This window comes from Podarcis cretensis (genome assembly GCF_951804945.1).
Source record: "Podarcis cretensis genome assembly, chromosome: 11".
Taxonomy (NCBI): domain Eukaryota; kingdom Metazoa; phylum Chordata; class Lepidosauria; order Squamata; family Lacertidae; genus Podarcis; species Podarcis cretensis.
The window spans coordinates 42618279-42719275 of NC_137180.1; the positions used below are offsets into that span (position 1 = coordinate 42618279).

The window sequence follows — 100997 nt, forward strand, 5'->3', positions numbered from 1 at the left end:
GGGACTTACACCAAACCTTCACTGGATATAAGACCATATGTTTAGAAAAGCATAATTTCTGCTTGAGTACTTTTTTTCTGTAAATGGGTTTTCTATTCTGGGTTGCAGTCCCATTCTCGGAGTAGACCTGTTGAAATTTAGGAACAAGACTAAAGTAAGACCATTAATTTCAATGGGGCTACTCTGTATAGGACATAGTTGAATACAACCCTCGGTTGTGGCCTAATTTAATCTATTGATTGTTAGGGACCATCGGCTGGGTGAGGACTGCAGGGCCTGCTCCCTTCCAGGGCCTTTTCCAACTGGCCCAGGGGGCGTGGCCCAGGCCCTCTCTCCCGGCTATAAAGGGACTCCTGCTGCAGTGAGGCCTCGGACCATCGGCTGGGTGAGGACTGCAGGGCCTGCTCCCTTCCAGGGCCTTTTCCAACTGGCCCAGGGGGCGTGGCCCAGGACCTCTCTCCCAGCTATAAAGGGACTCCTGCTGCAGTGAGGCCTCGGACCATCGGCTGGGTGAGGACTGCAGGGCCTGCTCCCTTCCAGGGCCTTTTCCAACTGGCCCAGGGGGCGTGGCCCAGGACCTCTCTCCCGGCTATAAAGGGACTCCTGCTGCAGTGAGGCCTCGGACCATCGGCTGGGTGAGGACTGCAGGGCCTGCTCCCTTCCAGGGCCTTTTCCAACTGGCCCAGGGGGCGTGGCCCAGGACCTCTCTCCCGGCTACAAAGGGACTCCTGCTGCAGTGAGGCCTCGGACCATCGGCTGGGTGAGGACTGCAGGGCCTGCTCCCTTCCAGGGCCTTTTCCAACTGGCCCAGGGGGCGTGGCCCAGGACCTCTCTCCCGGCTATAAAGGGACTCCTGCTGCAGTGAGGCCTCGGACCATCGGCTGGGTGAGGACTGCAGGGCCTGCTCCCTTCCAGGGCCTTTTCCAACTGGCCCAGGGGGCGTGGCCCAGGCCCTCTCTCCCGGCTACAAAGGGACTCCTGCTGCAGTGAGGCCTCGGACCATCGGCTGGGTGAGGACTGCAGGGCCTGCTCCCTTCCAGGGCCTTTTCCAACTGGCCCAGGGGGCGTGGCCCAGGACCTCTCTCCCGGCTATAAAGGGACTCCTGCTGCAGTGAGGCCTCGGACCATCGGCTGGGTGAGGACTACAGGGCCTGCTCCCTTCCAGGGCCTTTTCCAACTGGCCCAGGGGTCGTGGCCCAGGCCCTCTCTCCCGGCTATAAAGGGACTCCTGCTGCAGTGAGGCCTCAGACCATCGGCTGGGTGAGGACTGCAGGGCCTGCTCCCTTCCAGGGCCTTTTCCAACTGGCCCAGGGGGCGTGGCCCAGGCCCTCTCTCCCGGCTACAAAGGGACTCCTGCTGCAGTGAGGCCTCGGACCATCGGCTGGGTGAGGACTGCAGGGCCTGCTCCCTTCCAGGGCCTTTTCCAACTGGCCCAGGGGGCGTGGCCCAGGACCTCTCTCCCGGCTATAAAGGGACTCCTGCTGCAGTGAGGCCTCGGACCATCGGCTGGGTGAGGACTGCAGGGCCTGCTCCCTTCCAGGGCCTTTTCCAACTGGCCCAGGGGGCGTGGCCCAGGCCCTCTCTCCCGGCTACAAAGGGACTCCTGCTGCAGTGAGGCCTCGGACCATCGGCTGGGTGAGGACTGCAGGGCCTGCTCCCTTCCAGGGCCTTTTCCAACTGGCCCAGGGGGCGTGGCCCAGGACCTCTCTCCCGGCTATAAAGGGACTCCTGCTGCAGTGAGGCCTCGGACCATCGGCTGGGTGAGGACTGCAGGGCCTGCTCCCTTCCAGGGCCTTTTCCAACTGGCCCAGGGGGCGTGGCCCAGGACCTCTCTCCCGGCTATAAAGGGACTCCTGCTGCAGTGAGGCCTCGGACCATCGGCTGGGTGAGGACTGCAGGGCCTGCTCCCTTCCAGGGCCTTTTCCAACTGGCCCAGGGGGCGTGGCCCAGGCCCTCTCTCCCGGCTATAAAGGGACTCCTGCTGCAGTGAGGCCTCGGACCATCGGCTGGGTGAGGACTGCAGGGCCTGCTCCCTTCCAGGGCCTTTTCCAACTGGCCCAGGGGGCGTGGCCCAGGACCTCTCTCCCGGCTACAACGGGACTGCTGCTGCAGTGAGGCCTCGGAACATCGGCTGGGTGAGGACTGCAGGGCCTGCTCCCTTCCAGGGCCTTTTCCAGAGGGCGTGGCCCAGGCACTTATTTGGAACAAACTTTTTGGGAAGGGTGGGAAGTGTTCTGCCATTCTTCCCTGTTCCAGGTGGTTAATGTGCTTTAAAATGTCCTCAAGCAGTCGGTGGCAATTTAAATTTAAATTTAAATTTTTATTTTTTCCCCTTTTTTCCATTGTTGGGGGTGGGTGGGATGGATATTTAGTTGGGGATTAATTTTAGTATAATTGTTTTGTTTCTTTTTGTTGTTGTTTTATTGGTTCTGTATAGTTTGTGTTTTGTTTTTAAGGGGCGGGATCAGGGCTGCCTGGGAGTGGGGCCCCAGCCAACACGATGGCTGGGACAAGTTCCACAGGGGGGGAAGCACTGGGACATCCGATCTCGGTGATCATGGGCAGGAGGCGGAGTTACGCTAAGACCAGACCATGTCATTACCGAGGAGGCAGGTTTAGTCGTTGTTTGAAGACTATCCCTGCCTCCAGGTCTGGCCTTGACCAGATGGATACTGGAATCAACAGGGGAAACCTACATGACCTGAAGGTGTTGCTGTGTAATGCCAGGTCAATGATGAATAAAACCACTGCCATCCACGACCTGATTGTGGATGGAGGATTTGACCTGGCATGTGTGACGGAGACCTGGTTGGAGGAAGCAGATGGGCCTGTCCTTGCCGCTGCTTGCCCACCAGGTTTCTCTTACGCACAGCAACCCAGGTCATGTGGGCGGGGAGGGGGGGTTGCAGTGATTTTTAGGAAGTCACTAGCTTGCACCAGGCGTCCTACTGGGAAGATCCAGCTTTCTGAGTGCATGTTCTGGAAGTTGGGCAATAGGGGCAGTACAGGATTCCTTTTGGTGTACCGACCTCCCCGCTGCACCAAGGACTCCCTGTCTGAGCTGCTTCAGGTCGTGGCGGATTTTATCCTGGAGACACCTAGTTTGGTTGTCCTAGGAGATTTTAACATCCATGCCGACACGACCTTACAAGGGGCTGCTCGGGACTTCGTGGAAAGCATGGCCTCCATGGGGCTGTCCCTGAATAAGTTTGGCCCAACTCATAGTCATGGACATGCCTTAGACCTGGTGTTCACCTCTAGTGACGTGGGTGATCTGACACTAAGTAAAAGTGAAACAAAAGAAGTGCCATGGTCAGATCACTTCCTGGTGCAACTGGACTTCTCCGCGACCCTTCCCCTCTGCAGGGAGGTGGGACCAATTCGGATGGTCCGCCCCCGCCACTGAATGGATCCAAATGGTTTCCAGAGAGTGGTAGGGGATGCTTTATCCCATGTTGATGGCCTTTCAGCTGATTCCCTGGTGGCCCGCTGGAATACGGAGTTAACCAGGGCTATCGACTGTCTGGCTCCGAAGCGCCCTCTCCGATTGCATGGAGCCCGGACAGCTCCGTGGTTTTCTTCGGAGCTGAGGGCGATGAAACAATCGCTGAGACGGCTAGAGCGTCGGTGGCAAAAAACTCACTCCGAATCTGACCGGACACAGGTTAGAGCTCAACGTCGAGCCTACCAAGTGGCGATAGCGACGGCGAAGAAGACTTTCTTCACCGCCTCTATTGCATCTGCAGAAAATAGTAGCAGGAGACTCTTTCAGGTGGTTCGTAATTTAACGGAACCACCTTTACCACCGGGGCCTTGTAAAGACCCCAAGATCTCCTGCAACGATTTTGCAAAGTTTTTTGCAGATAAAATCACTCATATTCGGAAGGAGCTAGACACCACCGTGGGAGCAGTGCCGGGGCGGGAGAGTGCTAGACCTCTGTCTGGTCAAGTTGCATGGAATCAATTTCAATCCGTTACCCCCGAGGATGTGGACAGGCTGCTTGGACGCGTGAAACCAACCACCTGTCTCCTGGATCCTTGCCCATCCTGGCTAATAAAAGCAAGCCGGGAAGGGCTGGGCGATGGGCTCTGCGGGGTGGTGAATGCTTCCCTCTGTGAGGGAACATTCCCAGATCCGCTGAAAGAGGCGGTCATTAAACCGCTTCTTAAAAAACCATCTTTAGACCCGGCCAGTATGGCCAACTATCGCCCAGTCTCAAATCTTCCTTTCTTGGGCAAGGTGATTGAGCGCGTGGTTGCTGAACAACTCCAGGCACGCCTGGAGGATGCGGACCATTTGGATCCCTTCCAATCGGGATTCAGGCCTCATCATGGGACTGAAACTGCCTTGGTCGCGCTGGTTGATGATCTCCGGCGAGCTAGGGACAAAGGTGAGAGTTGTTTCCTAGTTCTGCTGGATCTCTCAGCGGCCTTTGATACAATCGACCATAACATCCTTCTGGACCGTCTAGAGGGGCTGGGAGCTGGGGGCACTGTTATACAGTGGTTTCGCTCCTTCCTCCTGGGCCGTGTTCAGAAAGTGGTGGTGGGGGATGAGTGTTCAGACCCCTGGGCCCTCACTTGTGGGGTGCCTCAAGGTTCCGTCCTCTCCCCCATGCTTTTTAACATCTATATGAAGCCGCTGGGAGAGATCATCAGGGGGTTTGGACTGGGTGTTCATCAATATGCAGATGATACCCAGCTCTACCTCTCTTTCAAATCAGAACCAGTGAAGGCGGTGAAGGTCCTGTGTGAGTGCCTGGAGGCGGTTGGAGGATGGATGCCGGCTAATGGATTGAGGTTGAATCCTGACAAGACAGAAGTACTGTTTTTGGGGGACAGGGGGCGGGCTGGTGTGGAGGACTCCCTGGTCCTGAATAGGGTAACTGTGCCCCTGAAGGACCAGGTGCGCAGCCTGGGAGTCATTTTGGACTCACAGCTGTCCATGGAGGCGCAGGTCAATTCTGTATCCAGGGCAGCTGTCTACCAACTCCACCTGGTACGCAGGCTGAGACCCTACCTGCCTGTGGACTGTCTCACCAGAGTGGTGCATGCTCTAGTTATCTCCCGCTTGGACTACTGCAATGCGCTCTACGTGGGGCTACCTTTGAAGGTGACTCGGAAACTACAACTAATCCAGAATGCGGCAGCTAGACTGGTGACTGGGGGCGGCCGCCGAGACCACATAACACCGGTCTTGAAAGACCTACATTGGCTCCCAGTACGTTTCCGAGCACAATTCAAAGTGCTGGTGTTGACCTTTAAAGCCCTAAACAGCCTCGGCCCAGTATACCTGAAGGAGCGTCTCCACCTCCATCGTTCTGCCCGGATGCTGAGGTCCAGTGCCGAGGGCCTTCTGGCGGTTCCCTCATTGCGAGAAGCAAAGCTACAGGGAACCAGGCAGAGGGCCTTCTCGGTCGTGGCGCCTGCCCTGTGGAACGCCCTCCCATCAGATGTCAAAGCAATAAATAACTACCTGACATTCAGAAGACATCTTAAGGCAGCCCTGTTCAGGGAAGTTTTTAATCTGTGATATTTTAGTGTATTTTTGGTTTTTATGGAAGCCGCCCAGAGTGGCTGGGGAGACCCAGCCAGATGGGCGGGGTACAAATAATAAATTATTATTATTATTATTATTATTATTATTAGTTCTGTCTCCATGTGTCCTCATTCTTTGACGCTGCTTTTAGTCGGGTGGCTTTGTTTTTAATGATGGTTTATTGTCAATTTTATACTTATAAGCAGCTTTGAGCAATCCCCTTTGAAGAGGAAAACGAGGTACAGTATCCTTTTTCATATATTATGATAAAAATAATTTAACATAAAATAGGTTTTAAAACACAGATTCAAATATATTTCTAATTGCATATTTTTGTGGGGACTTTTTAAATGTGAAAATTGGACAGGACTAGTAGATGAATGAAACATGTGAAAGTGCCATGGAGATGAGAAATGTTAATTTTCCCACATCCTTAGTTGTGTAGTTTAATGCCACGTTATGCCATACATTAAAGAGGTGTGCTTTAAATGTATGGCTTCTCTCAAATATTAATGGGAGCTGTAGATTGTTTAAGGGTACTGAGCATTGTTAGGAGACCCCGTTTCCCTCCCAGAGCTACAATTCCCAGAATTCCCTGTGAAGAGGGATTGATGGTTAAGTCACTCTGAGAATGGTAGTATAACAACAACAACAACAACAACAACAACAACAACAACAACAACAACAACAACAACAACAACTCCTACTCTGTTATAACAGCATTAAAAGGCCATGGACATACCCATCTAGCTCAAGGATTCCTATCTAGCTCAAGTGGACTTTGGACCTGACTGGCAGAATCCGGGACCAAGGAGAAGAGTCGGTGGAAGAAGATTGGAAAAAAATCAAAGTTTATCTTCAAAAATATTGCAAAATTAAGGATTGCTAGAAAGATGTTGGGAAAAGAAAATTATGTGGTTTTAGTAGAAATGACATAAAGGATTAAGTAAAAATGAGTTGGTGAAAGAGAAAATGTAAAATTATAGCATATTAAGACAAATTATTAAGATAAAAATAAGGTTGGAAGGATTTGCTGAAATAACAAATTGAATTAGAATACAAAAATGGGAGGTGTGAGGAGGTCAAGGAAATAAGTGAATGTAAGCAAGTGATGTACAGGTTTGACTTGTTTTTTATCTTTTTTCTTCTGTTTTATGGTTTTTGATGATTTTTTTTATATGTATTGTTTTTTTTTTCCCTTGATTGTTATTATTTCTTTTTTTTTCTGTAATCTTTAAAATCTTAATAAAAATTTATTTTTAAAAAAAAAACAGGTGGACTTTGGACCATGTGCAGGAAAGGGAAGATCTCTGGGAAACTGGAAGACAAAAGGGAAGCTCCCAGGTGAGAGCTTGGAGGATCCACCTCTTTCTGTGTGAGACAAGGGTTAAGATCCACCTGTATGTTGCATTGCATTGCATTGCATTGCATTGGACTGTATTGTATTGTGAAAAGCCTTAATAAAATATTTTTTAAAAGAAGTACCTGTAAGTGGGCTTCCACAGATAGTACAGGGTTGTGGTCTGATGCTGTAACCCATTTGTTTTAAAATGTTGCTAACTCTAACAGTTGTAGACAAACAGCTTAAAATGTGCCTGCAACCAAGTCTTCAGGTTCTAAACCTGAAGAGAAATTGAAAAAAGAGCCCAAAATGTCCTTCTCGCTGGAGTTGATAGACCTTTGCAGGGAAAGCCCAGGAAATGAGGGTCACCACTTAGGGTCAAAACATCTCGCAAAGCCATAACAGTACCCAAACCACAAAGTTCAACCTTTGCCTGATGTGAAAGGCTGTTGCTAATTAAAAGTCCTGTGAACCCTCCAGCATAAAACAACATTAACATTTCAGAAGAACCCCATTATAGGGTGACCCAGCAAGAAAGCCTTGATGACAACTGGCACAAAGGATGAATCAAAGATGTTGAAATCCTCTCGCTCTCTTCTCAGCCTAATGGCATTTCTCTCAGCTAATAAAGATGGTGGGATTTCAAAGTAATAACTTTTCCTGCTAAACAAAACAATATGTCAAATGGCTGTGACTGCTGCTTCCTGCTTTGCTTCTTTTTTACCACTTCAAACGTCATGCTAGATCAGAGTTATTTTGTGGTCTGGAGATATTTATTCACTGCTTTCCTCCCTTAAAATGTTTTAAACTCTTCAGTTAAGTGATAGGAATAATATCCTAGACATAATTCTATAGACCAGGGGAAGCCAACGTGGTGTTCTCTGTATGTTCTTAGGCTACAGTTCCCATTGGCCTCTGCCACCATAGCCAATGGTCATAAGAACATTAAAAAAGAGTCTGCTGGATCAGGCCATCTCGTCCAGGATCCAGCATCACCATGTCCATGATGGGAGTTGTAGTTCAGTGACATCAGGAGAGAACCATATTGGCTACTCTTGGTATAAACCATTGGTGGCCAACTGCTTAGGGTCCAGACGCTCCCAGCTAACATCCAAAAGTCATGGAAGTTCTGAGGTTTCACCAAGAAGACTCTGGGACCTCAAGCTGAAGAACCTGGCAAGTCTCCTGCCCATCAGAAGAACCAAGGTCATCCCTAAAGTCCACAGCAGAGGCTTCTAGAGCAAACTCACCAATGAATACTTCCAACCTGGAATAGAGATGAACTAGATACCATCAGGTCAACAGTCAAATGTTGCCCCTAGGCTGCCAGGAGTTACTGCAGACTAATGTTATGCCTCCTTTGTTTGAGGCAGTATTCCTCTGAATAAAAAGGTAAAGGTAAAGGACCCCTGGACGGTTAAGTCCAGTCAAAGGCGACTATGGGATTGCAGCACTCATCTCACTTTCAGGCCGAGGGAGCTGGTGTTTGTCCACAGACAGCTTTCCGGGTCATGTGGCCAGCATGACTAAACCACTTCTGGCAGAACAGGACATCGTGAGAGAAACCAGAGCGCACAGAAACGTTGTTTACCTTCTCGCCGCAGTGGTACCTAGTTATCTATTTGCACTGGCATGCTTTCAAACTGCTAGGTTGATAGGAGGTAGGACCAGTGGCATAGCGTGGGGGTGCAGGGGGGGCCGGCCGCACCGGGCTCAACATCTGGGGGTTAGGGTTAGGGGGCACAAATCCACGGGTTAGGGGGCGCAAATCCATGGGTTAGGGGGCGCAAATTACTTGCCTTGCCCCGGGTGCTGACAACCCACGCTACGCCACTGGGTAGGACAGAGCAACAGGATCTCACCCCATCACAGGGATTCAAACCACCAAGCTTCTGATCGGCAAGCCCAAGAGGCTCAGTGGTTTAGACCACAGCGCCACCAATAGTCATTGCATCTGACCGACTAGCTCCTGGTTGGACTGTACCTATGGCAAGGCCTTTAATGACAGCAAGGGCTTAACAAGTGCAACCACATATTGACTCAAGGCTGGAGATCACAAAGACCACTGATCGGGGGAGTTATGCCATTTTCCACTTCCAGTCAAGACAGATGCATACATCAGAAAGCCATACATTAAGTGCTTTGATTATTATTATTTTATTGTACACCATTGTTTGCAGGTTTATAAATGTGACAAATAAAATAAGCCGAATCCTTATTCCCCACCCCGCAAAAAAACCACCTGTTCCTGGCACAACTCTTTTCCGGAAGTTCAGGGAGCAAATGCTTCATCCTTCAGGAAGAAAGTCAATTTCAAAATAAATCTAAAAGATCACATTAAAAGGAGAGGCATAATAGGGTACAGAAATCAATAATGTCATTAATATGTGAAGCACCATCATTGTCTTATTCGCTGCAGAAGTTCACGCTTCATTATCGTTCTGCAGAGGCCTTGGCACACAGTGATAGCACAATTCCAGATCGCAAGGGTACTTAGCGAGATTAAATTAGAAAGTGCATTATGTAGTGCCCTTTGGGAAGTCTGGCTGAGATATTTCGAACATGATTTAAGGCTGAAACGGTTTCTTCCAGTAACTCACGTGACTCCTTCCCTCATCTGCTTTGCTCTGTGATTCCAAAGGGGAGGGAGGTTCATGTGAACATATGAACTGCCTGATAGGGAATCAGACTAGAGAAGAACATAAGAAGGTAAGAAGAACCGAGCTGGACTGGACCAGTGGACCATCTAGTCAAGCACCCTGATCTCACAGTGGCCAATGGGAAGCCCAAACGTAGGACACGAGCACAACAGCATTCTGCCCACTTGTGATTCCCAGCAACTGGCCTTCATAGGCATACTGCCTCCAACAGTGGAGATACAACCTAGCCATTGTAGCTAGCAGCCACTGACTGCCTTATCACCATGTTATGTGGTGCCATCAGAAAAAGCCTTCTCTCCCTTTTAAAGCTGTGCTTGGTTCCAACTTGGTGTTTCCCTGCTTCCCTTCATCCACATCAATTTTTACTACTGCAGAGCTGTTAGGGGACAAGTATAATCTTTGTTACTGTTTGGTAACCCTATCCACTGCACAGTATCGGTTGCCAGACCAAACTGGACAGTTGTCAGAATTCTCCATCTGCCTTTATTGTGTGATTCAGTAGTGTTCTTGAATACTATGGTGTTAAAGATGTGGGAGATTGCAGTCAAACATAACTATGCACAGCTGCTGCTTAGTACATGAAGGGGTAAAGGACCACAGAGTTGTATTAACAGAGGGACTCAGTTAGGTCACTCCGCCTTCTCCTCCAGAGAGGAAATAAAGCATTTCTACTTCCTCTTTCTCTCTCTGTATCATGTAATCTACCAAGGAGGACATGTGCAGGCTTGCTCCCAAATTTATAGCATGAGTCTGGGACTTCTTTCTGTATTTTCTACTCAAGAGTATTTTGCCTGCATTATTTTTGGTGCTGAATGGAACGGTGCATGCCTGAGATCTTGAATCTGTAAGTAAAACATTTTAAACTTACTTAACAATGTTTTCTGCTCATTACAAGAGGGTTAGTAAGAGGTCAGCTACTATGTTCATCTGAACAGGATAAAAAGGTTTCACAAACTATATTCCTAATGCTGTACTGCTGCACTAGTTGTGAGTTAAACTCTGCTGGGGTTCTCTGTCTGCTAGTCCTGGGTTTTGAATCCAGTCACCCAGCCTATGCTTTTGTTGTTAACCCACACACATGAGTCCACAGAGATTCATATATTTAATTCCCCTCACATAGAAGACTGTTTGACTGTCATGCAATAACAAAATGAATGAATGCCTGATCAGCCCAAGTATTTAATATCAGCTGGAAAGGCCCTGTTTTGGGGGTCCTAGTTAAGTGTGTCCCATGGGGAAACCACACAAGGCAAATCATTCGCTCTAGTTATCTGGCTATCCCCAGCACTGGGGTCTCTTATATTTCAATTAAAAGCTTACTTACTTTTGCAGGTCTTTGGCACGTTAATGTGAACAACGTTACCTGCGAAATGTATTGCTAGTGTTTCTGTATATATGATGTTTTATGATAACTGTGATTGTTTTACTTTATTTTAAACTTCCTTGGGCTCTTATGAGAGGAAGGCTGGGATATAAGGAAAATGAATAAAGAAATAGTCCAGGGAGTTGGGTCAAAATTTATTTGATCTACAGCAGCACAAAATCAAACAAGGCAGTCAGACAACAGTTGAATGGAAAGTTCATTACTTCCTAGCCCATCCAGAAGTTCATAGTCCTGTTAGTAACATGGAGCTCTCTTGCCATATTGCCTTAACTACTGGTACATTTACAAGCCATAAACATTCCAGATCCTTAATTTAGGATCTAATTAAGAGTCCATATAATAACAATCCAGCTACCTTGCAATATATCGCTGATAGTTCCCATTATCAAGACTGCCATTAAACAATGGTCACATAAAGAAGACTCAGCAAGGACTTCATTAGCAGGACATCTAAATCAGCATGAGAAACTGTAAGCACTCTTGGCAAGCAAGAAGAATCCATTCCAGACATCGATATTTGGTTATGCTTAATTATCAACCTCTCTTGAAGCCGGACATTGCTTTGGAAGACCTTCCTGATATCTCGGATGTGTGGGGACTGCGCTGAAGAAAATGAACTCAGTATATGTTCATGAGTGTTTGTAATCATGGATCTGAAAGCCAACAAAGGCTCTGATCCTCACATTCCCCCATTATTGGGTAACTGGGAGTGAAAGAGAGATACCAGTCATCTGTCTGGCCAAAGACTTCTAAGGCTCCTTGTAACATCAGAGCAGCTAAAGTTTCCCAATAGCAGCCAGAGAAGCTGTGCATTCTCTGCTTGCACAGATCTACTCTGACATCAGAGCAGGTTAGCCATTCACTGCCAAATGGCATCCACACCCCTTGGGTTGTGAATACGTATGTTATTCCATTCTATGTATCAGATGGAGCTCTGAGTAACGTGTCCCATCCATTCAACGATATCTGCCTGCACAATGGGACTTTTCCCATTAAATCTCCTTAAATCTGTGCTAGGGGTTCCTCTACCCTCTAGAGAAGATTTGGGAAGGCCCCACAAAACATGGTAGCAGGGAGAGGAAGGAAGCCCATTGCACAAGCAGAAATCCTTGCACTGACAGAACACATTAGTTGGATACCGATTTACTGTTATCATCATCATCATCATCATCATTATTACTGTTCTTATTTGAGCTTTTCAAAATGTTCAGACTCAAACATGTGTAAGTTATAAGACCAGTGAGTGTCCAAAATCACTGTTGCTGTTGTTGTTGTTGTCAATAAGATACTTCTATTACATTTGTCGCTTGGCTTCTGTTGCTCCCAAGAGTCTACCCGCAGCATGTGAAGTGGCCTTATTAACCAAGCATTGGCAAGTTGTCCCAGAGGTATTGTGGCTTATTAAGCAATGACTGCAAATCGAAGGAAGGACAAAGGACAAGAAATACTTACATACACAGCCGCTCCAGGGAAGGAAAAGCTTGCTGAGTCTTTCCAAGAGCATCTGTTCCTTAAGAGAGCCATAGGCCAAGATACATACAGTAGGTGCTTTCTATTGTTGTTGTTGCAGACCCTCTGAGTGTCCCTATTTTCCAGGGACAGCCCCGGATTTACAGAAGCCATCCCGGTTTCTGATCTGATTCCTACTCTCCCTTAGGATGTCCCTATCTTCATCAGAGAAGCATTGGAGGGTATGGAGGGTATGCAACCCCCAAACCAAGGCGGTAAGATACAACCTTTAGAAGACATCTGAAGGCAGCCCTGTATAGGAATGTTTCTTAATGTTTAATGTTTTGTTATGTTTTTATATACATTGGAAGCCATCCAGAGTGGCTGGGGCAATCCAGTCAGATGGGTGGGGTATAAATAACAAAACTTCTTATCATTATTATTATTATTATTAATTGAATAGGGTGCCCCTATTTTCATCAGAGAAATGTTGTAGGGTATGTTTGTTGTTGCTGCTGCTGCTGCTGTTGCTGTTATTTCCCGGATCTTTACCCTAAGGTTACAATAATTTAAAATACAACATTAAAAGCAGTTTAAAACAACTTGCAATCACAAAAATAGGGTAAATATGCATCTTGGCATACTGAGTGATGAACCAAAAATGCATGTTAGCATAGGAACATAAGAAGCTGCTTTGTAGCAAGTCAGACCCCCTAGCCCACCTAACTCAGGTACTGCCTATGTGGACTGACAGCAGCTCTGAAGGGTTTCAGATAGGGGACAATTCCCAGGTCTATCTTCTTATAACCTGCTAGCTAGCCAGATAGCTGGATGCAGAATGAACAGGAATATGTACACCTCCTGAAATAAAGACACATCCCTTCTCCATTTGCCTATGACTCGTACCATTACTCAAGGTAAGGCTGAAGCCCACCTTAGGAAGCTGAGTTGGTGGGGGAGTGTTGTGAAAGGGCAGCAGATTGCCAGTTTTCTCATTCACTACTATATTTTTTCCGCCATGGGGAGGGGATCCCATTTGGATTTGCCTCAGGCTCCGACATTAAACTGCCGTTGTGGGGCGGGGAGTCGTCATGTTGATGAGGCCTGTGATTATCTCTGAAGGGAAGCCAGCCCAACCTGACGAGAAAAGGCGGGTGAGTCCGTCGTAGCTGGGAGAAGTTTGCACCTGCAGATCCCAACCACGTCAAGGCAGCGACCCTAAGCCTTAATAAGTGTCAACAGAGTGAAGGGAGGAGATTATGGGGTTTGTGTCTTCCCAAAGAAAGTGCAGTGCTGTTGAATGGATGGGAAGCAGTAGGCAGTTGTTAAACAAGATTGCCCAACTCTGACGGTAATTTAGAACAAAACTAGGCTGGGCCATTGAAACACGATCCTTTATTTTTTGAAAAGAGCAATGCATGGATACTATTCATTCACCTTGCCCAAGGTCTTGTTTTCCTTTATTCATAGGTTTGAAAGCATGTGTGGTATAGTATCTAAAAGGTTGAGCAGTGAGCCAGAAAAATGGTAGTAGATTCAGAAGTCCCTGGTTCATTCCTCCATATCTCCAACCAAAAGGACTAGGGAGATGCCTGAAACCCTAGAGGAAGAATTTAGGCAACATTTTCTTCTATTCAAGACCACATTCCCCGGTAGTAATCTGTCAGAAGCCACATAATGGTGGCAGGTGGAGCCAAAGTCAAAATTATGACTTGAATATTAACAGAAATTCACACAAAAATGCAAGCAAATTTTCGTGCAATCCTTTTTGAAAAGCAGGGAACCGATGGGGGAAATGTGAACTAAGGTTCATATACAGCATACATTTAAAGCACATGACATATTTCAAGGTATCCTGGGAACTGTGGTTTATTAAAGGTGCTGGGAATTGTAGCTCTGTGGGGGGCAAAGGTCTGACACCCATCATGCTTTTGTGGTGGGGTAGCTGTGCTTTAAAGGCTGGGCTGGGCTGGGCTGGGCTGAATCCCAAGCCGGAATTAAGATTGCCGGAAGAAATATCAACAACCTCAGATATGCAGATGACACAACCTTGATGGCAGAAAGTGAGGAGGAATTAAAGAACCTTTTAATGAGGGTGAAAGAGGAGAGGGCAAAATATGGTCTGAAGCTCAACATCAAAAAAACTAAGATCATGGCCACTGGTCCCATCACCTCCTGGCAAATAGAAGGGGAAGAAATGGAGGCAGTGACAGATTTTACTTTCTTGGGCTCCATGATCACTTGCAGATGGTGACAGCAGCTACGAAATTAAAAGACGCCTGCTTCTTGGGAGAAAAGCAATGACAAACCTAGACAGCATCTTAAAAAGCAGAAACATCACCTTGCCAACAAAGTTCTGTATAGTTAAAGCTATTATTTTCCCAGTAGTGATGTATGGAAGTGAGAGCTGGACCATAAAGAAGGCTGATCGCCGAAGAATTGATGCTTTTGAATTGTGGTGCTGGAGGAGACTCTTGAGAGTCCCATGGACTGCAAGAAGATCAAACCTATCCATTCTAAAGGAAATCAGCCCAGAGTGCTCCCTGGAAGGACAGATCCTGAAGCTGAGGCTCCAGTAATTTGGCCACCTCATGAGAAGAGAAGACTCCCTGGAAAAGACCCTGATGTTGGGAAAGATGGAGGGCGCAAGGAGAAGGGGACGACAGAGGACAAGATGGTTGGACAGTGTTCTCAAAGCTACCAGCATGAGTTTGACCAAACTGCAGGAGGCAGTGGAAGACAGGAGTGCCTGGCGTGTTCTGGTCCATGGGGTCACAAAGAGTTGGACACGACTAAATGACTAAACAACAACAGCCGCTTCATATGTGTGAGTAGGGCTAGATCATTCGCTGGTCCCCCCAAAAAATTATTGGCAGTCTAGTCTGGTAGTTATAAACAAATGAATTATACTAATCACTGCTTTGAAGTCAAAAGAGAGAGGGTTGTTTGTGTCCTATAGTATTGAATGTTGGCTGTTTCTTACAACACAAATCAGGGCTGGATTTAGGTTTGATGGACACGACTAAACAACAGATGTACTTTAAATGTATAGTGCATATGCAGCCTAAGAACTGACAAATGAGAGAAACTAAAATTGACAAATGAATTCTAATACTGGAAAGGCAAATGAAAGGCGGCTTGGATTTGTTTTCACACTGCAAAAATGAACATAGAAACAACAATTTAAAAAAAACAGAAGGAAAAGATGTGTTCTTGAGCCAACTGAGCTCAAGCATTAACATGAATTGTGAACAGTTAGGTCGCTAGTTCCGCCTATTAAAGCACTCAGCCCCAAAGTCATTCTTCTGAGATCGTCTTCAAACAAGGACTTTTAATGCATCTTGAAGCAGATGGTCTGTGGTTAATGCTTCCTGTATCGAAAATGATTTAAGCATGATTGCAGAAGAGCAGCATCTGAAAGCTGCCGGAAAGCAAATATTAATTATAACCATAAGAACTGTGCCATTCACTAGGGCCCCAAATCGTTAACAAACGAATGTAGATGTTTAGAAGAAGCTAAGCGTGGATGGGCTCTGTGGCATTTTGAGTATCTTTAAAGTGGGGCTTGCTTAGCCATCTGTGGTTAATTCTTCTGGGATCACAGCCATCCTTATTTTCCCATTCTGTTATCTGGTCTTAACAAATTAATGAAGTGTTAACAAAATATTCAGCTGAATGGGGAGAATATGAACTACTGTTTATAAAGATAAACGTCTTTCCATCTTGAGTCTGTTTTGTTGTTTTTCTAGTCCACCATCAGGGTGGGAAAAGTCTGATGAAGGTAAGCAAAGAGCAAGGATAAGATGCAGTAAGGAAAACTGCAGCAGCTGGATAACTTGTGCTAACAATCTATTTAAATCCCTGGGCTTTTTTGCCTGGTTCAGATATAACAGAGAACTATAGATGGAGAACATATTGAGCATTACTAAGTTAGGTTTATTAATTTCAATGGGTGTACAGTGGTACCTCAGGTTAAGTACTTAATTCGTTCCAGAGGTCTGTTCTTAACCTGAAACTGTTCTTAACCTGAAGCACCACTTTAGCTAATGGGGCCTCCTGCTACCGCCGCACTGCCGGAGCACAATTTCTGTTCTCATCCTGAAGCAAAGTTCTTAACCCGAGGTAGTATTTCTGGGTTAGGGGAGTCTGTAACCTGAAGCGTATGTAACCTGAAGCATATGTAACACAAGGTACCACTGTACTGTAAGTGAAATTTAGTTGAGTCCTACATCCATGAATGAGTCTTGGAGCCATTGCACTAGGGACTCTTCCCTGCCCCCATCTTTGCTTTCCTATATTTTGTCCCCCTATGGATGAAAAAAATACTTTGGGAAGGGATATTTTTAGTTAAAAAATGACACAAAGGGTCCGTATTAAGCACCTAGCCTCCAGCTGTTCTTCCACTGAGATTTATGGGGGTTTTTTAACAACAGAGAAATGAATCACAGAACTCTTTTTAATGCCTAACCTGAGCTACAGAACAATTTACATATCTGAGGTGCATGAACTAAAAGATACAATCATCCAAAAGCTGTATAATTAATTCCAGTCCATGACAGGCCTGCTTCACTGAGATTACCATTTCTAATGAGAATTCCCCCCCCCTAATGGCACATTAGAGATTATGTTCCACCATTTAAAATTAATTGATGCATTCATTTATTTAAAAATGCAGTGCTGATTATCGACAACAGGAAAACAGTTTTGCAGTCAATGCCAGCCAGAATTAAAACATGTGTTTGGTCTTTAAACTACAGATGCAACCATTCTAATTTAAATTCTCTGGTATAAAATTAAGAATGCATTTAATTACTTTTAGTGGCAAGCAGATGGTCATCACTGACAGGTTACAAGGTAGGGGGAGAAAAAGAGGATGCATAGATATTGCTTTTCGTTCTTTACTGTGCAACAACTAGGGATGAACCAGTCTAGCAATTTCTGTTTCTCTCAGCTTCTCTTTTTCCAATCTTAAAATCGGTTCTCCAAATTTCTACTGCAATTTGCAATTTTTTAAAAAAAACCTCATGAAAATCCATCAGCATTTTAGTGTGAATTTATCATAATAAAGACATACTTGTATGCCGTTCTAATATACACATTTTGGAAGCAACATCTCATAACATAATGCATTTTGATTTTCACTGATCTATGCCATCTTATGCACATCTTGAATACATGCATTTTTTAATACCGTATTTTTTTGCTGTATAAGACTCACTTTTTCCGTCCTAAAAAGTAAGGGGGGGATGTGTGTGTGTCTTATGGAGCGAATGCAGGCTGCGCAGCTATCCCAGAAGCCAGAACAGCAAAAGGGATTGCTGCTTTCACTGCGCAGCGATCCCTCTTGCTGTTCTGGCTTCTGAGATTCAGATTTTTTTTTTCTTGTTTTCCTCCTCCAAAAACTGGGTGCGTCTTGTGGTCTGGTGTGTCTTATAGAGCGAAAAATATGGTACATGCATTTTTGTATGTACACAGTATTTGGTTGGAGAACTGCATTGCAAATTCACAAGAGTGCAAATTTTGAAAGATTGCTGTGTTTCTGTTTGCGTATTAGTTCAAGAAGTGTGAATTAGGTAATTTCTCATTAAAATGCACATGACATTGAATTCATCCCCCTGCCTAGCAACAACTCATGGGAGGAGAGTAATCCTCAACAAGAAGCCCATTTCTGTGGATCACTCTTGCTCACACATTGAAACTGCCTTGGTCACCCTGGTTGATGTCATTTGTTAGGTGAGCGATAGGGGGAGTGTGACCTTGCCTATTCTCCTTGATCTCTTGGGAACTTTGGATACTGTTGACCATGGTATCTTCCTGGAGAATCTCTGGGAATTTGGTGGTGGGTTAACTGTGCTTCACTGTGCTTTGGTGTTGGTTCCTTTCCTACCTCCAGGGCCATTTCCATAAAGTAATTATGGGATGCTACAGTTCAAGGCCATTGGGAGTTGTCCTGTGGTGTCCCACAGAGTTCAGTCTTGTCCCCCATGATATTTAACATCTATATGAAGCTGCAGGGAGTTCTCAACAGGAGTTTTGGAGTGAAGTCTCATCAGGGGGAAAATCAATATGCAGATGAAATCCTGCTCTATCTCTCTGTTCCATCTGAATCAGAAGAGGCAGTTGAGGCGTTAGGCCAGCAGCCTCCTCACCTCTCAATTTTCTCTGACTGTGGGAGTTACTTCTTTTTTAAAAAAAAAATACATGCATTGTATTTTTTCAAGTTACCTTTGCATATGGCATAAGGTTGGGAAGAAAAGAGGGGGCGGGGGAAAAGGTGAGTGGGGTGAGGTGATAATACTTCTGTTCTTCTGCTTAATGTATGTGTGGGGTTTTGTGTCAGCGTCACTTGTGTGGGTTGTCTTTCTGTTCGCTTGTTTATTTCTTTGGTGGTGAGGGAGGTTGGGAGTGGCCTAGGATTTGGTTGGTTGTCTTTGGTTGGCTGTAGTGGGATTTGTTTATGTGTGTGAGGCGGTGGGTTAGCCATATTGATTTTCATACTGTTGGGGGATTATTGTTGTTGTCTTGTTGTGCTGTGTATGAGATGAATGGGAACCATACCAGAGTGATGGCGCCTTCTTTTATTTGTTGTGGGAGTTACTTCAGACTCAAGGGGCACAGAACACACTAAATCATAAGTTCCATTGTTTTCAATGAGCCATTGTTGTGCAATTTTAGCTGGAGCATTTGCTTTTTAATGATCCTGCCATTTACGCTAGTGTAAATAACCTTTTCTCAGCCTGAGGGCCACATTCCCTTCTAGGAAATCTTCCAAGGGCCACATACCAGTGGTGGACATGGCCAGAGGCAAAAGTAGGCAGAATTTTTTACGGGTAAGCAGTAAGCTGATCTCTACACCCTTCTACCATTTTGTGACAAACTTTCACCTACTTTCTATCTACAGTGGTACCTCGGGTTAAGAACTTAATTCGTTCTGGAGGTCTGTTCTTAACCTGAAACTGTTCTTAACCTGAGGTACCACTTTAGCTAATGGGGCCTCACGCTGCCATCATGCTGCCGCCACGTGATTTCTGTTCTAATCCTGAAGCAAAGTTCTTAACCCGAGGTACTATTTCTGGGTTAGCGGAGTTTGTAACCTGAAGTGTCTGTAACCTGAAGCGTCTGTAACCCTAGGTACCACTGTATTCATTCTCTGCCTGCAGATATCTTTAAATTTCTTTTCCTAATCTAGAAACAGTGAAGCCTTGGCCTTTTTTTATTTCATTTTTAGCCCAGACTTACATATAACTCTAACGGGTCTTGCAGAGAGTCAATGTGGGGCCAGTTCAGGGACGGTTTCATGTCACGTGTAAACACTTCAAACACATGTAAAGAAGGTTAATCCAAAGCAAAGCCAGCCACGTCCAGCATCTATCTGCTGCCTCAACATATGGTTGTCACATACTGAACAAATGCACATGGCAAGAAACAGGCCGGCCGGCTGGACCAAAAGAGCATCCTGAAAGGGAGAAAGCAAACATGAGCAGATTTGAAAAGGGGGTTATGACAGCTAACTCTGCACTTCCAGATGTGCAGATTAAAAGATGGTGCAATTTGCATACATAAAACTGTTTTCAACTTGAGTGTCATTAAAGAGGTTCTGTTAAATTATAATATTTTAGGAGGACCTGCAATGAATAATCAAGCATATTTACAGAGCAATGGTCACTGTTTTGTAAAAAAAATATAACATAGAATCATAGAAGGGATCCTGAGTGTCATCCAGTCCAAAGCTCTGCAATGCAGGAACCATATTTTTGTATAAACTATCAGGAATAATTTTTTGTATCATGCAAATATTTAAATCAACATTTTTTAGTACAGGTTTTGCTGTACTAGTTCAGAGCAGCCTGTTAATTTTGACAGCTCATGGCCCAGTCAACTGCTTATATCCATCCTGGCTTTTGGTACAACTGTATTGTTTAGACGTGAGGCTGAAAAGCTGTAAATAAATAAATAAAAATTAGGAGAGGGGGTTAGCATTGCCGCTGCATAATATCCATTACTTTCTCATATATAATCAGATATCTCTCAGCCAACACCAGCCATCAATATTGTGCAGTGATTTCCAGAGAGTTAGCTGTGTTAGACTGCAATGCATGTCAGCATTTGCTCAGATTCCAGTGCATTCCCATCACTGGTGTTTGAAGCTGACTACACATGATATTAGCCACAATCCTTTTGTACGCTATCGTTCCTTGAGAAATACTCCTGTGCGGTATCTTTTCCCTCCAACCAGCTTCCATGCAATCTGAAAGTGCAAGCAATGTTCAATGGTTCAGCTGGCATGTAGACAGTTCATATAGCTTTTGTGCATGTGCAAATGGTGGTGTCCTTGAATAGGAATTCAGGGGGGTTGCAGGTGCAGGGAAGCAAACCAGACAATATGCATCAGGTGAAGATACTCCATCTCCTCTCTGGTGTGAGCAGCAAGCCTCTAATGTATACAGTGGTACCTCGGGTTAAGAACTTAATTCGTTCTGGAAGTCCGCTTTTAACCTGAAACTGTTTTTAACCTGAAGCACCACTTTAGCTAATGGGGCCTCCCGCTGCTGCCGCGCCGCTGCTGCGCAATTTCTGTTCTCATCCTGAAGCAAAGTTCTTAACCCGAGGTACTATTTCTGGGTCTGTAACCTGAAGCATCTGTAACCTGAGGTACCACTGTACATAGCCTCAGTCTGTGGCACATCAGGCATTAAAGCACATTTTTACCCAACCCAAGCCCAAATAATCCTGGGAACCGTGGCTTGTTGAGGGTGCTGGGAATTGTAGCTCCGACCTGCCACAAAGCTAGCGTAGATACCCTGCCCCAAATACACGAGCCAATTCTGCTGGCCTACACATGAAGTAGACTCAGCTGTACCACTTCAGGCTACAAGTGAGGAATGCCATTTTTTAATGCAAACTTTGGGGTACTCGGAGCCTGAACTTTGGAAATATTAGCCAGGGTGTTCATCTTATTTCCCAGCAACAGTAAAAAAAAGGCTTTGATGGGGCGCAGGGAGGGGGGGTGCACAAAGTGGTGATTCATGGATATAGATGTTTAAAGCATCCTTCACTAACCTGGTGAGTTCCAGATGTTTTGGTCACCAGGTTGGCAAAGACTGAACTAGGGTGGCCTTGAAGTTTGTAGCCTCGGAGGCTGCCTGAGAGAGCAAGAGATGAAAAAGGAAAGGAAAAGGAAGAAAAAATCATTCTTTCAAGGAGCTAAAATCTCATTCTTTCAAGGAGCTAAAATCCTTGTGAGCATGTGTACAGTTTGAACCTAACAATCTCACACATGTCTACACACTCAAAACTCCCACTGAGCTCAACAGGGCTGACTTCCAAGTAAGCGATACAGCGCTGTTGCCTTAGTCAGCAGATGGGTTTCTTTTTCTTTTTAAGCTAAGCCTGTCATCAAATGCTAGTATTTGGTCCAGTTAGTCCTTTAATGCAATCACCCCCAACAGGGTGCTTTGTATCCGCATCCTGTTTGCACAGATCGTAAAGGAAGCAGGCTGCTCAGTAATGAGGAGGAAGAACGTCACCAGAGTATTAGTGTTTTGTTTTGTTTTCATGGCCTCTGTTGCTTATGTTGCTTTTTAAAGAGCTTCTGGCTGCAACCTGGTCGTTTGTCTTCAGACGAGATAGTAAATGCCATTTAGAGCAAAAGAAATATTCCCTTGCCACAGCAGGGTTCACAGGTGGGAGATTTTATTTCCACCAGCCATGTGTTTTTCACACATGGGTTGTTCAGGTCTTGTGCTGCACTGCATTTTGCTCTCAGACTAGAACAGAGTGGTTCTGGGTGCCTCCAATTCAAGTAAAGTCAGTTGCACTGTAGCCCCTCTGAAATTAATAGAAGTAATTTAGCTGCTGCAACTAAATTCCCATAGATTGTGGATGCATGCACACCATACATTTAAAGCACTCAAAGTATCCTGGGAGTGATAGTTAAGGGTGCAGGAAATTGTAGTTCTGTGATGGGTAAACTACAGTTTGCAGAATTCTTGGGGAGAAAGCCCTAAGCCCGGCTTCGGCTGGGGAGGCGGGATATAAATTAAAAAATTATTATTATTATTATTATTATTATTATTATTATTATTATTATTATTATGCAGCCGATTTAAGCCGAACATATTTGGTCCAAAAGGCATAAAGTTGAATTTTTAGACAATGGGTATGTAAAAGCAACCCCAGATTGTTGTAGAGTTTTGACTATTGTGCACATTTTTTTGCAAGCAATTTGCCCTAATGTAATGCATTTCTGCAGGTCATTTTCACTAATATATGCATTTTAGTAAACATCTTTTTGCTGGAGAACTGCATCATAAAATCCAAAATGTGGCTCTTGAAGGATGGCTGTGTTTTGGTCTTGAGAATAAGCCTTGTTGACCTCAACAGAACTTTCTTCTGAGTAAACAACTTACTGCAGAATCAGATATCAGAATCTGCTTCTTTATTGCATAAGACCTTATTATTAGTATTATTTTACATTGAAGGGACTTTCAACTGCGTCAAAGCACTGATTTCTAGTAAAGTTTACAACTGCCCAGAGATATTGTATCAACAACGGACAGCTTAAACTAAACACAAATGAGCCAAACTCAAGAGCTGGGGGGGGGTGGGGGGAGGTGAAATGGCTTTTAATGTTGTGTGATTACAGACTCTGCCATAGGACCATCTATGAATCACCTTGCTTTGAAGTATAAACAGGATATAGCTCTTTCAACCACTGCACTGTTTACTAAAACGCCTACAAGTAAACTGTGCAGTGGTTTAAGGTTAACTTAGGCAAAGCAATCATTCTAATTATACCAGTTTTGCATCTGCTTGCACCAGCATTCAGAGTTCAGAGCTGATGCCTACAGCTGTTCCAGCTTCACCCAAGTATTTCTGTGCAAGAGGAAACTGTTCAGTGTTGCTTCTTGAAATAAGACCGTTTGGAGGTTTCTCGCCGTGCACAAGCCATACACAAACAGCTCATCATATGGGTCTGGTGGTTTGTGATTCCACGCCAAGAATTAGCAGAACTGTACGCGGATGCCTTACTCCATGGTGTTGGTGGCAGAATGCCTTTGACTACCAGTCGCTGGAGATCAAGGTGGAGATTGCACTATTGTGTTTAGAATCTGCATGAGCATCTTGGTGGCCACTGTGAGAACAGACTGCTGGACTAGATGGACCCTTGGCTTAATCCATCACGCCATTTCTTATGTTCTTATGCACCTGCTGCAGAAGTTTCTCCCAAAGAACTCACAAAACATTTAGATCCTGACATGGATTTCAGACACTTGAAAATGCTGACTTGAAACATTTCCCCACCCCCACATCTCCCCGAACTTCTTTTTATTCTTTCATCATCTTCTGCCAAAGCATAAGCAATGAAAAGTGATTACAACTGAGGGTATAAATCCCAGCATAAAGAGGCGGAGAGAGAAAGTAGAGCAGAAGAAATATTATGAGACAAGAAGAAAATTGGCTAAAGAGATTGACAGGAACGTCAGCACTTCAAAATCTAAACTGCAAGTGTGTGTGTTAGAAATAACCAAGTTCTCAAACAGGCACAAAGGCAACCCAAATACTTCCTGGATATTATTTCTGTGAAGAGGCTACTACAGCGCTGACATCTTCTGGCCATTTTGGACTCAGCAGGAAAATCCATAACTGTCTGAACTATTTTAAAAGAGAGTGGTGTTGTGGCATTATTATTATTATTATTATTATTATTATTATTATTATTATGAAGCCTACAAGCCATGATTGACCACAGGGATTGGGAACCTCAGGCCCAGGGCTCAAATGGGCCTCTTTATTTATCCCTCAAGACTCTTGCCAGACACACACCTCACCAGCCCTGCTTCACACCCTCCCTGAGTGCTTTTGCCTGGCTAGAATGTTTCCCTGAACTCAGATCTTTCCCCTTGTTTGCCTGGATGGAGGACAGAGGGCTGTGTGGCAGTGCATATAGAGACTCGCTTAAAATTATATTTGTTGCTCAGCCCACCACTGTGGCATGTGGCCCCTAGAAGGAAGAAATGTGGCCCTCCAGCTGAACAGGGCTCCCTACCCAGTTCACCATATTGTATCCTCTGCAGTGGTGGAGTTACATCACAAGAACCTTCTTCCTCTGGCTTACGGTGTATTCTCTCAGTCACCAATACCAACCCTGCAACCGGCTGATGAAACAGTGGGACGAAGAACGATTTGAACAGCAGCTGAACCAGCAGAGGCTGGTCTGTTGGGACATGTGCAGCACTGCCCCACCATGCTCATCCTGCCCTCAGCCTGCTTCTCTCCTGATATACTTCCTACTGGTCTAGGGGGAGGTATTGGCTGTCGGCTTCCTCCTCCTTTGTCTCAGCATCATCCTTGTAGAATTCAGCAGGAAGGAGGACAAAACCAAAATTAGCTGACTCCACGTATTATTGGCCTTTCCGTCTTCTGCCCTCCCGGTCCCAATGGGCAGCAGCCTCCATTGGCAGCTGTCATTGTACAGTAATACAGAATCAGAGCCAGGTCTGCCGAGAGCCGGAATAAAAACACATTTTACAGAAGAACAACTTCAGCACCACCTGGTGGTTAGCGAGACTCATTCACCATCAACCAGCGCATCTTGCAAAGGTACACATTGGCTGCAAAAGGGAACCAGTATTATTTAGAAATGGAATGTTGAGATAAAAGCTGGATTGTTGCTTCTGGAGTCCTTACAGCGTACAAAGGTGGGGCGGCAGGTCGGTCTCTCTCTCTTCTCCTTCACCTGGCACCAGACAATATTCAATGTGCAGTTAGTGTTATGCCATGGGAGCACCTCTCCTGGTTCATGATATAAACACACATACACTGATGCCATTCCTACAACTGGTTGTCCTGCCAATCTAGCAGTTCGAAAGCATGCCAGTGCAAGTAGATAAATAGGAACTGCTGTGTCAGGAAGGTAAATGGCGTTTCCGTTTGCTCTGGGTTCCTTCACGGTGTTCTATTGCGCCAGAAGCGGTTTAGTCATGCTGGCCACATGACCCAGAAAGCTGGCCACATGCGGACAAACACTGGCTCCATCAGCCTGAAAGCGAGATGAGCGCCGCAACCCCATAGTTGCCTTTCACTGGACTTCACCATCCAGGGGTCCTTTACCTTTACCTTTTACAACTGGTTGGCAAAACAGAGCTAGACAAAAAAACCGAGCCAAAGTTTCGCCACCCCAGTAACAGAAGAAACCCCGCAAGAAATCATGAAAGCGCAAGATTCCTGCAAACCTGGCATTTTAAGAGGGTACTTGATTGAGAGAGAAAATGTAGCCACCCATGTTTAGTGCAATTCAATGAGCCTAATGCTCCCTATGCCCAACACCGCCCAATTCTTCCTCTGCCTGCCTACACCTATAAGGCTGCATTACATGAACCTGTCTGTCTTGTGCAGTGGGTGGAGATAACCCACATCTTGATCTGAAAACACATCCAGTTTTTAGTTTAGCACAATGAAGTAATACACTTCACAGCATCCACACACAGAGTAAAGGTGTTCGAGAGGGGCCACTAGGGGCGCATCAGAAGATGGCTGACAATAATATCTCTCTGACCCACACGAGGTAATTTGGAGGCTGTGATGGGAGTAATAGCCTCCCTACCACCCCCCAGGATTGGGGGGGGCTGCCCTTGCCTGCTGTGCCCTATACCACCCCCGAATTTGAGCGCTCCTGGACGCTGCCTCTAGCTGCAAGAACTTCAAAAGAAACGATTAGGATGAAGCGAATGCACATATTTCAAGGAAGGAGGGGGAGTAAAGACTGCTAACAGAATAGATCTCTGATAAACGAGACGAGTTGGAAGAACAAGAATTAACCAGATGAAGACACACCAAGACTCGGTATGGCAAAAGGACTGGATGGGGGAGGGGGAAATAACTTTCCTTTCTTTCCTCTATGTGATTAAACAAGAATCCCCCCCCCCTCACAAGTCAGAAATGTTTGAAGGACTTAAGCTGTGGATTTATGTCTGTGTGGAGATAAACTTTCTAACCAAAGCATGTTTAAAGAAGAGCGTGGAATGTATAAGGGCTTTGGAATGACGCAGTTAAAAATACCGTCGCCATATTGGGAAGTTCTGTCGGAGGACTTAAGTCTGGGAGGAGAAATAGAGAAATAGAGCTGTTTTTATATTGTGGGTGAAACTTCTCAGAGGGACTTAAGAACGACAGTTCTGTGATTAATGATGGAAAGAGCGATGTTATCTATGAATGCGAGGATATATGGAAACCATCTCGATTTGAGGATTGAATGAACGGAAAATTCACACAGGATTATTATTGGTGTTTATCGGTTTAAGGAGATTATCAGAAGAGATCATAAAGAAAAAAGAGAAAATATACGAACAAGATGAGATGCGGAAACAGCAAGATAAGACTAGATAGAATTATGAACTTTGTTTGGACTGATTCGGACATTAACGCAGTAGCAAGATGATCAGAATCCCCCTTCGGATCTTGAAATATGGGTCCCCTCAACAAAATTTAAAATCCGGCTTTGTACTTCGGAATTTATGTGATGTGATTTGATTTGATTGGTCGGTTAATAAAAATTATTTATTAAAAAAAAAAAAAGAGTAAAGGTGTTCAGTGTGTTCTACTTAAGTTTCACTTTGCTCCTTCCCCTTCTGGAAACTCTTCATTAGGAGAGACTAGAATATTAGGCAGCATTCAACTTAGACTAGTGCAATAACTCTTGGCTGCACAAGGTAACTTTGCCACCCTCTCCTCTCCCCACTGGAGACACGGGTGCCGCTGCAGGTTAAACCACAGAGCCTAGGGCTTGCCGATCAGAAGGTCGGCAGTTCAAATCCCTGCAACAGAGTGAGCTCCCGTTGCTCGGTCCCTGCTCCTGCCAACCTAGCAGTTCGAAAGCACATTGAAGTGCAAGTAGATAAATAGGTACCGCTCCAGTGGGAAGGTAAACGGCGTTTCCATGCACTGCTCTGGTTTGCCAGAAGCTGTTTAGTCATGCTGGCCACATGACCCGGAAGCTGTACGCCAGCTCCCTTGGCCAATAAAGCGAGATGAGCAACCCCAGAGTCGGTCACGACTGGACCTAATGGTCAGGGGTCCCTTTACCTTTACCTCTCCCCACTGAGTCATAGTCTGCTCTGGAGGGTTGGGGACACCCATGGGCTAGCTATGCTTTAGCTGAGTACTACCAGTGATTACTTACACCAGGTAAGTATCATCTCTAGTTCAAGATAAAATCCTATCAAAACAAATGTAGTGGTAAGTGCATCATACTGAATTAGAGGCGCATGGTGACGTTCACTTGTAATATTTACAATATTTACAGCCTGGCTCTTCCAAAGTGAATACAAACCAAATCCATTTCCAAAGATTACCCAAAGCAACACCTTTAAAGCACAACTGGTAAGATGGCATGGGGTGTAAGCATGTCCATCTGAGAAGTCCAAAGGAACACTCTAAGAAGCATCAGGTCTGGGTGTTTTGCCAACAATCCTGCTTTAAAACTAGTTAGTCAACAATGAACTTGAAAACCTGCATAGTTAAAAGCTAACTTTAATGAAATGATTGTCTTCATTTTTGTGAAAATGTTAACTTCCTGCCATCAGGCTTCAATAAAGGTGTTCAGGTCCCAAACAGCCCTTGATTTTTTGTAAACCATCACCAAGCCATGTCTGTTTTAATAGTTAACTAAAACTCTGGATATTGTCCATTTTCTTAACGACACTACTTTTGAGGATTACTGTCATATTGAGAAGTGTATTTTAATATTCCAGTAACTCTTTCTGGTCATTCTAAAAGCAATTCTTATATTTGCCCAGGTACCATCCATAACATAAGCACATCATTTTCATTTGCAATGCTTGTAGCTCCAAATATAAGTCAGCTATAAGGTGCCAGACTAATCCTAAATTAAAATCTGAAATTGGGAAGGAAAAAATAACTAGATATTCTATCATAGTAAGGTTGTGGAGGACTATGCACCTATCTTTGTTGGTAGCTTCCCAGAGTGGCTGGGGAAACCCAGCCAGATGGGCGTGGTATAAATTATTATCATCATCATCATCATCATCATCATCATCGGCATAGAATAAGATTAGTGTGAATATGGCCACTGCCAAATTCCATACAATTATTTAACCCTGTGTACATTAAATAAGGTTTCATATTCAAAACCTTAAGGGGGAAAAAACCCTTCTTGTTGTGCAGAAGCACAAACCAGAAGTTAGAATTCTCAGAAGTGTGGAGGCAGCAACCCTGGATAATTAAAAGAACCACAAGGTATACACAAGTATCTTCAATGGTATCTTCCAATATATTAAGTGAAGACATTTTATTTTTGCATGTGTTAAGATGGATCCAGTCAGAGAAATAAGCTTTCTGCATCTGAATAATTTATCAAAATAATGTTTATTTTCCCCACAAAGAATCAGCACTCATTGTGGAGGATCCAGATTCCTGGGTCTTGCAGCATCCAAATAAAGCTTTTGATTTACACCAGTTCTGTGAAGTTTAGAATTGAAGCAAGTCTTTTCATAATTACTGTAGTACAAACTGCTAGAGAATTACTGGTATGTGGAACAATTACAACAGTTCAGGAAATGGATGTCTTAGTGCACTTATGTCATTTTTTTTTTTTTTGTTTAGCAAACATGCTATATTGTCTATTGTCTGTGCACAAAGTGAAAACTGTAGATTCCCACTGTAGAAGAAATCCGTCTCAGTAAGCAACACACTGTGTCAAGCTGCCCTTTTCTCCCTTAGACCTGCAGTCTTAAGACAAAAACTTTGCCAAACATTACATAATCTTTTTATTATTATTAAATGAGAAAATCTCATTCTCTTACATTGTCACATTGCTCGTCAGAGAAATGCTGCAGTGATGAAGAAAGTCAATGTTGGGGCAAAGTCCTCATTTCTACAACATTCATTTACAGAAATTATAGTCATGTTCAACACAGCTCATCAACACAACATTCTTAGGTTCCTTCACGAGGAGTCCAAAAGATCCTTCCTCTAAGGGGGCATGTCACTATGTAAAATTATAGTTCTCCCCTCTTTTGAACGATTCGTTCTCAAACTGCACAAGATGCAAGGCAGACATCCTCTAGCAATCTTCACACATCGTCATCATCTGAGGTGTCACTGCTGCTTGTCTCCGTGTCTTCATTCTCAATTGTTGGTTTGAAAGTGCTGTTTTTCCAGGGACTGAATTTGAAGTCACAGATGAGGCCGTTTTTTAGAATACCATTTTTCCTAAGGCCATTTTTTTGTAACTGAAATTTAAAGCACAAATCAATTTAGCTGTCTGAAAATGGCAGATTGAAAAGCATTTATTTTTGTACAAGGTGTCAAGCATGTGTATTTCATGTTTGGCAAGAAAAAATAAACTTTGCAAGATTCAACAATGGCATTAGTACTACGTTTTGTAGATGCTTGCATTTCCAGGGTTTTTTTTGGGGGGGGGTTTAGTAACAAACATGAAAATAAGCATGTAATTAGATTCCTGTCATTAGATCTCAAGTCAAAGTATGAGGTTAAAGAGAGCCATGAACATAGATGTAAATCTCTAGTTACAATTCCATTTCCCATAAACTGAGTATGGTTTACATATTGTTTGCATATATACAGTCTCTACTGCCACATCCCTGATTCTATAAAGCTGAACTGGATAAAGAGGGGAGGCTACTTTAATATGAATACAAAAAACTTTATGCAGCCATTAGTAAGCTGACCCTTATTTCAAACCCAATTCAAATAGTTCAAACATCCCTTCAAATAAGGGTCTATGGTCTTATAGGAAATACCTAGTTTCTAGATACCCATCTTCCCCTCCTGTATCTCTGAACCAGTAGATTTACAAAATATCTCCTCAGACTAAATATTGGAAATTCCCCCTGCAATATTCAAGGCTCAAATCCAAGGGATGGAACAGGATGCGAAAAGTTTAAATAAGAGGTCAACCAACAGTAAGAAACTTCTTGCCCTTGTAATTTAAAACACTCACCAATGTGTATCTAACAAACAGGCTCTTACAGGAAAACAAGATTCCCATTGCCACCATAAATAGTTGTGCGGGCAGCACAAAAATATGGAGGCTTATATGAGCTATCGGTTCTCTCAGGCATTAAGAAGGTACTAGAGTTTATCATTTTAACACTGAAATGCTTCAATATGGAATGTAGGAAAGATGTCCATCTTCTATCCCACTCAATAGAATATTTCACTTGAAACATAACAAACTCAAGTTATGCAGGGCTAGCTTTTGCTCTCACCTGTTCACTAATGACCTGAAATTCCCTCATTTCATCCTCAGTTAGCGGAGCACAGGTCTCATCGTTTTCACTGTCTTCCTGCCAACCCATCTCCTTTAACAATCTTTACAAAAGAAATAAAAATGTGGACATTTATAAAAAGATCAGCAACTTTCATTCTCCAGACCCAATCTAATTGCTCTGAAGGGTGCAATTTAATTCATCTTCTGGTTAGCTCTCAGAACCTTGCATTCTTAAGACTTTTTGGAGAAAGTGATTGAAAAAGCAAAAGGTTTGCTTCACTTCCCTGCCCATTTTTTCTTCATGCCTCTCTTCTTCCCATTCGAGAAAGAACAGTACAGAAAGAACATCAATACATCAGAAAACCCAGTGCATGACAGGGGTCTATACATGGATGCTTATCTAATGTATTTCTAACCCATTCTTTAGGATACAACAGAGGCAAATGTTCAACTTAAAACAATATAAATAAAACAACACTTCCAAGGACCATACAGCTGAATGACAATAACTATTTATGTGCAGCATGTGAAATACTGAATCAAAACGATCAAGTTAATTCCTATTGTAAGCAAACTTAACCTTGTATACAAGGGGTGGGGAACCTTCAGTCCTCAAGTCAAATTTGGCCAGGCAAGGGGCTAAATTTTGCCCATGATACTATTTTCCCCAAACCAGAGACACCTGCCCTACACCTGTCATTATGTGACATCAGGTGTGGGGCAGGTGGAAGTATGGCTTAATCAGCTGTGCTGTTGTTCCCCTGAGAAACTTGATAGCATAGCTGATCCTTGCAGAAAACCAAGATGAAGTCACTGCCCATCAGCTGATGTGCGCTGAGTTCAAGCCTACTGGATAAACTGCATGACTGAGTTCCACTGGGAATTGATGTCAGTCGACTGACAGGTTGTCCCGCCTACCTGTCAAAAGTTGGCCCATGGACAGACAAGGTTCTGCTCCACCAGGTCAAAACATTTCCCTGCCGCTGCTGTATACCTATCCTTCCAGCAAGCAGTATTTTTCAACAGGTTAAAACCATGTCAGTAATTGGAAAAATACATACCGATGCTCTGCTTCAAGTGAGCTTGAAAGGACATCGGTCTGCGGAAATGTTGAAGACCGAATGATCTGCTGAGACATCATTATAGCATTTCTATTTTCTTGAGGAATTTCATTTTCAAAGTTTCGGTTTATGTCCCTCTCTTCGTGACCATTGTTGCTGTTATGTAAATTAAATTCATCATCATCCTGTTAAAGAAGTCACATATTTGAGTAAATTCCAAAAAGATTTGTCCACGATTTGCATGAATATAAAAAGATGCAACAAGCCGACATATTGCATCCCACTGGAAGTTAAGCCCATAGAAGAGCACTGCTAGAGCTTGTCCAGCATTCCATTTTCCACAGAAGCCAATAGATGTCTCTGAGAAACCCACAAGCAAGACATGAGTGCAATGGAACTCTGCTGCTGTTGCTCCCACCCAATCAAGTGTCTTTCAGGGGAGAGCATATAGACATCGTGACTAATGAGACTGTTATCTCTGAATTGTGAAGCACAAAGTACCTCTGTTTTCTTTTGGTGTGTGGTACAGGACTGACTAAAACAGCTGAATTTTAAGCTACTTAGGATAGAGCCAGTAAGTTCTGATGACCAACATATGCTAAGCTCACTATGGAAGATATTCCTTTAAGTAGATTCCCAATAGAAGACAATCCTTATCTACATTTTACGTCACTCTTTATGATCAACATGGCATCACAAATCTTAAAGAAGACGCTGGCAATCCCACCTGTCACTAAACCCATTGACTATACACAATTTTGGCTTTATGCACTATCCTCAGAACGCAGCCCCCATGTAGGCTGAAAGTCATCTGTAGTAAAAAATGAAACACACATGACCCTCTGTACAAAATTTGTAGTACCTTCTCTTGTCCATCATGCTCCTCTTCCACTCGATCCCGTTTCAGTGTCTTCAAGAATTCACTCTTCTTATCAGTGCGCATTCGAGTCAATTTGGTTAAGCGAGGCTGGCCAAGTTTATCAACTGGAGATGAGGAATTTGATCGATTACACTATGGTGGAGAAACACACAATACTGAGATTAAGAAAAACTTCATGGCAATGCTTCATTTTGTTCAGCTGCCAGTATTTCTGTTTTATTTATATATAGTTTCAAGTTTCCATTTAATTCTCAAAAACCACAAGTTCATGAAACATAGCTCCTCAAAACTAGAAATACCCCAAATAAAAAAGTAACCAATTTTTCTGTACCTCTTTCACTGAATTCTGTGATCCAACAGCCTTAGCAATAGATTTGAAAGCACTAAAGTTGCCAATACCATATGGAGAATCATGAGGAAATGGAGGGCCAAGTTTGTTGTCTTTTGTTTGGCTTTTCCACTGTGTTGTCTAAATAAATCAAAATGATGAATAATTTTTGACCAGGTTAATAAACTAAATTCTTTACATTATTTAATGTTTATGACAAGAACCTAAACATGTTTATATAGCACCATCAGTCTACATGCCAATATATGCTAAATAAATAAATAAATAAATAAATAAATAAATAAATAAATAAATAAATAATTGAAGAGAGGGGTTGGCCCCTTCCTTGAGAAGCTTAGAATCTAAATTTTGACAAAGAGAAAGAGAAGGCAATGAGAAAGAGAGAGAGGTAACAAGAGATATATTACAAAACAAGAAAAGAATCTGCAATCCCCTTCTCCAAGACACATCACTTATACGCATCTTACCTTTGCAGGTGGAATGACAGGTTTAGGAACTAAACCTTTATAGACACTTGTACCAGTTCCATTCTTGACTGACTGTGAATGAATATTTCCAGCTACAGGGAATCCAGATATCTGTAAATCTTTCGTACTGCCTTTTTTTATAACCAGCATTCGTGGAGATCTAGATTTTGGGTTCAGAGGATATTCTGCAAAGAAACAAAAGTTTCATCTTATATATTGCTTTGATATTTTTTAATTCAGCAGGAAAACACTGAATAGGCTCAGTTGATACAGTTCTCCTTATACTCTGTAGATCATCACAGCAAAATAAGTGTTCATGTTTATAACCAGGTACCATGGAACTGAAAGAAACCGTCTGACCTAAGAAGAGACAGTATTTAAAACAGTCCAACAGCTTTAGGCACAGAACATCATCTTGACCCCACCATAAAAGACTGCCAGCAGAACATGAAACAAAATAAAATGACTTTAAAAAGAGGGAGGCATCAGCATACTTGAAGGAACCCCAAAGTCTTTGTGAAGTACAAAAAAAATTAAATACAAAACCTAAGGTGGGAAAAAACCCCAAAACATGGCCCAAGAATAACCAAGCATGCTTAGTAGCCATGTGATGCTGCATGATACTTAGAAAATAAAAACAGAATGGAGCATGGAATGGACTATCCTGGGAGGAGGGCACAGCTGGCTGACACCTAATTCTTGTTAGGTGGCATGCATATACTGTAACATCCTGCTCCAGGCCCCACTTACATCAGAAGTTTTCTCTATCAATGCACAGCCATCATGGTTTCAGGAACACTAACACGTGGTGGCTATCTTTAGTGCAAGAATGTGAATATGCACACATTATAACTCCTTATGATAAGCACAGCCACATTATTTTGATAGTTTTCAATGCTCAATAAATGCATCACAAAAATCAAACAGCATCACAAAGTATAGCTGAATTAAAGTACAACAATAAATATCACTTCAAAGGCACTTTCTAACAAAATGACACTCAAAAGGTTTTACTGTAATTTAAAGCCCAATGCTCTTACCCCAAACACCAGCAGCTAATGATTTATTCTGGTTTGGTTCTCTCTCATATTCAGGATTCAGGGATGGCTGAAAAGAAGGGGGAAACAAAATAGTTTGATTTAAGATCTGCTGGAAAATATCCAATATTTAAAATTTAGCGTGCCAGATCATAAATATTACAATTTAGAGAGATGATTCAGTTCTGGCAAATGATGTTTACCAATGAGGGTGCTGAATCTTATTTCAGCATCATTCAATGAAACCTACATCTAACAAAATGAATCTACATAAAACCACCAATAGAGGTTAGCCAAGAATTTGGGGGTCAAAGTCATCACTATGCAATATCCAATGCTATCTTTACTTTCCATCTCACTCCAGAGAGGCTGTAAAGCAGGGTTTGGGAACAGAATCCCACTGGCAGACCAGATCTTGATGTCACCTACACCACACAGGCCATTTTCACAGGCTGGCAAGGCCACTCACCTGTTAATCATCTGGAACCACCCTAAAATCATAACTCAAGCCAGGCTGAAAATTAAGATCCCTGCTGAAAGTAGGGGTCAGCACTGACTGCAAGCCCCTGCTTTCATCAGATTGGCTGTACTAAGAAGTTCCCAAATAGGAACTCCGTACTGTAGCTGATCCCAGTGAGGACTTGCTCTCAGCACCTATCAGCACTGACACCAAATTCCCATTGTCAAGTAAAGGTCAGGAGTGCACTTCTACCAATGGAGGTCTTGATTAAAGCTCAATGAAAGCACATAAATGATTCACTTCTGCGAGTGAATGAATTCATTATGATTAACTTACAAAATCTTCAGCTTCAAATTGTTTGGGTTCTTCCTTGTCTTCCTTTTTCAGAGTCTCACTTTCCAGAGCATTTTTTTCATGCAACCCTTGGCTTTTTCCAGACTGAAAGCTACTGGCACGAGCACGTGAACCTCCGCTATGATATCCCACTCTGTGGTGTGTGTTTTCAGTGCCATTTCTACCTTGTGAACGCCAGCCATTTCTCTCCTTTCTTCCCAAATGCCCTTGGATTTTAAAATGGCAAAGTTACAAGCAGTTTCCAAAAAATTTACTTTGCAGGAAAAAATTAAAATGTAGCGTGCTAAAAATAACTGAAGTTTGGTGGAATTGTAAATTAGGAACTGAAATAATTGAAATGATTGATGATATTAAAAATTAGAATAAGATCCCATCGTTAGTCACTCAGAAAATCTAAGAGTAGTGTCGAAAAAAGACAAAAGTATGTTGTGTAATAAGTGAGCTGCAGCAGAAGTATTAATTTCAAAAGAATAAACAGAAGCTATCATCCATAAAAGAAAAGAAATAAGCAATCCAGCATAGGATTTTAATGTATAAATTTTCTTTAAACTTTTAGAGAAGGGACAGTTAACATGCAAAAAAACTCATTGAAACTTTGAAAAAGTTTGTTTTTTCTTGGTGTAGTAATATGAAATATACAAATACTGGAAAGTAAATTTGGGGTGGTAATTTTATAAAACACATCCAAGTGTCGCTCACCCTCCTATAGCTATACTACAGAGGATAAAGCACAATCTATGGCTCTTCATCCAAAGAGCAGTTCTGTAGTTGTGCTGCATGGAGTTTTCAGTTTAGCCAATACAGTCACCGATATCAATTTCAACTTACACAGTGAACTGTTTAAAGGGTTTATGAGCGGCTCAACACTTAAAAAACAGTAAAAATAAAATAGGGTTACACTGTATCTGGAGGATTAAACACATACAAACCTCCATTTGAGCGACCACTACTAGGATCAAATCCATCAGAAGAATTGTGTCGCCTACGGTTAACTTCATAACGATTCTCTGTCCATGAAAAGCTGTCGGAATGCTTCTCAAAATTTAGTGATGACTAAAAGTAAACACAAATATTAAGTGAGGTCTACAACAGCAATACTAAATAAATCATCTTCAGCTACTGTGTTGGCATACAAGAGTGCAAAGGTTTGGTGTTTAAACACTTTTCAGTTTTTCTAAATCTGAAGCCACTAAAACCATCCCCAAGAATATTATTATTATTTATTGAATTTATATAACACCCTATACCCGGGGGTCTCAGGGCGGTTTTAAGAATAAAATCAAAATATAAAACCACAAAATACATAATCAAAATAAAAACAACAACCCAATAACCCCCCCCAAAAAAACACCACATTTTAAAAGGGCAAGAGTAAAGGGGGGATAAAGTCATTATAAACTTCCAGAGCAACTGACAAGCAGCGCACTGCCATTTTACCTGCGTTCTGTAGCTGCCAGGTATAACTGTCATGAAATATATTTGTCTGTACTTGCACGTCTGTGTTTACATATATTTATTTATCAGTGCATTTCTTCAAAAAGCCTCTAAGGCAGTATACAGATAAAGAAACTTCATTAAAATGCATTGTAAGTATATACATGTATTTAAATAAAAATAAGCAGCAAAATAACCTAATAAGCACAACAACAAACCAGAAGAATGAAACTGCTCTACAGTAAAAACACCTCACAAAGCACAAATTTTAAACCAACTATTAGAATACAGTATCTGTAAGATGAGCAGCAGACTGGTTTCCTAGGTGAGCAAGTTTGAAAGCCTAGGCTCCACTATCAAAAAGGTCCTACCATATAGCCTCACCTACACAATGGTGATAAGACATAGTACAGAGTCACTAACTTATTACCTCACCTGGCAAGCTAGAGAATCTTTTGAAACAACTGGGTCTGAAACTGTAAAGGCTTTTAAAGATAATGACAAAATTTTATTTACCTCTAAAAGAAACTGAGCCAGGGCAAATTAAACAGTAGCAGAGTCATACTGCTATAGCACCATTCTTTGCTATCACTGTACAAAGCTATACAGTAGTACCTTGGTTTACGAATTAATCCGTTCCAGAAGTCCATTCTTAAACCAAAGCGTTCTTAAACCACGACGTGCTTTCCCATAGCAGTGGGGGACTCAATTTACAAATGGAACACACTCAACAGGAAGCGAAACATGTTCTTATTCCAAGGCAAAGCTCACAAACAAAAAACCTACTTCCAGGTTTGCAGCATTCTTAATTCAAATTGTTCATAAACTAAGCTGTTCTTAAACCAAGGTACCACTGTAAGGTAAAGGTAAAGGTACCCCTGCCCATACGGGCCAGTCTTGACAGACTCTAGGGTTGTGCGCTCGTCTCACTCTAGAGTCCGGGAGCCAGCGCTGTCCGCAGACACTTCCGGGTCACGTGGCCAGCATGACGAAGCTGCTCCGGCGAACCGGCACCAGAGCAGCACATGGAAACGCCGTTTACCTTCCCGCTAGTAAGAGGTCCCTATTTATCTACTTGCACCCGGGGGTGCTTTCGAACTGCTAGGTTGGCAGGCGCTGGGACCGAGCAACGGGAGCGCACCCCGCCGCGGGGATTCGAACCACCGACCATGCGATCAGCAAGTCCTAGGCGCTGAGGTTTTACCCACAGCGCCACCCGCGTCCCAAGGTACCACTGTACTGGCCAGCTAAAACTGCCAACTATTTGTAACCTCCTCCTCCTCATGACCACCTATTCTTTGAGGTATGTCCTATACAGGCGTACCTTGGAAGCTGAATGGAAGCCGTTCCGGAAGTCCGTTAAACTTCCAAAATGTTTGACTTCCAAGGCACGTTTTCCAATTGGCTGCAGGAGCTTCCTGCAGCCAATCAGAAGCTGCAGAAGCCCTGTCGGACATTCAGCTGCCAAAAGAATGTTGGCAAACCAGAACACCCACTTCCGGGTTTGCGGCGTTCAGGAGCCAAAATGTTCAACTGCTAAGGCGTTCGTCAACCAAGGTACAACTGTTCGTCACTGAAAGATCTGCTACCTTGTGTTACTATTTCGATACAAGTTTCAAGAAATCTTGCACCTAAGTGCAAGCATGCAGTCTGCAATTTCAGCACATGGTGGAGCTAGTGTTCCATCAAGCATGCTGATACTGCAAAGTGAGTTGTTAAAAGTTTGGTTGATTTATGACCTTTCAAGCTATTATTGATCTTTACCCTATTGCTAGGTAGAAAACAAGTTGATACCAAAGAACAGGGGAAGAGAAGTATTACATCTTGCAAACAGAATCTGGTGGCATTTTCACTTAAAGGTTTACAAAGCAAGATCTTTTCTGGGTTTTGTTGGGGGGTTGTTTTTTTACACACCGCACGTATTTCAAAGTGGTAAGTCATTTTTAGCTTTAACTACTCTACACATTATTGGCATCACAATGTATTTCCAGTTTGCTTCTCCCATTCCCTCATGAGGTTTTAAATGAATGTTAAGATAAGGTCAATGAGAAACAAACGAGCACTACAAAACATATATTTACATTGACCGGTCACTTTAGTGACACAGCCCCCACCCCCGATTTGCGTGGCGGTTGCATTCCAGGTCATTCGGTGCAATGGCCACTTCCAAGTTGCCACAATGTGTGTATGTATGGTTGTGCATCAACTGGACACACAAAAATCGTCCGTTGCCTGTACTATAATAATGCAGTTGATGTTGTTTTGCAGTCAGACCAAATACCAAGAACTCATGTCCAGAACAAGTCAGAGTGATTAAAAACAATACATTACATTCAAAGCCACTCACACATCAGACTTCACTTCCTCTCCTTCCTCTTACAGGCCCCTCAAATTTGCTCCAGAGGGTCCTGAACCCTTAAGCCAACTTGAGGGTGCAGATAGAGGAGAGGAAGGTAGAAATCCCATTGCATGAGTGGAGCTCCACTTGTACAAAGTTGGATTCTGCCCAATGTGATGAACACCAGATTTAAAATGTACATTTACTTTTCAAATAAGTCCCACATTTCAGTAAATGTGAATAGGTTCAGGCTCCAAAAAATGTCAAGAAATGAAAGCTAGGCAAAATTATTTCTCTACAAGTCATCCATGCTGCTTGATTTGTAGAGTTTGATTATTCATAGTTAGAGAATCATTTTCAATCGCATGTAAATGGCAAGCATAAAGCAGGACAAGAACTTATTGAGCTTTGTCTCTAAATGGATGTCAGGTCCACTGCAAAGTCCACATTAACAAAACATATGACTTGTTCTTTTAAACCATGGTGATCTTTTGGGGGCATTTGACCAGTCAAATACCATATTTTTCCATGTATAACACGTCCCCGTGTATAACACGAGTCCTATTTTTTGGGACTCCAAATAAAGAAATCTCCCATATGCACCGTCTGTGTATAAGATGACCCCCCCCCATTTTAAACTTGAAAAAATAGGGGGGGGAATAGAGTCTTATACATGGAAAAATATGGTAATTATCAAGTATTTTTCCAGCAAAACACTATGGGTAAGATCCAGAGACAATTGAGTGGAACTCTGCTCACACACCAGTTTTTCTGGCTCCTCCCTAGACCCAAATGCTGTGACTAAAGATTGATAGACCCCCTGGAACAGAGTGGAATGGGACAAAGGAGTCAGAAAAGGGAAACTGGACAAATCAGGCAGATCTACTTTGTTCAAGGGGAAGCACTTTTCCACTTGTGCAAAAAAAAAAAAAAAAAATCTCTGGATCCAAGCCGATGAGATAAACAGGGTTGACACTTATGCCAACCACCCACCCACACACACACACACACAGACCACAAAACCCCAAATTACATAGCTGTTACTGCGAAACAATGATATAAAAAAGAGCAATAAATTATTGGGCAGATCTGAGCATTACATGAATGGACTTCTGCTAACAGAATGGGGCTTTGCCTTCCCAAAATCTGCTCCAGAGTTGCCCAACCCTCTAGAGCAGGTTTTGAGGATGTGTGGAGAGCTGCAGGGGTGAAAGCGAGGAAGGTAAAGTTCATTGAACGTGCACATGGACATGGTTGGATATGACCCTTTAAAAAACTTTTTAAACCAGCCCTTCCTCCAGAGAACTTACGGTGGCAAACATACATAAGCTGAAAACTATTCAAAACAATAAGCACCACAATGCAATTTGGGAATGCAAGAAGGTAAGCTCTACAGAGTGGTATTCCTACTCCTGTAAAATAATGGCCAATTTACAATGTTTTACCTGTTTAAAATATAATTCTATTAACATGCTTGTATCATAATAATGTTTCATTTAAACTAGGCTATTTTTACAGAGAGAGGCATACACCAATAAGATTTTAAACAAGAAAACCCAGAAAAATCTGGAACATACGGTCAGTACCAGCTGACCACTTTTCTTGCCTGTTTGCTTGCTTGCTTATTTTAAATGAATTTTACAGTCAAAAGAAGGTGAGCCAGGCATGCACTTTTGGTGATTATTCCCAAGTTAATTCTGGTGTTTACTATTAGGGCAGCAGAGGCAAATTACATTTGATTGCTGCAGCCAACCGCCCTGAGACCTACGGGCAGAGGGCAGTATACAAATTTAGTAAAGATGTTGGGAAAGATGGAGGGCACAAGGAGAAGGGGGCGACAGAGGACGAGATGGTTGGATAGTGTTTTCGAGGTTACCAGCATGAGTCTGACCAAGCTGCGGGGGGCAGTGGAGGACAGGAGTGCCTGGCGTTCTCTGGTCCATGGGGTCACGAAGAGTCGGACACGACTAAACAACTAAACAACAACAACAATAACTATCATGGTGGCATGATCTGTTTAAATTGCAAAATTTAGTCTCCCTTTTGGAAAACAGTTTTTCTTTGAGATTTTTGTTCTAATATCTCTTGAATATAAAAACCACTGAAATGCATGGGGTTGGCCGGGGGGAGATGAGAGAAGGGTTGGAGTCATTACATCATTAAGTCCAGGATCTAACAGTAGCTGCACTACTGAGTCTAGTATACTAATGAATGGTTTACACAACCTCTGCTAATTTCAAAGGTGAAAGGTAAGTTGGTGCTGATACTCATAATGAACTGTAAGAACAGACCTTTGATGATGATGGTGGAGTAGGAAAATTAAGCCAGGCTGGAGCAAAGTCATGCTGCGCCATTTAGGTCCAGTCTCTCCAAATCAGTGAAAACAAGGCTTCAACACCTCATGGCAAATACCTATCAGAGAAGGGAAATATAGGATTTATATTTTTAATCACGTATCTTGCAGTAAGACTTTAATATCCCCAAAGAAACTTAACAAGTGAAAAGAACCACAATAACATTCAAGAATCACAGCTAACACAAAAACAAATTTAAAAAGCTATTCACCAAGTGTACTTGGAAAAGAACTGAAATAAACTGGGAGTCAGTGAAGATTTTAACACCAGCAATGTTAATGTCTTAGACTGCAATTCTAACCACACTTACCTGGGAAAGTCCCACTGAATTCAGCAGGACTTGCCTGTAAGAAGACAAGGATTGCCCTGTAAGTTCCGTAAGAAGCCACTGCTTCTGTGTGCCTTCCTCCTTGCTTTTCACCTCCTGGTGCTGCTGTTGCTACCGCAAATTCAGAAGCAGGTGGAAACAGTTCCTCCTGCCACTCTTTATAGCAATCCATGGCAGAAGCACCAGATTTCAACATCAGCCAGACAAGGAAAGTGGCGAGTAGCAGCACCAGCTGGCCTGTGGATCTGGATCCTGGGCCCTGAGACTGACAGGTGAAGGAGCTAGCAGAGCTGGAAGACCACTGCAGCCTCTTCTGGGAATCCCTCTAAGAGCTACCTATCCATCACCTCCCAATACACTGTATTTTGGATTGCCACTTATCTATAGTCAAGCAAACTGCAGGGTGAGATTATTACTTTTTCATTATATGGGCAGATATATTTTGAGCTTAGCCTGTCTGCTAGGTTAAAGGCAGAAAGACTGAAGAGAGGCATGCTCTCTACCACAAAAGGCATGTCACAAGTCAGTTTTGCAGCAACTCAGTGAAGGATATTTCCTTCTATCATAGGAAAATGAGAATTTTCAAATGACAGTACCAATTCCTGTCTACCACAGAATAGGTGTTTGGTATTACCCTAATCTATATATACATCATATCTAGCATTTAACAGTTTTCTGAATCTTCAGATATTGTATGTATTCTGACTTCCATTTTTATGTGACCCTCAATACTGAACAAAGTTGCTCAGCCCTTTTACAGGCTACAATGATCTTAACTGCTGAGCAACAGTATGTGACAGTTCCTTTTCAGTTCAGTTCATATTCAGTGGCTGAATATCTCATAGCCATCTTCATCTTCAGCACTTCATTAATTATGGATTTCATGTATAATATGGAAGTTTTACAAGGAGTTTCTCTGGCCAACTGACAAAAAGTAAAATCTACAATCATTTTCACTATGCCACTATCTCACATCTCACTCTGCCAAGGCCAAGCTCATGTAGTAGTTTTAATTCAAACATAGGCTAAAATGCACCCCAGTATACAGTCATTTGACAACCAGGTTGCTTCCCACCCTTCTTATTCTTAAGGGCAGTCACTGCATCCAGTCTCTTCTGCAAGCTTTCCATTCACAGAAAATCAAGTCTGGGTCTAACCTAGTATAAACAAAAACAGCTTTAATTTTTTTTTTGTTGCTTTTATTTCTAGTTTGAAATAAAACAGTCCTCATCATTAGAAACTGTAAACTCTAGGGAGAGTGAGCATATCAGGTTACAATCAAAGTTGACAACCCAATAAAATGTCGCCTAAGTTTAATTTTATTCCACATCAATCCATACAATAATGGGTGCAGTCATTTAAACTGCATCTCACAGCTCTAGAGTTGAAGGTCACCACTTTCTGGAAAATGCTACAGCTCAGTCATGTCATCATACCAGCTACACTACACAATTCAAAACCAAGAGTGGATGGGGTTTTCTATTAAGTATCTATCTAATGGCATGGAGATGTTGTTAGTGGAGCACGGGAGCCCTAACATCTTGTAAGCAGCAAGCTATATTTGATGTGTTTCCAAGTCTATATTGAAAAGCACCTAAAAGCTGTTAATGACTGCATGAGTTACCGTATTTTTCGCCCTATAGGACGCACTTTTTCCCCTCCAAAAATGAAGGGGAAATGTGGGTGCGTCCTATGGGGTGAATACAGGCTTCAGGAAGCTCTGTGCAACCCTCCGGAGCCCGGCGCCAAGCCGCGCCGGGCTCCGGAGGGTCGCGCAGACCTGCCTGCACTCCCGCCAGCCCCGTGCCTGGGGGAGAAATAAATTTTTTTTCTTTATTCCCCCCCCCAAAAAAAAACCCTATGTGCGTCCTATAGGGCAGTGCGTCCTATGGGGCGAAAAATACGGTAATTTCTATAACTATTAACTGAATTTGCAGGGCAGTTTACAAAAATATAAAAAACTATTTATAATCAAAAGAATAGGTTGAGCCCATATTACATCTGTGTGTGTGTGTGTGTGTGTGTGTGTGTGTGTGAGAGAGAGAGAGAGAGAGAGAGAGAGAGAGAGAGAGAGAGAATTCAGGATATGGAGTACCCAGGTACTTATCACCCTGAATTGATAACTTTCAACAGTTATGTTACTAAGAATTAAGAAGAAATGCATCACCATCAAGTCTTAGGGATTGCATAAGAAAGGAAATGCAGTTCAAAGAAATAGCAGAGAACACTAGAGCAATGGAGAGCCTGGCTTATGACCATGCCATGTACACTTAATTTGCTCCAGGACTAGAACAAGGTGAAACAGCCCTGAAAAGATATCCAAAGTAGAAAAAGAATCATGATTATTCAACTCTTCAGCCTTGTGCACCTCATTGGCACCGCATAGCGTGATAGGATCATGCAAATGTGCAGGACAACGGAGCTAAGCCAAGGCTGGCACCAGTATTTTGTTTGTGGACACCTCACAGGCTACAGACTTGCACTCTATAGCACTTGTCGTGCATCAGTTGTCATTTGAAGTGTCTTCATCATGATTAGCAGCAGGACTCACTTATAAGCATACCATGCATATATACAAGACTTGGCCAAATTGTGCAGTTTCAAAACTGTATTTTTTTTGTCAGTAAGAAACAAGAATGCACTTATAATAAAAATCATAGCTCCTTGGGTGTGCTAAATTTAGTTATAGTAGGAGTTTCACATTTCCCAAGAATAAGGCAATTAATCGTAACATTTTTAATTATCGATCCACAGCTACACCATCCTAGAATGAACAACAGTCATCTCATCTCTGTACTGCATACAAAGATCCTTACAATGCCTAACATTTCTAAAATACCATTTGCAATGTTAGGAGCCGCATATACTGTGAAGTGCTGGATGACCAATTTATCATGTATGCACTCAATTTGGGCCAAAGAGAGAACCTGCAGGAATTAACTACAAACCCCAATGGAGAACATGCTATGATTTTGGAACACCAAAAACCCGAAAGTAAATGCCTCAGTTTTCGAACGCGCCTCAGAATTCAAACAGGAAATGCAGCTTCCATTTTGAGTTTTCCATTTTGAGGCTTCCGCTTTCAGTTTTTGTTTTTTGAACATTTCGGAACTTGAACAGACTTCCGGAACTGATTACATTTGAAAACCGAGGTACCACTGTATAGGGCCAATCTCACCTTTCTTAAGTGGAAATTCCACAACTGGAATGCTTTGTGCCATGCTTCCACCAACTTTTATTCTTTAGGTGGTGGTACATAAAACAAAGTCTCAGAAGACTATATTCTAAAAGTGGGTTCACAAAGGAGGAGGTGGCCTTTCAAACCCTGGCCTCAAGTCATTTACTGTTTTATAGGTCAACATTAGCTCATTAAATTGGGCCCAGAAACAAATTGGAAACTATATAACTAAAGCAACACGACCTACAAAATACACACCAGAAAACAATTGTTTTCTAATACTGTAAAAGCAAGCACATGAGCGCAATGGGGCTTACTTCCAGGGAAGTGGGCACAATAACTCAGGCTAAGACAGATAACTTGCATGGAATTGTTTCTACACAATACAAAAGTTTCAGTTGCATAATCAGAAACTATCATTCTATGACTTCTATCAGGATTTGTCATCATTGTAAGATGCAGCACACATTCTGAGGCACACTTTTTAATGCTTCTGTGGAAGGAAAATTACAGAATATCCTGTTCGGGACCAAGATACAATCTATGTAGCTGGTTCTACTTCAAGCTGCAATTAAAATTAAAGACCTACATAGTAAGAAACTGCATACATTATATACATACTGTACTATATAATTCAAATTCTTACTTTTGATGCCTGAATTAAGTCTGAAATTCTTGCTAATCATTTTAGCATGCACAGATATGAAGATTTCCTTCACTTCTGTACAGATATTGTACAAAAACTCTATTGATGTCAACATTTTAGACCTCTAGCCAAAGATCCACAGAATCGTCAGGGGATTTCTGCAAGCACTTTTAGGAAAGATGGGAAATGTCTGCACTGAGCTCTCAACCGAGCATGCTGTACAAGGAAAGGGGAGATTCACTGTCATATTGGCAGACACAAAGAAAAAGCTAACTAAATAGAATTTTCAAAGACAAGTAGTTCAAATCAAAATACCAACAGAGATCAAAAGAATTGTTTATTCACTGAAGAATCTTCACTCCCAGGCTTCACTTCAATCTCTGATTTAAGGTTTTAAATTGTCAAATTTGGGGGGGAGGTTAACATATGTAAATATGCTGGAGTTTAAGGTGATTTGAATAGTGCCAAACATCAGTCACTTACTTTGTAACTAGGTTGTTTTGTCCATCTTACATATTTTTTGAGGCAGCACTGGATTCTGTTGAAAATAAACCTGCAGGAAATTTAAAATGTTATAATTAAACACAACTGTATTCTCATTGCCCTAATGAAGCTATCCAAGTTTTACTTCTAATAAAGTACAGAGCAAGATAAATTTAGAAGTAGTTAATCTACTCTGTTGACTCAAGTATTCTGCTGGAGAAGAAATTAAAACGGAGGATCTAAACAGCCAACTAAAACAGAACATTCTGTAGCCAAGTTAAAGCTTAAGAGACCAATCCTATTTGGTATAGAGAAACCTTATGCCCACCCTATCATGTATAGAGTGACACCAAGCCCTTGGTCCAGTGCAGACCAGCCACCACCACTGCATAAGCACTAAGGCACCGAACATCATCAAAAGGGGTTTCACATCTTTAGCACAGACATACTGCATAAATGCACTAGCAAAAACGGGATTGCCAGTGGGATTGCTGTGGACCCTAGCAGGTGTTTGAAGTATTTTGAAATATATATTTTAGCATGCCTGAACCATTTCATAAATTGCAGTACGCTCTTGAATGCCTTTGCTTTCTGCACCCCTCAACAATTATTGGGGAAGTTGTCTTATACCATTTCAGTATTCCAGCATCTTCATTAAAAAAGAAAAACCTAACAGTGCAAGCCTGTGTCTACTCAGAAGCAAATTCTACTGAATTCCATGGTACTTAGTTCCAGTAAGAGGGGCTAGGATTACAGCCTAACATAGCAGGGGTCCAATTTATCCCAATTGAAATGAGCAGGAAAATGAAACTATCAAATGTGTGTTTAGTAACAAGCCACTGCAAAGTACAGTACAGTCACACCTCAAGCACATTTAACTTGTGTTGATTTCAACCATACACCACCTAAGTGCAAGTGAAATCCAAGCAAGGAAAAGAGATTAAAAGTTATTTTCACGCAGGGTCCACTTGGGTTACCCAGCAAAAAGAGTTTTCAAGCACTCCACCTTGCTTGGTAAGCAAGGCCTGCTGAGTGTGCCAGCTCCGGGAGTACTAGGAATTCTTTCTCTCTCTCCTCCACCCTCCCCATCTGCTATCCATTTGGGTTTGGGTATATGTGGAACCACTGGAACCAAACCTCTGCATAAGAAGCAACCCTACTGTACTGCAAAGGCTCATTTGACCCTAGGGTAAATATTCTTCAACACGGTGGCTCTCAGACACTGGAGTATAACTACTACCAGTCTAAGACCACATCGCTAATTATCTGGAATAATAGGAGGGCACTATTTAGGCTAACCCTAAGGGGGTGAATTCTTCTTCAAGCTGGGCTTTATCTTAGTATAAAGAACTATTTAACTATACAACTAGATAAAGAACTATGCAACTTTACTATAAGCCCAGTATTTCAGCTAGGTATTTTTTTGTTTCTATTTTATTTTCTCTTCTGAGTCAAGTATTTCTCCTGAGCATATTAAGTTTCTGTTTTACTTTCTCTACTGTTTTCTCCACTCTAACTTCCAAAGAGGATTGCTTCTAAATCATGAGTTGTATCCTTTCCATTGTCACTTGTCACTGGCTTGTCAACAAAATTAACAAATGCTCAGCTATACATCACCAGACACCAGCAGTTGCTTGGCATAAACAATTCTCTGTATGTGCTTTTTCTGGAGATGAAATATAACAATGAATAATCAAAAATATTAAGTTGATGTTGGCCCAGTTTGAATGTTAGCAGTAAATCATGGTCTAGAACAAACCACATCTCACCACAAACAAGTAGTGTGCTAGCACACATGGATCAAGTGTGCCTGCCCCTCTCTTCTTGTGCGTATCATAAGGAAGCAAACCAAGCTTAGCATTTCCAAAACAAACTAGAAGCTAGAAGCAAAGAACAAACCTTGGCTTCTTGAGTTAAATGAACCACAAGTGCTGTAGTTTATGGCTTACTATTAACCAGGCCAACATGGGGGCCAATGCACCTCATCTTTGGAAAGTGGCACCAAAATCATTTCAGAATCATATACAGTGGAACCTCGGTTGTCTAACGTAATCCGTTCCAGAAGACCGTTCGACTTCCAAAACGTTCGACAACCAAGGCACAATTGCCAGTTGGCAAAATCCATTGAAAAAGTGGGGAAACGCGCCTCAGAAGCCATTCGACTTCCAAGGTGTGTTCGAAAATGGAAGCATTCCGAATTGTATCACTTCTGAAGCATTCGACAACCAAGGTTCCACTGTATATAGGGCAGCTAGGGCTTTAAAAATGCTTTTTGTAAAATATTGTGTACAAGGTTAATGGGCATTTAGAGGCAAAAGGAGCAAAGCATCGCACATCTGCACTGGGGGACAGCATATGCCAGTATCCTCTTGTAAAATAAATTATTGATATTAGGTAAAGATCTGAGTAGGATCAGGGTTCCATTTTAATAATCTAAAATTGTTCCAAGTGGCTATGGACTATCATATTACTATTTATTTAATTTCTATACCGCCCTTCATCCAAGGATCACAGGGCAGTTTACAACACATAAATGTATATAAATGTATACCATAATAACATACATACCATAGTATGTACATACATACCATAGTAACTAATAAAAACAATAATCCCACTTGAACACACAGTTTAAAAGGCCATAGATTGGGTAGTTAAATAAAGGCCTGTCTAATTAAACAAACGCCTGGGAGAAAGGGAATGCTTTTGCCTGGTGCCTTACGATGAGAGCACCAGGCGAGCTTCCCTGGGAAGAGCATGCCACATTCACAGAAGTGTTTCCACTACATACACATAAGAGACTAAACAGAATGAGAATTTTATCTAGATAGCTCACAATCAATTTTATATTTAGTGGCCAGTTGCAACCCTCTATTGCACAGCTTTAATGCATCAGATTAAGCTATCTCTGATTAAGCTAACCAGTTTTCTGGTTCAGACCTTACATGAAACTAAGATATTAGTACTAAAATCAGGTGGGGGTGTAGAGGAGAAAGACAAATAAGGCTTAATCCTGGTCCAATAAACTATCATCACAGCACTATCAAGATGCCTGGCACTGACCTAATGATCACTTCTGCACATGGTTCAAATCCTAAATAGGATGCAAGTCCATTTAAGTTCAATCAGATTCATTTTCAAGTAGTCATGAATCAGCTGAAACTGCAAATTTAAGTAGTAAGTATAAACTTCCTTAGAATTCAAGTAAGTTCCGATATAGTTAAAATAGATTTTCATGTGTTAAAATGCCTCTCATACTTTTGATAAAAGAAAAATATTAACACAAGCAAAACAAAAAAGGGACATCTTCAACGGTTTACCTCACTTACAATTAATATTTGTAACAATTGTAGTTTCAGGCAATACTTACAAAATCCAAGAGAACTGCACAGATTGGCATCAACTCTCCGTGATTTGCGTTTTCCAGTTTGCTTCCCTTGCAGTAATGATCCGAGTTCTTTAAAGATACTACATCCGTAGCTATGCAATACAAGGGCTGATTATTGGAAATCAGCTACCCATTCTTCACATTTAAGGACTCCAAAAAGTTATTTTCAAAAAAGTCAGACAAGTCTGGTTTTAACAGCCTGTCTTATCTTCTGACACTTCTTCACTTTCCTATTCCACGTATATCTTACTATCATAAACATCAGTTCCAAAAGAAATAAATACACCTTTTATGACATAAAGAATAGAACTGAGAAGTCAAAGTCTGCATTCAAAATGAAGTTCATTTCTAAGAGTCGATTCAGACATCCACACACAGCAGCTATCTGGATATTCCCATATTGCTTCTTCAGAACACTACAAAAAAAACCCACTAAAAAATGAAAAATAAAGCTCTTTGTCTCTTCATTTAGGAAACAGACATCATTGTAAAAAGCAATTCCAAATTGCCTAAAAAATGAAAGCAATATTTGCCATAAATTCTACATCAATATTAGAAAAACTGGGAGCTACATTTAATATAATCTTCTAGACTTAGTTGACAAATCAAGTCAATCTCTGTTTTGACTGAAATGTTTGAGCTAGAAAGCAAAAACAGTTCTTGAAAGTAGCATGCAGAACTTAAGAAGTTTATACAATTATCCATTCCATATGGGGAAAAATTAGTCCAAGATGATATCCTGAATTTAAGAGGAAACAGGAGAAGAATCTCAAAAGTTCATAAACCGGGTTCTGCAGGCTTCAGAAGTGTTTGAAGTGGAAAAGCAACTTAACAGGTTATAATCCCAATTCCCTTTTTAGTCAACGTTTTCCCTTTCAATCGAAGCAGACTCTGCAGGTCAGCATCCAGCTACCTTTTTTTCACAAGCTGAGGCAACAGGTTGCAAAATATCCAAGCTCATGTTCAGAATCCAGATCACCTAGAAGTGGGGTAGGAGGCTGGGAAAAAGAGACAAGACATACTGCAATTAATGTTCCTTTCTCGAGACATCTAGGAAATCTGCAACATTATGAATCTGCTCTCTTGAGAATAATGAACACCATGTACTTGTGAACAAGGAAGCCTTAAAATAAGGACATGCAACGAAATCCACGCGGATTGCGCTGGAAGCATATGCTGGAGTCAGCAGCGAAAAGGGAAGGGGAGGAGGTCCTACTCCAGGGTGAAACGGCGGTTGGCGTAAGAGTACTATCATGGGAGGCAGGCGCGAAGAAAACCGGAAGAATTAAAAACTCCCACCAAACACGTTCCTTGGCCCAATTTCGTACCAAAAAAAGAAAAAAAAGAATAAAGATAAAAGCTACAACGAACCAACCGAACAAAAGGAAGATCGGTGAAACGGGAGGACTTGCAGCTGCTACCCCTAGGCATAGTTAGTCGGGAGAAGTCCCCGCTCCGCGCCGCGGGGCTTACTTCCGAGTAAACACACGATAGGACCCCCCCCCCCAAGAGGTTGCAATCTCGGATCCGGGACCCGAGCAAAGTAGGAGGGGCGCGAGAAGGAAAGGCGTCCGCGGCTCTCCGAGCGTCTAACCTACGGGAGTGCGCACGCGTTTCCTGCCCAGGTTTCGCTCTCCCTCCTCCTCCTTCCGTCCCATTTCATGGCCAGGTAAAGTCGGGGACGAGTCCTCCCGCTGGAGGTTGTCATATTTACACCTTCGCTCGCTCGTAATCCGCCCGCAGGGGGTTCGAAGCTGCTGCCTCCAACTGCCGCCCCTCGACCAAGCTGGGGCCCAACAGAGCTGGTGTCCCGTTTCTTCCCCCCGCCCCGCTTGGAAGAGGAAGGGAGACGGAGAAAGGACGGAGAGGCCACATGCCCAGGGCTCGGTGCAGGCCGGGGGGCGGGGGGAAGAGACCGAACTACGGGAGCCGCGCTCCGGCCGAGGATCCTTCGCAGCCGCGGAGCCTCAGAGCCCCGCTTCTCCTGCCTCTTCTCCCTCAGGGACGGGCCCGCTCGCCTGCCTGGCTCCGGAACCCCACGCTCCGCACACGCAAACATTGTTTCCTCCGCCACCTCTTCCCTCAGACCGACCGACCGACCGGCGAGGGGGTGGCATGGAGGAAGGAGGAGGCGGCGGCGGCGGCGCCAGCGTACCGCGGCTCTAACCTGCCAGCCAAGTCCCGGCCAAGCACAGCAGCTCCTGCGGGGTCCCGGATTTGAAAGCTCCTTTTTGCCGCCGCTTCTCCCCCGCCGCGCGCACAACTCCTCGCTCCAGTCAGTCAGTCAGCCCCAAAATGGCGCCGCTCCGAGCCGCAGCAGCGATGCCCTGCGCCCAAGCCTCGCGAGAGTTCGCCGCCAACAGCCGCCACGAGCAGCTAGACGAGGCTGGGCTTGTGTTGGGGGCGGGAGGGAGCGCGCGAGCGCCCGACGTTCTACGACACTGTGTACATGTGCGAGGGAGGGAGAGGGAGAAGATTCTGGCTTGTGCGAAGCGGAGAACTCCAAAGACAAGACACATACGACAGAACGCGCGCGGAGGTTTTAAGGGCCCCCCGAAAGGAGAGGTTTCGTGGAACCCCCGCTCCACGCCTCGCGCTCCTATAAACGCCACATTTCTCCTCCTCCCAACACCTTCGCTTGCGCGGCGCTGCTTCGGCTGAAGGCGCACCAGCCGCCGAGCAGCGCCCCCCTCGCGTGACGTCACTCGGAACAATCCCGAACGTTCGGAGAGCGGCGAAAGGGGGAATCCCCTCAGCGAGCGCGCTGCTTTTTCAAGTTGGAGGGAGGAGGGAATCCCCGGCTGCCGGCTTCTGCAGCGCGGCGAGCGAGAGGAAGCCAGCGGCGGCTAAAGTGGATGTCGTTTCCCACCCTCCGCGACAGCAGCTGTATATTGCAGGAGACAAAACGCGCCCGTCCCCGCCCCCCGCCGTTTTATTTGGGGATTTATTTATTTATTGCCATAACTGGTGTTTTGGTTTCGTTTGTTTTTTTAAAAAAATCTGTTTAATCTGCTGGCTCCTAGTTTATTATACTGCACTTTGCATTTCGGTGGATTTGTTTTCGTAAGCCGCCTTGAAATATTATTTGATTTTTTTAAAAAAAGATAGACTGATGGCGTGCTTCGCCAGCATCCCTTCCCACAGCGTTCAATGTCTGGCTCTGACAGAAGGAGCGTAGTGACTCATTATTCTGCGTCATGCTATGCTGAAAACATTTGTTTGTTTTTAAAACACCATACCCTGCCATTGATTAAATAGTAATAAGGCAGCTTTATTACAGAACACTGAAACAGATTGGCCATCGTTTTAAAAACAAAAACAAACCGCAGAACAGCAAATCCAATTCTACAAAGGCAGCAAGTCAGGGTTACCCACCCATAGGTGCACCAAAGCACACATGGGTCACACGGATTCACTTTTTTCATATGTGCTTTTGTGCACATTTATCCATGCATGAGCACTTTCAATTCAATCTCAGTGTTTCCCATGCACACTAGGGAAAAATCTCAATATTTTTTTTTGAAAAAAGAAAGATGTAGGTACTGTTGAGCAGGTGAAGAGTACATTTGCTTCACTATTGGTTTGCTTCACTGAGTTTCCCTTTACCTCAAGACATTAGGGCAGTGGTTCCCAATTAGCTAAGCACTGCAGACTCCCTGTTTTTCAAAAGCCAAGCAATGGACCCCTATACTTTTGAACATTGTAATACCTCCATGGTAGTTGTGGTTATGTGAATGCTGCCATGGACACCCTAGGTGTCTTCTGATTTATAACTTCCCGTTTCTCTAGAGTGTAAGAAGGCACTGGGGGAAAGGTCCATCTCTGAAAACTTGCGGTTTCAAGCAGTTTTGCTGTTAGACTAGGCAAAAGCTTTTATGATTCAAATGGATTATAAAAATCACTGTAAAACTCTGGTTATATGTGAGCATGTGTGAATATATTGATAACTGATAACTGATTATATGAATAAGGTAAAGGTAAAGGTACCCCTGCCCGTACGGGCCAGTCTTGACAGACTCTGGGGTTGTGCGCCCATCTCACTCAAGAGGCCAGGGGCCAGCGCTGTCCGGAGACACTTCCGGGTCAAGTGGCCAGCGTGACATCGCTGCTCTGGCCAGAGCCAGAGCCAGAGCCGCACACGGAAACGCCGTTTACCTTCCCGCTGGTAAGCGGTCCCTATTTATCTACTTGCACCCGGAGGTGCTTTCGAACTGCTAGGTTGGTAGGCGCTGGGACCGAGCAGCGGGAGCGCACCCCGCCGCAGGGATTTGAACCGCCGACCTTTCGATCGGCAAGCCCTAGGCGCTGAGGCTTTAACCCACAGCGCCACCTGCGTCCCGATTATATGAATAGCATAAGGGTAAACCTCCTCCTCTTGCTTTAATGCGGATCCCTTTGGGTCCACAGACCACCAATTGGGAACCACAGCATTAGGGGAAGGGACCCAGGCAGGACCTCTGGAGGCAAAAGTCCAGCTCCCCACTTAGCATCATGAGCAGTAGGAGCGCAAATGCAACATGGCTGGTTTATCACAGTAACACAGGGGCCCCTCCATAAAACAGTTCTATCCCGAATCTAAAATTGTCTATCTACGTTGTTGTTGTTGTTGTTGTCCCATTATCTTGTTTTCCTACAAAGCACGGAGTAAGCAGTTTGAAGCAGAAAGACCGCCTTGCGCGGAAAGTCACTATAGCAACAGTGTGCACAACACTCAGTGTACTATCCACGTTACTTACATGTGCAATAGTGGGGTGAAAGTCCTAGGACATCAGTCAGATTTCATTCAGAATTAGTATTTAATTCGACAAGGTAATGGATACACACACGCGCACACACACACACACACACATACACACACACACACACAGAAAGAGAAATAACACTTTCTTTTTGTTTTTAAAAAAGGTGCCAGTATTACCATCTTTATAAAAGTGTTGTGGGTGCCAGCACAAAGTGATTAGCCTGGGCAGCAAAAAAGGAGGTCAAAGTACTCCATACCAATGAATACCATCACAAAAAGCACTACACACACGTAGAATAATTGCTCTTTTTTTCTTTATTTCCAGTTTCCATTGGCTTTGTCAAGGGATGTGTGACCTTTCTATCACTCTTTGCATTCTTGGCAAACAAGAATTCCTTCATCATGAGCACTGTGCAAACAACACAGATGCGTTCTTGACATCTTATTTTCCACCCGGTTTCCTAAAAACAGAACCAACAGACCTGTCTCAGAAGAACTCAATCACTGTCAAATACTATAAAGTCAACAACATTCTTGTCAGCTAGGAAAGCAGCATGTCAATAGTATGAGTCAAGATGTGGCCAAATATGGTCCATTCAGTCATGCCAAATGAAATCAAAAGCATGGATGAGGTTGTGGCTCTTCCAGTCATTTTTATAATCATGGATCACAACTTAGCATTCATCCCATGGACCCCAAAGGCATGTAATATCATTTTGTTCCTGCAAGCAATTACATGTGTGGCCAAACTCCAAAAGCCATATGAGAGATTTGTATAAGCCCCAAAGCTTCCAAAGTTTTCTTTTATATAACACTCTCCTCTGTTGTTGGAATTTTTAAAAAGAGGTTCATAGACAAGAAACCCAAAAGAAACTTAGGCATAATACATAACTATATTTCAATTTCCCCCCTTTTCATGCTCATGTGGTCTATAAGACTCCTGAGCATGATTATGAACCAAGAGCACCCTAAAACCTTCTTTCTTATAACACCCTCCTGTGTCACCCTAAAAAACAGGGCATCAAAAATAGCAATAAATAATGCAATAAAAAGAGAAAATTACTGAAGATATGATGCATGTACAGAAGTGTTTGGAGGACTCATGCAAATGAGACGAGTCCAGCCTATATCACTGATTTTTAAAGTTATTAACAGTGCATTCATATGCATGTCTACTTAGAAGTGTGACTGACTTGTAAATCCAATAATTCAATAAAGCATTGTGTCACTGTTTGCAGGCGGAAATTTGAATTCCCTGGGAGAAAGCCAACTAGCACAGGGGCTCACCTCAGTTTTAGACATACAAAAGCATCTATCAATCACCACTAATTTAGTAGGTTCTCCAGTTCAAGACTTTATATGGCTCACATCAATAGGCCTTTATTTTGTTTTTCTTACAAGCTGAATGGATTCTCCATGGTCTAACATGAATGTATGCAAATGAGAGTTTCACTCTGTACAATTAAGGGCCAGTTTATACAGCCAGCAGAATCAAGTGGTAAAGCTTTTTCTGAACACCCCTATTTCTGGCTGCGTATAGGGGTGCATATCATATTTATCAATGGGTGGTGTTGAAATATACAGTGGTACCTCGGGTTACATATGCTTCAGGTTACATACGCTTCAGGTTACAGACTCCGCTAACCCAGAAATAGTACCTCGGGTTAAGAACTTTGCTTCAGGATGAGAACAGAAATCGTGCTCCAGCGGCACAGCAGCAGCAGGAGGCCCCATTAGCTAAAGTGGTGCTTCAGGTTAAGAACAGTTTCAGGTTAAGAACGGACCTCCGGAACGAATTAAGTACTTAACCCGAGGTACCACTGTATACAAAATACAATATAGGTTGATGGCAAAGCAGAACTCTTATTCCCGACATCCCAGTTTGCTGGGGGAAGGGATATACCGTATATCTTTTGTATTATCTAGGGTAAAAATGTTAATGTATTGCTGATCCAGTGTTTGGAAGAAAGCCAGCTGCTATCTGAAAGATGACTGACTACAGTACTTGGAACTGGAAACTGAAATTGAGAATTATATGGTTAGCTAAAGCCATATTTAAGTACATACACAGTCTATCAACTGCCACAATATGCTTTGCCACTTCAGTTTAATTTAACTGATAACTCATAGTTCATTGTTCATAATATTTAATTATTCACACTTACCTTTAATGCTTTAAAATTAATCAAGAAGAGTTAAGATTTATGGCCAAAGATTCGAACATCAGAACACTGGACACGATGGGATTTCCCCTTCTTCGACTTCCATCTGCAGCTTTTGCCCCAATCCACTTCAGATAGCCCCCTGACCTTCCAGAGCAGATTTTTGGACATGCAGGTTTGCACAAGCAGACAAAGGTTGCACAAGTGGGACACCATAATTAGGTGTTTGGTTATTTCCCCAAACTGCATGGAGTTAGGACGCTTCCAGACTGTCACTATTTTGGGGTGTGATTCAATCACATATTGGCAAATTCAGGCTGGTGATTATAGTTGATTGGAAATCTTGCACAACAAACCTACTTCCCCCAAAGATCTGATTTTCTGAGAAAATGTGCTGGAAATGCAGGATAATACTTGCTTGAACGCAATGTCATCGGACCTCTCTGCAAACTGATTCAAGATGAATGCTCAGTAAATAGGCAATGTCATCCAGTCTCCCGGGAAACAAATCAGAATGAATGTTCCACAATCAGGTCACCTGGAAGAACCCTCAGTTTGGTATTGTTATAAGGCTGGTAGGTTGATTTGGGTGATGTATTTGCATTCCAGCCAAGCCTGTGATTTTTGTATCTACAAGTTTGTGATTTGTAGTAAAAGGGACTTACATTAATGGGAATGGAAATAATAAATAGAGTGTTGCTCTTTATTGGTTCAAGGTCCACACAAGGTTCACACATTCAGTTCCTTGGCTGGCTGACAGCATCTCCAACTTTCAACTTGCACCTCCACTTTTGAAGATGGATGGAGTATTGCTATTCTTCCTGAGCAATGCATGATTCACACATGTTCCCCTGTGCAGATCTGTTTGACGTTCCCCTCCCCTCCAGCTCTCATGCTGTACATATACTATAATGAGTCACTTAGCTCAGGTTCGTTTTTGGTCACACGTTCTCCCAAGCAGCTGCCACATTGATTTACACCTGGTTAAAATCCATTGCCTAGACTTCTCCGCGACCCTTCCCCTCTGCAGGGAGGTGGGACCAATTTGGATGGTCCGCCCCCGCCACTTAATGGATCCAAATGGTTTCCAGAGGGATGCTTTATCCCATGTTGATGGCCTTTCAGCTGATTCCCTGGTGGCCCGCTGGAATGCGGAGTTAACCAGGGCTATCGACTGTCTGGCTCCAAAGCACCCTCTCCGATTGCATGGAGCCCGGACAGCCCCGTGGTTTTCTTCGGAGCTGAGGGCGATGAAACAATCGCTGAGACGGCTAGAACGTCGGTGGCAAAAAACTCACTCCGAATCTGACCGGACACAGGTTAGAGCTCAACGTTCGAGCCTACCAAGTGGCGATAGCGACGGCGAAGAAGACTTTCTTCACCGCCTCTATTGCATCTGCAGAAAATAGTAGCAGGAGACTCTTTCAGGTGGTTCGTAATTTAACGGAACCACCTTTACCACCGGGGCCTTGTAAAGACCCCAAGATCTCCTGCAACGATTTTGCAAAGTTTTTTGCAGATAAAATCACTCATATTCGGAAGGAGCTTGACACCACCGTGGGAGCAGGGCTGGGGCGGGAGAGTGCTAGAGCTCTGTCTGGTCAAGTTGCATGGAATCAATTTCAATCCGTTACCCCCGAGGATGTGGACAGGCTGCTTGGACGCGTGAAACCAACCACCTGTCTCCTGGATCCTTGCCCATCCTGGCTAATAAAAGCAAGCCGGGAAGGGCTGGGCTATGGGCTCTGCGGGGTGGTGAATGCTTCCCACTGTGAGGGAACATTCCCAGATCCACTGAAAGAGGCGGTCATTAAACCGCTTCTTAAAAAACCATCTTTAGACCCGGCCAGTATGGCCAACTATCGCCCAGTCTCAAATCTTCCATTCTTGGGCAAGGTGATTGAGCGCGTGGTTGCTGAACAACTCCAGGCACGCCTGGAGGATGCGGACCATTTGGATCCCTTCCAATCGGGATTCAGGCCTCATCATGGGACTGAAACTGCCTTGGTCGCGCTGGTTGATGATCTCCAGCGAGCTAGGGACAAAGGTGAGAGTTGTTTCCTAGTTCTGCTGGATCTCTCAGCGGCGTTTGATACCATCGACTATAACATCCTTCTGGACCGTCTAGAGGGGCTGGGAGCTGGGGGCACTGTTATACAGTGGTTTCGCTCCTTCCTCCTGGGCCGTGTTCAGAAAGTGGTGGTGGGGGATGAGTGTTCAGACCCCTGGGCCCTCACTTGTGGGGTGCCTCAGGGTTCTATCTTCTCCCCCATGCTTTTTAACATCTATATGAAGCCGCTGGGAGAGATCATCAGGGGGTTTGGACTGGGTGTCCATCAATATGCAGATGATACCCAGCTCTACCTCTCTTTCAAATCAGAACCAGTGAAGGCGGTGAAGGTCCTGTGTGAGTGCCTGGAGGCGGTTGGAGGATGGATGGCGGCTAATGGATTGAGGTTGAATTCTGACAAGACAGAAGTACTGTTTTTGGGGGACAGGGGGTGGGCTAGTGTGGAGGACTCCCTGGTCCTGAATAGGGTAACTATGCCCCTGAAGGACCAGGTGCACGGCCTGGGAGTCATTTTGGACTCACAGCTGTCCATGGAGGCGCAGGTCAATTCTGTATCCAGGGCAGCTGTTTACCAACTCCACCTGGTACGCAGGCTGAGACCTACCTGCCCGCGGACTGTCTCGCCAGAGTGGTGCATGCTCTAGTTATCTCCCGCTTGGACTACTGCAATGCGCTCTACGTGGGGCTACCTTTGAAGGTGACTCGGAAACTACAACTAATCCAGAATGCGGCAGCTAGACTGGTGACTGGGGGCGGCCGCCGAGACCACATAACACCGGTCTTGAAAGACCTACATTGGCTCCCAGTACGTTTCCGAGAACAATTCAAAGTGCTGGTGTTGACCTTTAAAGCCCTAAACGGCCTCGGCCCAGTATACCTGAAGGAGCGTCTCCACCCCCATCGTTCTGCCCGGACGCTGAGGTCCAGCGCTGAGGGCCTTCTGGCAGTTCCCGCATTGTGAGAAGCAAAGCTACAGGGAACCAGGCAGAGGGCCTTCTCGGTAGTGGCGCCTGCCCTGTGGAACGCCCTTCCATCAGATGTCAAAGCGATAAATAACTACCTGACATTCAGAAGACATCTTAAGGCAGCCCTGTTCAGGGAAGTTTTTAATCTGTGATATTTTAGTGTATTTTTGGTTTTTATGGAAGCCGCCCAGAGTGGCTGGGGAAACCCAGCCAGATGGGCGGGTACAAATAATAAATTATTATTATTATTATTATTATTATTATTATTATTATTAGAGAAACAGGAGATTTGCCTCTTCATAATTGATGGCTTCAAAATGCACAATTTTTAACCTGCAGAAGCCTGGGGATTTACCTTTAAATTGCCAATATTTAAGAGCTCAGCCAGTTTTACCCTATTTTTCAAGACAGATGACAATGGGTGGCTCCACAGAGCAGTTGATTGTGTAGTCAACATGCATGCAAGTTTTGCTTAGCAACCACACTACCCTTCACCAACCTGGTACCCTCTAGATGTTTTGGACCACCACTCTCATCAGCCCCAGCCACGACATGCAATTCCTCACAGGGTGGGGATGTGGTTTAAAGGTCTGGTGTGGTCACAGCCTCCTCCTTTTCAGCCGCAGTTCATCTGAGCCGGCCTTGTAACGCCACTAAACCAAGAAGTAGTAGTTTGCTAAACAAGGCTGTAGTGGTAGCACCAGTGTTTCTCTGCTTTTTTTTTTTTTTACTGATTCATATTTTACCTTTAAAAGTGTGTTGCTCTTTAGAATGAATATATGACATTTCTGCAGATCCACAAGCACTTGCCACCTGCTCCTTACTCAGCAAACAGAAAGTTAACTCCCATCCTTGAATTTCAAAACTGTTCCACCCACATAAACCACAAGAGTTTAGACTCTCTACACAAATGGAATGTGAAGTAGTTAGACAACTGCTATACCTGGAGGGCCCAGGTTTGGGGCCTATGGATGGAGAGAAAGCAATAGCCCTGCACTCTAGCTCCCACAATTCCCTGGGGTCTCAGTGTTAGAATTCCTGCTCCGTGATGGGATGCTCCAGTCATGGGATTGTTGTCTTTCACATGACGGTGTATGTTTTGACTCCACAGAGTGGGAAGAAGAAGAAGAAGAAGAAGAGTTTGGATTTGATATCCCGCCTTTCACTCCCTTTAAGGAGTCTCAAAGCGGCTAACATTCTCCTTTCCCTTCCTCCCCCACAACAAACACTCTGTGAGGTGAGTGGGGCTGAGAGACTTCAAGGAAGTGTGACTGGCCCAAGGTCACCCAGCAGCTGCATGTGGAGGAGCGGAGACGAGAACCCGGTTCCCCAGATTACAAGACTACCGCTCTCAACCACTACACCACACTGGCTCACTGGGAAGTGACGGAGACAGGATGTTTGTGTTACTGTGTTCCGTGAAGTGGGACTATTGTCCTTTGCTTTTTCTCTTTGCTGTCTGGTGCTAAAGAGAGAGGGAGCCATGTTGCAGTGCTCCGTGTGTGGTTATATGTACATAAAGTAGATTAGCCAAAATGCTGAGTGGCTGAGGTCTGTAATAATAATAATAATAATAATAATAATAATAATAATAATTTATTATTTGTACCCCGCCCATCTGGCTGGGTTTCCCCAGCCACTCTGGGCGGCTTCCATAGAAACCAAAAATACACTAAAATATCACAGATTAAAAACTTCCCTGAACAGGGCTGCCTTAAGATGTCTTCTGAATGTCAGGTAGTTATTTATCGCTTTGACATCTGATGGGAGGGCGTTCCACAGACCGGGCGCCACTACCGAGAAGGCCCTCTGCCTGGTTCCCTGTAGCTTTGCTTCTCGCAATGAGGGAACCGCCAGAAGGCCCTCGGCGCTGGATCTCAGCGTCCGGGCAGAATGATGGGGGTGGAGACGCTCCTTCAGGTATACTGGGCTGAGGCCGTTTAGGGCTTTAAAGGTCAACACCAGCACTTTGAATTGTTCTCGGAAACGTACTGGGAGCCAATGTAGGTCTTTCAAGACCGGTGTTATGTGGTCTCGGCGGCCGCCCCCAGTCACCAGTCTAGCTGCCGCATTCTGGATTAGTTGTAGTTTCCGAGTCACCTTCAAAGGTAGCCCCACGTAGAGCGCATTGCAGTAGTCCAAGCGGGAGATAACTAGAGCATGCACCACTCTGGCGAGACAGTCCGCGGGCAGGTACGGTCTCAGCCTGCGTACCAGGTGGAGTTGGTAGACAGCTGCCCTGGATACAGAATTGACCTGCGCCTCCATGGACAGCTGTGAGTCCAAAATGACTCCCAGGCTGCGCACCTGGTCCTTCAGGGGCACAGTTACCCTATTCAGGACCAGGGAGTCCTCCACACCAGCCCGCCCCCTGTCCCCCAAAAGCAGTTACACAAGCTGCAAAGACTCTGCGGATCCCTAAGTGCGCCAATATCTGTTGGCATTGGTCGCTGTGATGTTCGGGCTGAATAAATCTTTTGAAGCTCCCGAACAATCGACCAGGAGGGAGAGAACATGCCAGTCGGGCATGTGTCTCTGCCAGGGTCCTACTCTAGTGTAGGATGAGCTCCTCACACTCAGATGAAGATTGGTAAACATGCCTTGTACACATCAGGGTGTTAACACACCCATGGGGTTCATTAAACTGATTCCCCTCCCCCCCCCCATTTCTCTTATTTCCTTTTGTCAGTGGCTCCCAGCCACTTTAACATTCAGTTTCCCTTTCTTTGCTTCAAAGAGGTTCTCCTGTTTCATTATTCCTGAATAGGTGTAACAGCATAGGCAAACTCGGCCTTCCAGATGTTTCCCTGGTGACTGGCCCTGATAGCTAGGGATGATGGGAGTTGTAGTCCCAAAACATCTGGAGGGCCGAGTTTGCCTATGCCTGGTGTAACTTCTCAGGAAAGCATCCAAGCACTCAGTCTGGTTTTGCATGCCTGTGGCATAGACACCTGTTACCCATGAATCCATTGGCTCTTGCCATGACAGCCGTGTTTCCTACTTTACAGAGAACAACCGTCTGTTTGACGATCTCCAGGGGCTATCTAGTGCAAGTCCAGTTTAAAGATGAAAAACTGTAAGAAGAGAGAGCAGGGACTTTGAAGTGTCCGGCAAGTGATGGCACCTTGAGAGCAGATTGAGGAGAAATATAGGTTACCGTCTGGCCACATGTACTGTATTTCTAATTAAGATGCAATAACTACTTCAAAATGTGTATCTATATATAAAAATTAGCATATTCATTTTTTGTGCAAATCCCCTCCCCTCCAACATTTCCCTTGTGAAAATAGGAAAGTCCTGTTGCATCCCCTCCATTTCTCTTTTTATTGATTTTTACAAATAATTTCAAAAATTCATATAGTAGTAATAATAATAATAATAATAATAATAATAATAATAATTTATTATTTTTCCCCTTCCCATCTGGCTGGGCCTCCCCAGCCACTCTGGGTGGCTTCCATAAAAACCAAAAATACAGTAAAATATCACACGTTAAAAACTTCCCTGAACAGGGCTGCCTTAAGTATATAGCATACTTTCTTATCTTATACAATGTTTTGGACTTCCATCAACTGCATCTGAAGATTTTCCAGTCTTTATCACTTAATCTACATTTCATTATTTTCAGTATTACATTTAGTACTCCTTCACTAATAATTCTTATCATAGTTTTCTCTGCAATTTCGCATAATCCTTCCAAAACTTCTTGCAATCCAACTAGTGTAATCTGTTGATTACAATTGCTTTTCAGATAATTCATATATTTACTCCAGTCCTCTGAGAATCTTTGATCCCGCAGGTTTCGAATCCTTCCTGTCATCTTATTCAATTCTGCATAGTCCATTAATTTTGTCTGCCATTCTTCTTTCGTTGGTAGTTCTTCTTGTTTCAATTTCTGTGCCAACAATACTCTTACTGCTGTTGTTGCATATAAAAACAATTTATTGTCCGGTCTATTAATGTCCTCACTTACAATGCCAAGTAAAAATGCTTCTTCTTTTTTTTAATAAATGTATATTTCAACATCTTTTTCATCTCATTATATATCATTTCCCAAAAGCTTTTCACTTTCTTACATTCCCACCACATGTGATAAAAATATCCTTCTTTTTCTTTATGGCATCCCCTCCATTTCTCTGCTGAAAAGAAGGACATCTTATTTCATCCCCTCCAACATTTCCCTGCTGAAAATAGGAACATCCAAAGGTAAAGCAAGACGGCTCCTATAACTCCGGGATTGTCCCTGGGAAATCGGGACACTTGGAGGGTCTGAAATCCTTTGCAAGGATGCATTTCCTCTTTCCTATCAATCTTTTCTAGCAAAGTGGATTAAATATATTTATATAAATATATAAATCATTCAAATGGGGGGACACAGCTGAAGCAGTGACCTATTTAAAGTTAGCTAGTACATTCATGACATATCAGAGGCAAGGTTTAAACCAGTCCACTTATCATTGCCATCTATAATATCAAACTGGCTTGGTTACTTGTACATTACATGCACTAATTTGGTATAACCAGTGCCTGGCCGTTGGGTCATCTATCCATCCTGGTGTGCTGCATGTCTGCACAGCAACTGGGGGCAACAGTACAGCTAAGCACAAGATCCAAGGTGGAATGTTGACATAAGGATTGCCTTGCTGGCTCAGACCAAGGTCCAGCATTCCATTTCCAACTAGTGGCCAACCTGATGCAGGAGATTTCCTATGCCAAGTTGTACCACACCTTATTTTCTTGATTTACAAAGTTTATGCAGCACGTTTTAGCCACACTTCCACAACAGTCTACATAAAAAAAAAAATAAGGAATGCGTATTACAAATATAGTTTACTAAGAATAATTTTTTTATTTATATGCTGCTCATCTGACTGGCTTGTCCCAGCCACTCTGGGCAGCTCCCAACAGAATATTAAAAACACAATAAAACATCAAACATTAGAAACTTCCCTATATAGGGCTGCCTTCAGATATTAACTGCCCCCCAAAAGCTTATTAAAACCACAGCAGCTGGAAAGCAATGTAAGCTTTAAAAGCATTTTTGCCTGATGCCAAAAATAAAATAAGATAAATAGCAGTGCCAGACGTATTCTGAACCGCAGGCCCAAGGGAGTACTCATAGGAGTGGTTGGGTGCAGGGATATCAAAGAAGGATGCCAAAAACATCAGCATGGCCAATTCTAGTGCTTTATTAAGAAGGTGCAGACTTGCAGCAAAGCAGCCTTTGCAAACACACAACAGACACTGCACCAAGAAGATGGCTTGTCCACACCCAAGCAAACATGAAAATATTCTTTATACAGAAAACAGCATATGTCATTTCACCTGCCTAGGTGAGGGCATAGGTGGCAAATACCCAAATCTTACAGATAGTTCCCATTTCTGGGCTCAGAGCCCAGCACCCCCACCTCAGATAAGGATAACACCAAAGCAAGCCAATTAGCTTAGTACATCAAAGAAAGTGAATATAAACATCTGTGAGCTCATTGCTGCAAAAACTAACAGTTAATTGTGGGGTTATCTTGACTACCAAGATGGTTGTTAGCAAAGCTTCTGAAACAGTTCACCTTTAGCTCAGCACAGGTAGTGAGTATTCCTTGAGAGGGAATTCCATAGAATTCCTTCTCCAGGGAATTCTGGGGAGCACAACGACCACAGAGAAGGCTCTGTCTCCTGTTCACCACTTGCCAGACTTCTGAGGGCAGTGACATTCGTAGGGCAGTCTCCAAACATGACCTCAATACATGGACATTCTTTTGGTCCACCAGACTTTAAGAGAATGAGCAGCACCATTAAGTTTCTTGTGTGTGGCTCTCTCTACAACACTTTCAGCCTGGTTGTTAAAGCATGAGTCTTTCCTATCAGCCACACCATTGGCACCTTTCACCAGCTTGGGTTGGCTTTTCCTGGGTAGGGGTAGTCTGGCTACATTGACCCATGCTCTGGTAATGTACATGTGATGCTGCCCTTGAATTTTTTTATCTTTATTTTTGTCTATCAATGCCAATCAATCTCATTGGATGACCCCCAAGTACTAGAAAATTAGAAGGAAAGGAATTTCTCTCTGCTTACTTGCTCCTCACCATGCAAAATTTTATAAACCTCTCTCAGTCCCCTTTGCTTACTAGCTTTCCCCCATAAATTAAAAAAAACTCTATAAGCATTTACCTTTTACTCACTGGGAAGTGTTACAACCTCATCATTTTAGTTGCTCTTTTCTGCAACTTTTCAATTTATGGATTACTTTGAATTCTAAATGCAGCCATACTCAGGCCTAGAGTTTATAAAATGACATTGTAGTACTGACCCTTTTATTTCCTATTCTTTCCTTACAATACCTAACATGCATTTGTCTATTTTAACTGCTGTTGCACATACCTGATACTTTCATAGAGCTATCAACCATTACCCAAAGATCTCTTTCCATTATTTACCAGCACTTCAGATCCCCATTTATACAGTATGTAGATTGGGGGGGGGGGAGCTTGTTTAAGTGCACATCACTTAATATTGTTAGGAGTTGGAGAGGGGCTATTTAAAATTCCAGGTTTCAGCAAGTGTTGGAATCTAAGCAAGGAGTAAAATTTCTGCAATAGCCAGGGCTAGCTTCCTTGTGAGGTTATGGGCCATTAAGGTAACAAAGGAAGTGGCTCGGCGCCAGAGAACAAATAGGTGGACCCCACTCCCTCAACCTGCTGGTGGTTAGAAAGACAAAGGCCAGAATGGGGAGTATGAGTTATGTGATCTAGAAGGTAGCAGCTGGAAGCAGCTGCCTGGGAAGCCAGAGACACAGAGTGATACTTGATTTCTGTTTGAATCCAATATTGCAGTTATGAGAGAAGCAAGACCCTTGGGTATAGCTGTCAACTTCCACATTTGAAAATAAGGGATCAGCAGCCTCGAAAATAAGGGATCAGCAGCCTCACCTGTCTGGAATAGCAGTGGGAAGCAGTGGGAAACGGTGCTGGAATAAGGGAATTTCCCGCAAAAAAAGGGAAGGTTGACAGCTATGCCCTTGGGGTGCTTATGCTGTGAACCCCTCCATTGTCGTTTCAGGTTGTATATATGTGTAGCTAACCATATATCACAAAGACACCAGTCTCTGCTGTCCCTCATTCCAAAGGAAATAGTAACCCTGGGTAAGCACTTGGAACCCCTGGAAACTAGCACTGCTCAGAGATTGGGGTGGTGTGGCACAACATGTATTTGTACTGAACATTATTTGCCGTCTTGTTGCCCATTCACCTTGTTTGCATAGATCACGCTGAAGTTCTTTTCAGTCTGCTTGAATTTTCACCCAGATGAATAATTGGGTGTAGTCTCAAACCTGGCTAACTCACGGCTAATCTGTGATTCCAAATAATTTATGAATAAGCTAAGTATCACCAGTACCAGATCCACTGTTTGCTTCCTTCCACGATGAGAACTGCATGCTTACTCCTATCCTCTGTTTCCCTTTATTTAATCAGTAATAGATCCACATGAGGCCCCACACCCTTATCCCATGATGTTTACTCAGGAGGACCCTTTGTGGAGAGAGACTGTTAAAAAAATTTTTTAGAAATCCAAAATATAGTACCTTTCAGATCACCCCCATTTATTTGTGGACACAAGGCATTCTAAAAAGTTGGTGTGGCACATCAGCACCGTCTGTGTGTGTGTGTGTTACAGAGGGAAATAACACAATTATCATTGTTCAGAACCAGCTAAATAATGCATTTTCGATGACTGAAAACAAAGCTATGTATAATATTGCACTCTTATAGTGCAATCCTATGTGTGCCTACTCCAAAATAAGTCCTACTTTAAATGTGTATAGGATTGCCATTTTAGACTCCTCCTTGTGTGACCTGATTTGGGAGAGCTCTTACTACCTGCTTTCTTATGCAATGCTCTTTGGAAGTGGACCACATATTAACGTCAAGTTGACGATTTTTGCCGTTTTTCACCGTTTTTCAGAAAAATTGCGGCTGGCTTCAGGAAAGGCATTCTACAGGTTGCTGTATGCCATATGCTCTCGTCCAGAAGATATAGAAAATATTGGACCTTTTTTGCGGGGGGGGGGGGGTTGGAGCTGGAATAACATCCCACCCCCCTTTATATAGGGCAATCCCCTCTCTTCTCCCTAATCTATGCTGCGCTGGGCCTCTCTCTAAAGAGGACTCTTCTCTCTTCACAAGCCGCTCCTGCCGCGTCGTCCCGCTGTCACTTAAAGTCGTTTCTCCGCCATTCGCCCCCTTAGCCAGGATGCGAGAGACGGAGGAAGAAACTCCCTGTCAAACTTCAGCAATAGGCTCGGGGGTTGCTGTCAGCTGCTTGTGCTGGAAATATCCCCCTTTCGTACCTCCGAACATATTGGACGCTCCTATCAAGACATTGAGGGAAAATTGGGGGAAGAGTTTTGACAGGATGGGAAGGACCGCGCTGGCTTCCACAACCTGCGCTTCCGCCGCCGCCGCCACCTTCCCCACATCAACCAGCCCGCCCGGCTAAGCAGGCAGCCTCGCCTCCCTCCCTCTCCGGCCGGCTCCAGCCCCAGTCCCGGCCGGGCTGCCATTGGCTTAGCGGCCCCATCCGGGCACTTGGCGCATCGCTGCTGCTCAGCCCGAGCGCTCCCAATATGGCGGAGGTGAGCGGGGAAATTGGGTAGGGGCGCTGGGGTCCGGCGGGCTCCTGGCGGGGCTCCGCTGGCGGGGCTCCCCCTCCGGCCCCCTGGGCGGCCCCGGGACTCCCTTACGGGGGTCGCCGGCCCGCCTCGGGGGCTTCGGGGGTCGCCGGGCTGCTGCTGGAGCCGCCTGCCCCGGCGGAGCGCAGCCTGCGCGAGTAGGCCGCGGCTAGCTGCCGTCCGTCTCCCGATGGCTGTCTGCGGAGCTGCCCGGCCGGTCTCCACCCACAGTCCCGCGGCTGGGCGCGGAGGTGGAGGGCGCTCGGGCCAAGCCCTTGCTCCGCGGGGCTCCCGAGGAGGGCCAAGGCCGCCGGATGGAGGGGGTCTGGTGGGGCTGGGCGAGTTTTGTGGGGTGGGAGTGTTTTTCCGACGGGCGGTCCGGCTGCCTTCGCCGCTGCTTTCCGGACAGCCCCTGTCAGCGCCCGGGCGGGCCCGGCCGAGGTGGGGACGCGGGGGTCTCGGGGCCCTCCGGATCGCGTCAGTGGGTCGGTGGGGATGGGGAAAGCGAAAGGGGCTTGGAGCTTGGAGGGCTAGAGGCGACGCTCGAAGGGCTGGGCGGGTGTGGGGGGAGAAGCTACGGCGGAAGGGATGGGCGGCCGGACGAGGGATGGAGGCTCCGGAGTTGCGCCCTGGTCGTGGCGGGTGGGGAAAGAGGGAGGAAGGGATGCTGAGAGACAAAAAGGGAAGGCGAAGTTGGGGGGGGGGGGACGCGGAGAGAAGTGTGTGCGAGAAACTTGAGATGTGTTCCATTAACAACCAACCCACCCACCCCTTTTCGCCTCCTTTTTCCTTTCCAGCTCATCTCTAACCAGTTCTTTCTCCCGTTGCTTGTTTCCAGGCTTCCTTTGGGAGTTCGAGCCCAGGTTTGTCCTGTTCAGTTCCTTCTTCTGTGATTCCGGCAGTGGGAAGCTTTTGGGTACGGTTAAGGGCCAGGTTACAGGCGCATCTGTCAAAAGATGCTTTGTGTATTTTCTCTGTTTACAGTGATTCCCCCACCCCACCCCACCTCCTCCATCTTTCCTATTTTGTTTCTTGGTTTTTTCATGTTAAAAGTCACTTGTTTGGTTCTAGAAGGGCCGAGCCCTGTAGAGCTGTTCTCTCTTGTACAATCTGTAGTGATGGGTTGCAAAGCTGTTGTGGGTGTTGTAAAAGCCAGGCATTTAACTTTCTAAATAAAATCTATGGTACATGCGGGGCAACTTGCCTTAAAATGTAAGTCAGTAAAATCCCTAATGCTAGTTGTTTGCTGCTTTCGGGAGTCACTCCTTCAGCAATCCTAAAACCATTTTCTGCTTTGCTAAATGTATGCTTGTGCAGAAGTGTGTCCCCCTGAATTGAGAAGAACTTTCTTATTGAGAAATGAACTTAAAGTTGCAGCCTTGAAATCTGAGATCTTCAGAATTGAATAATGTTGATTTAAATGGAAGTTAATTATTCTTTTATTTTTAAAAAAGTTACCCTGGCTCTTGGTGGCTCACAACAGTAAGAACAGCAAAGTACAGCCAAACCAAAGTACATCAGACAGAATTCATTTTTAAAAATAAGAAATGCAAGTTATTCCTAAGTAAGATTGTGCCCACGTGAAAGTTGCATATAAATCTCATTGAACTTAATGAAACTTTGTTCTAGCCATGGCTAGAATTAGGCTGTGAATGTAGGTAGGATCCTTTTTATGTAGGATGTAGGCTTGGTCTTATTGCTTTAATTGCTTTTGTAGTCATTATTGTTGCTGTGTTTGTAGAACTTACATAACTTCAATGAATAGAAGCAGATGTGGATCTATTTGTCAATGAAATTGAAGTGTAGTGAATGTTAATCTTAATTTGTCTTCTAATGAAATCAAATGCAAAATCCTGTATCCTACATATTTTCAAAAGTTGCCAAATTACCTAAACCTATTAATAGAGTAATTGAGAAAGATTACTTAGTTTATGTAAGAAAGCTTAACTGAATTAACTGAGTATAGGATTCTGCTATTAAATATGCAGCCTTTTTTGGAGCATCTCCTTTAACTCTATATACAAAATAAAACAAGCTACAAGAGGACTTGACAAACAGACTCATGCAAAGGGGCTCCTTTATCCCCTTGCAGCCTCCCTGTGCTCTCCATAGCTGTTCTGCATGGTTGGGGAACCCTTTAACAGGTTTTTGTTACTTTAGATTAAATAAGTATATTTTATACTTATAAATAAGTATATTTTTCAGTATATTTTAGCATCAAAGAGAGGAAACTTTATTTAAAAAAATGAAATTGGAAGATCTGTGTGAAATTTTTATTTACATTTATTGTCTGAGAACAAGCTTATAGCATTTCTCTATTTCATCAACTTCAGGTAAATTAGATTTAATTGAAGTATCATCTGTATGCATTTAAATTGTCCTGATTCAGATACTTCACAGTTACTTGGAAATGTGCAGTTGGTCCAAAGATCTTGGGTTTCTTTAAATCAAGAAGATCTTCTGATATCCAAGCTTATGCAGTCCAAGGAAGTGGGCATTCACCACTCAGATATGTTACCATTAATTTGCAACACAAGTTATACTGTCTTGGTGTGTTTATAACAAGCATGTTGCATATCTGGGGCTGTTTTACACAGCTTTTTAATAGTATAACTTCTCTTGCTAGTTAAAAATGACTTGTCAATGCTTAATGTTGACTTGTTTAGATGGTGTTTCCCTTTCCTCCAAACTGTTTTTAACCATATTTTCAAGTGAGTCAGCTTCTAATCAGCGACATTTTTTCCTGTTCAGTAGGTGTTTGTATACTGACACTACATTTCTGAAATCTGGGATCCATTTTTTGTGTGTGTGTTTCCTACAAATAAAGAACTGTGCTTACATTTGAGCTCATACATGCATAGTTAATATTCATACAAATAATTAACATACAGTACTTGCAACAAAGGCTGTAATTAAGTGTCACTAGGACTTTTCTTCCAGAGCAGTCTCTTCACTTGCCTGGTAGAGCTATTCTAGAATAAGAGGCATGAGGCTCATTCTCTTTTTGATTTAATTGCAGTCCATACAAGTGTGTGTACAACTTGTGCATAATAAAAATGGATGTTGATGCTTCTTTGTTTGGAACATTAACTTTGGAACTTAAATGAATTTTTACCATTGCTTTTTAGTGTTGATATCATTTTGTGTGTTCCTAAAGTGATTTAAATTGTCTTTTATAGTTGGCTCTTTATCTTCTGAGGATCATGACTTTGACCCTACAGCTGAAATGTTGGTACATGACTATGATGATGAAAGAACTCTTGAAGAGGAGGAAATGATGGATGAGGGTAAAAATTTCGGTTCTGAGATTGAAGACTTAGAAAAGGTAAGGAATTCTTCCCTTAGGCATGCTCGATCTTTAGTATAACTTTGGTTAAATTGTGTGTTCATTCTTAAACACCAAAGAAATTGTGGGGAGAATTTTCGTAGAATACCACTGATCTGACTCAATCAGTTAAAAAAAAATATGGGAACAAATACTTAAAGAACAGCAGCAGAAAAACTTAACTATTGATATGACAACAATGCAAGATGATAGAAAACCACTCCCGCACAGCATCCCCTTAAGCTCTGTCACCTTAAATACCAATTCTAGATTCAGACAAAAAAGGTTATCATATTTTTTTAAAAAAGCAAATTTGTTTACTATGCAGCCATCAGTATTGCCAGCACCATAAGGAGATCAAAGGGTAGTATAGCTGTACGGTTGTACCTTGGATCCTGGACGCCTTGGTACTCAGATGTTTTGGCTTCCGAATGCCGCAAACCTGAAAGTGAGTCTTCTAGTTTGCGAACTTTATTCAGAACCCGAAAGTCCGACAGGGCTTCCGCGGCTTCCGATTGGCTGCAGGAGGTTCCTGCAGCCAATCAGAAGCCATGCTTTGGTTTCTGAAAGTTTTGGAAGGTATGACTGTACTGTGTACAAGGCTCTTCAGGAGCTATTGCAGAACCATATGATAGGATGCCCAAGTGATAGAATGTTTGTCCGTTGCAGGTAAAGTGACAGCACGGGATCAGATTGCAAATGTCATCTTTGTTAATTTATATTGCATATTTAAATCTCTCTTCTATTTTATTTATTTGTAAAATTTATATCCTGTCCTGCCTCATAAAATGATCGCAGGACAGGTCATAGCAATCAAAAATCTAAAATTTAGAACCTAGTTTTTTATATAACATCTTTCAATACAAGGCCAATCCTGAGAATTCAAAAAGCTTGAAGGAAGAGGAATGTTTTTACTTGGGCTGAAAACTTAACTTAGGAAAAGAGTATTTAAATTAGATTTTCCTATATCTTGGATTTGGTTGTTAAAACCATTTTGTTTGTTTCTGCATATTTAAAAATACGTTGTTGTTTTTACAAATGGCAATGCATCTTTTTTTCCTTTGAAAAAAAAACCCAGGAAGGAAGCATGCCCTTAGAAGACTTATTGGCATTCTATGGCTATGAACCGACAATTCCGGTTATAGCAAGTTCCAGTGCAGATAGTTCCCCAAGTGAACTTGCAGATGAACTGCCAGACATGACTTTGGATAAAGTAAGTCATAAACATATTTCTTTGTTACAATGTGAGGCAGGAGATTAATGGGTTCTATGGTTACCATGAAATCCCCTCATTGCACTGAACATTGAGGCCCAAATGTTCTGCATTTATGCAAAAATCTTTGAAATCTGACAACAATTTTCCTTTAACTTGTAGATAATTAGTTTCAATTCAACACATGCTTTCCCTGGAAGTAATTTTTTGTGATGAAAACAGTAGTACAAATGGTTAGGATTGGGCTATAAGTTGAATAACTGAGTTGTATCCAATGGTGCCACTCACTTGAGAGTAAATACTTCCAGTAGCAAAAATGGGAAGCAATTTTCCCTCTCTCCACTACAGCCCCTCACCCTTATGACGGGCAATGATTTCATAATAACTGAAAATTGCCTGCCTTACCATCAGCTAAATAACAGTGTTGGATATAACTCATGTAACTCAAAATGAAAGGAAAATGAGATATTTATAATGTTAAAGACATTTTTAAAAAGTAAATAGAAAAAGTAAAAGTGATTTCAAATAAATAGTATGCATTACATCTACATATACCTCCTTTATCAAATGTTACTTTGTAGTTTCTTTTGAACACCCTTTTCTTTCAATTGGTCACATTGTCAGTATTGAGTTGCTAGCGACAGGTTGTAATTTTTCATATATACAAAGCTCAGGTGCTTTATGTAATTACTGAAACCTAAAACGACTGGATGTTTTAATTGTTTCCCTTTATCTCTTGCATTTTCTTAACTCTGACTCTAACTGAGTCTGATATACCGTATTTTTCACTCTATAACACGCAGCTGACCATAACACGCACATCGTTTTTAGAGGAGGAAAACAAGGGAAAAAACATTCTGAATGAAACAGTGGATGTATCATTTTTGTGCTTCATGCTGTGGTGAATTTGAGCTGACCCAATGCAAGAATCCTGAGAATCCCTGTGGGGGGCAGGCTGTAGCCATGGACATGCTATGTGCTCTGATGGTGAATTTGGGCTGACCCAATGCAAAGATCCTGAGGATCCATGCTTTGTAACCACGTTTTTGCACCATTGCAGCCCCAGGCAACAGTGGGTGCGTGATTTTGGGGGGGCAGGCTGTACCCATGGACATGCTATGTGCTCTGATGGTGAATTTGGGCTGACCCAATGCAAAGATCCTGAGGATCCATGTGGATCCATGTTTTGTAACCATGTTTATGCACCATTGCATCCCCAGGCAACAGTGGGTGCGTGATTTTGGGGGGGCAGGCTGTAACCATGGTGAATTTGGGCTGACCCAATGCAAAGATCCTGAGGATCCATGTGGATCCATGCTTTTTAACCACATTTTAAGTGGGGAGGGAAGGAAAAACACAGAAGGGACAAGGAGCAGTAGAGGGGTATGCAGAGAAGCAGCTGGCTAAGAATGCAGGAGAGGGGTATAGGGAGGAAAGGAAGGCAAAAGTTTTCCCTCACCTATGCACCCAAGCCAGCCAGCTCCCACTCTCTCTCTCTCTCCCTCCCTCCTGCATGTTTTCAGCAGCAAGGAGACACTCTGCTTTCCCCTCCACTTGCCTGGAGGGGAGGGGCTTTCCCTGCTCTTTGTTCCGTTTGAGCAAACACAGCAAGGAAACAGAGGTGGGTGGGCAGTAAGACCCTGAGGCAGAATGCCGGAAAGCAGCCGCTTCCTCTTTTCAGGTGACGCGCGATTTGATTTTTGCCTGCTTTTTTTTGCCTCCCCTTGCACTATTTGGCTCCAGGGACCACACATTCGCTCAATAACACGCACAGACATTTCTCCTTCCTTTTTAGGAGAAAAAAATCTGTGTGTTATAGAAGGAAAAATACGGTAAGTAGTAAATGAAATTATAATACAAAGGCCCCTCTTCTCCAGGCTTCCACATAAGGAATATGATGAATTTCAGGATACAGTTACTTCTTCCAGAGTGGAATGATACTAATGATTGACTCTTCTGATTACAGGAGGAAATAGCCAAAGACCTATTGTCAGGAGATGATGAAGAAACACAGTCTTCTGCTGATGATTTGACACCATCGGTTACTTCACATGAAACTACAGACTTTTTCCCTCGGCCTTTAAGATGTAGGGAAAATGATATTAATATGTTGTGTTTCAGAAGATTGTGTCAGAAGTAGAAGTATTAGGACTGTGAGATTGATTCGGTCATGCATTTTGCTCTCTAACTGAAGGAACACATTCTGTCTCAGCTTGTTGCACTCAATTATTTCAAATGTAGCCAAGGCAGGATAGGCTTTTGGTCTACACATGGTCCATTTTGTACTAGTAAATCACATGGTTGTGAGACAAAAGTGTGAAATTTAATGTTGCAGCAGTGCAGAAGTACTAACCACACCACCTAGTAGACTTTCAACAAACTGCATAACTTTAATTTATCTAAAAAATGGGTGCCATGGCAGAGTTGGTGAACAAGTGTACATCTGTGACCATGCTAAAATTTCAGGAAGAATAATTCTTAGTATGTTAGGAATAATCACAAATCCTTTTTGACACGTATGCTCTAGAGGAGGGGTATTGGTAACCAAAATTCATAAAACTATCCTGAAACCCTTTATTCATCTGTTTTGAACTTGCAGAACTCCAGATAGTGAAAGAAACTATAGTGTGGAAATTACTGAAGATCATTTAATAGGGTCATTTTACATATGTCTCCCCCTCTCTTATTATTATTTTGTGGTGCCTTGCTGGAGAAAAAAATGACACAGGAATTTGTTGCAGTTCCTTTTATCAGCCACTTACTGTGCATTCTAACTTATCTAAATAAATACTTCTTCGTGTGCAAATTGGGAGCAGCAGGCACAGAAAACATTAGAGCAATCCAATTTTCAGTTAATCACTGGCATACTTTGTATTGGTTTAAATTGAAATGTGGTGATATTTCTAATAAACCTATGTAAACAAAGCACTGTACACAAAGCAGTGTAAAATGCAGGGCCCTGCCCTCCGCTTTACAATTTAAGTAAGACGAGAAACACAAGGAAAGAGAGCAATGGGAAATGTAATTTTGGTTTACAGAGTTTTGTAGAGGCTGGTATACATGCATTTGGTAATTGATCATCTGAAAGCGCTAATGTCCTCAGCCTTCTGAATCATGGTTCTGGACTTAGGCTTCATTCCTGTACCCCAGCTTTGACTACCCTGTGGCTGTCTGAATGTTGCTGGACGTTACCTCCCATCAACCCTAACTAATGGCCCTGCTGACTGGAAGACCACACAGGCTAGCTTTCCTAGACATGTTTAACCTGGGAGTAAATTCTACATTGGACTAACACCAGAGTAGACATTGGGTGGTATTCAGTGCTAATCCTTCTCATAGTATACCCGTTGAAGTGAATGGACAGGACTAATTTAAGTCCATTCATTTCAGTGAGTCTACTTTGAGTAGGACTTTGTTTAATACAATCCAGAAGATTACCCTGTCAGACTGATGCCTACCCTTTTTGTGCAGCGGAATGTAACTGATAATTTTGCTGTCTAGTGCCCAAAACAAAACTATAAAAAACTCTTCTCAAAACTACTTACGTTGCAGTACGTGAAATTCAAGTCGTTAAATATGCCTGAATTAACACTTGTTCGTTTTCCATTATAAAAAGCAAATACTACATGTGATGGTGATAAAGAATCTGATGGTGAAGATGTGGAAGTGGATGCGGGGAATTCATCTGAAGATTTGCGGAAGGTAACCCTTAGAATGACCCACACTAGTAGATTTAAACATACTTAAATAACTAAACTGAGCCACATATCTTGGATACATAAAGCCTGTGAAATTAAAATATATGAAATATGCATTTCCCTGGACTTACATTTGATGCTGCTTTGGGGCACCATGGGCAGTGTTCTGCTTGCCTGTGTAAGCTTTTAGCTACCCCTCCCGGTAGCTGCCCCTGTGAAGGCTCCTAGAGAAGTCAAGGGGATTGGCAGCTCTCAAAAGAAATATTGTTGCTTCCCCTTTGTATTCTTGGAAGTGAGAAAGTTGGATGTTGTGCAAGGAGAGAAGATGGTGTTTAGATAATCACCATTTAGGTTACAATTGTTTTTTATGAGAGCTATATGTGAATAAATGTATAATTAAATACTTTGAAAAAATGTTTCTTCAGGAAATAATGATTGGTGCACAGTACCAAGCAGAAATTCCACCTTATTTGGGCAAGAGCAGCAGCGATGATGAAAAGGGTGAGTTCTCATTATTTTTCTTGATTAATAATTATATTGTTTAAACTTGTATACTGCCTTGTGACTGTTGTATCAAGATTTGAAAATTGTGTTTTGAAAAGTTGTAGTTGCAATACTCTCAGGGTAGAATATTGACATGTCAAAGGGCCATGGCAGTGCAGGGAATGGAGTAATGCATTTGGATTCTGGACATCCAGTTTCTAAAGTATCACTCATCCATGGAGCTTACCAGCTGTGTTTTACTATCTCAGCCTTATCCTAATTCACAGGGTTGTTTTGAGTCTTACTGGTGTGTTATGAAGCACTTTTGTTTTCTGAAAAGCAGCACAGAAGCGGTTGCAATCATCTCATTATAAATTCTTAGATACATGAAAGCTAGACTCAAGGTTGCCTTCCATAAACTTGTAAACATAGGGCAAAGAATTCAAAAATATTTGTAGAACCCAGGAAAACTTCCCATGGGAAAAAAACCACTTTGAATGTAACAGCTAGCACATCCTTTACTGCCGGCCGACACTGAAGATTGTGTTTGTAACAATACAGTATTTGTAACAGCATTTAGTCGGGCAAAGATATGTGGAAGATGGCTAACACAGATTTTCTGGGCTGTTGATTTAGTAACATAGGATGAGGTGCTAGCATTTTGGCACCAGTTCAGTTCTGCCATACAGCAACAGTTCCTTGTAGTCCCGACAACGGGGAGAGAGGGTTGTTGGCAGCCTTGCGGCATGGCATCTTTTTTTGAATGGGTACTAGGAAAACATCAAGTGAGAGTAGTCCTTGTTACCTAAAGGTAGTCTGGTGGAATCTTTGAGGCATCCCTCCCCTTGAAGTGACAGTTCATTTTCCTGTCTTGCTTAAAGCAGACTTGTATGTTGCACCTGCTCTTCTGGCCTGATTTAATTGCTGAATAGCTTGTGCGTCTTGCGTGTCGGATGTGTATGTGAGTGGTGTGCCTCCATGCTCAGCTTGCTTCAAGTGTTTCCTGGGTGTGTTTAAAGGTCTTGTGGTTTATTTCCCCTCAGAGTGTGTGGCCATTAGTCTTCTGTCTGTCATCGTACCCCTGCCCGCCCCCCCGCCATTTGCCACGTCATGTTAAGGAGAAGATTGGTGGCACATTAATGAAAGCTGTGCTCCTCTCTGATTCAGTACCACGTAGGGTATGTGGAACAGGTCTTCCCAATAGGAGGCATCTCGGTGTGCTCCCTAATGTTTTGTGAGTTTCAGGCTTATTGGGACTATGTTTTTTAAAAAATGTATTTTATTTTATTAAATATTTCTTGGTTTACAGAAGAATGTGCAATGCCTCTTTTTTTCAAGTTACGTTTTCTACAGATAAGTTTCATTTGTTGAGACGTTAGTGTTACATTAGGAAGAAAAGGGGGGAACAGGTGGAGGGGGCCATGGTGGGGGGGTGTCGGGTGGCGATGTTTCTATTTTACTACTACTACTACTACTACAGTGGTACCTCGGGTTACAGACGCTTCAGGTTACAGACTCTGCTAACCCAGAAATAGTACCTCGGGTTAAGACCTTTGCTTCAGGGTGAGAACAGAAATCGTGCTCCGGCGGCGCGGCAGCAGCAGCAGGCCCCATTAGATAAAGTGGTGCTTCAGGTTAAGAACAGTTTCAGGATAAGAATGGACCTCCAGAACGAATTAAGTTCTTAACCCGAGGTACCACTGTACTACTACTACTAATAATAATTTAGTATTTATACCCCACCCATCTGGCTGGATTTCCCCAGCCACTCTGGGCGGCTTCCAACAGAATATTAAAATACAGTAACCTATTAAACATTAAAAGCTTCCCTAATCAGGGCTGCCTTCAGATGTCTTCTAAAAGTCTGGTAGTTGTTTTTCTCTTTGACATCTGGTGGGAGGGCGTTCCATTTAATGTATGTGTGGGGTTTTGTGTCAGCGTCGCTTGTGCAGGTTCTCTTTGCCATTCCCTTGTGTTCCTTTGATGGTGAGAGAGGTTGGGGTTGGCCCAGGGTGTGGTTGTTTGTTTGTGATTGGCTGCGGTGAACTTTGTTTTCATGTGTGAGTTTGGGGTGTATGTTTTTGGATCAGGTTAGCCATATTGATGCGTATGCTGTTGGTGGATTCTTGTTGTTGTCTTGTTGGGCTGTGTATGTGATAAAGGGGAGCCATACCGGGGTGAAGGCTTCTTGGGATTATGTTGATTAAAACTATGGCCTTGAATTGTGCCCGGAAAGCAATAAATCATCAGAGCTTCTGTTCAGAATTAGATTTTATCTTCATAAAACTAAGCGCTTAGCTTAAGTGAGATTAGTAAACACAGTTTTATAAAGAGTACACCATGTTCCTTTTATGTGCTGAATAAAACCTGAAAAAAAAATTCAATAACCCAAAGTGGTTGAACTGAAATATTTATTATTTTTCTTAAATTTTGATTTATAGTTAAAATCTTTAAAGTGTGGCTTAAATGTTACGTTTAAACAAATTCAAACTTTAACTTTGACATTGTTTTTACTCGACTACGTGTAAATGCATCTTAAATATGATTACTCAGTCTTAATGCTGATGTATATTATTCAGATGTTAAGGAAAAAGGCATAGAAACCACTTAGGTAAGAACTCAACACAGCACTATAGCAATCATTTCATTAGTACAAACATTTCAACTTGTGAGATAGAATGATCACCCCTTTCCTCTCTATGCATGCTGTTTTGGGGGTTCTCCTGGCACACACTCCAAGCCAATTTAGCGGGGGGACATGGGAGGAGGAGAGGGGGAAACTGTCCTTGTGTGGGCTTACACTAGTGGGAGTAATTAGTTAAATCTGGCCTTTAATATTCTAATTTTAGCATGCCTGAAGTTCTGCATGTGTTTCTTGGTGAGAGTCACCTGAAAAAGTTAATTGCAACTTTTGATTATTAGGTTTGACAAGTATTATACCCATTTCACTTGCCCCATTTGACATTTTGTGGAGGATGATTACTCACCAATAGTTTTAAAGGATGTTTGTTTTTCATTAGCTCTCTTTTACACGATCTGTCTAATGGCTAAGTCTCTTACATCTTTATTTTTGTGGCTAATACGCTCTTATTTTCAAATATTTTGCTTTTATGTTACTGAAGAGTATTTCCTATCATGTGTGTTCCAATGATTTTTTTTCACAGCATATAAAAATGAAGACCAGCTACTTTGGCAGCCTGATATGATTTCAGAAAATAAAGTTAGAGAGTACCTTTTTGAGACCTCTTTAAGAACTGGAAATGAAAAAACGATTGGCAGAATTCCTGAGGGAATGCATACAAGGGATAATGAACAGGTATGTTTCTTACCTGAACATATGACTAGGGCTTTTCTCTGCTTATGTTACAAGAAAAGACCACTCAAATCTTTTTGCTTTCATATGATTTAAAGCTACATTTAGATACATTTATATTAACAAACAATTGTAAGAATGGCTTATTTTCATCACACTTAAATTTATGCTATGACATGTCAGAATATTTCCAAAAGTTTTTATAAACGAAATATCCTTACCCTCTTCCCCTCCCCCCAACTCCCTCCTCCCAAGGATCCTTATTCTTGGGTGATGAAAAGCTTACTGTCATTTAAAAATTAATAGGTTTTGAAAGAGTAAATTTACCAAAAGCGCAAATTGGTTTGTTTCGCTAATGGATTGTCATAATTTGAATTCGGATCCATCCCTATACACACAGAAAATCTATGGTGGCAGGTACAGCCAGTCGGGGCTCGCCAGCACTCCTCCTCTCCAAGTGCTTTGAGGCAACGGTCTTTCATACTTTTATGTGTGTTTGCTGCTTTCCATATCTTAAAATCCCCAGTTTGAGCTTGCAGGAAACTTCTTCAGCAGCAACCACCATTCTTTATTTTTTTTTTTAATTCTCACGAGGCACAATATCTTTGGACACTGGGTTGTCTCCAACGTAGTTAGAGTTGTGTAGAGGTACACTTGTTGGCAAAATGTTTTGTGCCAGCAGGACATTGTTGTGCAAGATAACATACAAACATGTTGCTGGTAACTTTGTTGCACAGTAGATTGGGAAATCTGTTGCACAAATGAGTTTCCGCTAGCCTAACTATTGCATTGGATTCCTCTTGCTCAATTTGCAAACGCACCTGTCTGCCAGTGCAAGAGCCCTTGTTCTGGCAGAGAGAAACCACTGGACACAGCCCTGTTCTGGTGTTCATATAATCTTTATATTAATGATAAATATTTTGAGAAATTGCACTATAATAAAGTAAACAATTTTTGGTTGGCATGGGAGTATAACCATTCTACTGTATACTTTTGACTTCTTTTAACCATAAATATTTTAATCTCACCTAGGCACTCTATGAACTTTTCAAATGTAACCACAACGTAAAAGAAGCAATTGAGAGATATTGCTCCAATGGAAAGGCATCTCAAGGTAAGAAATCTCTGCAAAGAGTTTGAGGCTACAAACCTTTACTCGCTTAAGTGGGAGTAAGTCCATTGAACTCTGTGGAGCTTACTTCAGAGTAAACAAGCATAGGATTGTGCTATAAGAATGGTTTAAATGGTTTTAAGTTGAAAAGTGCAGAAATGAGTTGAGGTGGCAAGTCATCTACCCCAGTTCCTCAACAGTTTGTAACAGTAGAACAGATCATTTTTACTGCCATCAGTAACAGCTGGAATGTTCATGTAATTAGATATTGGAAGACAATTCATTCTTGGGCAGCAGAGGACTTAACTCCTTGTGGAGGCAGTCCAAAGGCATTCTTGAAATTTTCTGTGGCCAGCCAGAAAGTGGAAGTAATCGTCTTTCAACTTCCAGTTCTGATTCTACCTTCAATGAGTTAACAGAGTCATGCACCTTGCTCCTTTATTTCCATCCTGTATCCTCAACTCTCCAAAACAGCTTTTCAGTAAGTTTGAAAGGAAGAATTGGCAAAAATTGCCTTCTCCTTTTCGTACAGCAGGAGCATCCTGTGAGTGGAATTTTACTCATAAAAGCTTTAGGTCTTAAGCTCTATTTTTCAGGTAATGCAAATTAGCATTATTATTATTTGTCTTGAGCTTGGACTAAAATAGCCATAAATATGATTGTCATTGGTTGCACAAAAGTAGTACAGTAGAGCTAATAGCTGAGCATCCCATAAGAATGTGAGTATGTTGAACTTTTTTTAAAAAAAGAAGCAAAAACTGTGTAGTCCAGAATAAGCTTGCTTCCCATGAACCGAAATGGAGTAACATATGTAGTTCTACAAAGGGACGCAGGTGGCGCTGTGGGTTAAAGCCTCAGCGCCTAGGACTTGCCGATTGAAAGGTCGGCGGTTCGAATCCCTGCGGCGGGGTGCGCTCCCGCTGCTCGGTCCCAGCGCCTGCCAACCTAGCAGTTCGAAAGCACCTCCGGGTGCAAGTAGATAAATAGGGACCGCTTACCAGCGGGAAGGTAAACGGCGTTTCCGTGTGCGGCTCTGGCTCTGGCCAGAGCAGCGATGTCACGCTGGCCACGTGACCCGGAAGTGTCTCCGGACAGCGCTGGCCCCTGGCCTCTTAAGTGAGATGGGCGCACAACCCCAGAGTCTGTCAAGACTGGCCCGTACGGGCAGGGGTACCTTTACCTTTACCTTTATGTAGTTCTACATCTATGGTCTTCTTACTGCTAGGTGTGAGCTTTCCACTTGTGGGTGGGTGAAGTTTTCTTTGCTGTCCACGTGCTGGAGGGTGGAATGGCTATTAATTTGAACAGACCATCAATCTTAATTGTCCTTTCTGTCCTTCTTAAGAGATGACAGCCTGGACAGAAGAAGAATGTAGAAACTTTGAACATGCACTTCTGATTTATGGGAAAGATTTTCATCTCATACAAAAAAATAAGGTATGTTGATATACAAATAAATGAAACAAATGGTGCTTGTGTTTTTAAAATCGGAGGTGTATAGACAGCATATTGTTACTGACTGGCCATTGGCATGTTAAATGTATTACAAACGTTGTAAATCTGTTCATTTAGTAAATGAGTCAGCCTCTTGTATGAAGCAGTCTGTAGTGGAATGTCATTACTGTGAATGTTTATACTTTTTAAAAAAGCAAACAAACTTGATGCTGTATTCATTTACTCTACTGCTATAACATTACCTTATACAAGAACTAAATTATTTTTTGAGGCAAAAAGAGGGAAAATATCTAGTTTACTACACCTGTTCTGCATCACTAGTAACTACTTCCGCTTTTGTTCTGAAATCAGAAAGTTGATATTTGCTGATGAACAAGTTAGATGCATTTTACAAAGTGGGCTCTGGCTCATAAATGCTTATTCCACAACAAACTTGTTAATGCACAATAAATAACAACTCTTTGTTAATATTTTCTTTGGACTCATGTATGACATAACATTATAAAAGCAGCAAGTAAAATATGAGACATGATGAGATAATTTTCTAACCCTCAGGTGGATTGTGGCCCTTTCTTTACCACAGAAGCATTGTTGAGTCTGATGGACTCAGCAATTTATTAGCTAGCTAAGAGCCATTTCCTGGGTTTCCTGATTTGCTGGGTTCTGTGTCTTGGTCATGGCTAGATTTTCGAAATTGTGTATCCTCTTTTTCTCTATGCAGTTGATCCCTCATTTCCTCTCCAGGGTTTCTGGCCCATTACTGTTAACGGAGGGACCAATTCATTCATATGCTTATCCCAGCAGCTGGTTGGAAGATGTCTCAGTGGCGCATAAAGTCAACTTAATGCCACTACCCTTTTTGTTCCCCAGATAGCATCTGCCAATCTGGAAACAGGAGAAAGCAGGCCACATGGAGCAATAAGACAGTCTCTTCATCCAAATGGGAAGGAGGCTTGTCTACCAAGCTGAGAGTTGTGTTTACAGACATGTTCCTTTTTTCTAAATCTATTCCTGCCATTTCTCCATCCCAAGACCCAGGAGAGGAAGGTTTTCAGAAAGTGTGTCATAACTTTTTCCAGGTGCTTTCAGTGGTTTTTAATAAGAAACCTTTGTGACAGGGAAGGGGAACCTGTGGCTCTCCATATGTTAGTGAACTGTAACTCCCATCATTCCTGGCAGTTGGTATCCTATCATTAGGTGATGGGAGTTAAAGTTCAACAAGATCTGGAGGGCCACAAGTGACATCCTTCTCTGAAGAAGGCATGGCCGGAAAACTACATATGACTTGATTTTTTTTACTAGAAAAGCTCCTGTGGAACTAGAGCAGAATCTGGATGATTCAGACCTCTAGTTGCAGGGGCGTATTCTCTTGTTTATGTAGCAATGAACCAGTCTATGAATTCTGCACCCAGTCAAAATGAGCCAGAATTTGGCATCCTTATCCTCCCTGTTCCCTCTCAGCATGCTAATAGCCAACCACAAGTTTTTTGTATTATGTACTAAGTATCTTCTTACTACATCATACAAGCAAGTCTCTCCAATTTAAGAATCCTTAGAATATTGTTGGCTTTCACAATGTGAATTTGGGCACGATTCTATGATTCAACACTATGTCCCTCAGGATTATATTCATTTATTGGGAGAGTCAGGTCCTTCTTTGCCAGCTCTTTCAGAAGGAAGTCGGCATTTCCATGTACAGATTTATTATGGATATCAATATCAAGACTTGAATGTGCCAATTCTTTTTAGGTGAGAACAAGAACAGTTGCTGAATGTGTAGCATTTTACTACATGTGGAAGAAATCTGAACGATACGATTACTTTGCACAGCAAACCAGATTTGGAAAAAAGAGATACAACCACCATCCTGGAGTCACGTAAGTTCAAAGACCTTGAAAGTCTTTATTTTTGTGTTTTGTGATTTTCTCCTCTAGAACATCACACCCATGTTATAATATGGCATTGATGCTGTTCTGAAGATGCATATCCTCCGATTATAGTCAGTTAAATTACTTGCCTTAAGATGATCACTCTCGTTCCAGGGACTATATGGACCGGTTGGTAGATGAAGCAGAAGCTCTTGGTGGAGCTGTACATTCTTCAGCCATAACGTCAAACAGCAGATCGGAGCCCACGCCTGACCAACAGCTGAGCATTCTGAGCTCTATCACTGCCAATGATTTGACAGGTAAATTAAAGGGTGCACGGATGATGTCTTGGAATAGCTTGTTGCTGCTGTATGTCAGGATAATGGTGACATTTTGGCTAATATTGCTTTTCTTTCTTCTAGCACTGACCAACAGTGTAGCCACAGTCTGCCACTCTACAGATGTGAACTGCTTAGATGATGCCTTCCCACCTCTGGACAGCTTGCCTCGGACAGCAGTTAATCATGTGCCTGTTGTAACAGAAGATTTGCTTAACTTGCCTAGTAATGGTGAAAGTGATTGTTTTAATTTATTTGAGACTGGATTTTATCACTCCGAGTTAAACCCAATGAACATGTGCAACGAGGAGTCTGAAAGGCCTGCCAAGAGACTAAAAATGGGAATTGCAGTCCCAGAATCGTATATGAATGATGTTTCTGTGAATAACTTGGGTGTTGATTTTGAGAATCACACGCATCACATTACCAGTGCCAAAATGGCAGTCTCAGTGGCTGACTTTAGCAGTCTATCTGCAAACGAGACAAATGGCTTTATTAGTGCTCATGCATTACACCAGCACACTGCCCTCCACTCAGAATGAATTTTATTAGCAAACTGAAGAGACAGTGGACACTGTTGGTGGTTTATGGTAAACTTGATGGGAACGATCAGGTTTGCTTAGTCTTTCACTGGAAGTTTGAACTATGTGACATCAGTGATGTCTTTATGTACAGAACTATATCTTGATTTATCAAGAGTATTTTCACTTTTTTCCAATCCATAAATGTGGAAACTTCATACGACGTTTAGCAGAGTTTGGGGACTAAGAGAACTCTGTGGTGCAGCTTTAAGCTCTGCTTCCTCTTTCTTTTTTAAACCTGTAAACAGAGACTGATGTCTCAAAACCAGCACAGAAATTCTGAACTGATTGGAGTGGCTTTTTTAGTCTAAAGTTGCTTCTGCCGTAATGGATGCAGTGGAAAAGCGATTGTTTACAGGTACCAGTCCTGATCCCTGTTCAATGTAGCATTAAAATTAATGAAAAGCAGGGAAAGGTTTCTTTAATTTAAACTGCACAAACATACAATGATATTTTTAAGCGGAACCTTCTCTCATACTAAACCAGAGCACTTCAGTTTACAGAACAACAGGTTCATCTTGATGGATACTAGCACAAAGGACTGTAGGAGCACTGTCTAAAAAACGTGTTTGGATGCTCTTACCAAATTATAGGCCATGGCTACCTTACACAGATACAATTACACAGATTTCTGTATGTAAACCTATTGGCTGAAATGATACAGTATCCTGGTGGGGTGGGGTGGGGAAGTTGTCCACACTTCTGAGGAGTGTAATGTGAAAACATCAAATGTTAATGTAACTTTTCTTAAGGCCACTGAGAGGTGAGGGTACAGTTTAGGATTTTCCACTAATGGTTTACATCTTAGGACTTGCCTTAAGTTCAGAGCACTGCAGTTCAATGTGTTAAACTTATGAGGGACTCTAGATTCATAGATGATACACAACTTTGAAGCATCTTCAAGCATGGATGTATTTTTTTTTCTTGGACTGCATTTCATGTTCTGGAGAGGAATCTTTGTTATAGTTGTTTTATGTTTATTGCTTAACCTTTCATTCTAGCTTTGCCTGTCATTTATAATATTAATCAAAAGGTGTTAGCTATGTGTCCCGAACGACACAAAAATGTTGAATTTTCCAACAATTGACATGCAGTAAAACATGTCTATTTTTGCACTGGCCACTATGTATATTTAATTTCCTTTTTAAAATATTGCAATTTTTTTAAAAGAAAAGAGTAAACTTTTCAGTGTTGGTAGTAATGATTTCATGGTTGCACTGCATAAATAGAGAAAGCAGATGCCTTAGTTAATACTTCAAAGGGAGGGTATTTATTCTACATACTGTGAACTGCATTGACATCCTGAGTTTGAGATGCAGCAAAGTGCTGTGTGTTGTTCATGGCATTGTAACAAAGATGGCTTCAAAGAGTTAATATAGCACACGTAACATTTTAGCAAATTAATTTAGCACAGTGGACAAAAGTTGCTGTTGGTGATCTGTTCTGAAATATACATCTAAAAGCTGTCATTCTAATAAGTACAGTCAATAATGGGGTAGCCTTGGCCCTGTGTTGTATTCTGACGCTTTTAGCCAAATTGTCGGCTTCTTGTTGCTGTGGTTTGTGCTGAACTCTGTATCTTTGTTCATTTTTGTTTTTGAATCGACTCATCACAGATAATTTTGTAAAATAACTGGCCATATTCTTTTTGTGTTATACATTCAAGTTTATGGGTTTACAGTGGCTGGTCTGTATAAAAATCATTACACCATGTCTGAATGCTTATACCAGTTGCACTTAAATGACAACACCCATTCTCATTAGCTGATGCAGTACTACGTTCAGTTTATCTATGCATTGCTGGGGTCTTAATGAAGACCGAGAGTCTAGTTTCTCGTCTAAAGTTTTGATTGTCAGCAAGTTGAATGGACACTTTAGTTATTTAATAAAGACTTTTGACCAAAATTCTGAAATGGTATGAAAGAACAATGAATTCCGGCTAGTTTTAATAGATTTTAATTGCTGATCTAATTTAGCCTGTTGGCTAGCTAGCTGGTAATGTTTACTTTTAATTCCTTGTTAAAATGAGGCAATAATTTGCAAGATTATGTAAATATGTACATTCTGCATATCTTTTTAGATATCTATTTCAATATTTTCTGACTACTTCTGTGTATAGTAACATTTTGTGCATGCTTGATGTGACATTCATAAATTTGTACCACTATGACTTTATTCATGTAAAATAGCTATTTATTGAATTTTTCTTTTAAAAGCTGGACTTAACCTGTTTTTCTCTGTGTTAAACATTTTAAATGGAGTACTTGTTACCGTTTATTAAAAGAATTGCGTTTGAGGGAGAGCATGAAGATGGCAGAATTGCAACCATATGAAGAAATCTACATTGCCTTGATTCAATGTGGGTAAAGCACAATTCTTCTAACAAACTGTGATGACTTCATTGTTCATTGCTGAATATATTATCTCTCCTCTCCTTTTTCATAAAAACAAACCAAAAATCCATCATGGGCAATTGCAGTTTGGTAGATGTCTCATTTAACTACAGGGATTCTGAAAAGGATAGCTGATTCACATAGAAGTGTAACTGGTGCTGTGATTAGAGCAATACTTTTACTTTTGTTAATTCATTTCATTTTCTCATTGTTAGATTTTTAAATGCTTATTTTTTCCCTCTTGTTATGGTCAAATGGCTGACTTTACTTGAAGGCTGTACAATACTGTCTGAAGTATACTAAATTGTGTACGATTGGGTTGATATGTGCAGTTTCCTTATAAAACCAAGTCAAAACCATATGTTAATTTCAGATCCAGTAGTGTATTAGAAATACAGTTTAATTTTAACCAAAGTCTTTAGTGGGTATTTCAAGTTTGAATGTAAACTAGTGGATAAACTGACCAATAGAAGACTGTTTGCCCAGTGTTAAAAGCACATTGTCTATAAATGAGAAACTGAATTTACATAGTATCATGGTTATGATTTTTCCATGTGAGCGGGAAAACTTCTCAGTAGTTTTTTTTTTGCTAACAGTTAAGGTCTGCAGTCCTTCCTGAAGCAACCAGTAATTCCAGTCATTCCTAGATTCAGGTTGGAATCCCCTGTGCATAGCAAAATAAATTAGTGACAATCGCAACCAGTTTTAGTATTGGATGCCCAAGAGGAAGTTGCTATTGTTGCATTGGTTTTAATATTTGTACATAAACACTGATTTTTTTGAACATTATTTTGTATTTGTTGTACTTTAATACCTGGTGTACAGTTCCAGAAATAAATGTCTGGAAACCCTTTTTCTTTTGTGACAGTTTTCATGCCTCTGCAACATTTGTCACTTTAGTATATTTGAACACACAGGGTTATTTTAAAAGTAGTTTTCAGATGTTCAGATTCTAATCCATAAAGAACCAGATTTATATTTTCAGACAAGACTACATTCTGATTGCATAGAGAGGTTTCTCTCCCACTAATTCTAAAATGTGGGGCCATCCAATGAATCTGAAAGTTGGAAGATTCAGGATGGATAGAATAAAGTGCACAGCACCTAGTTACACTATGGAATTAGCTTTTGTAAAATGCAGCAATGGCTCCCAACATGACTGGCTTTAAAAAATCATACAAGTTCATGGAGGAGAAGGCCATCAATGTCTATGTTCCATTAGAGGCAGTATGCATCTGTATAAAAGTTTTTGGGAATCGCAAGCGTGGAAAGTACAAAGTATGGGTGCCAATCCACTTGGAAATTCTCTAGTGCAGGCCCTGGCTCAAGTGCGTAACTTGTTCATGTCAACTAGTACTTATGCAGGAACATCTTCCCATGTCTGTGTGGATCCAGAGTTGCAGGCAGTGCGATTCCGCCAAATGGATGTCTCTGTAGGTAGAAGCAAAATAGTTTATCAGCAGGTTCAAAGAGGCTTATTGTAACAACTTCTCAGTGGATTGGTGACTTCAGGGAGGTACTTGTGAAGTCCACTTTCAGAAAGTGGTTTGAATCCACAGGGGTTCTTGAAAGTGGAATGTTCTTGTTCTCCAGACACCCTTTTGAAGCCACACTCCCAGCGCCAATCAGCTGACTGCCCATCTTCAAAGGGAGGTTGTAATTGCTGTTAAGCTAGCCAGCCTGTACATTGATCCCCTTCGAACCGTGATAACTCATCAGTCACCTGAAATCACTATAATGTCAGGTGGCTTACAGGTAGGTTGGGGGTCAACAACCTTTTTCAGCCGTGGGCTGGTCCACTGTCCCTCAGACCATATGGTGGGCCGGACTATATTTGGGGGGGAATGAACAAATTCCCCACAAATAACCCAGAGATGCATTTTAAATAAAAGGACACATTCTACTCATGTAAAAACAGGCTGATTCCCGGATCGTCTGTGGGCCGGATTTAGAAGGCAATTGGGCCGCATCCGACCCCCGGGCCTTAGGTTGCCTACTCCTGAGGTAGGTGGTGCCCCACAGTGGGGTGGGGTACTTAAAAATCCGGCCTGCAGGTCAGATCCAGTTCCCCACCACTGATTTAAAGCAATCAAACTTACAAAGTATACTATGTTTATTGATATAAAGGAACAGGAGCAAATCCTAAGATACAATAGTAAGAAAATATATAGGCTGAAGAATACTGATGGTTGCAGGCACTGTTTTAACACTGCATAAACCACTAATTTTGCACTAATTTTTCTTTTCTTAAAAGGCTCAGCCAAAAGGATGCACCAAACCCCTCACTGCCACCAAGTATGCATTCAGTAAAAAATACCTCAGGAGACCAAAACTGGTCAATCAGTGGCTCCTCAGGCTCAATTGATAATTGTGTAATAGTTTGAGAAAAGCTCTTCTCCTGGTCCAATGTCTTGGAGAGCAATCAGAACGACACATCTCAGGGGCCTGCAGATTGCATGGTGGAGGAATTTCAGATACTATTATGCACATGCACTTGCATAACACACACCAGTTTTTCTTTCTTTAGGTTCCAATAAGTTAAGGTTTAAATATGTGACCTATTTGACAATAATGAGCTAGTCAAATTATCAAACTTAATCCAATCTGTGAGATTGTAACAAGTATTTGATTAAACTTCTCACCTCTGTATCTCATGACAGTAGTTTATGTTTGGAAGATACTGTTTAAATTCTATAGGAAAATCTTCAGGTACGTCAAATTCCTGATAGCATACATTGGCTGCTTTATCTGATGGAAAAATAAGAGGAAAAATATTGAAAAAGATGAGATGTACTAATATTGGTGCAACTCTCAGTTGATGTATCTTTTGGATTTATTTACATAAGTCATCACTCGCATTATTTATCATAACAGAAATCCTGTTCAGATGCTCTAAATATTATATGGAGATGTACAATTTCCCTCTATGTAAAAGATAGGTCCCAGCATTCACCCAAACTGCAGATTAGAAGCAACACTGGTAGCTTGATAGCAGTAAGCCAGAAGTTAATCTCCCATAAAGTTGTATCCCTGGAGAACTCAACATGATGGTCTTTAAGGTGCCCGAATCTAGTCTATGAAAACTTCTGTCTCCTACTTACCAGGTGAGCAATTGTTAACATATTGCCCCACTGCCAGTGGATTCTGCAGACCAGTTGTAAGCCAAAATACATCACTCATTTTCAAAGGACCAATCTGATCTCTCTTGCTGCATGACCTGCAAAAAACTTACAGCGTTAACTAAAAACCCCATTTTGACAGCTTCTTGAGCAATCGTATCTTTTCAAAGCAAACACGTGTGCATTCACACCCCACAAATTAAATTCATTTGCTAAGACTATGCTACTCATTACCTACATCCTATTCAGCACCCGTAAGTAGCAAATACAGTTTGATCCTCTACAGAACTTGAGACACAGCAAATCAAACGCTGCCCATTCAGCTGAATACACAGCACATATGTTCCACTTCAGATTAAGGAATGGTTGTCAAGCATCTGCCAGACTTTCATACATAGCTGATGGGCTGCATTTAACTTGGTGGGTCTTGCACATCCGAGCTATGTGCCTTCATTTTTGGTAACGAAGAAGGTTTTCGCTCATGTCTAAGGAAGGGCTGTGATGGCAAGGATGTTACTTTGCAGCAGATATTTGCAGATGCAAAGAATACCTGCCAGACATTTAATATTTAAACAACCAAGAACTTGTGCTTATCCAGACCACCATTCCATTTGGTTGCAGCAGAGACTGAAATGGGGCAGCAAGGCCCACTCTTATCAGTTCTGCTGAGAAACCAGCGTCATTTGACTCCTTTTCTTCCTAGACTGCAATAAGATGTAAATTAAGAGTTTATGTCCAATTTTGCTTGTTTTCCTCCTCCCTCCTTATCCCCTTTTCCTTTTGTGTCTTGTCTTTTAAATTGCAAGCTTGAGGGCAGGACTATCTTGTTTGTTATTGATCTTTTTCAAACCACTCTAGGAGCCTTTCCAGGGTAAACATGCTATAAATATACAGTGGTGCCTCGCAAGACGAAAAGAATCCGTTCCACGAGTCTCTTCGTCTAGCGGTTTTTTCGTCTTGCGAAGCAAGCCCACTGACGGCTTAGCGGATTAGCGCTATTAGCAGTTTAGCGGCTTTTCGGCTTAGCAGATAAGCGGCTTAGAAAAAGGGGGGGAAGGGGGGGAAACCGCAGGAACTCGCAAGACATTTTCATCTTGCGAAGCAAGCCCATAGGAAATTCGTTTTGCGAAGCACCTCCAAAACGGAAAACTCTTTCGTCTAGCGAGTTTTCCATCTTGCGAGGCATTCGTCTTGCGGGGCACCACTGTATAGTAATGTGTGAATTTCTGGAACAAGCACCACACCTATATTACCTGTGTAAATCAGTGGAGTCCTTTCCAAAGCACAAAACTTACCATAGATGAGACCAGCACATCAACAATTGACACATTATATTGTTAGTGAGTATACAGAGAAGGAAGTGATTCTCACATCTGCAAGCACTGGATACAAATCAACATCAGCCATAAAAAGCAGTGCACATCCCACTACTTTGTTGTAGTTCAAATTTGTGCAGACCTGGAGCTTCTGCTTTTCTGTTAGCTTCCAAATTGTAAGTAAATATTGAGTCACGGAACAGTGGAATATTCTACAGTAATAGTAGTACAGGTTTTGTCAAAGATGGTTTTATGGACCCATCTTATTGGCAGATGGTCTCCCACCTTCAAGGTTAACTTCTTTCAAATGTTAACAAAAGTCATAGGGAAATAAGACAACCACTTGTACATTCCCAATATCAAAGCTGTGCAACTGCAAAAAAAAAAAAAAGGTTATGTTCTACAGCCAGAAAATAAACTCACCCCCAAATCTGTGGCTAACATTTTATTCCATATAAAAACCTGAAACAGACAACTTCCAGGTTCTTTGGTTTTACTTAAAAACACTATTAGAGAAGTACAAAGGGTGAAACCTTGGGGCTGACTTTTTTTTATTAAGGACCTACCTGTATATAACTTTTGATATTCCTTTGTCATTCCCATCAATAAGCACCCCATCTATACATCTAAATATAAATGGATTGCCAATGGACTGGAAAAATATGGGCTCATACTTTTCATAGACTGTGCCTGTGTGAGACAAAAGTGGCTATTTTAGATTTCAGCTAATCACAATCAACAAGATGGGCAGTCTCAAGCAACGCACAGAGTAGATACAACCATTTTCTCACATACAAAAGACTGCAAATCACAAAACTCCTTCAGCCTGATGTAAAGATCAAGCTTTCTGGGAAAAGACAACAGTGGGTGGGTGTAGAATTAGTACCATTTAAAAAAAGATGACAAAACTTCAGTATCCAGGATGGCTAAATATTGCTTTCTCCCCCCACATGAACCAAATGTATGGTACTTCTCTTTGCATCCGCTGGCCTGGGTTTAGGTATCTGCAAGAAAGACCCTTCCTGTGGTCCCAACAACAGACGTGGTCCATTGTGGCAGTTGACATTGGCTAGGACTCTCTGTGTGCAGGATTTCACCTGCGGAGCTTCTTCCCTCTGGATGCATGGATCTCTCTTTTATCGTAAGTTTAAAACATCCCCCCCCCCCATTTCATTCTTTCAGGCATTTTGGAAAGGAATGTACTGGTATAGTGGAATATTAATGGGTTTTTAAAATCACCTTATGCTGTGGGTTAGGGTTTTGTTTATTTTGAACCTTCCTGGGATCTAGCAGGATGAAGGGTGGTCTAAAACCATAGGAAATACATTTATGGTTAAATAGCAATTTGAAACCAGATTCATACAGTCCAAGTTTAAGAGTAACTACTACATTGCTCTCTCTCTCTCTCTTTCTTACACCTGAAGGAGCGTCTCCACCCCCTTTGTTCTGCCTGGACACTGAGGTCCAGCTCTGAGGGCCTTCTGGTGGTTCCCTCACTGTGAGAAGTGAGGTTACAGGGAACCAGGCAGAGGGCCTTCTCGGTGGTGGCACCCGCCCTGTGGAACACCCTCCCATCAGATGTCAAGGAAATAAACAACTATCTGACTTTTAGAAGACATCTGAAGGCAGCCCTGTTTAGGGAAGTTTTTAATAAGTGATGTTTTAATGTACTTTTAATCGTTGTTGGAAGCTGCCCAGAGTGGCTGGGGAAACCCAGCCAGATGGATGGGGTATAATTAATTAATTAATTAATTATTACTATTACTACAGTGGTACATCGGGTTAAGAACTGTCTTTTCTGACAGGCCTCTTGAGCTTTAAATGGGTTCAGAAGAGCAGAACAAAAAGTGTAACTTTTTCTAGCATGGAGGTGCTTGAATGTCCCTTGCTGAATGTCATCCTGGCATGCAGCTATAAATGACAGAGTGGCCCATAGCTGTCAACGTTTCCCTTTTTTAAAGGGAAATTCCCTTATTCCAAATAGGATTCCTCGCCAGCATGCCTTGTCATAAATAAGGTGACAACTTTACACAGACTGAAACTAAACTGCTAGAAATAGGCACTAGGGGGCATTAAAGAGGAACAGGGCTCCTGTACCTTTGACAGTTGTGTAGAAGAGGGAATTTCAACTGTCCTCTTTTCCCTCTGGCCAACCCAACAGTTCTGAATAAAAGTTTCAAAGCTTTCTGGCTCGGGTTTGCCAGATTGCCTCATGGTTTCAATGGTTTCTTCTCAATCACAGAACATAGAAATCCTCTTCTAAGGATTCATGGTGATCAGCCACAGCTCAGTGACAGAATGCATGCCGCATGCAAAAGCTCCTAGATTCAATCCGTGAGAGCCCTCTGCTGAGACCCTGGGGAGTTGCAGTCAGTCAGTGGCTGCATTGCCATGTAATGCTGAACCATAAGTATGGTCTGTTAAACCATTATGCAAAGAAAGCTGTCTTCAGTTGTGGTTTGTCAGAGCTAACACTAAGCCAGCCACTCCATGTTTTGCTTCCTCAATGAAGGAAAGGCGACACAAACTAGGAGTATTTGGCCAGCATGCAGCTTGTGCAGGATGTTTTAACAAACAATACTTTTATGGTCCAGCGCGACATGAAAACACAGTCAATTATGATAACACTGATTAAGACGGGCTAATGATCTGACTCAGCAAAAAATGAGATCATATGTTTATGTATTTGTAAATACATTCTTTCCATACCAGGATACATAGATACAACTGCTCCTTTGGGAACAAAACCTTTCGTTACAAAGACTCCTGTTCCAGCAGAAATAAGTGAGCTGTGCCTTCGAGTGACGCTGAATCCTAAAGTGTGAAGGAGAACGTCTTCTGGATTGAAGATGATTTGATTCTGACGGCTGTCATCAATTGTTTGGTTTGTCTCAGGCTGAGCTTTCTGCAGGTCCAGGTATTTAGATTTAATGTTTGGAAGAAAGCTAAGAAGAAATGTTTGTCTCCTCAAGTCGTTTACAAATAAAGCTGTGAAAGTTTTCAGGAGTGTTCGAAGTACATCTTCATCAGAAACCGTTTTGTCTTTAGAGCCTTCTGGTACAAACCGCAGAGTTCTGCAACAGTCCAATAAACAACAGAACTGAGACATTTTGGAATGTTGTAAATGAGAGTTTGGAAACTGTAGCAAACACTACTTGCTTGCTTTTCAAACTGTTTCAAACCACTTACAGTTTTATTAAAAACCCTGGCCATCTTTTATATTTAAAAGTCGTGCATATTTTTGATTAAATGTGCTAAACATGAAGATTGCTCTATATTTCTAGATTGGCTGTACATACACTGATTTCTCTGTGTCCCAAGAGGCTGATTGGCTGGCATGGCTCACTGTTCCTGGTTGCCTTGGAAGTAGTTTAAGGAAGTAGCAGTAGAGAATCAGTCCTACTGACAGCACAATTGAAATGGGAAAGGAAAGGAAGCGCTAACTGTCTAGCTAATTCTTATGTATAAGCCTCTACTGAGCAATGGCCAAAGGAGATGATAAAGTACAGGTGTTTTCCACACTACATGAAACTGATTCTTCTAATGAGAAGAATCTGTAGGTTCTTTTTCTTTTAAGCAAAAGGTGAAATCTCTCCTAAATTAAGACAACCGAAATAACAGAATAATAAATGTTTCTTGCATGAATACAAGGCTGTGATTCATTAGAAGAGCTGCACTGAGATCATCAAACCACAAGTATTCAGCTTGCGATTTTATTAGTTCCACCAGAGAGCCAAGAATCAATTTAATCCTTTATTCATTCCATGCATCTGCTTATTATTACAGAAATGAGAGAGGGGGAAAAGACCAATTACACCTAATCCACACTGTACCCAAAGAAAAATAGCTCCCTATATGATATATTCACAAATATTTCACTTCTAGTCTTAATTGCTTATTTCCCTTGAGAAAATAGTTCATAGCCTCTTTGAATGGGATGTCTTCATCCATCATATATACGGGGTCTTGAGGGGCACAACAAAATTCCTATTGGGTAAATTGTCTGGGGTTTTTTTTTTGAAGAAAGTTTACATGAGAACATTTAGCTCTGGTGGTGGAGAGAGAAATACATTGAAAAATGAAGTTTTATACAAAAAACAGTTAATCCAGCTATTTAATTATCAGCCCATCACATTATATTATTTAAAATGTAGTAAAGCTGTTGTTTCAACTGCTCACAAAGCATGACAGAAACCTTCCGTCTGCAAATGTCAGAAGAATTTTTTGCTAGGTTTTGGCTCCCTGTTTCTTCTTCTGCATTATACAACATTGCAGAATGAAATTACCATATTTTTCTGTGTATAAGACTAGGTTTTCCCCCTAAAAAATAATGTCCAAAATTTGGGGGCGTCTTATACACGGATAGATCTCCCCCCCATTTTGTTAAATTGGAGTCCCCCAAAATAGGGGGCGTCTTATACATGGGGATGTCTTATAGACAGAAAAATACACTTATGTCACAGAAATGTTCATTTTAAGGTTGCCAAATGACCAGAAATTCTGCCTGGTCTGCTGTCCAGCTCTTAACTTCTGCAGACATTCCCAAGTGAAGCTTTTCATGGTTCAGAGATAATAATCATTACTGTAGCACATAAGGCAGAAAAGGTACTGAAAGCAACATATGCAAGATTACCCACAGAACACAAGAGACCTCAGCACTACCCAATCCAAACAGCAGTCAGCATGGAACTTCTATGCCAAACTCTTGCTTCTATAACTGCTGCTAAACTGATGTGGTTCTAGTGGCTTTCAAGGTGGTGGCCATGATAATATGCTCCAACTGGGCTGATTTACCAAGGGACAGTCTCTTTTACCCCATAGTAAATGTCTCTGGCAAGGGATGTGGGTGGCGCTGTGGGTTAAACCACAGAGCCTAGGACTTGCCAATCAGAAGGTCGGCGGTTTGAATCCCCGTGACGGGGTGAGCTCCTGTAGCTCGGTCCCTGCTCCTGGCCACCTAGCAGTTCGAAAGCATGTCAAAGTGCAAGTAGATAAATAGGTATTGCTCCGGCGGGAAGGTAAACGGCATTTCCGTGCGCTGCTCTGGTTTTCCAGAAGCGGCTTAGTCATGCTGGCCACATGACCCGGAAGCTGTACGCCAGCTCCCTCGGCCAGTAAAGCGAGATGAGCGCCGCAACCCCAGAGTCGGTCACGACTGGACCTAATGGTCAGGGGTCCCTTTACCTTTAAAGGTCTCTGGTAAAGCAGTTACTACATATAGACTTTGAAGGATGCCTTTTTAAAAAAAATATGTGTACATATGTCCAATCGAGTTCATTTTTGAACTATTCTGTAGAAGTCAAACCTCTGAACAGTCAGGACGTCATCTTAACCCTAGCACACATGCACAAGAAGGCTAATACAAAATGTCAACACACTGCTTCACTTGCACCAACACCACACCACCCAACAGGAAATGTTGCGGAAGGCGTTTGCAGGCATCCTTGGGCAGCCCCCACTGCTGATGCCTGCCCTCATGCCTCATGGGAAGCGATTCATTATGGAAAGTATGACTTATTATTACTTCCACTACTAGTAGTAGTACTCCAAGCAACATTAGGTGCCTAGGTCAAGCCACCATTATAATTGAACCACAAATCCTCCAAAGTAGTCCCATCCTGGGAAATTTAGACGCCCGTTTGACGAAGCTGCCTAGCGCCGGTGCAAACCCCAGAAGAACAATCCCACATAGCCTAAAGGAGCTGCTTGCGGGTCAATGGGGAAGGGTAACCGCTTCTTAGGGCAGCTCAGAGGATGGGCCAGCTACGCGGATTTCCGCAGGCATGCCAGCAGCAGTCCCCACAGTGGCCATTGCCGCCAGGGATCCGCGTTGCTTTGGCCATTGCCCCGGCTGCGGAAGAACCCTGCACGCGCGCCCTCGCATCCTCACGTGCAAGAGTTCGCCCCGGGTTCGCCAATGCGAACGCCGCCTTGTACTCCACGTGAAAAGGCTGGTTTCCGGGCAACACCGCCGAACTTCTGGCTTTTCTTTTACTTTTTTGCCACAAGTGGCAGAGAGACCTCTCGGTCGCCTCCTTCTCCCGCTCTGCCCTGAATGTAGACCAGGCGGGACGGAGGGCGAGAGAGGAAGAGCCCCGCCGCCGCCGCCGCCGCCTTCACCTGCGCTTGTGGCCGAGGTTGAGCGCGATCCAGGGCACGAAGCGGTACTTGTAGGCCTCCCAGCGCCTCCACAGAGCCCTCAGCATGGCGGCGGGGCGCGGGGGGGGTCCCTTTCCCCGGGTAAGAGCCAGGCTCGGTTTCTTGCTCGGCCGCAGGAAGGGCGGCGGAAAGGCGAGGGGGGGCGCCTGCTGCCTGGCCGCCGCCGCCGCAGCTCCTCCTCCCCGAGGTCAAGCGGCGCTGCCCCCTCCAATCGTCGTCGGCAGGCGAAAGTATAAGGAGCCTGCCTTCACACGCGTGTCTCCTGACCCGCCTCGCAGCACTTCTGCAAGCGGATTATAACCCCATCCTGCAACGGATGGGCCAAAGTAAATTCGGGCGTCAGGAGGAGTTTGCCTGTAATAGCTGCGCAAGCAGCCGCCGAAAACCTTATCAAGGACGGGCATGGAAGCAGCAGCAGCAAACAACCAACCAACCATTCAGACGACACTCATTGAAGAGAGTTTTGAATCCGCGGAGAGAAACCTGCCGGTGGAACCAAATGTACCCCGGGCGCAGTTTCGCAGGGGGACGTTTTAGGGAGACGGAGTTTACTTCCGCTTTAGGCGCTCAGGCAGCCTCCTAATGCGCCTTCTTCCATTAGCTTCCAAGGCGGGGATTTCAGGACAGTTCAGAAGGGCTCCCCTTTTCCTATTGGTCGCAGATTGGGGCAGCACCCTTGGGAGAGTAAGTTACTTGGGAGAGTAAGACCCACTGGACTTGTCATTCTCAAGCAAATGTGCACATGGCTCGGGCTGCACCTTGCAGCCAGCGCAGTGGGTTTTTGGGAAGTTTTAAAAGCCACGCGGGAACAGCATGTATACACCACATAGCTGTCAACCTTCCCTTTTTTTTTGCGGGAAATTCCCTTATTCCAGCGCTGCTTCCCGCTGCTATCCCGGATTGTTAGATATCCCGTAGACAGGTGATATCCCCAGGACAGGTGAGGCTGCTGGTCCCTTATTTTCAAATCTGAAAATTGACAGCTATGATACACCACGGATGGGAGAACTTGCGCCCCCCCCCATGTTTTTGGATTCCAGCTTCAGCCCCAGCCAGCAGCATCTCCCAGGTCCTGATCCAACTTGCCAACCCCTGCACCACTCCCCCTTGTGTGGCTGCTGAAAGATGGGCATTTAATTGATATCTAAGGAGCTTCAGGTGCCATTAACCATGGGATCCTCCTCAGCCTACTGAGATGGGTATTGGGGACACAGTTTTACAGTGGTTCTGGCCCTAACTCCAGGTTTGGTTTGTTTTCTTTTTCAGCCTCCTGCTAGTTGTCCCTGGTGTGTGTGCACATGCTGGAAAGTACTCTCTTGTCATCCACAAGAAGCCTTTCAGAGCAGTCATTAGATTTGGGGGAAGCTGTCAGTATTCTGCTAATACCCAGCTCTTTTTCTGTAACATCTGAATGAGGAGAGGCTGTGCAGCCCTGATGATGGGCTGGATTTGGACCAAAAAACCTGAGTCCAAATTATGGCAAGGGAGAAGTGCTGTGAGTGAGCAGTCCCAAAGTCTGGATTATTCCTGCTTTGGACAGGATCATACTCCTCCTAAAGGTCTGTAGGCTGATAAGACAGCTGTGTGTTTCTGAACCAGGATGGTTTGGCCACTGTTCTCCATGTGCTGGTAACTGCTAGAATGGATTACTGCAATGCCCTCTGTGAGGTTGACCCAGCAGCTGTAGCTAGTGCAAACTGTAGTTGTTTCAACAGCTCCCTGGGGCAGAATGCCACCATATTATGATGCCGTTGAAAGAATTAACACTGGCTGCCAATTAGGTACTAGTTCTAAGTGTTTGTACTGGTTTACAAAGCCCTATACAGATTGGGACCAGGACACCTAAAATAATCTCATACCTTATATACCCATCCAATCACTGCACTCTGCAGGATAGGACCTGCAGACACCATCTCACTAGGAGGTCCATTCCATACCTTGTACAAATCAGGTTTTTATTGTAGCAGCACCTACCATTTGAAATCATCTATTTGCTTATCAGGTGAACAGTTGTTGATGCTTGTTGGGCCATCTTTTTTCAACAAGCCTTTTCAATGGATTGTTTAATCTTGTTTTTTAAGTACTCATTACAAGAAAAACTTAGTTCCAATACACACAATCATGTATTATGTATAAATGATGTTACATTTCATATGATGGGAGTGCCCATCAGGTTTTGCCACATCACCCTCCATGAATTCAAAAGAACACTCTGCACTATTCATGATCCTATGTGCTGGGTATTCCCTAGGCAGGTATATCTAAGGAACCCACTACTGTGTGTTGAGTGGCAAAAAGAGATAGCATGTCACTCAGTCTAGTGGAGGATCTAGCTCTCAACTGGTTTATGTTCTCTTCTGAAGTCTGCCTAGTGAGTCTTTTAAAAGCATTTTAAATAGATTGTTAAGCAGCTGTAAGCAGTGTTCCAGTAGTTCTATTGTATAACAATTCACCAGATCCCAATTCTGTGTCCCAGAATGTTTAATCTGGCAGCATAACAGTGACTGTGGGTACAAATAGCTGTTGTGGAACCCTAATTCAATGAACAAGAGATATTATAAAAATTATGCTTAGTAAATTGTGCCCTTAAGGTTTACACAGACAATGAGTATAATGAAGGAGAATCAGAACTGAGCA

General features: G+C 42.9%; 3 protein-coding genes across 8 annotated transcripts; 1 reads left to right on the forward strand and 2 right to left on the reverse strand.

Moving 5' to 3' along the window:
• Positions 1–28741: 28741 nt before the first annotated feature.
• On the reverse strand, positions 28742–51711 carry GPBP1 (GC-rich promoter binding protein 1). Of its 4 annotated transcripts, XM_079995670.1 has the most exons (14): positions 51552–51711; positions 49367–50382; positions 45997–46066; positions 41672–41705; positions 41299–41419; positions 36165–36288; positions 35218–35441; positions 34425–34491; positions 33385–33569; positions 32900–33037; positions 32551–32700; positions 31689–31873; positions 30626–30728; positions 28742–29626 (listed from the first exon to the last, which is right to left on the reverse strand). In XM_079995670.1, the coding sequence occupies exons 5-14, from the start codon at positions 41359–41361 to the stop codon at positions 29468–29470; spliced, it is 1398 nt and encodes a 465-aa protein (XP_079851796.1). In that variant the 5' UTR covers positions 41362–41419; positions 41672–41705; positions 45997–46066; positions 49367–50382; positions 51552–51711; the 3' UTR covers positions 28742–29467. The 4 variants fall into 4 exon arrangements, with proteins under 4 accessions (XP_079851796.1, XP_079851794.1, XP_079851795.1 ...); XM_079995668.1 differs by lacking the exon at positions 41672–41705; XM_079995669.1 differs by lacking the exon at positions 41672–41705 and having other exon boundaries at positions 51540–51698.
• Positions 51712–67859: 16148 nt separating this feature from the next.
• On the forward strand, positions 67860–88619 carry MIER3 (MIER family member 3). 3 transcript variants are annotated; one of them, XM_079995570.1, is made up of 13 exons: positions 67860–67952; positions 68827–68851; positions 71168–71313; positions 72392–72526; positions 74493–74613; positions 76143–76228; positions 76650–76725; positions 79872–80023; positions 81053–81134; positions 82477–82568; positions 84336–84463; positions 84629–84774; positions 84877–88619. In XM_079995570.1, the coding sequence occupies exons 1-13, from the start codon at positions 67944–67946 to the stop codon at positions 85332–85334; spliced, it is 1656 nt and encodes a 551-aa protein (XP_079851696.1). In that variant the 5' UTR covers positions 67860–67943; the 3' UTR covers positions 85335–88619. The 3 variants fall into 3 exon arrangements, with proteins under 3 accessions (XP_079851696.1, XP_079851697.1, XP_079851695.1); XM_079995571.1 differs by having other exon boundaries at positions 67868–67952; positions 68827–68904; XM_079995569.1 differs by lacking the exon at positions 67860–67952 and adding an exon at positions 68288–68429 and having other exon boundaries at positions 68827–68904.
• On the reverse strand, positions 88497–99168 carry SETD9 (SET domain containing 9). Its single transcript, XM_079995807.1, has 7 exons — positions 98322–99168; positions 94911–95275; positions 92768–92891; positions 90868–90983; positions 90409–90514; positions 90084–90211; positions 88497–89197 (listed from the first exon to the last, which is right to left on the reverse strand). The coding sequence occupies exons 1-6, from the start codon at positions 98405–98407 to the stop codon at positions 90124–90126; spliced, it is 885 nt and encodes a 294-aa protein (XP_079851933.1). The 5' UTR covers positions 98408–99168; the 3' UTR covers positions 88497–89197; positions 90084–90123.
• Positions 99169–100997: the final 1829 nt, after the last annotated feature.

Excerpts from the sequence above, each read along its gene's own strand:
- GPBP1 (XM_079995668.1), bottom strand. The coding sequence starts at position 41,361 with ATGGCGCAGCATGACTTTGCTCCAGCCTGGCTTAATTTTCCTACTCCA. Across the intron at positions 36,289-41,298 it reads CTCCACCATCATCATCAAAG|TCATCACTAAATTTTGAGAA; the intron begins GTCTGTTCTTAC and ends GTTTACTTTTAG. Across the intron at positions 33,570-34,424 it reads ATTAGCTGCTGGTGTTTGGG|AATATCCTCTGAACCCAAAA; the intron begins GTAAGAGCATTG and ends GTTTCTTTGCAG.
- MIER3 (XM_079995569.1), top strand. The coding sequence starts at position 68,303 with ATGGAGGGGGTCTGGTGGGGCTGGGCGAGTTTTGTGGGGTGGGAGTGT. Across the intron at positions 71,314-72,391 it reads AGATTGAAGACTTAGAAAAG|GAAGGAAGCATGCCCTTAGA; the intron begins GTAAGGAATTCT and ends AAAAAAACCCAG. Across the intron at positions 82,569-84,335 it reads ATCTCATACAAAAAAATAAG|GTGAGAACAAGAACAGTTGC; the intron begins GTATGTTGATAT and ends AATTCTTTTTAG.
- SETD9 (XM_079995807.1), bottom strand. The coding sequence starts at position 98,407 with ATGCTGAGGGCTCTGTGGAGGCGCTGGGAGGCCTACAAGTACCGCTTC. Across the intron at positions 92,892-94,910 it reads AGTTGTATCTATGTATCCTG|GCACAGTCTATGAAAAGTAT; the intron begins GTATGGAAAGAA and ends TGTCTCACACAG. Across the intron at positions 90,984-92,767 it reads ATATCAAAAGTTATATACAG|GTCATGCAGCAAGAGAGATC; the intron begins GTAGGTCCTTAA and ends AGTTTTTTGCAG.